This window comes from Haliotis cracherodii, unplaced genomic scaffold (genome assembly GCF_022045235.1).
Source record: "Haliotis cracherodii isolate W230 unplaced genomic scaffold, xgHalCrac1.p SCAF_20, whole genome shotgun sequence".
Classification (NCBI taxonomy): domain Eukaryota; kingdom Metazoa; phylum Mollusca; class Gastropoda; order Lepetellida; family Haliotidae; genus Haliotis; species Haliotis cracherodii.
The window spans coordinates 17,745,307-17,883,210 of NW_027266276.1; the positions used below are offsets into that span (position 1 = coordinate 17,745,307).

At 41.2% G+C, this 137,904-nt stretch overlaps 2 protein-coding genes across 6 annotated transcripts; one reads left to right on the top strand and one right to left on the bottom strand.

Annotated features, from left to right (window-relative positions):
* Positions 1 to 15,893: 15,893 nt before the first annotated feature.
* On the top strand, positions 15,894 to 43,427 carry LOC139470119 (polypeptide N-acetylgalactosaminyltransferase 1-like). Its single transcript, XM_071252414.1, has 11 exons — positions 15,894 to 16,625; positions 17,583 to 17,730; positions 19,423 to 19,589; positions 30,220 to 30,384; positions 30,949 to 31,162; positions 32,130 to 32,247; positions 32,608 to 32,781; positions 37,043 to 37,174; positions 40,847 to 40,930; positions 42,733 to 42,858; positions 43,261 to 43,427. Exons 1-11 carry the CDS (start codon positions 15,902 to 15,904, stop codon positions 43,399 to 43,401), a joined length of 2,193 nt encoding a protein of 730 aa, XP_071108515.1. The 5' UTR covers positions 15,894 to 15,901; the 3' UTR covers positions 43,402 to 43,427.
* Positions 43,428 to 46,209: 2,782 nt separating this feature from the next.
* Positions 46,210 to 106,951, bottom strand: LOC139470375 (probable serine carboxypeptidase CPVL). Of its 5 annotated transcripts, none has more exons than XM_071252784.1 (13): positions 106,732 to 106,951; positions 105,445 to 105,617; positions 95,717 to 95,829; positions 92,360 to 92,474; positions 85,019 to 85,077; positions 79,640 to 79,719; positions 74,541 to 74,607; positions 71,565 to 71,687; positions 68,055 to 68,186; positions 62,581 to 62,679; positions 52,021 to 52,194; positions 51,491 to 51,673; positions 46,210 to 46,555 (listed from the first exon to the last, which is right to left on the bottom strand). In XM_071252784.1, the coding sequence occupies exons 1-13, from the start codon at positions 106,824 to 106,826 to the stop codon at positions 46,466 to 46,468; spliced, it is 1,503 nt and encodes a 500-aa protein (XP_071108885.1). In that variant the 5' UTR covers positions 106,827 to 106,951; the 3' UTR covers positions 46,210 to 46,465. The 5 variants fall into 5 exon arrangements, with proteins under 5 accessions (XP_071108885.1, XP_071108886.1, XP_071108887.1 ...); XM_071252785.1 differs by lacking the exon at positions 62,581 to 62,679 and adding an exon at positions 62,778 to 62,867; XM_071252786.1 differs by lacking the exon at positions 62,581 to 62,679 and adding an exon at positions 66,539 to 66,628.
* Between the last annotated feature and the right edge of the window lie 30,953 nt (positions 106,952 to 137,904).

Consider the following 137,904-nt stretch of genomic DNA (forward strand, 5'->3'; position numbering starts at 1 on the left):
ATTTACTATAGCCCACGAGGATATTGGAAAGGTATAGGAGCAATAAAAAAATTAGCCACCGCGGCTAAGGTATCTAAAGATGTGGCCAAGGATTGGTTAAAGAAACAAGCGATGTGGCAAATATACTTACCGGCACCGCGTTATATACCGAGAAAGAAGTTTGATATTTTTACAACGAATGAAGTTCATCAGGCTGACCTCTTGTTTCTTCCCCACGATAAGGTAAGATGCAAAACGTATAAATACACTTTAACCGTAGTGGATGTGGCTAGTCGATACAAAGAGGCTGAGCCATTAACTTCGAAAGATTCAACAGAAGTAGCTAATGCACTGAGACGCATATATAAACGCGGACCCCTAAAATGACCTAAGCTATTTCAAGTAGATCCCGGTCGCGAGTTTATGGGATCGGTAACTAAACTGTTAACAAAGCATAATGTCGAAATCAGGCGTGGTGAAAAAGAGGCCCACCGTAGTCAAGCTATCTTCGAAAGATTTAACCGGACATTAGCGGAACGTTTGTTTGGCTATCAGTATGGGATTGAAATAAAATTGGAACGATTGAGATCAACCTAATGGGTGACACGATTATCAGCTGTTGTATCAGCGCTGAATAATGAAGTAACGAGATTAATCGGGAAGAAACCATCCGATGCGATTAAAATGAAATCTGTGACTTCCGAATCTTCAGCACCGAGGAGAGGCAAAGAACAAAAACTTCCTGATGGAGTAAGCGTAAGATATTTATACCACCCCGTTGAACTCGAAGGAGGCCTACGTCACGCAACCGATCCAATTTGGTCCCTTAAGACATACATGTATAACATTAGTCGATTGGTTACGAAAGAAGGAGAGCCTATCCTTTATTATCTTAAAGATGGACCGGGCAGTGCATTTGTACGTGAAGAGTTGCTCATAGTTCTCAAAGATACAGTATTACCGCCCTAAATAACCATAAGCATAGGTAGTTACACCATCATTATCAATCCATCTCTTTGTATCTAAGGGGGATAATGATGTCTTGTTCATTCTTAATCTATATATCCTATGATTGTAACTTCTTAAAGAGTTCATCTCGTGTTTGAACGTTCTACCATTGAATAATGATTCTTTATAATGTTCGTGTTTGATATGCTTTTTTACTACATACTTCTAAACACCCTTAGCTTTTCTTATCTCTCCATTATCGGACTTCCTTATAGAATACATCTTAGGTCTTAATCCGACATACTCCGCTATAGGGGTCCCAGCACATTCATCCTTCATCTTACCTAATACCTTTTTATTTACTACGCTGTGCAGTGGATTATCTTTAGGGTAATCGCTCGTGTCGTACATATCTATTTTTTCTGCCATATCTTTATACACATCCTCAGTTGGTATTTCCATCAACAAAGAATCTGTGTCGGTATATAACACCTCGCATCTATGGCCGTATTGCTTCTTAAGTTCGTTGTAATAAAAGTCATACATTAAGTGTTTTGACAAGTCGAGAATTCTCATACCGACGTACACAGGTCTGTTGAATTGTATATATTACTCTTCTGCATATGCAACGCGGCTAAGTCGTTATCGAATATGTTGCTTCTGTTAAAAGCTGGACTGGCTATAAGTTTCCTGAGTCTTTCTTCCTCATTAGACCTGACTAATTTAACATCAACACGCTTCCTCAGATTTTCCATAGTTTTACCAAAGACTGAGTTATTCATGAGCTTATATAGGTTCTTTTCAAAATTGCTGGTGGCTATCTTTCTTAAATCTGTGTTCAGCCTTATATAGGGCTCCATCCAAGGGCTTTGATCAAACTTTAGAACTCTGTGTATTTTCTACCTAACAATACCTAACAATAGATATAACTGGAGATTTCTGAAGTGAACTATATACTTTGTCTTATCCATCAAGTTTGGTATGAGTTTTTCTACGTTAGCTAACCTTGTATAACCCATCAAGGAGTGTTGATATTCCGTCATCCAATCTTTATTAACCATTAATCTTTCGGGAGCTAGCGGATAACTGTTATCTTCTTTATGTAACAAATTTGGATATTCCAAGTAAACTTGTAGTATGTACCCTTTATTCGCATCAATATTATGGATATCATTCACATCGATATCATCGACCCCCTCAAAACCAACCGTGGGTAAATGTTGACTCATAGCCCATGCATACAAATTGTTGGCGTCGAGATATAATATATGCGTGTGGGGTTTACTCGGATCATCCCACGATAGTCCAGGACTGGAATAGTACCATGCCGAGTCCAAGCCATATTGTTTTAAACATGTCTTTCTAAATATCATGAATATATTGGCGAGTAACAGTACATTGGTTTTTAAGTACAGATCATGATAATCGCCTTAATTCTTACAACCTAATTTATCCCACACTGTCAGAGCGTGTTCATAATCGGCATCGGTTATTTAAGATTCTGTTAAGTTACTATAGAATGATTCAAGAGGTGGTAATTTAGTTTCGTCGAATCTAGACCAATCATCCATATATTCGTAAGCATATACACCTTTTCTCAGCAACAAATGACGAGTTATCTGATCGGTATATTGATTTGTTATCGCAAAGTCATCGGGATTGTTCGCATTAGCTAAATTGTCCAGGGAAGATAACAGAAACTGTACGGAGTCTATGAATCTAAGTCCATTACTTTGCTTTATTCTGACTTTCCCATCCTTGTCCGTATAATGTATAGTTTTAGTCAACGAGAATGATATGTATTTTTCCATATTATTAAGCCACCGTCGGTCTTTGAGATAGCTTGCATAATGAGATGTGAATCGTATCCTCTAAGGTTATGAAACACAACGGGGATGGGTATTGTTTGAGAATTCATTTTTAGTTTCAAGTTACACTCATTATGCGCGGCTCCCCGATTATTACCCATGACGTGGCAATGATCTCTTACGGAATCCCCATTCAGGGGTTTATTACAAACATGACAACTAGTTGACCTCTTATAGGCCCTCCAATTATCCCTGGTCATACACATGAGTTTCTTACGCGATAAATTTTCGCTGATTATTCTCTCTTCATTTTGTAAATATTCTAGGAACTTTCCTGCTGCATCGGGACCTCTATAAATCCCATCATACCTTACAACTATATATCCAAACCTACAAGGAATATGTTCTTGAGTTTTGTATGTAAAACTACTATCTTGATTATTTTCTATATTACCTACGGTACTGGCATTTGATTACAATAATGTTCAAATTTTAATATATTTTCCCCCTCTTTAGGCATATCAATCCTGATAGCATTCTGTCCAACACCTCTGCAGTCTTCTTTATGCGCTTCTAATAGATCGTGTCTGCTGTACCCATGTAGGCATCTTTCACAGAAATATTTCTTTTCCTTATGGGTTGTTTGATCGTATAATAGTCTGCTTAAACGCTTTATCCACGTATAATGATATTTACCATCTTTTTCGATTAGAAATGAATTGATTCTGGGAATATGTTCTGGAGCGGAGCTTATCCTATGTACAACAATTCCTTCAGAAGAATGTCCGATAACATTTATAGCTAAATTATTTTGCTTTTCCACCTTATCAATTTGTGATATTGGTGTAGGTTCGTCTATACCATCGAAGTTGAGCCCATCGTTTTGGGGATAGCTAGAAGGTCTATCCGGATGATTGTCTACGGGGAACAATGCAGATCTTATCATCATTCCTAAACAGTCATCAGATTTATTTTTTAAATTAATTATGGCTTTTTTCTTTTAATACTACGGGGGTAAATCTATATAAGATCCACCTTTGAAGGGCATATAATTTGCTATATCTAAATATAAACTATCAATTTTATCCACACGCCAACCCGAACCTCTATTAGTCCAGCGTTCTAAAGTTTCCAGTATCCTCTGAATTGATGTATCTAATGATGCGTTTATAGTATCAGATTCGGTTATAACTTCTTGATTGCTTCGGAAATATGGTTCGGTATATTCAGTGCTATTGTCTGCGCTACTTTTACTCAATGACATTTTAATCGTCAGCTGTTATTTTATACTATGTAAATCATCTAATTCCTCGTTAATTTTACTAGATATGATGGGCTTAACATCATTAACATCCATGTTTGAATTAATATCCATCTTCCAACCTCTTAGATATTTACCGATGCCGGCGGATGTGGGTACAAATTTTAATTCTTTTTGTTTATCAACATCATCTTGTTGTTTTTTATCAACATCATCGTGTTGTTTGTTATCAACATCATCATTATCTAGTAAAGCGATCAATTCAGCTTTTCTCATTCGAGAATAACCTCTGAGCCCACTGTTTTTTTCTTGAGCAATGAGTCCTCTAACAGTCTGGGGTTTGTTGTATTCCAAACCGAGTAAATTGATCAATTCAGCTTTTCTCATTCGAGAATATCCATGTAGACCACGTTGTTTTGCTAAAGCCTTCAACTCTCTCACAAAAACCTTTGTGGTTTAATGGTATATGCAAAATAAGACATTTGTCTAATTGGTTGTTTTTCATATATCTAAATACGTATTCCTCCCCAACCTATTCCTCTCATTGATGTAATCTCTCTTCCTAGCGTAAATAATCTGGTTCCTGACCCTATCAGCACCGTGTTTCTTACATAAACAATAACGACCTTTGACCCCTATCCCACATACAGAACATGTATAATTTACATTTCCCCGCCTGATGTAATTACAGTGGATACCACAGTAAATACCCACAGAACGTCAGTTGCATTGATTCGGCTTCCCCATGAGTGTAAATCTGCACAGATTCATGGTTATACATCTATCATATCATTTGTCTAAATGCAAATCACATCTCCACTGCTGAGACATGGCTATTTATAGATTAGCAGTCAGAGTGACTCGTCCGCCCGCCCTAACTAGATCATGGTTTATGCGTAGTTATTGTGTAACCTAAAAATAGACACACCAGTCAACCCCAACATGATAAATATGATCTCTTGGTTTTTCTGAGCCTCTGACGGTGTATAAAACTGACTCATTGTTGGTCTCGGCATTGGGTCAAGTTTTTCCCATAAACGAGGAAGTATTCGTGCATGGCAGATTCAACATCCTTAAACGTTGGAATTGAATGTCCTTGCTTACGCAGTTGTTCATGAATAAAATCTAATCTCTCTATTCTGCATCTGGTCCATTGTGACTGTGCTGCTTAGAGTTGTTCTAATGCTTTATTATGTCGTTTACACTCCTCTTCAACTTCTTTAGCGTTTGATTTCCTCAAAGTAGAAAATAAATAATTACTCCCCGAAAAAGCTAGAGCATTAACAATAGCTCCACCGACCATCATCGCAATTGTTGCCATAGTTATATGAATATAATATATTCAAATGTTTAATTACTTCATTATATCTTCCAGGATAAGCCCTTGTTTGATGAGCATATCTTTTGTTGCTATAGCCAATCCAATATCGTGAATCGTCATACCGATATCATAACCATTAAAATCTAGCTTGGGTGGTGTGGCTTTAGTAATCATTTTAGCTATACGGGCATAGCCAATGGCCAAGCCGGTGACCACCGCTGAATGATACGTTGCGTTTCCCAACATTTTATCGTCTGTAACTGAAATAGTCAGGCTTCTTATAGCATTATATGAGGGCTAATCTCTAATTGAACTTCTTGTTGTGACATCGGGGGTGACGTTTTCTCTTCTCCGATCTTAGAAAACATCCATACAGCCGCTATAGCAACAACTCCTACTAGTGCCCAAGTTTTAATCGGACGACTATTTGAATTATGCATTAGTTTCGCTTTCCGCGCCAGCCTGCCCTTTCTACTAGCTGGGGTTCTTCCTTGTCACTGTGGCTTCCTCATTCACTCGTTGTGCAATCGGGGATATTTCCTTGTTCACAATCTGTTGTGATTATGTTTCCACAATCTGTTGTGGTGTCACTTGAGTCTCCATTATTATTAAGTGGGCACTTATGTTTAAATTGACAATACCTAGCCTTTATTAAAGCTGTGGTGAGTGGAGCTAAGAACATCCCGTATCTATAATAAAACACACAGCTCACTGCGCTTATAGCATGTTCGATGAATGGGTCTTTCTTGAGAGTTACATGCGATGTTCTGCTGGGATAGGAAGAAACGTACTAGCTACGACTGTGTATAGCTGTAATATAGCCGACCCTATCGTTTTAGTCATGGTAGCTCCCAGTCTAAACTCATAACGCGCATACAGTGTTTTAATTTCTTCGTCGGTCATGTTATCAATTTTTTCGATAGTATAACTTTCCCTCAAATATTGGGAACATTTTCCACCGGCTACCAAAGCCGCGAGTCTTTCTCTATGTTTATCTAAAGATTTATCTGTCATAGGTTCTGGCTCATCTTTGAGCATTTATTCGATGAGTTCGTCCATTATGTAATACCTAAGGAGATATTTAAGACTAACATAATATAATATGGCATATCCAATACAGCCCGTAATAATAAACTGTTGCGAAAGAATGATGATTTCAAGCCACATTATGTCATAATAACCGCTAATGTTCAATTTATCGTATTTTTACTATATTTGCTATCTTTTTGCTATATTTGCTATAATTTTGCCATCTTTTTGCTACATTTTGCTATAATTTTGCCATATTTTGCTATAATTTTGCCACATTTTGCTATAATTTTTCCATATTTTTGCTATAATTTTGCTACATTTTGCTAAGCAATTGCATAAACAGCTGGTTGATCGGTTTTTAATACGAATTTACAGTGCTTCGTTGCTGCTAACAGTTTTCTGACTTTATCTTGTTCGAGCTTGGTATAAATAACATCATTTTTCGCGTAAAACATTCCTCGAATGAATCTCAGTCTTTGCAATGAAACAGGGCTACCCATTTGGTCTGCTCTCTGAGATCTTTCAGGACAGAGTTGTATTTTTGAGTAAGTACCCAAACGCTATGCTGAGTCTACCGTCCGGAGAATGCTAAATATGAAAGCATATCATTCTTTTTGGTGAGTTCTTTACTCGCACTGCAATCGTCTATTATGAAAAGGGTTTATTCTCCTTTGTATTTTCGTGACATACTCGTAAACAGTCTTGTAAACGATCGCCCGGATCAACTCTGTTTACCTCATCATCATTCATTACCTAATCTCTCGATAGGTATGTTTTATTAACGCTTATAGTCGGGCACAGATTAATAATATGATCGAAAACATCCCGATAATGACTTTCTAAAATATCTAGAATAAAAGCTGTTTTTCCACAACCCGTTTGGCCGCAGATGATAGCGCAGTGCAGTTCTTTAGGTAAAAGATTATTAATAGATTGCCTGCACGAATCTTCCATTCTGAATATTAAGTTGTGCATCCATAATCACATACAAATACATGTTTATTTTACCATTGGATTCCTGGAGCTTCGTTTTCTGTATAGTGACACCCTAGCTGGCATTTTCTCTTTTCCTCCCCCAGCCGTGTAGTTGGTCATCGTCCGTCTTTCACATGTCGAGCCATAGCGCGTACTTCGTGGTGAGGTATTCACCCATCGATACACCCCCGAGAGACAGATCTTTCACGACCGCGTTAACTTCTGGGCTTCGTTTTATAGAAGGGAGTTTTTTAATCTCATCCCACTGTTCATACGCTATCATTCCTTGACTTTATAGTTGATTAGGAATGCCCTCGATAGTCAATTCTACTTTTGTAATCTGGGGATTGTAGAACTTCTCGGTATTTCTTTTAAATGCATCGGGGTGGCCCAGTCATCTAAGGCGCCGCGATTCGCTGTGCAGAGTTGCGTCCCTTGGGCACGCCAGAAACCTATGATTGTGGGTTCGAATCCCGGTTCGCCCCATTTATGTTTCTAGGTTTGTCAGCACCATACCCGTGCTTGTGGGTTTCACCGAAGTGGTAAACGTCTGAGACCTTCATCACTTCAGGCTTTCCTCCCACAGTAAGCGGACACGCCGTGATATAACTGGAATATTGTTAAAAGCGGCGTGAAACCCAACTCACTCACTCACTTTTAAATGCATCGCAGGGGTCCTCATACAACATTAAAATACCTTTCAACGATCTCATCTCGTGGGGACGTTTAGATTGATATTCCACGTCGTATCTTTTTTGTTCCTCGTGATCTTTCGGTGTCGAAGCACACGATCGTACAAAATGGCTAAGCTTCCTGTATACTGGTTACGAATTTGTCTATCATACTCCAGTGAGATATTGTCAATGGAATTGATAGCCAAAGTGACTTTGATTACTCCACCGTAGTCATTAAAAGTGAGTTCGTATTCTAACCTATCGCCTAGGGATTCTTGATAAAAGGGCATGTGGGAATCTAGTAATTCAAAGTCTAGCGGAATATAGAATTGGTTACCTAATGCGCCGGCAACAGCGAGATCTTTTATGACGGTATTATCACCATTTTCAGCACCCACACGCAGTCTCAATGTGTTCCGATTACAAATACCTTGGTACTGTAAGTTTTCGCGCTCTTTATCCGTTCTCCAGAGATCCATGTAACAATAGTATACATCGCTATCGTCGATACTCAAAACCTCATTACCGCTAATTTTAATCGTGATTTTCTCAACGATAGCATGACCTATGTTCTGAAGAGGCTCCCTGTTTACGTTGGTAGATGTCAAACTAATCGTAAATGCTAGTCGGACAGTTCCCGGAACTAACACATGGTGTGCGCTGAGATTAGGAAAGCGAACCAGAAGCGTTTGATTCTGATCGATGGTACTCGGGTTATTAGTTATAGTTACAGCCCCTCGAATTCCTTTGACCCCTAATGGATCTCGAAGTCTACGTTGTGGGTTTAACTTGCGTCTGTATTGCGAAGACATTGTTATATTGAAATTATGTAACCTTATGTTTAATATAAAAAATGGATGATTTTCATCTAGATGATTTTGATAACCGTAGTACAATCGAAGAGGGTCCTGATGAAATCAGCTTTGGTGGCATGAATCTTAACGATGAACTTTGCAATCAACCGTTAATGATTATTACAATACCTTTAAAGATACCCCAATTGGTCGTGACTATTCAAAGTTTGAATTAGATGGTAAAGGAATATTGCGACTGAGTGGCTCCCCGGATATTGATCTTATGAATTCTCGTAAACGTAAGCCCCTAGCTTTGTCTACGATAGCCGCTAAACACGGCATCAGCACTGTTCGTGATGAATTAGGTTTTGTAGACTACTCATGACAAGAAAAACTTTCCGAGAAGACTACTAAGGTTCTTCAGACTGTGCGTGATGAACTCGGTACCATAGATAATTTGGAAGAAAGCTCGAAGCTAGCCTCGGACGGACTCGGAGAAATCTTGGATACCTACTACGATAATTCCACGATCACAGAGTTCAGTATTAGGGAATTACGAGGTCTTGACAAGGCAATGCAAACAATGCCGGGAGAACTCATCAATAATATAGCCAAGCTATCCAAACTCGACAAGCATATAGCTTATGAGAAAACAAAACTTGAACAGGCAGGTGATGAGTTCAGTAGACGTCGCGTTTCAGAAAGATTAGGTAACTTAGAAGAAGAAAGATCGGCCCGCCTTGAAGCTGCTTCCAGTAATAGAAGGGCACTTCGGTCACAAATCAGTCAAATTCGAGAAACTATCAATCAAGTCCACAACGATGATACCACACTGGCCGATAAAATGAAAACATTGTTCAGAGAAGAGGGGATAACCATTACCAGTATTTTAACCGCATTGGGATTTATTATATCGACTTTGACTCTCGCGTTAACCGGTGGTACAGGTGGTGGTACACCGCCTAGTGATAGGGGTGGTATAAAAGAGTGGATAAAAAAGCACTTAAAAGCATTAGGTTCAGCACTGGGAAAGCTCGCTGGGAAAGCCGCGTCTGCACTTCCTGGTATAATAGGGAGTATAGTTTCCTGGCTCTTGAATTTGTTATCAAAGACCACCACTTGGCTTAGTCAAAACTTGTGGGCACTGATCGTAGCAATTGCAGGGCTGTTGTACGTATCGGCTAAGAACTATTTATCCAAATCATGAGTAAACCAGCCGCGACTCCACCTACTATAAGCGCTGTTTTTTCATCGATATGTTGTGATTTTTAGCCGCAGTATGTGGTGGCACTTGTGATTGTGCGTTAGTAGATGGTTGAGCGTTAGTTGATAACTGTGGCTTGACTATTCCCGTTTCACCTGTGTTTGTTTGCGTTATTAATTCGGTATTAATATCTGAATTTATACCTGTTTTTTGTTGATTGGTAGCAATAACACTTTTATTATTGTAGCCTATCACTTGACCGATCTTAAGTTCCATATTACTCGGAGACATGTATAGTCCCGGCGCATAAATGTAGTCTACCTTGAATGGAGCGTACTGTAATACATCTTGGTAATGCTTTATAGAAGATGGTATGTCAACTGGTGAATTAATAGCATCCTCAACATTTGCGACAAACTGTTTTGGTGCTTCGAGTGCCGTCCCAGAATCAATAATGGACATTCGTGTTTGTGATTGTGCACCAAGAATTGCCCATACATAAGTTCTTATTGATTCATTAACTCTTTCAAATCCTGGGATAGTAAAATTATTTTCTGTTTTATCATTAAGAAATTCATTCCAAGCGTTTGCGGTATCGTTCATTCGTACAACCTTTTGGACGGTGAAAGCAACACCACCCTTAAAGTTCATACGATCATCTCTCCACTCGTTACTCGAGAGAGCAAAGCTCGGAAGGAGCCGACCCCTTTTCAGTAAATCATCGCTGCCTTCTTTAACAGAGTGTGTACAAGCGTCGGAATACCTAGACCATGGTTAACTCCTTTAATGCGCCAATCTTTACTCATAGAAACATTAACAAATACGTTCGAATGCCCGCCTATTGTACGGATTATTTGATGTATTCCATGCTCGATCCTGCGGTAATGGGGCACTAATTTCTTTAAGTATACTCTAATCTGATAGTACACGTGAAATGATAAAACAGACTTATTTAGTTCAAATCCTGGGGCATAAAGAGATACACCACATCCCGTTGTTGCACACCATATGGCAAAGTTTAACTGATTCTGCCAAAATTGCATCGGATTGTGAAACCAATCGTGCACCATTTCATCACTAGTTGCTGTGACCCTGTATTTTTCAAAGATATCAGGGAATTCAGCGAAAAACTGAGCACCAGAGGCAATTACTAAAATCGACTGATTAGTAATGTAAGTTGATTTCATATTTAAGTTATGATATAGTATCATTGTATATTTAATATGTATGTCACACTCCCGGGAATAACAAATTGTCAGTCTATTGAACTGCTTCATACAATCGATAACTCGGATGGACAACTTGAAGTTGCCCTATGCGATGTAACGTATTACCCTCGGCGGACCAATATAAATGCTGCAAGAAGTAATAATGAGATATTTATAATTGAAAACAGTATTATACCTGATGGGTATTACAGCGTTTGCTCACTCAATGATGGAATTTTTAAGCCTTTGGGAGCTAGTCTCACACAAAATGAGTCGAATGGGATACTGATTATAAGCGCTGGAGAAAAGGAAATACTTTTTGGATTGGGCTTAGCAGTTACACTTGGATTTGTAATAGGAGACGCAATAATAGCAATAGAACCCAACCAAACAGTGCATGGAGTTACATTACCCGATTTAGTTCCCTATAATGAGTTGTGTATCCATCTTGATCAGATAAGCACAACGGATAATGTTCAACTAGAAAGTCCTTCAACTCTACTCAGAGCTGTTTCAGTCAAAGATTAAAGCGTGGTATTATTTCAGACCTCAAAATTTCTGTATTAGATGTAAAACACCAAACTTAACATATAGGATACTTAAGTGTAACACTCCATATTATAAATAATGGTTGATTCATCAGGCCCTGGAACGCTCAGACAATGTAATACAATTGCCCTTTCCGATCTCGGAGACACAGAAGGATTCAGTAAACCCGGTACTGATGGTAAGTTATACACTTTACACTTACAAGATAATGTATACAACCGGAAAGAAGATACATTCACAGGTAATCAAGGAGATTTAAGCGATGTCGACGTTAGTAGACTCAATAAAAACACTTCGTACAATCTTACTCTCAACTGTGATATTAAATGGACTAGGGTTGAAGCAAACATCGAGTGGCTACTGAATATCGTCATTACCCCACCGTATGTGATGACGGGTAAGGCACATAATTTAACTAAGATAATAAATAGTGGGATCGTACTCGCGGCTTATATTCCATCAAAACAAAAAAGAGTGTTAGTCACCCCCTGCCAGAAAACCCAGGTCATATGTTTTATAGTCGTCCGGCAGTAAAAAATGTTAGTTAAAATTTGGTTACTGAATTCAATGATATTAAACAGAACTTGAGTGCAATTCCTAATATTTCTACGCTTATTATTTAAGGCTTGTTCGGAGATGCACCGGAAAATGCCTTCGAAATATTACCAGGTCTATCGATTAAATGGCTCAAGAAACACGAGCATCGACGTTGCAGTATTATTCATATTGGAGCATCACCCGTTGCAACCCTTGAGGGGGTCCAAATTATTAAAAGTGACAGAATTTCTCTTACTAAGATATTCATGCTGTATAATATACATTTGATAAGGTTGATGTATACTCTCAAAAAATTTAAGCAAGACCAATTAAAGACTATTATATGACCGTAATATACACTATAAGTTTATATCCGGCGCTCAATGAGGCATCTGAAAAGATGGATACTGTTGATGGATTTCGATTACATCAAATAAGCCACATAAAACATCGAATAGAGAAGGAGAGGGAGTTGAGACTTGGATTGTATAAAAAGTATCGCAGAGCCGTGAATGCTCTCGACGGAGTTGACAGCTAGCATGGGACTCGGTGTAGCCAGTGTTGGTTTATTATCAACTATAATCGCGGTGCCTATCGTACTTGGCATGGAAATAGCGGCCGGAGTCTCAGGACTGGCAGGAATAAGGATAAAATTCATTTCTTGTAGGTTGCAAAAGAAAGCATTAAAACGCGATAATATTCGGATTCTCGCGGAAGCAAAGTTGAACAGCATTGAGGATCATATTTCAACAGCAATGGCTGATTGTAAGATATCCGAGGAGGAGTTTCGTTTAGTTTTGTCAGAACTCACCAAATACAACGCAATGAAGCAGGAGATTCGATCCAATTCTCGTTAGACCAGTGGTATTAGCGAAGACGAGAATATTTTTTTCATAGCACAGGGGAGACAAGCGCGTCAATTATTCCATGCCAAAACCAAAGAACTTGTTGAGATTAAAAATAGATTGCTTACTATCATTAGATCACATTTAGAAGAATGCTTACATAAGTATATTAAAATGGAGAATTATAAACCAACAAAGGAAGCACTCAAAAAAGCTATCGAAACATTTATGTTCAGGGACAAAATTATCAAATGGAGAGAATTACCACAAGGTTTTATATTATATTTGCGATGTCAAACCAACCAAATACGGTCATCAATTGTTTCTTTCCAATTACCAAGAAGAGTATATAGTCTGGTCTCCTTGTAAAATGAACGAAGAACTTAGTAAAAATGTTGAATATCACTTCATTAAAAATAATGGTATACGTATTAATAAAAATAATAGAGAATATTTTCATTACAATTTAGTTTAATCTTATGACTATCGTTGAATCACATCATCGTTTATGCATAAAAAATTCCCTCTGTAGTGGTGGTATAGGTATGTAAATCTGTCTCCAGTGGAAGTGTTCCAGAACCCCCATTACCTATACTACTAGTTGGGTTTATCACTGCTTTGAATAGTATTCCAGTTATATCACAGTGTGTCTGCTTCGTGTGGGAGAACAGCCCAAAGTGATGATGGGACAAAGTAGAAGCAAAATGAAACCCACAATCATAGGTTTCTGGCTGCCCAAGGCATGCACAGGAAATTGCGGCGCCTTCGATGCTGGGGCCACACAGAACTCTGAGAACTGTTGATGCATGAGTGCGAGAGCAGTGTTGCTTAATACCCACTGTCTGCAATTATCTAGTTATTTCAGGGCAGCCTGTAAATAATCTTATCTGGACCAACCAGACAAGCCAGTGACAATGCATGAGCAATGATCCATGGGATGGATGACATAATGTAAGACAGTGAGCCTGACCACCAAGTAATCCTCGTTAAGGTCTCACCAGAAGCATGGGATACCAGGGACCCACTGGGACCTAACTCTGCTAAGGGACTTATATACTGAACAACAAAAGTTCCTGTGACATTGAATTAGATTGAATGCAAAGGTATGTTTTATACCAAATCTGAAACAATTTCGGTTTGCAACAGATTAAAGACTCATGTAAGTGTTCAAATGGTTTAATGTGCCACACTGACTTCAGAAAATGCGTGATTTAATAAAAAACATGAACATGCCAATTTGTCAATTTACAAATCAATAGCGCGTGTGTTCACCTCTGGTTGCAGAGGATGACAATCACGTTGTTTTGTTGAAGAGACCTGAACAAGTCGAGCAATATGAGGCCGGGCGTTGTCATGTTGAAAGGCAATGCCTGGGCCATGACGCCAAAACGGTAGAACAACAGGGTTGATGATCTCGGTAGCGGTAGCGCTGTCCATTGAGATTTCCCTCTACCGCTATCAAACGTGTCCTCTGTCTTGCTGTAATCCCACCCCATACCATAACACTGCCGCCCCCGAAGCGATATTCTTCCATGACACAATGATTAACGTAACGTTCACCTCGACGTCGGTACACTTCAGCTGCGGCTGAGGTGAAAACAAGACTCGTCAGTGAATAGAACTTGTCCCCACTGCATGGCCGTCCTGCGTAGAAGCTGCCTGCACCACTGTAGACATGCTTGACGCAGGTTTCCTGTCAAAATGGGACGTCTGGCGGGTCTTCTGGTGACAATCCCTGCACATCTGAGGCGGTTTGTGAAGATATTCGTCGAAGGCCAGGGATGCTTCTTGCAGTCAGTGTTGTTGGCTGGAGTCGATTTCGTAGGTGTGTTGTTCGTCTGTTTCCAACGTTGCCATAAACACCAAATGGTGTTTCTGTGGACGTTAAATTGTCATGCAACATCACATTGACTCGATCCTGCTTCAAGCATACAACGCTCCTTTTTGGACAGGCGTGGCATTTCGTAATGTTGAATAATTGCGCAATTTTGTTGTTTTTCTGAGTGGTTGTTGTCAGCATGATGCTAAACAATGCACATGGAATCGCGTTAACGCACATGTTTTTATACCCATTTTGGGTAGTGAAATGCATGGGGTTTGCATAAAAGTCAACTTTTGCATAGGATGTATGCTTTTATGTAGCAGTTGCGTTTTTGTGACTTGATTCCATACATGTACTACAAAATACTTGTTTAAAAAATACACTAAAATACTGGTGTCACAGGAACTTTTGTTGTTGAGTATATATAGCTGATGATAGTCTATAACCAAGAGATAGATAAGATGTTTAGCTCCACCGTAGTCAACTTGTGTGGTCTTCAGTGTGACCAGCAAATGCTTTAACCACGAGTCTACCCCACTGCCCCAACATCAGGCGTAACTTAGGTACTGATGAAAGCAGTATTAAACTCAACTCTCTCCGGCTTAATGAGACATGTGTCTTTCAAATGTATCGTTTCTAAAAATGTCATTACGCCTTAGGTCAAGTTTAAACGAACCTGTATTTCAGAATTGTTTGAATACAAGTTGACCTGATTTGAAGTAATTTTGTTTCCATCAAACCTACAGTGCATGCCTGCAGTCTACACTTGTACAAAGCAGATGTGACGTTCAACGACATCCATATCGCTACTGAAGTGTGGTGTGACTCCATGTAGTCAATAGTTCCATTGTACAGTTTGCACTTAAGATAGGCAGCTGGTGAAGAAAGGTTTATAGTTTTTCAATAGAATTCATTTTGACGAGGCGCTCAGTTTGAGAGAGGCCATGAAGTTTCTACGGATATTTCTTGTTATATTATTGTTTCTCACAGCCGGACTGCTGTCTATTTACTATCTTGGTGTTGGCAATGTTCCCTTGATGAAAACAGTTGTGACGGGAAACTGGATATCTAACATTCTGTATGGTAATGATAGTGCCTTTGTTACGAATGCCGAGGAACGCGGTAACGGTGAACTTATTGGCAGGGAGGGCGGTGACAGAAGTGTCGATGACAAAAACGGTACTGACAGTTCCATTAAAGATGTAGCCGGAGCTTACAGTCCCACTAGAGAGGTCACTGGTGATGACAGTCCCACTAGAGAGGTCACTGGTGATGACAGTCCCACTAGAGAGGTCACTGGTGATGACGGTCCCACTAGAGAGGTCACTGGTGATGACAGTCCCACTAGAGAGGTCACTGGTGATGACAGTCCCACTAGAGAGGTCACTGGTGATGACAGTCCCACTAGAGAGGTCACTGGTGATGACGGTCCCACTAGAGAGGTCACTGGTGATGACAGTCCCACTAGAGAGGTCACTGGTGATGACAGTTCCATTAGAGAGGTCACTGCAGATGACAGTCCCGCTGGTGATGAAAGGCTGAAACAGGTCCCGAGGACAGCCAACTCTGCCACGGGAACTGTGACAAATGCTAGGGATGACCCTATTCCCCACCCGGAGGATGTCAATGTGGTTCTCCGACACGTGTTTCATGGAAATGAAGGCCAAGGTTGGTGGTAGACATTCGTTTGATTTATGTTACCAGAACATGAAGTTACACAAAAGTCATAATAATTACTCAAATGTCACAGCGACACCAACTAACATTTCAATCACACGATAATTATTCCTTGATAACATAAAGTGAAGAGCTAAAGAAAGTATACCTCTTAGTTGGTTTTATCATGTTTGAGTTTCAATAGAAAATATCTTAAGTTAGCGATATTATATCCAAAGAATGACCTGTTCTGGCGCTTAGTCAGCACTCAAAGAATACTTCTACATGGTTTTATTTTATAAAATATAGTTTGATTTTAAAGAATTTAAAAAATCATTTGCATGATACACAACTGCTCATGCATCTGATGTTATCTTTCAAAATCAATAACTTCGCTTTTTTTACAAATTTACATTTGAAACATGGTGGGGGGCATGATTTTGCAAATACATGTCTTACACCGGTCGTTATTGAATCAAAATTTAGTTTTGCACACAATTACCCGGCCTCAACAATATAGCTTTAACAATTAGTAGATATGCTTGATTTAAAATAACTTGCAAACCACGGCCAGACTGTCACGTGCCGCATGTGCACACATGTATGGTCAGCCTACAGTATCCCGCACCTCATCCACCATGTCACATATAGGTGCCCAACCGCTCTTTGTCTGACTTTGATTAATAGGCAGCTGACCAATACAGGACTAGGATGTTGACCATGGTAATAATAGCCGAGCTGGAGATATCTGATTTTTTATTGACTTCACTGTGAATATATATATATATATATATATATATATATATACACACACACACACACACACACACACACACACACACACATATATACATATCTATATATAAAATTTACTTAGCTCAGGTAATATATGAAACATGTATAAACTCCCTGTTAAAACCTATATCCTGACCAACGTGCCTCATGAGCTGATGTCGTCCCATTTCACAGGTCAAGGGGGAGTCGCAGTTAGTCAAGGGAGGCTGTCTAAGGCTCAACTCGAGCGCTCACGCCATGGCCAGCATACTCACAGATTTAACGAATATGTCAGCGACCTGATCTCGGTAGACAGGGAACTCCCTGATTACAGACAAACAGAGTAGGTAACACGCAAATAATACATCACCTAATCCTGTTATTGTGTGACTGCCTGAACTCCGGTCATAGAACAAACATGGAGTTTGGTAAGAACAGCTCCGATAATGAACTGTGGTCTGTCAGCACTACACCTATGCTCGTTGGTTTCACCTAAGTGGTACACGCCTCCGCCCCGCATCACGTTGAGCACATGTATCTGACACGCCGTGATATTACTGGAGTTGCCTGTCTGCTCCCACTTATAACAGAACCTGCATAATGGCACGAAGCTTAAACTAATATTTTATTCATTTGGAAAAAAGGACGAGGTTTCCTAAGGGTCCTTTGGGGCCTACTATATCTGCATCATGAGGAAGTCCGCTAGTAATTGAAGGGACAATTATCAGAAATTTTCCTATCCTAAGAATGAGATTCTTGCCAACAGTACTCAACTTAAAGTATCATGCACCAAATGCAGAAATTAATACGACTCAAGTGTGATAAGATCTTCAGACTTTTAGGAAGCACTGTTTTATGTTTGAACACGAAGTACAGCTAGTACAGATATGTGTGGCAATTAGAACTCGTTATTATCCGAGGCAGGACACGCACATATTCATCACACTACCCCTTTTCTTATGGTCGTCATACGTGGTGAACTGTCAGGTCACTACTGGTTTACCAGTAGTTAACACTCATACAAACATGTCCGATAACATCCATAACACTACGATACTCATTGCAGTCCTTGTAGAATTCTACAGTGGTTATAATACTGACATTTTGTCAATACAACTTTAAATATTAACTCACACACCTATTAATTAAAAGATTTTCCAAGAAACTTTGCGATCAGCCATGTTGTTCTCTACCCCAGCCAGGATTCAATGCAAGTCGTCCCAACATTTGTTGAATGATACCTATGCTGTTTATGATAGTTGACTGTCAACTGGTCCTGCATGGTAGCTCATAGGTTTTGAAGGAAACAATGAATCAGTCTGGTAAAGTGTCAGTCGAGCCGTATGATGATGAAGCCAGACTCGGGACAAGAGGCAGTACCAGTACATTTCATTCAAGTCATTGAAAGCGCATTTTGTTTGACTACCAATTCAAATCTTATGTAAGAAACGTTAATGATTACTTATAGCTAAAAGGGATAGAATTATCATAAAAAACGCCCGCATGTTATCAGAAATGAGCGGGCCACTGTAACTTGATAATGCCCTCATATTACTTGACGACGGGCCATTATCACGCCCGTTGTTAGGTGACGTCATAGGATAGGGATAGGTGACGTAACGTTCAATAGTGACGTCATCTGGTATATTTTATGACGTTTCCATATTTGTAAAAGTGGGTCAGTGACATTCGTGTTGATTGCAGTAAATGTTTCCAAATCGACATTGTTGTTTCTTTTTATTCGATAACAAATTCCACCCATTTCAGCTATAATAACGGTAACGCTATTTTTCAGGGCATTATCATTTGCAGAAGCCCTCGGTCTTTTCAACTGCCCTCCTTCGTCGGGCTTCTGCAAATGATAATGCCCTGAAAAATAGCGTTACCCTTATATTAGTCTAGAATAAAACAGAGAAAATGTCTCAATTTCACATGTAGTACAAATGAAAATGGCAAATTAAAATTAGCATGTCCCTCAATAATCATTGGTTGTATGCTAAATGTGCACTATTGTTGTACCTTGGACCACTGTCAGGTGCCAGGACAAGGACTATGGGGACAAGCTACCAGATACTAGTGTCATCATTTGCTTCTACAACGAGGCGTGGTCAACCCTTCTGCGCAGTGTACACTCGGTCAATAATACGTCCCCACCCGGACTTCTGAGGGAAATAATTCTAGTCGACGATTATTCTAATTTGGGTACGTTTTTGGTTTATGTTTCTTATTTATTTTGAGATCAACTTGAGAGCAAATACTTGATCACGGCGTGTTTCATTTGTAGTTCTTTTGATTATCCTATTAATAAAGTTTTCGTAATAGTTTGGCGTTGTTGCCTGGTGACGATGGAAACCCAAACAAACACCAGCTAACAGCCACTGCCTGGTGATGAGGCAAACCCCAAGAAACACCGGCTAACAGCCCCCCGATGGTGTTCGTTGGGGTTGACCTCATCACCAGGCCGTGGCTGTTAGTTGGGGTTTGCCTCGTCACCAGGCAATGGCCGTTAGTTGGGGTTTGCCTCGTCACCAGGCAGTGGCTGTTACTTGGTGTTCGTTGGGGTTTACTTCATCACCAGGCAGTGGCCGTTAGTTGGTGTTTGTTGGGGTTTACCTCATCACCAGGCAGTGGCCGTTAGTTAGTGTTTGTTTGGGTTTGCCTCGTCACCAGGCTGTGGCTGTTAGTTGGTGTTCGTTGGGGATTGCCTCGTCACCAGGCTGTGGCTGTTAGTTGGGGTTTACCTCGTCACCAGACAGTGGCTGTTAGTTGGTGTTCGTTGGGGATTGCCTCGTCACCAGGCTGTGGCTGTTAGTTGGGGTTTACCTCGTCACCAGACAGTGGCTGTTAGTTGGTGTTTCTTGGGGATTGCCTCGTCACCAGGCAGTGGCTGTTAGTTGGGGTTTACCTCGTCACCAGGCTGTGGCTATTAGTTGGTGTTTACCTCGCCACCAGGCAGTGGCTGTTAGTTCCAAGCTAACAATTTCACGTTGTGACAACGTAGTGTTTACGTTGTGATAACGTTGGGAATGTTACGTCCATATAACGTTATTCTGTGGACTCCCATTTATGTTGTCACAACGTCATGGCCTAACGTTGTGTTACGTCATATTCACGTCGTCACAACGTTGTGATAGCGTTGTATTTTACGTTTTTGGAACGTTGTATTTTTACGTTGAGGGAACGTTGTATTTGACGTTGTGGTAATGTTGTATTTTACTTTGTGGCAATGTTATAATAATGCGTCCCCCTACAATATTATTCTGTGTACTACCATGGACGTTGTCACAACGACGTGAAATAACTTTGTGTTACAAGGATGAAATACGTTGTGACCATTCCCCACTGAAATGTTGTAAAATCAGCCCCAAAACATGTTCCGGAAATGTTTTAGAATATGCTTTAGTCACGCGAAGGTGTATGATTCGAGATACCCTTTACCAATGTTTTAAAACCAGGGCGTCGAATAGCCCAGTTTACAGTTTGATCGTGTTTTGCTGACAATGTTCAAAATGTAAAAACACCACTGAACTGTTAACTAGATACATATGACTAAGTCAGACACCATTACCCGTTAGGCTTGTTCTGCAGGAAACAAAATAAGAATGGCAAACATGGTAAGGGGTTGACCATTTGATATTCTGGGGAGGGTCAGGGCCTGAAATTTTATCGAAAACATATATTGTCACCGAAAATTCTTGACAAAAATAATTATGGTTCAGACTGGTGAAAACAAATGCCTGCCACAAATATGACATAGATCTAGTTGCAAGGCGCTTATCTTCAGGCAGATAGAGTTAAATAAAAACAGATATCTGCCTTTGTAGCTGTGACCGAAAACATATGTAATCTCCATAGAAAAGTTCCAGGTCCTCCCCCCTCCCCCCAATTATTAAATGGTCGGTCTCTAAACAAATCTCTATAGTAAACTTCAACTTTCAGTCATGCGACGTCACCATTCAACAAATAACTCCAAGACACATTTGTGTTGACATTTTAATATTTTTAGATAATTGAAAATTTATACACTTTTCGAAATTATTGAATGCCAGAATCTTCTTTCTTTGGTGTTCACTTCCACTTCCCTGAAATACAAACAGCTTAATAAATCTCGAGCAGGTATTTGAAAGATATGACGAGAAACATTCATTTGGAAATAAGGCTTTATCAATATTCAAACAATAACGTATAATGCAAGTGTCTGATGGAAACAAATTTTAACATTCATTCGGAGACATCGATAATCAGGTTGAATACAAAACGTGGTACGAGCATAGATTTGAATAAATAGATCTACATCCTTAGCATTCATTTAAAGCAAAAAAAACACCAATGAACATGGATATAGACAATGGAATGCAACTATAAACAAGTGTACTTACGTTATCATAATTCACAGCCCAGGGTTTATTTGGTGTATTCCTCAATGATTCAACATTCTTCATGATATCTTATGGAATGGTCGTGTAACATTTTCCCCCTTGCTGCAACGAAAACATATAAAAAAGTCAAAACTAGAACTATATTCAATAAGCATACATTTAGATTTATAGTCTATTCAAAAAGATAACATATATTGTATAGATTCTAATTGTCTAAAATTTAGGAAAAACTGTAAATCTAAAGTCCCCATGTATAACGTCCGATCGGAAATATCTCAGGCAACAGATATAAGAAACAAAATAATGAGTATCATCTTAAAAAAACACCTAATGTAATTTGGTTTCCATATACACCGGTCTGACAAACCGGTCAGGCAAACTAATGATTGTTATAGTGAGCTCACAACCTCTGTCAGAGTACAATGACACACATGTGAGTGTTAGTACAAACATGGTTTATTGAGGACCTTTCCTAAATCGGAATCCAAACGGGAACAGATATATTAAACAGGCATTGTAGCAAATTACGACTCACATCTTTATCGCAGCGCTGTTTATATAGATCATATGAAATTTATTTGTTACTAGATCTAAGTTTATTGAACATAATACAGTTCAATATCGTTAATATAATTCTGTAGTATGGTAGCCTATATGGCAACATATGGAGATCTAAAACGGAACGAGTATGGTTGCTATCAATTTCATTGTATTTTGCATTGGTGCATATTGGCTACACCTATCTCACCTTAATAATCAACAAACGATGACCAACTCACTGACAATATATGGTGATATTAAACTTTAGACTATCGACTAGCTTATCATCACCAGCGAGGACAATACCGCAAACACCCCGTTATAGTGCGAGACGAGAGACTCGTTTCACCTTTGCTCGTTTTCATTAGAAGGGAGTCGGACATAGATCTAGTTATAGGAAAATGATGAATTGATTCTTTTTTGGAAATATTAAAAATACACATGCTAAGCGCCTTATTACAATAAAACTTTATAGACAACACCAACAAGCAGATGATCCCCATGTAGGTTACTTCAGTCAGTGCTAACGAGGCCTATTCGAAAACAACAACCACAAGTATGTTTCTGTCTCTTCCCGAAAATACAATTTTTCATAACATCATTGAGCGCTTTAGACTAGGGCTATATATAACTAGCAGCCTACAGTTAGTCGATTGTTTTGATACCCTCTCTTTGCTCTGTAAATGAAATCTACTCAACCTTTCCCATTGCCTAAATGAGCCACATTGTTTCACAAAAATCAAAGTCAGTAGATTAGTACATGTACAGAAAACTTTAAATAGTAATGATTTCAGAAATAACACGGAAGAAATGGCGATAGGCCTAACTGTCAGTGGTCAGTTGGCGATGCATACGTTAGGCCTATGTACAGATCTATACGCTTATGATCGAAACCCGAACATGATATAACGGCCACAAAGCGCCGCCAGACTGAATTCTAGTCAAACATATACTGCTTGCCCTTGGTAATTACCCTTGGTATCCATAAAATAATAATATGGAAAAAAGTCTTGGGCCTCCTTCACCTCTATATACATCATGTTCTGTGTATCAAATATTAATATCAACACTGACGCTCAGTGAAAGTGACCGGAAAACTGCATTCTAAACCCAGCCACTGCTGAATAATACGATACATTTAAATCATTTGACTATCTGCATGTACCGAAACAGTTGAAAAATTAACTTACCTCATCCGAATTCACAGATCATCTCTCAAGTTCCAGTTGCTGCACAATCACTTGGTTGTAATATATGTCCAGAGTATAGTGAGCTTGAACTAGTATGGCTGGTGACAACAAATCTTCCTCGATAATGTGACGTCATTCTGACAGGCATAACTTTTCAGCAGTCGCTCTCACGCCGCAAAAAATGCGCGCCAATGGTTTTTAACTGTAATATTCCTTGTGACAACATTTAGTAGACAGATTACTTCGTGAATAGATATATATGTTTAAAAAACAACAACTAAGAGATGGTAGATCTACAAGTGGTTTCCTAAACATCATTTGTAGCACGGGTTGCGAGCGGTACCTTTCTTACCCGTGCTGGATCATGGTAGTAAGAGCACGGTTTGTAAAGATTATTGATGCCAAGATCAGCAAGCCCCGCCTACTAGCTTGAGAAATTTCAAACTTACAATGTTTCTTTAGTGTTGTACACAGTGTTCAAGAGTAATAACGTAAATAAACAACAACAAACAATAGAAATGTTTATAACTTAAATAAAAGATTTCAATGTAACTGTCAAAACATAAAAACAACTGGACACAGAACGCATTTTGCTAAATTCGGAAAATTAATAGTTGAAATTTCTAATATAATGTACCTTTGAAAATTCCAAAGTTTACACTTCATTTAACAATTAGATTAAAAGTTAAACGTTAACGTTAAAACTTAACGTCATATTAAACGTCACTAAATTTTACACAAACTCGCGCAATTTTGGAATGACCGTCGCAACCCGTGCTACAAGTCACTTACAACACACCCACATGTTTGGGCAGTAAGAGCACGGTTTGGCTTGGCATTTGATTGACAGACAAAAGGATCACAAAAGGTCCTTTTGTCTGTCAATCAAATGCCAAGCCAAACCGTGCTCTTACTGCCCAGGGGCGGTCGGGTAGCCTAGTGGTTAAAGCGTTTGCTCGTCACGCCGAAGACCCGGGTTCGATTCCCGACATGGGTACAATGTGTGAAGCCCATTTCTGGTGTCCCCCGCCGTGATATTGCTGGAATATTGCTAAAAGCGGCGTAAAACCAAACTCACTCACTCACTCTTACTGCCCAAACAACTCGTCTTGGTGTGTTGTAACTATCACTTACAAAACGTGTTGTAATGTTCAAAGCACAAAGTTATCACAACGTTAATTTGCAACGTTGTTGTTACGTTGTGGAAAGATGCTACAATGTAATGCTATACTGACGTTGCCATAGAGATACGCAATTATATTCTGGAACTTTAAGTATTAGGAGATGAAAATTCAAATGCCGAATATATAGAAGGTAATGCATTACTGCCTTGGTATTCTGACAAATTCATGTTGATTTTGATAAAGCAGTTCTATTCCTTTATGACTATCAAGAAGCAAACTCTATGACGTTTCATCGATGTTTCAGAAACGTAGTTACACAACGTTGTGTGATGTCCGCTGGACAACGTTTTCACAACGTGAATGTGCAACGTTGTTATAACGTTGTGAAATAACGTTGCACGTTGACGTTATAATAACGGTACGTTGTGACAACGTTCTATCACGACGTTACCAATCCACAACCTTTCCACAACGTTGTGACAACGTCGAGTGTTAGCTGGGTTGGCGTTTGTAGGGGTTTGCCTCGTCACCAGGCTGTGGCTCTTAGTTGGTGTTCGTTGGGGTTTGCCTCGTCACCAGACAGTGTCTATTAGTTGGTATTCGTTGGGGTTTGCCTCGTCACCAGGCAGTGGCCGTTAGTTGGGGTTTGTAGGGGTTAGCCTCGTCACCAGGCTGTGGCTGTTAGTTGGTGTTCGTTGGGGTTTACCTCTTCACCAGACAGTGGGTGTTAGTTGGTGTTCGTTGGGGTTTACCTCATCACCAGGCAGTGGCTGTTAGTTGGTGTTCGTTGGGGTTTACCTCTTCACCAGACAGTGGGTGTTAGTTGGTGTTCGTTGGGGTTTACCTCATCACCAGGCTGTGGCTATTACTTGGTGTTGCTTGGGGTTGACCTCGTCACCAGGCAGCGGCTGTTAGTTGATGTTGCTAGGGATTTACCTGATCACCAGGCTCTGGCTGTTAGTTGGTGTTTGTTGGGGTTTGCATCATCACCAGGCAGTGGCTGTTAGTTGGGGTTTACCTCGTCACCAGGCAGCGGCTGTTAGTTGATGTTGCTAGGGATTTACCTGATCACCAGGCTCTGGCTGTTAGTTGGTGTTTGTTGGGGTTTACATCATCACCAGACAGTGGCTGTTAGTTGGGGTTTACCTCGTCACCAGACAGTGGCTGTTAGTTGGTGTTTGTAGGGGTTTACCTCAACACCAGGCTGTGGCTGTTAGTTGGTGTTCGTTGGGATTTACCTTGTCACCAGGCTGTGGCTGTTAGTTGGTGTTCGTTGGGGTTTACCTTGTCACCAGGCAGTGGCTGTTAGTTGGTGTTTCATGGGGTTTACCTCGTCACCAGACAGTGGCTGTAAGTTGGTGTTCGTTGGGGTTTGCCTCGTCTCCAGGGTGTGGCTGTTAGTTGGTGTTCGTTGGGGTTTACCTCATCACCAGGCGGTGGTTGTTAGTGTGTGTTCGTTGGGGTTTACCTCATCACCCGGCTGTTGCTGTTAGTTGGTGTTCGTTGGGGTTTACCTCATCACCAGGCAGTGGCCGTTAGTTGGGGTTTACCTCGCCACCAGACAGTGGGTGTTAGTTGGTGTTCGATGGGGTTTACCTCGTCACCAGGCAGTGGCCGTTAGTTGGTGTTCGTTGGGGTTTACCTCATCACCAGACGGTGGTTGTTAGTGTGTGTTCGTTGGGGTTTACCTCATCAACACGCTGTGGCTGTTAGTTGGTGTTCGTTGGGGTTTACCTCATCACCAGGCAGTGGCCGTTAGTTTGGGTTTACCTCGCCACCAGACAGTGAGTGTTAGTTGGTGTTCGTTGGGGTTTACCTAGTCACCAGGCAGTGGCCGTTAGTTGGTGTTTCTTGGGGTTTACCTTGTCACCAGACAGTGGCTGTAAGTTGGTCTACGTTGGGATTTGCCTCGTCACCAGGCTGTGGCTGTTAGTTGGTGTTCGTTGGTGTTTACCTCATCACCAGACGGTGGTTGTTAGTGTGTGTTCGTTGGGGTTTACCTCATCAACAGGCTGTGGCTGTTAATTGGTGTTCGTTGGGGTTTACCTCATCACCAGACAGTGGCAGTTAGTTGGGGTTTGCCTCGTCACCAGACGGTGGTTGTTAGTGTGTGTTCGTTGGGGTTTACCTCATCAACAGGCTGTGGCTGTTAGTTGGTGTTCGTTGGGGTTTACCTCATCACCAGGCAGTGGCCGTTAGTTGGTGTTCGTTGGGGCTTACCTTGTCACCAGGCTGTGGCTGTTAGTTGGTGTTCGTTGGGGTTTACCTCGTCACCAGGCAGTGGCCGTTTGTTGGTGTTTCTTGGGGTTTACCTTGTCACCAGACAGTGGCTGTAAGTTGGTATTCGTTGATATTTGCCTCGTCACCAGGCTGTGGCTGTTAGTTGGTGTTCGTTGGGGTTTACCTCTTCACCAGACAGTGGGTGTTAGTTGGTGTTCGTTGGGGTTTACCTCATCACCAGGCAGTGGCTGTTAGTTGGTGTTCGTTGGGGTTTACCTCTTCACCAGACAGTGGGTGTTAGTTGGTGTTCGTTGGGGTTTACCTCATCACCAGGCTGTGGCTATTACTTGGTGTTGCTTGGGGTTGACCTCGTCACCAGGCAGCGGCTGTTAGTTGATGTTGCTAGGGATTTACCTGATCACCAGGCTCTGGCTGTTAGTTGGTGTTTGTTGGGGTTTGCATCGTCACCAGGCAGTGGCTGTTAGTTGGGGTTTACCTCGTCACCAGGCAGCGGCTGTTAGTTGATGTTGCTAGGGATTTACCTGATCACCAGGCTCTGGCTGTTAGTTGGTGTTTGTTGGGGTTTACATCATCACCAGACAGTGGCTGTTAGTTGGGGTTTACCTCGTCACCAGACAGTGGCTGTTAGTTGGTGTTTGTAGGGGTTTACCTCAACACCAGGCTGTGGCTGTTAGTTGGTGTTCGTTGGGATTTACCTTGTCACCAGGCTGTGGCTGTTAGTTGGTGTTCGTTGGGGTTTACCTTGTCACCAGGCAGTGGCTGTTAGTTGGTGTTTCATGGGGTTTACCTCGTCACCAGACAGTGGCTGTAAGTTGGTGTTCGTTGGGGTTTGCCTCGTCTCCAGGGTGTGGCTGTTAGTTGGTGTTCGTTGGGGTTTACCTCATCACCAGGCGGTGGTTGTTAGTGTGTGTTCGTTGGGGTTTACCTCATCACCCGGCTGTTGCTGTTAGTTGGTGTTCGTTGGGGTTTACCTCATCACCAGGCAGTGGCCGTTAGTTGGGGTTTACCTCGCCACCAGACAGTGGGTGTTAGTTGGTGTTCGATGGGGTTTACCTCGTCACCAGGCAGTGGCCGTTAGTTGGTGTTTCTTGGGGTTTACCTCGTCACCAGACAGTGGCTGTAAGTTGGTGTTCGTTGGGGTTTGCCTCGTCACCAGGCTGTGGCTGTTAGTTGGTGTTCGTTGGGGTTTACCTCATCACCAGACGGTGGTTGTTAGTGTGTGTTCGTTGGGGTTTACCTCATCAACACGCTGTGGCTGTTAGTTGGTGTTCGTTGGGGTTTACCTCATCACCAGGCAGTGGCCGTTAGTTTGGGTTTACCTCGCCACCAGACAGTGAGTGTTAGTTGGTGTTCGTTGGGGTTTACCTAGTCACCAGGCAGTGGCCGTTAGTTGGTGTTTCTTGGGGTTTACCTTGTCACCAGACAGTGGCTGTAAGTTGGTCTACGTTGGGATTTGCCTCGTCACCAGGCTGTGGCTGTTAGTTGGTGTTCGTTGGTGTTTACCTCATCACCAGACGGTGGTTGTTAGTGTGTGTTCGTTGGGGTTTACCTCATCAACAGGCTGTGGCTGTTAATTGGTGTTCGTTGGGGTTTACCTCATCACCAGACAGTGGCAGTTAGTTGGGGTTTGCCTCGTCACCAGACGGTGGTTGTTAGTGTGTGTTCGTTGGGGTTTACCTCATCAACAGGCTGTGGCTGTTAGTTGGTGTTCGTTGGGGTTTACCTCATCACCAGGCAGTGGCCGTTAGTTGGTGTTCGTTGGGGCTTACCTTGTCACCAGGCTGTGGCTGTTAGTTGGTGTTCGTTGGGGTTTACCTCGTCACCAGGCAGTGGCCGTTTGTTGGTGTTTCTTGGGGTTTACCTTGTCACCAGACAGTGGCTGTAAGTTGGTATTCGTTGATATTTGCCTCGTCATCAGGCTGTGGCTGTTAGTTGGTGTTCGTTGGGGTTTACCTCATCACCAGACGGTGGTTGTTAGTGTGTGTTCGTTGGGGTTTACCTCATCAACAGGCTGTGGCTGTTAATTGGTGTTCGTTGGGGTTTACCTCATCACCAGACAGTGGCTGTTAGTTGGGGTTTACCTCATCACCAGGCGGTGGTTGTTAGTGTGTGTTCGTTGGGGTTTACCTCATCACCCGGCTGTTGCTGTTAGTTGGTGTTCGTTGGGGTTTACCTCATCACCAGGCAGTGGCCGTTAGTTGGGGTTTACCTCGCCACCAGACAGTGAATGTTAGTTGGTGTTCGTTGGGGTTTACCTAGTCACCAGGCAGTGGCCGTTAGTTGGTGTTTCTTGGGGTTTACCTTGTCACCAGACAGTGGCTGTAAGTTGGTATTCGTTGGGATTTGCCTCGTCACCAGGCTGTGGCTGTTAGTTGGTGTTCGTTGGGGTTTACCTCATCACCAGACGGTGGTTGTTAGTGTGTGTTCGTTGGGGTTTACCTCATCAACAGGCTGTGGCTGTTAATTGGTGTTCGTTGGGGTTTACCTCATCACCAGACAGTGGCAGTTAGTTGGGGTTTGCCTCGTCACCAGACGGTGGTTGTTAGTGTGTGTTCGTTGGGGTTTACCTCATCAACAGGCTGTGGCTGTTAGTTGGTGTTCGTTGGGGTTTACCTCATCAACAGGCAGTGGCCGTTAGTTGGTGTTCGTTGGGGCTTACCTTGTCACCAGGCAGTGGCTGTTAATTGGTGTTCGTTGGGGTTTACCTCATCACCAGACAGTGGCAGTTAGTTGGGGTTTGCCTCGTCACCAGACGGTGGTTGTTAGTGTGTGTTCGTTGGGGTTTACCTCATCAACAGGCTGTGGCTGTTAGTTGGTGTTCGTTGGGGTTTACCTCATCAACAGGCAGTGGCCGTTAGTTGGTGTTCGTTGGGGCTTACCTTGTCACCAGGCTGTGGCTGTTAGTTGGTGTTTGTTGGGGTTTACCTCGTCACAAGACAGTGGCTGTTAGTTGGTGTTCGTTGGGGTTTGCCTCGTCACCAGGCTGTGGCTGTTAGTTGGTGTTCGTTGGGGTTTACCTCGTCACCAGACAGTGGCTGTTTGTTGGGGTTTACCTCGTCACCCGACAGTGGCTGTTAGTTGGTGTTTGTAGGGGTTAGCCTCGTCACCAGGCTGTGGCTGTTAGTTGGTGTTCGTTGGGGTTTGCCTCGTCACCAGACAGTGGCCGTTAGTTGGGGTTTACCTCGTCACCAGGTGTTGTCTGTTGAAGAGAAATACTGTTCAGGAGAGTGAATTAGAATTTAACATCGCATCAGCATTATTTCAGCAATATAGCGCTGTTCAAGGGAAATACTGTTCAAGAGAAATACTGTCTAAAGCGGTGTTACGCTTCATTTTATCCTTTTGCCTTATTTTGCAGATGACTTGAAGAAACCTCTCGATGTGTATATGAGACGCTTTCCTAAAGTGAAAATCATTAGAAACATAAAGCGAGAGGGTTTGATCAGGTCTCGTCTCGCCGGAGTGGCCATTGCTAAAGGAAAAACGCTCACCTTCTTAGATTCTCATATAGAATGTACAAAAGGTAACGTGATCAAGTATATAGTTTGTTGCTGTAATAGAATGAGTTCGTTAGTACCACACTTACTAATTTAAGCTACCTTCAAGGACAATGCAAAACCATTTTCTTTCTGTTATTAAAATATGTTGATCATTGACACAAAGCTAAAAGTTTTAAACAATATCTGTTTCTCCCTCAATACTTTAAGAATATTGTGAGAGTAAGTGCCCATACCTTTGTACAACCGCCTTTTCTCCACACCACCAAGTCCTCACACCTCCTCCAGCTAATAGCTATCATCCTATACATCACCCCTCTTCTCTCGATCCTTCTCTCGGCATCAATTAAACAGCAGTGCATATTCCCGCCACGTACCACCCCTCCGTTCAATATCCTAACATGTATAACCCTTGCCACCACATCCCCGCCTTCCTTCCTGTGACCATCAATTCTCCCTCCAACTTCCGCTCTCTTCCCTCTGTCCATTCTACGGCCATCCCCACCCTTCATCCCTCATCATCTGTCAATACATTACCCTTCCTTCTATTTGTATATTGCCATCTAACCCCGTCAACATGACTTATACAGGATGGTTACCCCCCTTGATGGCTAGAATCAAAGATTCCAACCACAACGTTGTCGTTCCGACGATTGACACAATCCACTGGGCGAGTTTTCTCGTTATTCACCAAAATCTTAGCAACATTCGAGTAGGTGGCTTTAACTGGGACCTGACCTTCACGTGGGACATTCCGCCCAAAGATGCCCTGAACAGCAGAAAGTCTCTCATCGATCCTATACCGTAAGAATGTACTTTTACGTTGCATATTTCATAAAGCATTTCCTGTAAACGGAGACCCGTAAAATGCATTAAACTTGGTCGCACAATCGATCAACTAAATTCATCATGCTAATGAAACACTTAAATGATATCTTCAGAACGACACATATTGTTTACTGAATCACTCTGTGGTATAATAGGAATGCTGTTCAACGCAGAATTAAACCCAAGTCACTCACTATAACTTACATCACCCTGTAAATACATGGGCAACGTATTACTTGTAACGAATCAAATAAATTGTCAATGCACAATATCATCATTATTTAATGAAGTGAGTTGAGTGTAATCTCTCTTTGTGAACCGTATTTCATATGAGGGTATCTAGTTCTTTATCAAAGGGTCTATCACATTGAACCTCAGTTCCAGATATTGCTTTATCCATAGTAAAGTAATGTGATCGTGTCGATGCAAGAAACATCTGAAACCAAAGTGTTTTTATTTCGAACAAAACTCATTGAAATCAGATCTTTTACTCTTATACAAAACCTCTCTGGGTTAAAATCTGAAGACACCCCCATAGGAAGTCGCGAAGGGGGGAATTTAAGATGCGTAGGTTCCATTTATCAGCTTTCAAAAACACTTCGGCTTCACTTTGATTCGGAAAATTCGAAGAAAACAGAGCACAGATATATCCTCGACAGTACAACCTTTGAGGTGTAGATGTCGTTGCGACCAGAAACAGCAGGATGTATAAACATATCACCAACAATATAATACCGCCGCTTTTTTTTGCATTCGGAACTCCCCGATGACATTCGATATTCTTTCCTGAATGCTTTGCTCACTCGTGCCAAGAATTTAGACATCTAGACGCTAATTGGCTAATTAGACAATATCGGAGGAAAAGATCTGAATTTGATGAGATTGTTTATTTATCAGTTTCATATAATGTTTGTCAATAACGAAACTATTGATTTGTCTACAGTTCCCCGACAATGATCGGGGGACTATTTTCTATAGACCGGAGCTACTTTTATGACATTGGCTCCTATGACAAGGGAATGGACTTGTGGGGCGGAGAAAACCTAGATCTTTCATTTCGGGTAAGTTTGAGGCAGCGGAGCGACAGAGTTAGATGGGTTTCAAGACACATTCAACGGTATTTCAGTTCTGTCAAGGCGTGCATCTGGTGTGAAGTCCATGAGCACCTGTATGGTGCTGACAGACCAAGGATCTGGGATTCGTACCGCCAACAAATGGCTCCTTGGTAGGTGAACTGTTGTGCCTTTAACCACAGGCCCGACAGGCCCCCTACTTAATTGCCCCCGGGAGAGTTCCCATGTTATGGAACACGCGTGATGTGTTATTCATGCAACCTCATCAACTCCTGGGTGTTGTCGAGGCAGTTCGTAATAATATGACGAATGAAACAAGTAATACCTTGCTTCTTTATTCCCATTCAGATCTGGCGGTGTGGGGGGCGTCTGGAACAGGTGCCATGCTCTGCTGTAGCCCATTTGTTTAGGCTGAGCATGCCCTACAAAGACACCAGTAAGAGTCGTGTTAGAAACAGGATCAGATTGGCCAAAGTGTGGCTTGATGACTATGCTCAGTATTATCTGGAGAGACTGAAAACGGTAAGATTTTGTTTTTGGACCGATTCATTTTTGTTATATTACAATGTTTTTCAAAATGTAACGAGGTTACGCAGTGCCGTAGCCAGCAGCCGGGGGAGAGTTGTTTTTTTTGTTTGTTTTTTTTTTTGGGGGGGGGGGGGGGGGGGGGGGTGGGTGGGTTAATAGAAAACCGTGATACGAGCATAAGTGATACGAGTACAAATATTTGTCCCCCTGTCCAAAAAAGTTAACTACGGCCTTGTTACGGAAAACCAGCAAATTACATTTCTGCTCTGAAGCCATGTCCAACAGTCAAGTACGTAGATCACAATAATTTTAACAAAGGGCCACAAGTATTTGTTATCTAATGATATGAATATCTTGAGCCATTATATTCATTTGGCGCCTACAGAACTCAGTCAGAATTCGCCCAATTCATGTGGTGTATTGTGATCAGGCAAGTCTCGTGCATGTGGTGTATTGTGGTCACGCATGTCTCGTGCATGTGGTGTATTGTGGTCAGGCAAATCTCGTGCATGTGGTGTATTGTGATCAGGCAAGGCTCGTGCATGTGGTGTATTGTGATCAGGCAAGTCTCGTGCATGTGGTGTATTGTGATCCGGGAATGCATGTACACTGATATGTGACGTTCTTGTGAAGAATCTTATTGTAAATGTCGTTTCTATCAGTTAGTCGTTTGTCAGTAGTTTGCTGTTTAACGAAAAAAGACACTTCACAACAGACAAGTTTACTAGAGCGGTGGGTGCAAGTTAGGAACCCTGGAACTCCCATTGTTATTGAATGACTGTGGGACAGACCGGCATGGCATGTAGGACAGAGGCAGCTCCGAGCGTGATAGACTGTGAGATAGACCGGCATGGCATGTAGGACAGAGGCAGTTCCGAGCGTGATAGACTGTGAGATAGACCGGCATGGCATGTAGGACCGAGGCAGTTCCGAGCGTGATAGACTGTGAGATAGACCGGCATGGCATGTAGGACAGAGACAGTTCCCAGCGTGATAGACTGTGAGATAGACCGGCATGGCATGTAGGACAGAGGCAGTTCCGAGCGTGATAGACTGTGAGATAGACCGGAATGGCATGTAGGACAGAGGCAGTTCCCAGCATGATAGACTGTGAGATAGACCGGCATGGCATGTAGGACCGAGGCAGTTCCCAGCGTGATGGACTGTGAGATAGACCGGCATGGCATGTAGGACAGAGGCAGTTCCCAGCGTGATGGACTGTGAGATAGACCGGCATGGCATGTAGGACAGAAGCAGTTCCCAGCGTGATAGACTGTGAGATAGACCGGCATATAGGACTGAGGCAGTTCCCAGCATGATAGACTGTGAGATAGACCGGCATGGCATGTAGGACGGAGGCAGTTCCCAGCGTGATAGACTGTGGGACAGACCGGCATGTAGGACCGAGGCAGTTCCCAGCGTGATAGACTGTGAGATAGACCGGCATGGCATGTAGGACCGAGGCAGTTCCAAGCGCGATAGACTGTGAGATAGACCGGCATGTTGGACCGAGGCAGTTCCCAGCCTGATAGACTGTGAGATAGACCGGCATGTAGGAACGAGACAGTTCCCAGCGTGATAGACTGTGAGATAGACCGGCATGGCATGTAGGACCGAGGCAGTTCCCAGCGTGATAGACTGTGAGATAGACCGGCATAGCATGTAGGACCGAGGCAGTTCCCAGCGTGATAGACTGTGAGATAGACCGGCATGGCATGTAGGACCGAGGCAGTTCCCAGCATTATAGACTGAGATAGACCGGCATGTAGGACCGAGGCAGTTCAAACGACTGTTCATCAAGACCATGTAGCCCCAGTTTCAACAGTGAATGGAAATTCGACAATGTTACATAGGTAGCAAGTTTGACACAAATATTATGAAGCAGACTATGGGCAGCCATTCGGTCAAAAAGTCGAAGAAGAAATAAAGGGCAAGCTTACGCAATAATGGTCAAATGTTACGAATAAAGAAGGAATGTTACAAATAAAGGTCATTGTTTACGTACAAATAATGAATTCAAAATACCAAACGAGACCAATGAACAAACCGCTAACAAAAGACGTCATTTGTAAAGAAAGAACACTGTGTACTGTACAGCGTCAGTGCACAAAACAAACACTACAAAACAAGGACAGCGTTGACAATAAAGAACGCCAGATGGCGCTGCAATTTGTTAAACATTCCGATTTTAATCGGCTTGTTTCGCCGTGTACATGATAAATGCATGATGAAGTGCTCAATGTAGGACTGCGTTATTTTTTCCTCAGAGGCGTAAAATGTGAAATTTCATGTCTGATAATGTGAATGTAATTGCAAATATTAAAACGAATTGGAAAAGAGACAGCGAAGAAGTATTGACCGAAATTTTGTCAATGTTTTTAAATATCTCAACGACATTAATATATATATGAAATGTATTTGTATGCATATGTATAAAATGGCACATTCGATAGGAAAAAGAGCCATAACAGAAGAAAATCAATTTTCCTCTTTAAGACATCTAAAGACCAGCACAGCGTTCGGTTTCACACCTGATCGATTTATTTAGCTTTATTTCATTCAGACCATTTGCATTTGTCACAAAGACAAGTTCTTATATTAATGCTAACATGTAAGCGTAATCCAGTGATGTAGCGCAGCTCCGTGGGCATTACAGTTTTCACATACGCGATATTATCTGACAGAGCGACTTCACGCATTTTAGCCATGTATTGAATCGAACCAGATTCTTCAGCGTGGCGTACAAACGCTTTAACCACTACAACGCCTCCATGAGAAATACATTTGTATCCGAATGAGATACGTGAAACAACACTCCGATAATAATCGGATTATTCTGTGATATCAGTGTACTAGTATCCCTCGTGCACCGGGCCCAAGATATGACGTCATATACGTCTTGTTGTTGTAGATTATTCCTTGTAAGCGTTAAATGAGTCTTTATAGAAGGTTGTGTACCAAATACACGTACTAATTGAATAAATGTCGGATAAAACAGAGTATACACTATATGTATTCAAACGTGCCGCTTTCCAGTGACGACCTAACGCTTGTTACATAAACGCAACATGTGTAGATACAACATATATTTATCATATACTTCAGTGTGAAAGACTGAGATTTCTGAATATGAGAAAAGAGATATTTTCATTGCAGTGAAAATAACACTTGATATTTCACTGCAGTGAACTTGACACTTGACGCAACTTTTGTCATACCAAATTATCTCCCTTTATCGTATAAAGTGTCTTGCCCATACAGAAACGGTCGACGTTGTTTAGCGTTAGTTTCAGACTGAAAAGGCAAAACAATGACAGATGGTCATTTAGGGAGTTGTAACATCGCTTCTTGCCGTTTGTTATTCTCTCGAAAATGTTTCGTTATAAACTGTAATGTTCTCATTTAACTGGTCAATCGATACTCTTTGTTTCGCAAAGCACCATTTTGTTACTTCACCAGCGTGTATTCCTTCGCTTCCAAAAGCGGCCTCGAACCTTTAAGAATATTTTTTTTAAGTTGATATCCAAATGTATGATAAAGAATTTTCGTGACCCTAAATATTTTGTGGGACTTGTGTTTATATTTTTTAAGATAATGCAAACTTGGAACTACTTTTTAAGTTGCAATTACAAGGAATGGTGAAACGTCACTGCCTGTTAGGTTGGGAGAATTTACGTTTCAAGGTTTTACATTTGTACAGAAAAGAATCCGGTAGAAATTGCACGTGTTTATATCTATTCCGATGGCCTAAAGATCATTTCTAGGTAATCTATTGTAACCTTTCCAACCTTAATAAGACAGTCTTTGGCCTTTGAGATATTGACTATGATTCTTTTAATGGAGTGAAAAATACGAGTGGCCCTTAAGGTATGTTCAAATCAGTGATAATATTACATGAATGGTCTCAGAATGAAATATAAATTCTTGCCTTCACTTGTTTAGTTCAAACACAATTATTCGGCACGGGTGGCCCGGTGGACAAGTGGCCAAGTGGTCTTCTCCGTCACAATTCCCTGAGCAGGGTTGAGTCCCTTAGCCGTACAAGGATCTACTGGTTGTGGGGACTAATCCGTGGAATACGGATTTCTCTTACGACCCCTGATGTGAGCATCATATATATACCCGTGCTCATGATTTCACAGTAAACACCTCCTGCCTGCGTCAGCGGTACTCCTCTTACCCCAAGCTGTATCTGAAACACCGGTGGCCATACCAGTGTTAAACTCATCCTACTCTCTCACTCTTTTTATTGCAGCAAATGGATGTAGGAGACTTAGGGGAGAGGCTGCAACTTCGCAAGAGACTTCATTGTAAGAGTTTTGACTGGTATATGAAGAACATCTACGCACGTGGTTTGAATCCAAAATATGCCATTAAAAGAGGAATGGTAAGAGATATTCTGTAACGGAGAGTGTAACCTGTAAATACTGAGGTTATTAATATATCCTCATAGACTGGGTTCGAATCCTCATCTCATGTGATACATGCGAGACCAAAATGATGCTCTTTAGTTCATTGTTGTCCAATCAAAAACTCGAAGTGGCCGTCATGGCAAATTTCTCTGAGAACTTACTTGATATCATTTGGGGTCGTTTTGCATTAAGCTAATAAGTGAGGTTTAATGATAGTTTCCGGTTTGTTGTAGTTCTTTTAACTTGTAACTGTAACTTAATTGAGCGGGATTTAGGATCAGGAATTCAATGGGCCAAAAATAATACAAAAATACTGTAATTTTTACTTATCCTGCATTACTCCATACATATGCATCTACTGCTTACCTTGTGACAGAAACATAGCCTTGCGATTGTCCTTAACAGAAGAAAAAGTTGTTTCCAATCAAGCCTTGTCACGCCGAAGACCCGGGCTCGATTCCCGACATGGGTACAATGTGTGAAGCCCATTTCTTGTGTCCCCGCCGTGATATTGCTCGAATATTGGTAAAAGCGGCGTAAAACCATACTCACTCTGAGGAGTGAGTGAGTGAGTTGGGTTTAACGCCGCTTTTAACAGTATTCCAGTTATATCGCGGCGTGTCAGCTTAATGTGGGAGGAAAGCCCGAAGTGATGCAGGTCTCAGACGTTTACCACTTCGGTGAAACCCACCACTCTGAGGACCAACTCGCACAGCTGTCACGTGATCGATGGAAGTGACGTCACATCTCATCCCGTCTTGTCATCGTACAGACATGTTGTGTCGTGCCTTGATCCCTAATATTTGGCTTTAATTTTGTGGTTTGCACTTTGCTTCCACGTTAATTTTTTTCTGCGACGGGTGGAGTATATCTTTATCTTAGTATTATGCTTGTATTTGTGTAACTACGGCCTTGTAATATGTATTTGTTCCACACGGGAAGACCGTTGTCTTCATTCACGTGGCTAGTTGTTTTCCCGCTGTTTTGAATTTGCTGTACGTGTCTCATCGAGGCAGACGTTACAATTTTTAATTGTTTGTAAGGTATGATATTGTAAATTTTATAAATACCTCTAGCCACTAGTGGCATAACTAGAGATTCCTCACGATTGATATTTAACACTTTTTTCCGATTTAAACTTTTATCGGTGTTTGCACTGTCACTGTCACACTTCAACGTCAATTTTTATGCATAATCTATGCTTGCGCGTTGCAAAGAATCGGCTTAAGACCACACCCGAGTTGTTGGGATTGAACTCAAATTTGCACTCCAAAATATAAAATGTAACTTTTGTTCACCTCTGTCCGCTTCAAGTTTTTCAACTTATAGACTTTGCTTTTACATAAACGTATAATACAGCAGTCCTGTCGGCACGCTAGAAGGATGTCGGACTCATTGCCTCTTATCGTTCCAAGGTGGTACACAAGAGGTTCAGACATCGCCATGGACGCCATGGTCGCCGTGAAGTTTTGAACATGTTCAAAACAGTCGCACAAAGGTCGCGGAGGAGGTTGGTTGCTCAAAGGTGGCTCAAAGGAGGCACAACCTTTGCCGTTGTTGCAGAATGAAGGCGCAGTGGTCGCCCAATGGTCGCCAGGTAATAGATGCGTTCTGCTGAAATATTTTCCCGTCAATCTGGGCTATATCGATGCTTCCGCCTCCCTTGTGCATCCTTTGGGCAACCGACAGCGTGCATTGAACGATGACTGTGGCGACCGCCGTGCCTCCATTCGGCGACCACGGCAACCCTTGAGACACCATGGCAATGCTTCTGCCTCTTTTCTGCCTTCTTTGAGCTACCTGTAGTGCCTCAGCCTGCCTATAAATAGAAGGATTGTACCTGCAGTGTTTCATTGTGGTTGCAGACGCCGAGCAACTCGAGCAGTTACTGCTGTACAACTGCTGGAGCAGTTACATAGAAACATGATTTTCTGGGGTTAGGCGACCATTGAGCGTCCTGGCCAGTTTTTGATCTCTCAAAGGTGTCTCAAAGGTCGCAGCCCTATTTAAAGGGGCCTTTATCAGTCTTTACTTTTCAGGCGTCACTGGCCTTTACTGGCCTCCACTGACGGTTCCAGTTGCGCCATCGCACGCGTATTACGGCGCTACTACCAGGCAGGCGCTGGCGTACGCTTCAACGATGCCTACGCCTTCGGCCGCCTCGACCAGATGGTCTACTGTGGCGACGAGGAACGACTAAGCGTGAGTATCCATGATGTCTACATTTTCAGGGTTGCCTTCCACACGCTGTCGTCTGTGCAAGGCCTCCGGTTTTCCCGGCAGCGCCTCCCATGTACGTGCAACCCACGGCGCCTTACATAGATACTGCATGGATGCAGAACTTCATGTCTATGACACAGATGTCTGCGCCTGTGTACCAGCCACCACCGCCACCAGCTACCCCTGCGCCGGAGACAATCCAAGCGCTTACGCTTACGATTACGTCAGCGCCGTACACCTGACGCCTGTGATACCATCTACGCCGTGGACTGGTACCCCGTCAGCAAGCATAAATGCTACTTCCACAGCGTGGATATCATTTCATTGTTTAGTTTCACCCTGCGTTTCGTCCATGCACTGATCAACAGTGATGTCTACGCACCGCACCTGAAGCCGCTCATCGGTACGCCGACTCTTGAAGGTCCTTTAGACAAGGATTTGGATTCCTCTGCGGAATGGAATACCCACCTGAGTTTGGCCCAGATGCCGGAGTGAATGGCAGACCAACTCACGGCGGTAGCTCCATACCCCGGGCCCAGAGTCGACAAGGAGGACACCATTAGGTCCTACTCTAGTTGTTTCCACCGGAACCCATGCTCAGGAATTAGGCAAGGCGTTAGATTAAGAATTCACTAAGCTAAATTGAATTATTACGGGTGACGAGCCGAAATGTGACGTGACGTCACTTCCGCCGATCACGTGGCAGCTGTGCGAGACAAAACGGCTTGATTGGAAACAGCTTTTTCTAAAGTTTAGGACCATCGCAAGGCTATGTTTCTGTCATTAGGTAAGCAGTAGATGCATTAAGGAGTAATGCAGAATAAATATACAAATGTAAAAAATATTTAAAAATTTGTTTAGGTATTTATGGGAATTTGTCACTACTGGGACTTTTAAACTTTGACCATGCCCCATCATTGGTGTCTGGAATCTGAGTTTGAATTTATGACAGTTATTTTCTAAATGATCCACAGCTCAGGTATTTGTTTATGTCATCATATTTATCCCCTATACATATCTTCATGCTAGCCCGTGAAGCTAGTGTCTACCGTGAAGGTACATTACAACCACAGCGTTGATGAAGACAATTTTGTATGCATATGTTGTCCCAGCCATGAAGGTAACTATACTGAACACACAATTCGGAACAAATAACATGGCTACTGTGGCAATTATGTTGAAAATGTATATTTGACCATCTATTCAGACCGCTGTTGGCGTGTTGATTGATATTTAGTATATCTATTGACATAATTTTGATTTCATGAGCATTATTGTGAATAAGAATTTTCAAGAACATTCAGGTGAGTAGCTATTTCTTTAGTTTCCAGCAGTTATAGCCGTTTTTTAATTAAATCAGCATAGCTTATTGATTACGTTATAACATTCTAGGTAAATATGTCTCATCCAGGAAATTATTGTTTCAGTTAAAAATAGACCTTTTCCTAAAGAAAGGTTGTGTAGAAGGCCGTGTGCTGACCCTGTCGAAATGCCAGTTTAGAGCAAATCGGGTAAGCTCTTCAAGGAATGTTTAGATACTTGTAATTACGATGGTATCTTGACGCAGTTACATGGCAGGGGAAGTAAAGAATGGACTGCGCACATTGTATCCGTGTTGCAAATGGAACCCGTGTCTTGGTGTGACGATCGAATATGTTACTCCTCCTCCTAACGAAATCGGTTATGTTTTACCAAACTCGATTGGATATGACAGTGGCAGACACCAAAGACGACTGTATGCACACCTGGCAAACACTACAGATAATTGTTCGCATGCATGGTATACACTACAGATAATTGTATGCACGCATGACATACACTTCAGATAATTGTATGCACACCTGGCAAACACTACAGATATTTGTACGCATGCATGGTATACACTACAGATGATTGTATGCACGCATGGCATATACTACAGATGATTGTACGCATGCATGACATACGCTACATATAATTGTATGCACACATGGCATACACTACAGATAATTGTATGCACGCATGGCACACACTACAGATAATTGTATGCACGCATGGCAAACACTACAGATAATTGTATGCACACATGGTATACACTACATATAATTGTATGCACACCTTGCAAACACTACAGATAATTGTATGCACGCATGGCATACACTACATATAATTGTATGCACACCTGGCAAACACTACAGATAATTGTATGCACGCATGGCATACACTACAGATAATTGTATGCACGCATGGCATACGCTACAGATAATTGTATGCACACCTGGCAAACACTACAGATAATTGTATGCACGCATGGCATACACTACAGATAATTGTATGCACACCTTGCAAACACTACAGATAATTGTATGCACGCATGGTATACACTACAGATAATTGTATGCACACCTGGCAAACACTACAGATAATTGTATGCACGCATGGCATACACTACAGATAATTGTATGCACGCATGGCATACGCTACAGATAATTGTATGCACGCATGGCATACGCTACAGATAATTGTATGCACACCTGGCAAACACTACAGATAATTGTATGCACGCATGGCATACACTACAGATAATTGTATGCACGCATGGTATACACTACAGATAATTGTATGCACACCTGGCAAACACTACATATAATTGTATGCACACCTGGCAAACACTACAGATAATTGTATGCACGCATGGCATACACTACAGATAATTGTATGCACACCTTGCAAACACTACAGATAATTGTATGCACGCATGGTATACACTACAGATAATTGTATGCACACCTGGCAAACACTACAGATAATTGTATGCACGCATGGCATACACTACAGATAATTGTATGCACGCATGGCATACGCTACAGATAATTGTATGCACGCATGGTATACACTACATATAATTGTATGCACGCATGGCATACACTACATATAATTGTATGCATGCATGGCATACACTACAGATAATTATATGCACGCATGGCATACACAAAAGACAAATGTTTACACACCTGGCAGACACTGCAGACACCAAAGACTTGACTGTATGCACACCTGGTGGACACTCAAAACGATTGTAAGCACACCTGACAGAAACTGAACATGACTGCACGCACACGTGGCACACAAAACGCGATTGTGTTAACAAGTGGCAGACACTACAGACACGACTGTATGCACACTTGACACAGTGCAGACGACTGTATGCACACCCGGCAGAAACTAAAGACACGACCTTATGCGGCCGTGGCAGACACTAATGACGAGTGTATGCACACCTGACAAACACTACTTGAAGAGATGGTATGGTGATAGTTACTTCTATTTCCAGATTTGGTACCACATGAAGTCAGGCCAGATCAGGCAGGGGCTAATATGTATTGATGTTTCAAAGGGCAAGAAGCCCCGTCTAGCTCCCTGCAACAACAACACAACCCAGATATTTCAATACAGAGAGGTAAAATATGAAGTTTCTTCATGTACAACATCTGCATTTCTATTCTGGAAATTGGGATAGTTTGGAATCCTTTTTGCTATTTTTGAATTAATTTATAATTTCAACAATTAAGTTACGATAAAAATATATAGATATAATTATTGTTGGGTGTCTTCCCAAATATTTGGAATGTTACCACGGAATCGCCGACTTGTGCCGTAGGTGATTCAAGATTCCATACACCTGTTGTAAAAGCCGACTGAAAATGAGGTTTGGGCTGTCTCGAAGGCTGACACATGCTTACAGTCACTAGGTTTCCCCTGCACTCGATTGTATGCAGGCATCTGTGATACTGCTGGCATATTGCTTACTAAGGTGTTAAACATAATTCACTCACTCACTCCCGCCTCCTTCCTTTTCTAGGACCGGTCATTGCAACACGTGGCGACCAATACCTGCCTTTCTTTCATAATGAAACATGGAATTCAGTTATCCAACTGCACCGGACTAGCAAATCAAAAGTGGACATGGAAAATGGATAAAGGAGGCGAAAATAATAGGTGATGCCAAAGAATGAAAGAAAAGTTTGAAGGGAGAAAGTTTCAAATACATTATTGTTTCATTTTCGTTGTGTTACTCTCACTTTGTACTTATTTTTTTTCAAGCGTTTTTGATGAATTCGAAAAATGTTTTGAACACACACACATATATTTTGAACACACACACACACGTACATATATATAAAATGAATAACAAAACAACGCTGAATAAATTCTCCAGTGTTTCGTGCTTTTCAGAAAGAGTGAAGTTACTTCATATTTATAATTACCTCATCATCCAATCTAATCACAATGAAATTTCACATCAGACATGAACTTTACGTGATGGAGGTACATACAGAAGCAGAAATGTGCGCGCCTATAGGGGAAATGGAAATCAATCGTGCACTTGTGCTGAACACACTCTTATAGATGACTCAGAGACAATATCTCGGTGAGTGAGTGAGTGAGTATGGTTTTACGCCGTTTTTAGCACTATTCCAGCAATATCACGGCGGGAGACACCAGAAATGGGCTTCACACATTGTACCCATATCGGGAATCGAACCCGGGTCTTCAGCGTGACGAGCGAATGCTTTAACCACTAGGCTACCCGACCGCCCCGATACAATAAGTGACTCAGCTAGATTTAAAACAGTGTTTTCGAGAAATTACATTACAGAGGAGTACATTGTAGAGGCATGTAATTTCGTGACCTTGAATTTCCCATAAATGAGCACCACCGCAACGAAATGGTGCAGACAGCACAAATCGCCCACCTCCTTACTGACGTCTGCAGTGTTCCCAGTAATCGCCCGACCTCCTTACTGACGTCTGCAGTGTTCCCACCAATCGCCCGACCTCATTACTGACGTCTGCAGTGTTCCCACCAACCGCCCGACCTCCTTACTGACGTCTGCAGTGTTCCCACAAATCGCCCGACCGCATTACTGACGTCTGCAGTGTTTCCACAAATCGCCCGACCTCATTACCGACGTCTGCAGTGTTTCCACCAATCGCCCGTATCTCGGTGAACAGACATTAAGTTAAATTGTGGGTTTGTTTGGTTTGTTGTTTAACGCCGTACTCAACAATACTCCAGCTATATGACGGCGGTCTGTAAATAATCCAGTTTGGACCAGAGAATCCAGTGATTGACATCATGAGCATCGATCCACGCAATTGAGATACGATGACATGTATCAACCAAGTCAGCAAGCCTGACCGCCCGAGCAGGTTCGTCGCCTCTTACAAGCACAGTCGCTTTTTACGGCAAGCATGGGTTGCTGAAGATCTATTCTACTCCGGATCTGGTCCAAAATGTGGGTATGATACACGGGGGCACATCAATATCCCATGTTGCCAAAATGGTTGGCAAATCAAAAAGTGTAATTTCTCGACTGCAGGACATGTAACATCAAACGCGTGAGGTTGCAAACGAGACCTGGTAGTGGCAGGACTAAAATAAAGACACTTGTACCAAATCGTTTCATTACATTAATTGCACAACACAATAGATTCAAATCTGCTCTCGTTGTCAATAGAGAATTCCGTACAAAAACAGGAAGGCGAATTTCAACATCTACCATTAGAAACAGGTTCGAGGCAGCCCACCATAAAGCCAGTGAAAGTCTCCCGTGTGGAGCGTGACCCTTAAAACTTACCATAGGCGGCAAAGATTGGGGACGGGCTTTGTGCCAATGTCGTAACACCATGCTTAGAGACGATTCACTGATGGCAGAAAAAAACATTGTTGATGGCGAGCTGTAGGGCAGGGCTACATTTTTGGGGTTAATGGGTATGGGTTGGTATTACAGATGACTGGCGAACTTATTTGGTTATTGTGAATTGACATTTGACTGGCCAGCCATAGGTTGAACCTTTGTGTCTTGTCGTTCCATACGCTGGAATTAACTGCAGACATTTTGAAATGCAAGATGACAATGTCAACGGTGCAGTCAACAGTATTCAAGACATAGCATGGAGGCTTGCAGAAACTGTCTCCTAAGGTTTGTTGGAATCTTTGTCTAAGAAAGCACAGAACATCCAGACATATCCATATGTGTAGCAACACCACAGGATACATTTATGGCAGTTGTCAATTTCTACTTTTTCTTTGATATTGGTATATCTTTAAAGGGGCAAGTAGTTAGATTTGGGATTTTGTGGATTAAACTAGAATTCAATAGGAATGTGAAAATGCCTAAACGACTATTTATTTCTTGGTTTACATTTATTTCTGAAAAAATATTGGTCAGCAGATGGAAAAAGACCAGCCAAAGTTTAGTGAATATTTGTCCTTGAGGGCTCACTGGTCTTGCATTTTCCAGATGAAAGGAGATACTATTTTCCTTCATTCTTCAGTATGGCCGGCCCAATTGTTGAAAATGTGTAGAAAATCAACTCTATTGTGTGGAAAGTGTAATGTCTCATAGATCTCCCTTCAACTGAAGCAGGCTTCTTTACTGTTATACCATTCTCCTCAAACCTTTACTTGTGCAATATTAATCACACAACAAAGGTAGTCAAAAGTTGTGTACACTATAAGCTCTTCGTTCAGATACCACCCCGTACCAAGCATTACTGTATGTAATGGAGGTGCACATCAGTGAACAGGTATCATACCCACTTTCTGCAAGTGCTGCGAAAGATTGTGAAATACTTGCCACAAATAAACATGAACATAAAGCATAGGATTGTGGAAGTTGTCTGGTGGATTGTTTCATAGACTTTAGAGAGGCCCATCAACAGATCTGAAACTACTTATAGTCATTGTCATTTTAACTTTCATCTGGCTGTGTGCTCGCTGTGAAATAAATGCTAACAATTAAAAAACTGAGCATTAAACTTTATTTCCAAAACTACTCATGTCATCAAAATATGAAATCAATAATATCACATGTACATATATTTATCAAAATATATACATTCTGAAAGTATGGACCCAAGTTATGATTTAAAAGTAACAAAAAACATCAAGATATTTTGCCATCAGCACTGATAATATGCATAATAAATCCATACAAAAGACGTGATGTGGAGTTTCAGGAGCAGCGAGAAATGCAAGTATTCTTGCTGTGTTAATCTGCCTAGCGCCCTTCAATGAACCTCTGGATCATGTCAAATCCACGGACAGGCTGGTCATACGGCAGTATATGCCCAGCTCCCCTCACGATCACCTGCAACAGCAAAGAATCAAAATGTATGAGTCACCATCACCAGCAACACATCAATATCTGACTCACCATCACCCGCAACACATCAATGTCTGACTCACATCACCATCACCATCAATACATCAATATCTGACTCACTATCACCAGCAGCACATCAATGTCTGACTCACATCACCATCACCATCAATACATCAATTTCTGACTCACTATCACCAGCAACACATCAATGTCTGACTCAAATCACCAGCAATACAGCAATGTCTGGCTCACTATCACCAGCAGCACATCAATGTCTGACTCACATCACCATCACCAGCAATACATCAATGTCTGACTCACCATCACCAGCAGCACATCAATGTCTGACTCACTATCACCAGCAACACATCAATGTCTGACTTACCATCACCACATCAATGTCTGACTCACCATCAACAGCAACACATCAATGTCTGACTCACTATCACCAGCAACACATCAATGTCTGACTCACCATCACCAGCAATACATCAATGTCTGACTCACCATCACCAGCAATACATCAATGTCTGACTCACCATCACCAGCAATACATCAATGTCTGGCTCACTATCACCAGCAACACATCAATGTCTGACTCACCATCACCCGCAGCACATAAATGCCTTGGCTCACCATCACCAGCAGCACATCAATGCCTTGGCTCACCATCACCAGCAGCACATCAATGTCTGACTCAAATCACCAGCAACATATCAATGTCTGACTCACCATCACCAGCAACACATCAATGTCTGACTCACTATCATCAGCAACACATCAATGTCTGACTCACCATCACCAGCAACACATCAATGTCTGACTCCCCGTCACCAGCAGCACATTAATGTCTGACTCACTATCACCAGCAACAATAGCTCATCAATATCTGACTCACCATCACCAGCAACACATCAATGTCGGACTCACTATCACCACCAAAGTGAGTCAGACTGTATTGGAGGATGAACCACAGACAGACTGGATTGGAGGATGAACCACAGACAGACTGGATGGGAGGATGAACCACAGATAGACTGGATTGGAGGATGAACCACAGACAGACTGGATGGGAGGATGAACCACAGACAGACTGGATTGGAGGTTGAACCACAGACAGACTGGATTGGAGGATGAACCACAGACAGACTGGATGGGAGGATGAACCACAGACAGACTGGATGGGAGGATGAACCACAGACAGACTGTATTGGAGGTTGAACCACAGACAGACTGGATTGGAGGATGAACCACAGACAGACTGGATGGGAGGATGAAACACAGATAGACTGGATTGGAGGATGAACCACAGACAGACTGGATTGGAGGATGAACCACAGACAGACTGGATGGGAGGATGAACCACAGACAGACTGTATTGGAGGTTGAACCACAGACAGACTGGATGGGAGGATGAACCACAGACAGACTGGATGGGAGGATGAAGCACAGATAGACTGGATTGGAGGATGAACCACAGACAGACTGGATGGGAGGATGAACAACAGACAGACTGGATGGGAGGATGAACCACAGACAGACTGGATGGGAGGATGAACCACAGACAGACTGTATTGAAAGGATGAACCACAGACAGACTGGATGGGAGGATGAACCACAGACAGACTGTATTGAAAGGATGAACCACAGACAGACTGGATTGGAGGATGAAGCACAGACTGACTGTATTGAAAGGATGAACCACAGACAGACTGTATTGGAAGGATGAACCACAGACTGACTGGATGGGAGGATGAACCACAGACAGACTGTATTGGAAGGATGAACCACAGACAGACTGTATTGGAGGATGAACCACAGAAAGACTGTATTGGAGGATGAACCACAGACTGACTGGATGGAGGGATGAACCACGGACATACTGTATTGGCAGATGAACCACAGAAAGACTGTATTGGAGGATGAAGCACAGACTGACTGGATGGGAGGATGAACCACAGACAGACTGGATGGGAGGATGAACCACAGACAGACTGTATTGAAAGGATGAACCACAGACAGACTGGATGGGAGGATGAACCACAGACAGACTGGATGGGAGGATGAACCACAGACAGACTGGATGGGAGGATGAACCACAGACAGACTGTATTGGAGGATGAACCACAGACAGACTGGATGGGAAGATGAACCACAGACAGACTGGATGGGAGGATGAACCACAGACAGACTGGATGGGAGGATGAACCACAGACAGACTGTATTGAAAGGATGAACCACAGACAGACTGGATGGGAGGATGAACCACAGACAGACTGGATTGGAGGATGAAGCACAGACAGACTGGATGGGAGGATGAACCACAGACAGACTGGATGGGAGGATGAACCACAGACTGGATGGGAAGATGAACCACAGACAGACTGTATTGGAGGATGAACCACAGACAGACTGGATGGGAGGATGAACCACAGACAGACTGGATGGGAGGATGAACCACAGACAGACTGGATGGGAGGATGAACCACAGACAGACTGGATGGGAGGATGAAGCACAGACAGACTGTATTGGAGGATGAACCACAGACAGACTGGATGGGTGGATGAACCACAGAGAGACTGGATGGGAGGATGAACCACAGACAGACTGTATTGGAGGATGAACCACAGACAGACTGTATTGGAGGATGTACCACAGACAGACTGGATGGGAGGATGAACCACAGACAGACTGTATTGGAAGATGAACCACAGACAGACTGTATTGGAGGATGAACCACAGAAAGACTGTATTGGAGGATGAACCACAGACTGACTGGATGGAGGGATGAACCACGGACATACTGTATTGGCAGATGAACCACAGAAAGACTGTATTGGAGGATGAAGCACAGACTGACTGGATGGGAGGATGAACCACAGACAGACTGGATGGGAGGATGAACCACAGACAGACTGTATTGAAAGGATGAACCACAGACAGACTGGATGGGAGGATGAACCACAGACAGACTGGATGGGAGGATGAACCACAGACAGACTGGATGGGAGGATGAACCACAGACAGACTGTATTGGAGGATGAACCACAGACAGACTGGATGGGAAGATGAACCACAGACAGACTGGATGGGAGGATGAACCACAGACAGACTGGATGGGAGGATGAACCACAGACAGACTGTATTGAAAGGATGAACCACAGACAGACTGGATGGGAGGATGAACCACAGACAGACTGGATGGGAGGATGAAGCACAGACAGACTGGATGGGAGGATGAACCACAGACAGACTGGATGGGAGGATGAACCACAGACTGGATGGGAAGATGAACCACAGACAGACTGTATTGGAGGATGAACCACAGACAGACTGGATGGGAGGATGAACCACAGACAGACTGGATGGGAGGATGAACCACAGACAGACTGGATGGGAGGATGAAGCACAGACAGACTGTATTGGAGGATGAACCACAGACAGACTGGATGGGTGGATGAACCACAGAGAGACTGGATGGGAGGATGAACCACAGACAGACTGTATTGGAGGATGAACCACAGACAGACTGTATTGGAGGATGTACCACAGACAGACTGGATGGGAGGATGAACCACAGACAGACTGTATTGGAAGATGAACCACAGACAGACTGGATGGGAGGATGAACCACAGACAGACTGGATGGGAGGATGAACCACAGACAGACCGGATGGGAGGATGAACCACAGACAGACTGCATGGGAAGATGAAGCACAGACAGACTGGATGGGAGGATGAACCACAGACAGACTGGATGGGAGGATGAACCACAGACAGACTGTATTGGAGGATGAAGCACAGACAGACTGGATGGGAGGATGAACCACAGACAGACTGGATGGGAGGATGAACCACAGACAGACTGTATTGGAGGATGAACCACAGACAGACTGGATGGGAGGATGAACCACAGACAGACTGGATGGGAGGATGAACCACAGACAGACTGGATGGGAGGATGAACCACAGACAGACTGTATCGGAGGATGAAGCACAGACAGACTGTATTGGAGGATGAACCACAGACAGACTGGATGGGAGGATGAACCACAGACAGACTGGATGGGAGGATGAACCACAGACAGACTGGATGGGAAGATGAACCACAGACAGACTGGATGGGAGGATGAACCACAGACAGACTGTATTGGAGGATGAACCACAGAGAGACTGGATGGGAGGATGAACCACAGAGAGACTGGATGGGAGGATGAACCACAGACAGACTGTATTGGAATATGAACCACAGACAGACTGGATGGGAGGATGAACCACAGACAGACTGGATGGGAGGATGAACCACAGACAGACTGGATGGGAAGATGAACCACAGACAGACTGTATTGGAGGATGAACCACAGACAGACTGTATTGGAATATGAACCACAGACAGACTGGATGGGAGGATGAACCACAGACAGACTGCATGGGAAGATGAAGCACAGACAGACTGGATGGGAGGATGAACCACAGACAGACTGGATGGGAGGATGAACCACAGACAGACTGGATGGGAGGATGAACCACAGACAGACTGGATGGGAGGATGAACCACAGACAGACTGGATGGGAGGATGAACCACAGACAGACTGGATGGGAAGATGAAGCACAGACAGACTGGATGGGAGGATGAAGCACAGACAGACTGGATGGGAGGATGAAGCACAGACAGACTGTATTGGAGGATGAAGCACAGACAGACTGGATGGGAGGATGAACCACAGACAGATTGCATGGGAAGATGAAGCACAGACAGACTGGATGGGAGGATGAACCACAGACAGGCTGCACACTGTAGGATGAATCAGATATCAATCCTACTCACAGACTGAGTGCATGTGGCCCAGATAGTTTGTCTCTTGAATGCACCCGTTTAGAAAACCATTGACCATAGTGAACATGTGAACTGCTGTACCTGGTAAAAGTTGCCGACTTGTCGCACATAGCCTGCCACATCTGTATCATTCGGGTTAACCTTCCAGATGAGTTTTGGTGCCTTCTTGTATTTTTCAAGACCCTTCCATTGGACTGTCTGGAGCCACGCCTCGGTCAGCGGAACAGCAATGATGATGTCCAGTTGTCCATTGTAGATCAGCACCTGGACACAGATCATCATATCACCGACTACTACATGGACAAGTTTCAGCACATATTTTGTTTAACCCAACCACTCAATCATGACTTTTGAAGAATTCAGGGCATGTTCTGAAAACTAAAATGTCCAATAAAGATCAATTGAGCACAAAGTTGTCTTAACCTATTGCAACAAACTACAATTTAGAATGTCATAATTCAACAATTCACAACTTCTTAATTTTACAGCAACAAAACTGTTACAAAAGAATGCAAAAGTGATTGTGTGAAAATTCGTGCCAGAACCCAATAATATATATATTCAGCCTAATCCATAGCAGATCCTTGACTGCAAAAGAACAAAGCACCAACCCTATAGTTATCCATTAGTGTTGCTATCCATGGCTTGACGGACTGCATGACATCATTCATGAGATGCTTCTCCACAGCGCTGCCATCATTGTAAGTGAGATTGCCTACGTGTATCGCTCTTCGAACTTCTGGTCGTGCGAGAAACGGGCCATAGTAGTTGAAGGAGGCTGGCTCCTGGAGAAAGTTTTAATGATGGGTTTGCGTTTTACAGGAAAAAAGGATTGATACGCTTTCATAGGAAGAAATGATTGATGCAGTTTTATTGGAGAACATGAGTGATAAAGTTTTACATAAAGATATTCATACCGAGTATTTATTTCATACACAAACACAATTTATTGATATTACATCAGGCTGTATTATTTTCCCATTTGATAAAAGCTTTCACAACAGATTGTGTCATTTACATAATGATAAGCACTGTGAACCCATTTTTGATTGTAAAAAACAATCGTGAGCAAGGGAAAGTGTGTACTATGTTAGAGATAGAGAAACTGAGAGGGTGATGACACTTGAGAAAATAGCTATGGTGACGAATGATTCCAGGGAATTAATCCTAACAGAATGGAGATATAATACACTGCATGATGGAAGACGTGTTTGACCGGAGGAAGGAGGAAGAATCTGGCATGACTTGGTGAAAGTGCATAGCTACTGGGGCTACCATGTCTATTCATAGTGTTACCAGTGCAATACAGTGTGCAGTACATGGGTTAAGTAAAGCAATGCAAGGTCACTGTCAGAGATGCTGACCCACATGCAATCAATATGTGGAACATGAGACAGTGTGAACAAGGCAACATAGTCAGATACCCTTAGAAGAAACTAACCTGAACTTGTAAAATCTGACAAATGTTATATTTGGGAAAACACTTTCTTTGTAAAGTACAGACTGCTGTGCTTTTTTTGTGTTGAGTCCGGGACAGAGTGAGGCACCTAATCACCAGCACACAAAGTCAGCGATCTAACGCACTCAGCCACTGAGGCTTCCACAAAATGAAAGTCTGACAACTGGTAGTCTAGATCACATACTTTGTGTACCCCTCTGACAGGTGTCAGACTTTGTGTGCTGGTGATTAGGTGCCTCACAGTTGTTACATATAAACACTTTGTAAATGACATTGTGTGTTCAGAGTAAAATCTATTTTTTATATCTGTATACTTATCCTGCATTACTTTTTAATGCACTTACTGCTTGTTTTGACTGAAAGAAAAGTTGAGGTCCAGCTGATGAAGTGGTTGTTCCAACTAGTTGTGTCGCCATCACAGAGCGCCCATGTTACTACCGAGGTGATGACCATCACATTACCGCTAGATCGTAACATTTAAAGACATCGTGGGGAGGCAAGTTCAGCCGGGTGGGCCACTTTAGATGTAGTAATGCAGGATAAGTATACAAATAAATAAAAATATCTAGATTTTACTTGATTTTATAGCTTACCCTGCATTACTCCTTCATGCATGGTTATCGGATGGTATGTAAGAAGGGCACACCGTCAGATGTGGTCCTCGGTGACACACTCTGCAGTAGTTCACGGCAGTCATTGAGTGCATCACTTGCGCAGATCTGTAATTACTTTGACCAATCCTGTCTGCGGACGGTACGAGAGTATGAGGACGTCCTAGTGAAAAGCAGCAAGAGAAATAAGCATGGGCCATAAGTCTAGAAACAGATTTACCAAGCCAAACAGCTGGTTAGCAGAAGAACACCCCTGTCAGGCGTGTGGACACTGCGCAAGTCAGGAAAGGCTGGCCCAAGACAGGAGGAGTATTTTAATGGTGGCAAGGATTGGTGACCTGCCGGGTTCCAACCTGAGGTTCAAACACCTTTGACATCTTCCAAGGTCACATTCGTCAGGTCGTGGCTTGCGAAGATAGTGTCTGACCCCAAAAAACATCTTTCCATGTTGACTCTAATAGAGCAATTACTGTGTAGAGCCATCGTAGAGGCAACCGCTCGAATCTCACGAGGGTTATTAGCTCTTGGTGGATCAAGATTGGCGAACTCAGAAGCTGGAAGGATGATAGCTTGTAACCATAATGATATAGTGGAGGCCAAGGATGCGGGAATAAAAAGGCATTTCCTAGCACCATGCAACGTATAGAAGCGACATATATGACTCATAATGTGCACAGGGCATAAAAAGAGTTCTCAGAGCTCGTTGATCGATAATAAAGGTGGGATGGAGAAAGACCGGTTGGGCTGTCCTGTAACTGATTCTTGGCAATGAAATTCCAGCACAGTCTAAGGTGATCGACTCAGTGTGTACCTACTCAAAGCATAAACAGGTAATGTTAAGAGAGTGAAGCTCACTAACCCTTGCCGCTGTTGCCAGTCCCAAAAAGAATATTGTTTTCTTGGTTAGGTTATAAAATGATTTAGCCTGAAGAGGCTCTAACATGCAAACACCAAAGTATGACATTCAAAATCCCATGGGGGAGGCTAAAACTTGGCCTTCTTATCTTCAAGGTGCAATGAGCATAATAGTGCCTTTAGTTCTGGGAGCTTGGTCATTTTCTTATCTTCCGGAACTGCCAACATCGAATTGTGAGACACCCAATAGGTAGTAATGGTGCTGTCTTTCAGGTGTTGCTTGGTACGCAGATAGGGAGGAATTCAGCTGGGAATTGAGGGGATGCAGTAGTAAGATCCTAATCCTTCCCCTTACAAAAGGTTTCGTGAACGCAACCTATCATCATAAAGGTCTCAGATTGAAAGCCAAAGCCATAGCAATGGCCTTAAATGCCTGTGCCGAATGGCCTTTTCCACCTAGAGCTCTCTTAAGAAGAACCAAGCATACACATACTTGTTTGGCGTTAACCTGCAGTGGTTGGACCACCCAGCTAGAGGTAGTGGATCATTTCCTGCAAGACTTCTGAGGTCTACGAACCACCGACTTGCCAGTCATCAAGGTGCAATCACAATGAGAGCGAGGCTCTTGGTTGCCCTGATCTTCTGCATCACCCTGGGAAGAAGTACTGGTGGTGGAAAAGCGTATGCCCTCGGCCCTTCCCACATGATGCTGAATGTGTCCACCGCCCAAGCCTGTGGGTCTGGGATCGGTGAGACAGAAGGTGCGAACTGGTAGTTCTGGCAAGTGGTGACGAGGTCAATATTGGGATGACCTTGGCACTAACACACGAGATGAAAACCCCGGGAGGAAGCTTCCATTCCATGGGAGCTACCCTGTCTGTCCTGGATAAATTGTCATCAAGGAATGTGCTGGACCTGAACACGTATGCCCAGCCGATTGACCAAATAAAAAAAGAACAGGAAGGTCTCTTGAAGAAGGGAGTAAGAGTGTCTCGTCCCATGATTGCACAGGCACCAGATTGCCGTGAGGTTGTTGTTCTACCAGTTGAAATGACACCTGAGGTTAGGGGGAAGAGCAACAGATAGGTCAAGGGAACTGTTGGATCCGACATAAGTGCAGTTGACTTTAGCTCCTCACAGCGTGGGCTGGAGTGAGCAATCCTAGGAGCACTTGCCACTGAAAAAGTGTAAGCGGCTGTTGAAGAGCGGGTAGCAAATATTTTAGATTCCGCTGTCTACAAGACGGTAAAGTTGAAAAGTAAACTTCAGGAGGGTGTCTGATTGTGTCTTGCCTCAGCGAAAATTGTGTTTGTCAGAGAACCAATGCCAAATCCCATGTAGACGAAACAAATGCGCTCCCCACCTGATTGCTGAGGCATCGACATATATGGAGAGGAAAGTCGAACCTTATCAAGAAGATAAGGCTGAATATATATAAAACTTTGGTCTAAAAGATTGCACTGTTTAAAGTAAGGTGATCATTTCCATCCCCTGGGCATTATATAAGCTCTCTTGTTCTTATATCGAGGTATGCGTGATAGCATTGGAGGTCTACTGAAGTGAGTGACTTGGTCAAATTGATGTATAGCAACATTTTCTTGAGTATATAACTGGCCAAAGCAATAGGTTGCACTGAAGAGCTAGGGTTATTATTATTTTAAATATATTTAGTAAAAGCTGTAACTAAAATGACATGATATTGAAATATATAATTCCTGATAAAAAAAAATAGTTTCAGATATGATTTTTCCAAATCCTTGCATCAAAATCCTATATTTTATGTTATATATTATATCATTGGTTAAGTTTTAACTAAATCACCAGTAGATTCCAAGAGAACGTGTGTACAATTGATTGCTGTTTCCACCTTAGTTTATGAGAGTGAGTAAGTTAGTGAGTAGGGTTTAACGCCAATTTTAACAGTATTCCAGTTATATCACGGCATGTAAGCTTAATGTGGAAGGAAAGCCAAAAGCCCATGTCTGTTGATTTTTATCTCAAATTTCAAAATTGTACTGACCAAGTTTCTTGTCACCTGTTTGTTTACCGGAATTCCCTGAAGGGGTGCGGTGTGATTTTTTTCTGTGCACAATATTCAAAATATATTTTTAAACTCAAGAAAATATGGTACAGTGACAGGCGTCATCGAATAGTTGCAGCATTGCGTACAAGTAAGCATGAAAATCAATCTGTACAAATACACTTCATGGCTAACATTAGGTCAGTTGACCTAATTCACGTCGGAGATGTTTACAGCCAGAGAGTTCTTGACATGTGACATTTAAATCACCCTGCGCAGTTACCGAGAATCCCACAGTTTGCCACAGACGGGGTTGAAGCTCAACACGGATAATCCCCGGTGAACTGTGTGGTAGACAGACAAGTGGTGTTTCCAAGTTCTGTGTAGAATGTGTCAAGTGGCTGGTGTAGAAGCAAGTTGATCTCCATGATATCTTGTCCTGTCCAGTGAACGATGATCCCAAGATCATGAAATGATCATGAATTTGTGATGATCTTTAAGTTTTGGTACAGATCATGTGACATGAAAGAAAATGTACTATTGTCCTTTCTGTGGAATCATTCAGCCAACGTTCAACGGACGCTGATTAGACAGGGAGAATTTGGGGGAACTTCCATAGAACCCTCACCATGAATGAGGCCAGGTGCTGCCAAGTGCTTGAGGAAAAGGTCGGACCTCCGTTGTATGAAAGCCAATCACATGTCCATCAACCACTCTGATCTCGTGAGGGTTGTTGACCCTGGGGGATCCAAAGGAGAGCATGTAACAATAAGGAGATTGTGTTACGGCTAACTTCTGTCTGAGAGGTCATTCCGAGTGTGTGCCAAGTCTGCCATCTCCAACGCATGGGTGGGATAATTGTCTTCCCTCAACCGAGGAATCTTGAACGCAGACTATAAAGATAATATAGTAAAATCATTGTCCAACCATCCAGTCCGGCAGAATGGATTTAGGCTTGGACCAAATAGTGTCTCATTTATCCACGCCTGGGCCGTTTTCTGCTGGAACATGGACTGCATCATCTGCAACCAGGTGGGATCCATATTGGGCGCCTGGAGGAGCTGGAAGGGTGGGCTCCGCATCCTAGAGGCACTGAGAGTGCTGGTGCCAGCTGATGACAGGTGGTACGCTTGCGAGAAGCCGGTCTGTGGGTCGTTGGTGCCAGGGGTGGTGTAGTCACACTGTGCACGTGGTCATCAGCGTCTGAAGTACTTTGTTTGCCCGTCAACGTAGGTAGAGGAGACGCAGGGGAGCATGAAGAAGATGGAGTAGCACTCTCTGAGAGCCCCTCTGGTACTCGGATTAGGCTGAGGGATATAAATCACAAAAAGCAAATAGTGTTGAATAACACACAGAGGGTGTCAGTGGGTTGTAGCTTGAGAACTGAAACAGGACTGTACAGTATGAGTGACAGCAGTAATGTGATGGAGCGTGAAGTCATCACTTCCAGTAAGTGCATTAAAGAGTAATGCAGGATAAGTTAAAAAATATGTCTTTTTTCATAACTTTGCTCTAGGATCTAAAAATCTGAAACACAAATTAATCACACACTGGCTTAATCAGTGAATCATTTATACCTCTGTTAGAATATAGGTGTTACAGTTGATGGGGTAATTACTCAATGTGGGGAACAATGGTCATGCACTTCCAATATGTGTTTGTTGCAGATCAATGTGGGGAACAATGGTCATGCACTTCCACTATATGTTTGTTGCAGATCAATGTTGGGAACAATGGTCATGCACTTCCACTATGTGTATGTGCTGTTCAATGTGGGGAACAATGGTCATGCACTTCCACTATGTGTATGTTGCAGATCAATGTGGGGAACAATGGTCATGCACTTCCACTATATGTATGTTGCAGATCAATGTAGGGAACAATGGTCATGCACTTCCACTATGTGTATGTTGCAGATCAATGTGGGGAACAATAGTCATGCACTTCCACTATGTGTATGTTGCAGATCAATGTGGGGAACAATGGTCATGCACTTCCACTATGTGTATGTTGCAGATCAATGTAGGGAACAATGGTCATGCACTTCCACTATGTGTATGTTGCAGATCAATGTGGGGAACAATGGTCATGCACTTCCACTATGTGTATGTTGCAGATCAATGTGGGGAACAATGGTCATGCACTTCCACTATGTGTATGTTGCAGATCAATGTGGGGAACAATGGTCATGCACTTCCACTATGTGTATGTTGCAGATCAATGTGGGGAACAATGGTCATGCACTTCCACTATGTGTATGTGCTGTTCAATGTGGGGAACAATAGTCATGCACTTCCACTATGTGTATGTGCTGTTCAATGTGGGGAACAATAGTCATGCACTTCCACTATGTGTATGTTGCAGATCAATGTGGGGAACAATAGTCATGCACTTCCACTATGTGTATGTGCTGTTCAATGTGGGGAACAATAGTCATGCACTTCCACTATGTGTATGTTGCAGATCAATGTGGGGAACAATGGTCATGCACTTCCACTATGTGTATGTGCTGTTCAATGTGGGGAACAATGGTCATGCACTTCCACTATGTGTATGTTGCAGATCAATGTGGGGAACAATGGTCATGCACTTCCACTATGTGTATGTTGCAGATCAATGTGGGGAACAATGGTCATGCACTTCCACTATGTGTATGTTGCAGATCAATGTGGGGAACAATGGTCATGCACTTCCACTATGTGTATGTTGCAGATCAATGTAGGGAACAATGGTCATGCACTTCCACTATGTGTATGTGCTGTTCAATGTGGGGAACAATGGTCATGCACTTCCACTATGTGTATGTGCTGTTCAATGTGGGGAACAATAGTCATGCACTTCCACTATGTGTATGTGCTGTTCAATGTGGGGAACAATGGTCATGCACTTCCACTATGTGTATGTTGCAGATCAATGTGGGGAACAATGGTCATGCACTTCCACTATGTGTATGTTGCAGATCAATGTGGGGAACAATGGTCATGCACTTCCACTATGTGTATGTGCTGTTCAATGTGGGGAACAATAGTCATGCACTTCCACTATGTGTATGTGCTGTTCAATGTGGGGAACAATGGTCATGCACTTCCACTATGTGTATGTGCTGTTAAATGTGGGGAACAATAGTCATGCACTTCCACTATGTGTATGTTGCAGATCAATGTGGGGAACAATGGTCATGCACTTCCACTATGTGTATGTGCTGTTCAATGTGGGGAACAATAGTCATGCACTTCCACTATGTGTATGTGCTGTTCAATGTGGGGAACAATAGTCATGCACTTCCACTATGTGTATGTGCTGTTCAATGTGGGGAACAATAGTCATGCACTTCCACTATGTGTATGTGCTGTTCAATGTGGGGAACAATGGTCATGCACTTCCACTATGTGTATGTTGCAGATCAATGTGGGGAACAATGGTCATGCACTTCCACTATGTGTATGTTGCAGATCAATGTGGGGAACAATGGTCATGCACTTCCACTATGTGTATGTTGCAGATCAATGTGGGGAACAATGGTCATGCACTTCCACTATGTGTATGTGCTGTTCAATGTGGGGAACAATGGTCATGCACTTCCACTATGTGTATGTGCTGTTCAATGTGGGGAACAATAGTCATGCACTTCCACTATGTGTATGTGCTGTTCAATGTGGGGAACAATAGTCATGCACTTCCACTATGTGTATGTGCTGTTCAATGTGGGGAACAATGGTCATGCACTTCCACTATGTGTATGTTGCAGATCAATGTGGGGAACAATGGTCATGCACTTCCACTATGTGTATGTTGCAGATCAATGTGGGGAACAATAGTCATGCACTTCCACTATGTGTATGTGCTGTTCAATGTGGGGAACAATAGTCATGCACTTCCACTATGTGTATGTGCTGTTCAATGTGGGGAACAATGGTCATGCACTTCCACTATGTGTATGTTGCAGATCAATGTGGGGAACAATGGTCATGCACTTCCACTATGTGTATGTTGCAGATCAATGTGGGGAACAATGGTCATGCACTTCCACTATGTGTATGTTGCAGATCAATGTGGGGAACAATGGTCATGCACTTCCACTATGTGTATGTGCTGTTCAATGTGGGGAACAATGGTCATGCACTTCCACTATGTGTATGTGCTGTTCAATGTGGGGAACAATGGTCATGCACTTCCACTATGTGTATGTGCTGTTCAATGTGGGGAACAATGGTCATGCACTTCCACTATGTGTATGTGCTGTTCAATGTGGGGAACAATGGTCATGCACTTCCACTATGTGTATGTGCTGTTCAATGTGGGGAACAATGGTCATGCACTTCCACTATGTGTATGTGCTGTTCAATGTGGGGAACAATGGTCATGCACTTCCACTATGTGTATGTGCTGTTCAATGTGGGGAACAATGGTCATGCACTTCCACTATGTGTATGTGCTGTTCAATGTGGGGAACAATAGTCATGCACTTCCACTATGTGTATGTGCTGTTCAATGTGGGGAACAATAGTCATGCACTTCCACTATGTGTATGTGCTGTTCAATGTGGGGAACAATGGTCATGCACTTCCACTATGTGTATGTTGCAGATCAATGTGGGGAACAATGGTCATGCACTTCCACTATGTGTATGTTGCAGATCAATGTGGGGAACAATAGTCATGCACTTCCACTATGTGTATGTTGCAGATCAATGTGGGGAACAATAGTCATGCACTTCCACTATGTGTATGTTGCAGATCAATGTGGGGAACAATGGTCATGCACTTCCACTATGTGTATGTTGCAGATCAATGTGGGGAACAATGGTCATGCACTTCCACTATGTGTATGTTGCAGATCAATGTGGGGAACAATGGTCATGCACTTCCACTATGTGTATGTTGCAGATCAATGTGGGGAACAATAGTCATGCACTTCCACTATGTGTATGTTGCAGATCAATGTGGGGAACAATGGTCATGCACTTCCACTATATGTATGTTGCAGATCAATGTGGGGAACAATGGTCATGCACTTCCACTATGTGTATGTTGCAGATCAATGTGGGGAACAATGGTCATGCACTTCCACTATGTGTATGTTGCAGATCAATGTGGGGAACAATGGTCATGCACTTCCACTATGTGTATGTTGCAGATCAATGTAGGGAACAATGGTCATGCACTTCCACTATGTGTATGTTGCAGATCAATGTGGGGAACAATGGTCATGCACTTCCACTATGTGTATGTTGCAGATCAATGTAGGGAACAATGGTCATGCACTTCCACTATGTGTATGTTGCAGATCAATGTGGGGAACAATGGTCATACACTTCCACTATGTGTATGTTGCAGATCAATGTAGGGAACAATGGTCATGCACTTCCACTATGTGTATGTTGCAGATCAATGTGGGGAACAATGGTCATGCACTTCCACTATGTGTATGTTGCAGATCAATGTGGGGAACAATGAGATCTTCCTGTGAGTAAATGTTATTAAATTATGCTGTCATTAGTGCTCTAGAGTATGGAAATGAGCAGTGTTCTATTTTATTTCATGCAAAATGTAATATTTCAGTGCTGTGCATGCAAAAGCTAGTGTTATTGGTTGCAACCAAGTTGGCAACATGGGAGAGAGCACTAGTAAAGCTGGCTCACTGAAGAAACTGACTACACATAAACAGGAAAAGCTCCTGAATGTAAACTGGTAGACAAACTTCACAAATAATACACATCAGTCAACTTGCGGGAGCATTAGATTCAGAGGCACCCTGGGATTTTGGGTTCAATATTTCATTACCAAACACTACATGAGAGGCTGCGGTGTTACCAAACAATTGTTTCTCATTACATGAATGCCGATAGTGTTACCAAACACTGTCTTCTCATTGCATGAGAGGTTGTGATGTTACCAGTCACTGTTTTCTCATTATATCAGACAGGATGTACATCAGTTCCACAAACGTCCACGATGCTTTATCCCCACAGACACCAACCTATATTTACACAGGCTTACAATGCAAACAAGACTGTTAATGTTTACTTATATTACAAAATATACCCAATATTGGGTGGAAAAGGTTTTGTAAATATGACATATATGAGATACAGGATATGACTCCTTGAAAAGGCCTGTGAATAGATGTCCTCCCTGTGTATGACCTATCTTTACGATGCCCGTTCATCAAGGTCAACTGGTATGTCCCATATTGTAGTGTTTGTTTACCAGTAACACAATTTTACCGTTGTAAGCAGGAAATTGTAGTAATTGGAAGTCCCTGTCACATTTTGGAAGTATGGAGGTCCTTGTGTGAGGTCCCCATTTAACAGCTCATCAAAAACCTGGCAATTAAATAACGGTTAACATGAAACTCAGTTTCTTCCAGTGTCAGAAAGAAGAAGAAAATATGTAGCAGGAAAACACTTTCTCAAAGGTATACCTCTGTGAGAATAAAGTTGTAAAGATCGTCCAGGCCTGTGACTTTATAAAAGTATGCATCATGGCCGTTATTTAAGACTTTACCCATTATCTGTAAGAAACAGAATTCAGAAAAGCCTGTAGTTTAGGCCACACCTTTCTTCTTGTTGGTTCTAAAGATGAGCAGGCTAACATAATTAGGCTTAACAACATATTAAACAACATCCATTTCTACGTTTAAAGTTAGTCAGCAATCTGAGAATTCTGATATGATATACCTAGCCTGCTATGACATTGTGAAATTTGCTTCTTATCGTCAATACCCATAACACAGAGAAAACAACTCTCACTCTGCCAGAGAAACCATGTGATGTCAATGCTTGATATAAAGAGCCACACAGTGGCCTTGTGTATGGCTGCCAGGTCAGCAGGGCCAATAACAGATCCCTATATGTCTTAGTACAGCTTTTCCTGCAACGTTGTTAAGATTAGGTCTGGGAACCACATTCAGCAGGTGCAAATAAACAGTCAAAAGTCTTTCAAGGCCTTGATCTTCAGCAGGACCTGCGGCAACCTAGCTGATGGAAATAGGAAGTGGCAAACAGGTCTACATTTATTTTGCCAAATTTGCTGGTTGAAAAAGTGACAAATCTCTAGATGGAGCATAAATTCCCCCACAAGTGCCCTCCAGAATGAGATGAGATTGTGCTTCCAATGAATAGAAATGGTATCAATCATCATGACAGACTGGAATGTTTACTCCAGGAGAGGTTGGGAATGCATTGACCCATCTTGTTGATGTGGTATGCTACTGTGGAGTTGTGGGTGGCCATCGCTACCCTACTGTGTTGAAGAGAATGTTTGCTACGCCTGAAGGGCATGAATGGCCGCAGGGAATTTCAGACAGCTGAGTGGGTACAAAGTCTGTGAAAGAGACTCCGTAGAAGACATTCGACTCGAGGTCCATCACTGGAGATGGGGGATGCAGACACTGGTCTTACAGCACCAGGAGACTGTGCTAATCTCGTACTTGCCACTTGTGTACTATAATTTCTCTGGAAAGAGCTTGAGACATCAGCGACTGAATCCGTTACCACCTGTCCTGAGGAACTGAGAGGTGATTCAAGGCTGTATGAAACTTATCCCTAAAGAACTGAGAGACTGTGAGGGAGATAGCTCTGACGTCCCCACATTGATTATCCAGCCCAGCTATTCCAAGCGATGACGGGTGTAGTTGACAGGGAGATGCAGGATTGTCACCTTGAGTTGAGACAGAATACTGCCCATGTAAAAATCAAAACTGATATCCACCACGGACATAGGGAGACTGCGATAGACTATCAGGTAAATATCTGGGCCAAAAAAATGCTAAATTGTTCGGTCTGCGATCGAAGATACTGCCCCTGTACATAGAAACCTTGGAAATATATCGTGTTTGGGGATGTGTTGATAAGCATCTTGTAAGTCAGTTGACATCAGTTAATTTCCCAGTTGTGGAGTTGTAGCTGTGCCATTGTAAGCATACAAAATCTGACACTTCTAAGTATTACTCATTAAAAATAGTTATCTTTTCAGCTGGGATTTCCTCAATGATTCATTTCGCCAACAGATCCTCTCTTCTAGATGATCCTGTAGGAATTATTCATGTCAAAACTCCACCATGTTGGAGTCTGCAACCTGCTGGCATGGAAATGACAAGATTGGCTGATGGTGGCAGGTCCCAACCACATGGTAATAAATCTTATTCATTGCTGATGCAGACGGAAGGAAACAGATGAGTGTCAGGAATCACGAACTGAGGAGGAATGGCCTTGTGACTTGCTGCATTGTGTGTGCATGACCACCATAAATTGGCAAAATGGGCGCTTTTAGACGGACTTATATAAGGCTTGGAGAGTCTGTAGGGTAGTCACGGCCTGAGACTCCAATGTTTGAGATTGTTGAAGCCTTACCATGGTCGTTGCAGCAGTTGAATCCAGAAAGACAAATGCCAAGTAGTCTCATCCATGTGTGTTTTCCTCCATAACATTGTGAGCAAACCCATGGCGTGCCCTTCGGGAGCAACAATGTTGACCTTCCATTAATCCTTAGAGGATGAAGATGAAGACACCGCTGTCATTGGAGTAAAAATCGCGCATTTGAAATGAAACACAAGGCCATGAATAAGGGTGTCAAGGATTGTATTTGCAGATATATTGTGGGAAGGTGCCGAAGGTGATGCTTAAAATGGCAGAAAACTCCAAGACGATAGGTGCCAGCAGGTAGTTAGTCTCATAGTGTCCTCAAACGTCTTGACACCGAAAGATGGTTTATTTGATTGACCAGGAAACAGCAATTGTTGAGCCTCCACAACCCAGGGTGAGATGATCTTGTCTTCTGATGTCACCTGAGTTGTCAGATTCTTTGCCCAAATCCTGATTCTGAGCAGGTGCAGTGTTGACAATGCAGGAGTTTGTGATGAACCAGGTACAGGGGCAAATACCACAGAATCAGCAGGCGTAAGTGTGTACATCAACAGACGCAAGTGACACAGAATCAGCAGGCGTAACTGTGTACATCAACAGACACAAGTGACACAGAATCAGCAGGCGTAAGTGTGTACATCAACAGACACAAGTGACACAGAATCAACAGGCGTAAGTGTGTACATCAACAGACACAAGTGACACAGAATCAGCAGGCGTAAGTGTGTACATCAACAGACACAAGTGACACAGAATCAGCAGGCGTAAGTGTGTACATCAACAGACACAAGTGACACAGAATCAGCAGGCGTAAGTGTGTGCATCAACAGACACAAGTGACACAGAATCAGCAGGCGTAAGTGCATCAACAGACACAAGTGACACAGAATCAGCAGGCGTAAGTGTGTGCATCAACAGACACAAGTGACACAGAATCAACAGGCGTAAGTGTGTGCATCAACAGACACAAGTGACACAGAATCAACAGGCGTAAGTGTGTACATCAACAGACACAAGTGACTCAAAATCAGCAGGCGTAAGTGTGTGCATCAACAGACACAAGTGACACAGAATCAGCAGGCGTAAATGTGTGCATCAACAGACACAAGTGACACAGAATCAGCATGTGTGTGTGTGTATGAAGAGACACAAGCAAATGCAACAACAATACAGAAAAAAAATATAACACAAACAAAACATACGAGGTGAACTGTAACGTGCCTTGTGAAGTTAAGTGCATACCAATGAGCTGGTACAAACAAAAACACACCCTATCAACATTCAAAGCAATATCAAGGATTGCTATTATAACTCCAAATGGTTGACCCACTTCTGGGGTGCGTTTGTGCAAGCTGTTTTCACTCTGTTATGACTATGGAAGGTCAGAAACACATTGGGCACTGTTGTAGCAGGATAGTATTAATAAGTAGGTCTATTTCCATCATGTTTGTACATAGTTTTCTCAGAAACCTTTCAAAAGAGTTCTGTCTTTGAAATCAAATCAACACTGCCAACAACAAAATATTTCAATTTTGATCAAATACATCCTCAAAAGAACATGTTGTGGCCATCAGAACACATGGAATGTAAATCTGAAATAGATAAGACGTTGCGAATCAATTAGAAGAACATTGATTGCAGAAGCCTGCATCAAATATGTTTAAAAACTAAACACCCCACACTGGAAGTAGTAATAACTGAAAAAGCAGCCTTGTTTTTGTGTTTTCAACCCTGCTTAAAACATCTTCCACTTTTCATGGTTGCCAATTTGGTTGCCCAAGGGTTGAAGCAGTACGCATGAAGTCAATTTCAGATATACCTTAGTTCTTAGAAAGTTGAAATGATCGAGTAAGCCTGTAACATTTGTTGCAAAGGAAGAATTGCCTCCTAATATCACTGCCCAAAATATCTGTTGGCAAAAAAAGTGATCTCTATTTTAATGAGATGAAAATGAGCGTGGCTTGATCATGGAGTTATATCTCATTTAAAACAGCAGCATCTTGGCATCCTGAAAAGAGTAAGTGTATTGTCAACAGTCTGTGATGAGCATGTGAAAAAACATTCTTGACAACCTGTGGTTAATGGCATGAGTAAAGGGTACAGCTCTGATGAAACCATGACTCGCTTTGTTTGTTTGTTTGTTGTTTAATGCCTCACTCAGTACTCCAGCTGTATGATTGGGCCTGTAAATAATCAAGTCTGGACTAGACAATCCAGTGCTAGACACCATGATCTACACAACTGAGTGAGTGAGTTGGGTTTGACGCCGCTTTTAACAGTATTCCAGTCATATCATGGCGTGTCAGCTTAATGTGGGAGGAAAGCCCAAAGTGATGCAGGTCTCAGACGTTTACCACTTCGGTGAGACTCACAAGCACGGGTATGGTGCTGACAAACCTAGAAACATAATCAGGGCGAACCGAGATTCGAACCCACACTCTGCACAGCAAATCACTGCGCCTTAGACAACTGGGCCACCCATTCCCCCTTCGCAATTGAGATACGAAGACATGCATCAACCTAGTCATGGGTTGCTGAAGACCAATTCTAACCCGGACGACACCTGATCAGCCTGGTCCCACCTACTCTGATACACAACAATATACTCCATGTGGTTTTCAGGGCTTGCTGTATATGACAAAAGTCATTTTGCATATTCCTGTATAGAACAATTCCAACTAAACTCTAAACTCCCATCGTAATTAATTTACTGTACAAGATTGTTTCTATACAAGGTTAAAACAAAGTTGTGTCACAAAGAGCTAAAGGGGTAACAACATTGAAGATGCCTTCAGTTGTCTAGTCAGGGGATTAAACCCTGACTGGCATTTTCTGTGTGGAATGGGGAAAGGGCAGCAGGTGTTTCATTGTATAATAGGATGGTAGTAATAAAATGCCGGTTACTGATTGTTAATTGTTATTTTAATTATTCACAATGTCAAGATCAAAGGTTGTTTCACACATTGAACAATTTATGCAATGTTGTTATTTTTGTAGGATCAACAGAAATAGCAGAAACAATATATGTTTAATGGCTGAGAATCACTAGACAGACAAACGAGGCAAACCTATCAGCCTTTGAAAACACCTGTGCTTTAGGCCATGGCCCCAAATAGGCTTGTCATAAAAAACGATGTTGGAGCATGTGTGATTTCAGCACTTTCACTAGGACATTTACATACTTTCTACAAATATAAAGTTTTTGTCTCTCTAGGAAACAAATATCTAGGAAAAATGATATTCAAAACAAAACCGTAAACACTTTTTTCACTTTACTTGCCCCGTCAAAGAGCTATAAGAAAGTGTGTACATTGTTCCTGCTGTCTAACACCCACCTTGAAAGCATCACCAAACCTCTGTTCCTGCATTGCCTTCACAGCTAGGTCCGACTGGGACTGGAAATAGTCCCGCTCACTCTCATCCAGAACGCCGATGTTAAACATGAAGTCAGCATATTTCGGGAACATCTGTCAATGATATCAAACATCATATGACAGGTAGTCATGCACACTTAAGGAACACAACTAAGTGATCAAATTTCATACAAATAAGTTACATTAAACAACCCCTTTATCTGATTTCACTCCTGAATGTTCTTTACAAAAAACATTATTATCAACAGCTGTTCATACAGTTTTATGTAAGAATAGATTTCAAAGCAAGTACAAATGCATTCTTGTGTGAAACATGAAGTGAAGACAACAGATATAGACAAAACAAGTGACAGACAAATGGCTTTCACCTTTTCCAAATAATTATTTATGTTTAGTACCATACAAAGTGAATATTAGAAAGTAAGCAAATGCTTAGAAGAACATCAAACATGCATTCTCAAATTGCCGAATTTAAGTCTGCAATTTCAGCTTTTACTGATTCATTCGAAAATCCTTTGTTGACACTTTTTATGAGAGACGCATGAGTGATAAGACATAACTATGGACAAAAACACTGGAGTGACTTTCAGGTTTTGAAAGTCTTCATGCACCTAAACATAATTTCCCATTTATAGAGAGGCAAACAAGCAAAGCTTCATCCCATATGTGATGTTTTCTTAACAGTGACATGCAAATTCTTAAACAAGTGCCATTCATTCAGGACATAACATCTGCAAACACAAATCATCAACATATTTCACAAAATGTTGTCACAAACAATGTGTATTTAATCTTTGTTCATTTTCACAAAACAAATCCAAGGAAAGAGTAATGAACTGGGTCTAGATTTTCGAAACGATCTTAGCTAAGGTAAATCTTAACAAATTACGTTCAAAGATAGATATCTTAGGATTAAGATAAGATAGATTTTCAAAACTGTCGTAAACCTGTCGCAGATCATTCACAGCTACGACATCTATCGTAACTCTGACAGAGAACTCATTTGTGTTAAAGATTGAAAAAGAGGGGTGTTTCCCAATGACGTCACGGGGATTTCCCAGCTACTAACAATAACAACAACATAGATAAGTGACATGGAATTCATGATCACATTGTCAGGTCACATTGTTTAACACTATCCTACATACGTTCTACATGTAGACGGTTTGTTTTTATGATAAGAGATGCCTACCCGAACACAAATATCATTTGTGTGTCATGCACAGGCAATAAGTGTTATAATCAATAAGTGTAGTATTACCACACTATAGCTACTAGAATTGAACAAATGTTGAAACAAATACTTCACTATCTTCCCTTCAAATGGTCCCCTCGCGTGTGCGCAGAACTTTATGTTAACACATCGCATACAAAGTAAAGGAGGAAAGTAAGGGACGTTATTCTAAATGACAATGCCGAGGCCTTTGATCGAACAGCAGGCGTTAATCATTTAAGATGCGTGTTCAAGTCTGATGTTACGTGATGTATACTGGGTCAGTTGGACAATACTGCTGTTTTTTGCGTTTATGTCAAGTTTATAGAGAAAACACCAACATTATACCTGGAAACTCTCACAACAAAAATTGTTCATGAAGCAGTGCATCCACGAGCGGGTTATAATGACAATGTATGCTTAAATTAAGTTTGTTTGTTATTTATATATCCAATATATTTCAGGAATAAACCAAGGACTCAAATACAATATCAAGCTATTAGTATTTAGATGATGTTTTTATTTTTTTTTAATCTATCTAGATCCTTTTCAAAATTTGAAAGTGACACTAATTTTCATTCACAAAGGGAGATAATTTAGGAATTGTCACGTTGTGTTGTCTGATGGAACACTCCACAAGTTAACGTGAACATATATATAATGTAGTCCTTTTCTATCCTTTTAAAATAAGTAGAGCTAATAAACAGATTTTTTTTATTTGATTTAAATCTGGCTGATGAGTGAAATATCTTCATTGTGAATGTGTGAAATCTATTTCCAAACATAGCATTGCTAGGGTCATTTAATAGTATTTGTCCAGTGACCCTATCCTTCACAACTATTTTATTGTCTGAATGGTTTCAAGTAATTATATCTTTTTAATATAAAACGGATAAATGTACGCTTATATTTTAAAAAGACCAACATCAATTATTATTATAAAATCGGTCCAGTGAATGCAAAATTCAAAGATTATTGTGATTAAGTCCATCAGTAAATTTCATTCAATAAACATTTGCTCTGAAAATATATTGTAAACTGAATTTTGGGCAGTTTTTCAAAATATATTACTTTTTGACGACATTTTAAACTCAAACGGGCATGGGAACCCATTTTTTACTTGATTTTTCAAATCGCCAATCTCGAAAATACTATACAAAAATATGTGCATAGCTTTTGCGTTAAAATATCAACAAATTGCTATATTTAATGGAATACATCTATGCCGTTAATCACCTAATTTTAAAGAATGCAATTATTGCATTGCAACAGACAATATTTAATCACTTGTTATCAAATATTTGTCTTTCAATAATATAGATAACCTAGGTGTTGTTCTTAAAACGAACAAAAAAATACAATTACTTTTGCTAGATAAAGATTAAATAGACTCTTTATACAAATATACTATACACATATTTGATCACATGAATTTCCTTGTTTAATCAATAAATACTACACCGGTATTGTTACATTCAATTGTTAAAACCGCTTGTCCCACATCAATATTGATGTAAAACTTGATGTGAAACGTTTATGGTTTTGCACTTTGTCACACATGTAGATTGATATAATTTTATAAAATGCGAAATTAAAGACTAAAGCATTCCCAGATAGCAGTCAGATGTTGGGTCCGACGTTGGGCCAACGTTATCACTTACAATTGTCACAAATGCGATCCTGAAAACATTACAACGGAACTCTGCGCTTTATGCACACTCTAACATTGAGTAAGTCCTCCACGGGCGAATACAAAGGGAAACCACTCTCAGTTAGAGTATGAACCAAGTTTAACTGCCCCTGAACTATCAATAAGGTCACGGTCATTACTATAGACTGCCGACACCTTCCGTTTTTATCCTTCCCAAATTATCGAAAAGGTATTTTGTTTCACACTTCTTCAGCATGGACTCGGATAGAAATATATTGTAAGCTATCGACTCCACAGTTATGTGGATCGCTGTCACGATGAAGAACACTTCTGACGTAGAATCTTTGATGCAGTCTTCGTGTTTTCGAAGTGTCAATTTGAATCACACATTTTAACAAAATGAAATGTCAACGTTTGAATGTAAAGCAGACTGTTTGGCAAAATATCTATGGAAAAGTATGCTGCCATCTTAGATGAAGATGAAATAAACTTACGATAGGTATGGATCTATCTTGGATTTACCACAAACATTAGCCTACAATGTCCTTACGATAAATTTACGATTATTTTAGGGCTAAGCTCGTTTCGAAAATCTATATATTTGTACCGTTATTGGATCACAGAGGCCATCTCCAATAGCCATCCCCTTGAAGTTGATCTTCACTTTAGCTGTTGGGTTCTCCACGTGGATCTTGTAGGAGATGGCGGGGACGTACTTCCCTGCATACGACTGGCGAACAGAGGACACAGATACAGTGATGTAGGAGAAGGCGGGAACAGAGGACAGAGATACAGTGATGTAGGAGATGGCGGGGACAGAGATACAGTGATGTAGGAGATGGCGGGAACAGAGGACAGAGATACAGTGATGTAGGAGATGGCGGGAACAGAGGACAGAGATACAGTGATGTAGGAGATGGCGGGAACAGAGGACAGAGATACAGTGGTGTAGGAGATGGCGGGAACAGAGGACAGAGATACAGTGATGTAGGAGATGGCGGGAACAGAGGACAGAGATACAGTGGTGTAGGAGATGGCGGGAAAAGAGGACAGAGATACAGTGATGTAGGAGATGGCGGGGACAGAGATACAGTGATGTCGGAAATGGCGGGGACAGAGATACAGTGATGTAGGAGATGGCGGGGGACAGAGATACAGTGATGTCGGAAATGGCGGGGACAGAGATACAGTGATGTAGGAGATGGCAGGGACAGAGATACAGTGATGTCGGAAATGGCGGGGACAGAGATACAGTGATGTCGGAAATGGCGGGGACAGAGATACAGTGATGTAGGAGATGGCGGGGACAGAGAAACAGTGATGTCGGAAATGGCGGGGACAGAGATACAGTGATGTAGGAGATGGCGGGGACAGAGGACAGAGATACAGTGATGTAGGAGATGGCGGGGACAGAGGACAGAGATACAGTGATGTAGGAGATGGCGGGGACAGAGGACAGAGATACAGTGATGTAGGGGATGGCGGGAACAGAGGACAGAGATACAGTGATACGATACAAGACCACTCTTTTCATCACCACATTTGATAATTGTTACTTACATCATGCAGTGATGTACCGATAATACCCCGCAGGTGCACTTGACATATTATCTTAGCAGTGTTTGAAAACCCATCAGTTTGTTACGCTGTGGCCTGTAATATATTTGTAATTCCACACTATATATGACCATTTTCAAAAACTTCTGCTTTCCAAATTAATTTTCACACAAGAGGGGACAGACCTGATCAGGGATCCGTAAATATTTTTTGCCAATCAGACATTTGCATTTTGGTCTCGCCCACCTAATATGTGAGGTGCTGGATGTATAAACAAAAAGAAAAGTCAAGGGTCACTTTCATGATATACATAGTGTTCCCTCACTATTGCGCCCTTCAATACCTCGGTTATAGCACGCAGCAACAATTGGCTCCCAAGATTTACTTACTTTTAATGAACTCAAGATTTACACCAACACAATAAACATTATCAACTGATCACTATGAGCACGTTACACCGGAAATACCAGTCAACAAATCCAATCTGAAATACGCAATCCCATTATTATACTATCTGGTAATAAAATCGTGTTCATTGTATTTCTGGAGTTATGTTTGTAAGATATTTTATCAGTTTTATTCAAAATTTCATTCAGTATTGTTTACAATAATTTTGGCAAAATTGTGTGTGAAGTGATCGGTAGATCACACAACTCACCGTTATTTACAGCAACCACGGTCAGATTACTGCTATTGACGCCTTGAAACAAACTTTAGTTGCCAGAGAATGGATACATATTTCATAAATGCCATACTTTAACTCGTTAAAAGTCATATTTGTGGCAATGTGACTATTGTATGTCAACATTATGTTTTGGCAATCAAAATAAATGTCACGCGGGAAGTCCCTACGGTGGTGACGGGTCCATACATAGAACTATCCTGCAATAGTGATCAGCTATACCAAAGTGTTACGCTGAAGGTTCTTATAATTATAAAGGCCACAACTAAAATAACACGATTTTGGAATATATTATTCCTGATAAAATAATAATTTCAGATTCAGTTTGTTCAGACCATTGCATCAAAATCTTTGATGTTGTATCATTGGGTACTTTTTGACTTAATCACCGGTAGATTGTTGCGAGAACGTGTGCACATCTTCATCTCTGCATATAAAACAATGCTTTGGAGAACAGGAAATACAATTTAAACATGTCAAATTTATATCCAATTTCATATTTTCCGACAAAGTTTGTTATATTTGTTCGTTCACCTGAATTCGCTGAAGGGATAGGGCTAAGATGTGTTTTATAGCCTACAACACTTGATAAGGATACATAGATGTAGGTCAGTGTGCCTGTGGTGATAGATGTTGGTCGAATTATAAAATGTCCGGTTTGCACTATTTAAAACTGGACATTTTGCAGTCACAATCGGACAAGTCTGGTGCAGACAGATTTCCAGATTCCTGCATGGACATATCTGTGCAAAGTGTGATCTACCACTACTGAGCAGCCTTCAAGTTATACAAACTTGCACTGGAACCTGGTGGGAAAAGTCAAATGTTTAGAATTTGTCTGATAAGCATGCTCAGTTTTGTTATAAAATATTAAATGGTTCCTGAGTAATGTACTGGCAACAAAACGTTATGGACGGAAGGTTTGACAGCTCCCATTCCTGTACCCCCCTCCCACTTCCTGGCATTGGATAACAATGCCTAAAGTTTAGTGCCGATGACAGGTCCGAAAACAAACTAAAAGTGAAATAATGTTTCGGGTTTTCTTTTTAATGTTTCGATTAAAAATTGTTTATTTCTTAATCTAAATGGCACGAGTAAATGTGAAGTCTATGGCAGTGTTGCACTTTGAAATATCACCTGGAGAAAGTTGGTATCCTGAAATGAAGATGCTCTGTCACATTCCACTATTAGAAATATGTTAGTCAATTTAAAAAAAATAACTACCCTTTTCAATCCCATGGCATGATCAAATACAATAACATTAAGCTCCTACACATGTTTTGAAAGTTTCAGCTCTCTGGTTCATGAGGTTTCAGGGAAGAATATTCTTAGAAAATGTCTTACCTCTCCCGTGATGTAAAAGTCATTCTTCTGGTATTCATTGAAGATCTGGAAGAACTGTGTTAAACAGCTGTAATAACACAAAATGGACATAGATGTACACATGACATGAGAAGACTGGTGAACACTCTAGCAACGTTCATATGTGTGTGTGTGTGCGTGCATGCGTGTGCATGCGAGTGAGCGTGTATGTGTGTGTGTGTGTGTGTGTGTGTGTGTGTTTTATACGGCAGTAAATTATTGCAAGTGGCAGTAAATGAGGCACTTGCAACCACAGTATTTTAGAGTTATATGCCCTTGTTTGTCAATAAACTCTGGAACAGTCTGCATCGTTAGAGGAGTTTCATGAGGTGACAGCTTCTAGAAGGATGGCTAAAAGAGTGAGACACAGGCAATTTGAGGCCTTCTACGACCTGACTTGCACCTGTCTCTTGACCCGTGAGGACAGGATGATTATCTGAAAACACAGACTTCCTCACAACTTCCAAGAACGATTCAAGATTGGAGCATGTGCCTTTTTCAAGACACTTATTACATTTGTGAGACCCGCTACTTGTTGCTGCTGCCCCTTATTTGAAAAATAACAATATGGATTCTCAGTCTTGGTTCTCAGGCACGGCCCGCATGATTTATTTTTATTTCCATTTTCAAAAAGTAAAATTCCTTTAAAATTCCTTGTCTTCAACACATGAACCTTGCAGTGAAATGCTACAATACTTAAAAATAAAATTAATATTATGGATTACAAATGCAAGTCCAGATACACAATGAACACTTTAATAGCCAGATAGTGGAATGACAGAACGCCCCTGCATACTTCAGTACGGATTTGTTGACATGTTTCTTCTGGTGTTATGTGGTCGTGATAACATCTTTGCATTGTAAAATAAAGCTCATTCTATGCATGAATTACGCACACACTGGTAGCCCAACGGTACTCAAATACTGAGTACAATTAAGTAGGGGGACCCTTTCCCAGGTTTATCGTAAACAACTGTATATTTTGTGACATAATAGCTTTAACAAAAAAAAGAAAAAAAAAGAAATCATCGCCCGCCCATAACCCTCCCGCCCAGACTATATTTTTAAAAGCCATAGCCTGAAAACGAATTCTATTTTTTGAAGCCTAATATAAAACTGTGTGTTTTAATAATAGTCCAACCTTGAATTTAGAAACATGGATGCTGTTAAACCTTTTCTATTCCACTTTTTGAAACAAGGTGGGAAGTGGGCAGTGTGTGTGCGTGTGTGTGTGCATGTGTGCGTGCATGCGTGCATGTTTTTATATGGCTGTAGATTATTGTAAGTGGCAATAAATGAGGCACTCGCAACCACAGTACTTTAGAGTTATCTGTCTTTGTTTGTAAGGTATCACAGGGATCTTCGAGGCCTCTAGAGGCACAAACACTGTAGATGTGCCCGAAGGCACCGGCAATGTAGAGATGCCCGTAGGCGCAGGTCTAGTAGAGGCGCCTTTCGGCATGTAGATAGTTGCTGCAGAAGACATTATCAACGTCATTTGCTGCAATCTGTAAAAATTCCAATTTTACCTGGCTTGTTCCGCCTCGTATATGATGTATGCATGTTGAAGTGCTCAATGTATTACATCATTCTTCATGCACACAGTGTTATCATGATAAAATGAAGGGACAGATTTTCAGTCAATTTGCAAAATAACTGAATACTGAGGCATTGAATATATTACCTTTGTGAAAATTTTATTCATTTTTCAGTGAAACTGCCTGTCCTGGTGGACTGCCACCTCTAATAATTACCAGTCCCCCCTAATGTTTGTCAACAAATAAAAATATGTATGTAAATTACCTGTTTTTAATTCTTTCAACTTCATGTTCAGTGCAATGACGTCATCTCTGAAGTAACTTAGTGAGATCTACACATCAAAGTTCAGTCAAAATTTTCTCTCTTTTTTTTAATATTTCGCGACTAAGATGTTACAAATATAAATTTATTTTATAGCAAAGTAAAATGTTATTTCCTTGCACTAAAAATAGACAAGGAGAAACCCAAATGGCAACGGAGAAGTTGATTTAGTTCGAAAACTATACTTATATAAATATAGCCAATGTTTTGATCAACAATAAGATTTATAAGGTACTTTATTTGCCGGTCCACAGGGACAGGCAGTCACATGAATTCTTGCTCCAAGCCTAACATTTAGACACGATTAAATAATGAATGCTTAAGTGAAATATTTAGTATGAGCTACAAGTCAAAATAGTGCAAACGAAATTCGAACAATACCAAGCAAGTGACTTATCCAAACTTCGTCACCATTACCGATGCTACCCCAAAAGATACCTACATATCCTTATTATTTTCAAGACAAAACTGTATTTCATTTTGCTGATTAATGAGACGATACGCCCTTAAAATGTCAATAAAAGCAGCAAATGCACTTACCGTTGGCGTAGCACAGGGAGCGAACTGGTGGAGATTTCTGGGATATCATTTGGGTATCAACAAGAAAAAACAATAACAGAGGCAACAACCAGTTCCGGTGAACTCTCAGAGATCAGTGCCCCCATAAAACAGCAACATTTACAAGTAGTCGAAAAATATCTCTTCCAGACCTTGACTGTATTCAAGGCTAAGTCTAACATCCAAAATTTGTCTCAGTAGAAGTGCAACAGTACCTGACAATGAATGATACAACCATGTTTACAATTACCACACAGACCTTGACCTTTGATAGACATGGCACACCATTTCATGTGGTAGTATTTGTAAGGACACATGCAACCATGACGTTCCATCCTGTAGCGGTAACCTTGCCTCAGAAACTGACATGGTCATAACCATGTTCTACAATCTGAATGCTGACCGTGACTTATGGTGACCAAAATGTTTTCAAAGCAGGGCCAGTCAAGAGACGATACATACCCAGTTCAGTGATAAATGCATTAGAACTTTTTGTGAAAGTGTAACAACAAACAGTTTAGTTATTTTTTAACCCTTTACCTTGATCTCTGACTGAAGTCAATAAACTTCGGGACATTAGAGAAATCAGTAGCAGTGGTGGTCAAATTCCAACCAAACCATCAAGTAGTCCTGTCCCATGGGGCAGCTTCTTAAAAAAATCCTGATTTACAAAAGGTCTAGTTCAGCACTTGCCTGAAGTTTCATGAAAAAAAATTGAGCAGTTTTTGCTTTGGAAATGAACCCTACACTCATTTGAACGCAAGTCAAACATGCTGCTCGTTAAGCTGGTATCTATAGGAAAATGTTTCGGAAACCAAAATAGCAAAAGGCACAACTACAGTTAATGAATGTGTGCACTATGTTTTGTGAACGTAGCCTGTATAGTTGTTTAATTCTGTCCTGGCAGTGTTGTGAGACATATGGAAACTGCGAGGGGCACAACCAACAATTCTACCATGAATTTGGAATTTACTCGATTCTGAGGCTACTAAATCACAATAAACCCCCTCTGATTGAAACTTTTGGTTTGACGGCTGCATCACCGCAGAAGCTAATATTCATAGAATAATACTATTTTCAGTCATTGTCGGTAGGCATATTTAAATAATTATATCTACAATTACAGGTTACAAATTACACAGATGCGGTTACTACAATATTCAAAGGATGTGTGGCAATACATTTCATGCAGAAAACACGATAGAAATCTACACAGGGAATGTATTTATGTTTTGGAGACAACAGAGAGCTTGGAATTTTGGTACTTTTCTGTATACAACTGTGACGTCATATCTTTTGCGTCACAATGAGCGATATGACGTCATAATGGTGACGTGCAATGTAGAGCGAAAGCCTTGCAAAGCTTTCTTCGTTTTCTTTAGGGATGCTCGACCCATGTAAGCTTACCAAGTTGCCATGCTTATATGCTTTCAATGCCTGTCATATGTTCGAGTGAAGTATTACGGTGTAAACAAACTGCTTGAGTATACACAGCACCATATTTTGTTCGGTGATTCCGTAATTCAGATCGTTAACCCACTCAAAACACTGGTCTCATCCCATGCCGCTTCACTCAGTATATTTGCTAACACCAAAGAGTTTGCGTTTTATTTAGTCTTGGTAGAATGGAGATAAACATATTGTGTGTTCATTGTAGGGCTAGGCTACCTGTAGATTTAACCACGCTAAATTTAAATTTTGAAACCTCATTCTGCGCGTTAAGTTCCAAATTCAATTTAGCGCCGTTAAATCTACAGGCAACCTAGCTCTACATTGAAAACACAGTATGTTTAACTCCTAATTAACAACTCAGTATTGACCCAATCCCAGTCATCCGCTTTCTCCAGTAAAGCTGAGTCTACTTGACAAGACACAAGTGAGCACCCTGAATACTACACAAAAAATACCCTTGACAAGACACAAGTGAGCACCCTGAATACTACACAAAAAATACCCTTGACTAGACACAAGTGAGCACCCTGAATACTACACAAAAAATACCCTTGACAAGACACAAGTGAGCACCCTGAATACTACACAAAAAATACCCTTGACAAGACACAAGTGAGCACCCTGAATACTACACAAAAAATACCCTTGACAAGACACAAGTGAGCACCCTGAATACTACACAAAAAATACCCTTGACAAGACACAAGTGAGCACCCTGAATACTACACAAAAAATACCCTTGACAAGACACAAGTGAACACCCTGAATACTACACAAAAAATACCCTTGACAAGGTCAATATGCAAAAACAAGGACCCAAGGACTCAAGGACCAAACCCCTGAGGTGGTCTGACCACAGGCCGAATGGGTTGGGTCCGAGGGTCCTTGTTTTCACATATTAACCTCGTCAAGGGTAATCATTTGTTTTACGATAAAATTCACTTTAAAATTTATACAGTCTTCAAACCATCTTCTGTTTCATCATAATAACTTAGCTGTGAACCGTGAAATGTTCGTACCAGATGCCATCTTGTTTTCTAGCAGACGAGTCAATATTCATCACCTGACAGGTCAATATATTCGAGATCAGCGTCAGTCACATGATTTGGGGGTCTACATTACAATGTATTGTTCTGTCAAGTGATATGGATTAGCCAATGGTATTGCAAGATTGTTGATAGAGGTATAACAATGCTATGTAAGTGTCTCACCTGTATAAATCTCTTCCCACATCTTCCTCATTAGTAGCATAGCCAGAATCTTCTCCTGTGAAGCTGAAACCAGTTCCTACCTGAAAACAAATTACAAATAATCCAATATTCTAGCAGGATGTTCTTTCTTCTGTTGACCAATACACCTCTCCCTTTCAATGTACGATTCACACTAAGACAACGACTCAAGTCTGTTGAAATTATTTACTAAACCTTTTCTTATACAGTAGAACACAGTTTATAATGAACATGAACTGTTAAAAATTCCCCAATTTATCTCCTATATATTATCATATAAAATTTATGTACTTAACAAACTCTGTTACTTACTTAAATTAGGAATTTAACGTGCGCTTTCCAACATATTCGTATTTCGCACACAGGCCCGCCAGGCCATTTGGTGTTTGGTCCAAAAGGGTATGTCCGAAAAGGTGATGCGACCTAGGTGGAGCTTTTTAGGGTTGTTTACTTAATTTGGAAAACAAATTTGGAATTTTGAAATATGCCATGCAAAAGGTGGAGGGGGGAGACTAAAAGGAGTTTGTGTGTTTTTATAGGTTTAGAAATTTAGGGTTATTGGCAGCTTGTTTGTTGTACTTATATTTTTAAATGCGCCCAAGTAGGCCTGTTTTCATTCGATATAAGCCTAGTGCTTTAAAGGTTTGTAAGTCTTTTAGGGGGTTTAGTACCGTTGCTAGTGTCATTTGATTGTTGCAAGTTAGTGTGGATCGGAGTGTTGTTCTGTGTTGTTGGTAATGTGCTCAATATAGTATTACGTGTTCAGGCGTTTCTTTTAAGTTGCAGTGGGGGCATTTACCAGTTTGGTGTTTTTTAATTTGGTGTAGGTGGGAGTTTAACTTAGTGTGGCCTGTTTAGTTATTACTCTGTTGATTTTTTTGGTTTTATGATGGATTTTTGTTTTTTTGAGTGGCTTTTGTAGCAGGTGTTTTAGTTTGCAATCAGATTTCTGATAGTTCTTTTGCCAATTTTCTCCTTTGTGATACTTTTGGTTGATGCTTACTTCTTCTAATTTTAGTGCTGATTTGGCTGCTTTGTCTGTGTGTACGTTGCCAAACACTCCAACGTGGGCAGGGATCCAAACTATTTCTATGTCTTTACCTAGTTTACGTAGCTTATTGGCGCTTTTAATTATCTGTTTTATCTGTTTGGAATTATCGCTTTTTTGTGCATCCCTGAATACAATACAATAGTTTATGATTTTAAGAGCGCTTCAGCCTCTGGCTATTTTGCACTCGGGGCAGACGGGTCGTATAAAACAATAGTGGTAATAATAATAAACATCTAGCCCAAAAAACTGTAAATGAAGGGGGTTAAAATAAGAGAGAAGAGGGGTTTGGGTTGAAGAGGCAAAGGGATGCCAAATGAGATTGTAAAGTCCTACATTAACCAGTGTAAATAGGGATAAAAGGTGAAATAAAAATAAAAATAGAGATCAGTTAAGCTGATATTTTAATATATAATAAGAAAAATAGGTAAGAGTAGAAGATAAATTAATAATGGATAAGGGTGGGTTACCTAAGCTAATAAACTGGGGCCTAGCGCGGGGGTGGTGGATGCGTGTGCGTGTGGCAGTGTCAGTGGTGTCCCTGACCTTGGGCGAGTGGCTGGATAAACGGCTATTCTTTTAATGTGTCTGGTTATGGCGGAATTTGAAGCGCGGACGTCATAGAAGACAATCCCCATTGAGAATTTGGATTCCGATCCGAATATGAAAAGTTGCTAATATAGTGGAAATTTAGACAGTGAATTTGTTTGGGATGGTCTAAAGTTTTGCTATTAAGTTTGTGTTTTAAGGAAAGTGGCTATTTGTAGGTAGGTGGCTGGGGGGTTGTTTGGTTTAAATAGTATGGTGATACTGTTTTTGTAGTTGGGTGGGAGGGAGTTGTATAGTGTTTGTTGTTGTTTATACTTGGTACAGATGTTGAATATGTGATTATGTCTTCTGTGGTGTTACAGTGAGTGCAGTTTGGATTTGGATGTCTGTTTTGTTTATGAAGTGTTTCCTGTAAGTTGGTTTGGTTGCTATGTATTTTGCATTATGTAATTGGGGTGGTGAAGTGTTTTTATCCATTGTGATTTGCATTTTTGTATATTATTTTGGAAGCTTTTTTGTTTTATAGTGTGTTTAATTAATGTTTTTGTTTCGGCTTTGCTTGTATGGAATTGTATTGTGGGTGACTGTTCATTTGTTGCTGCTTTTGCTGTTTGAGCTGTGATTTCATTTCCTGGTATGCCTGTGTGGCTGGATACCCACACTAGTGTTATTGTTTTATTTGCTGTATTTAGTTTTGAGTGAGTGCTTATTCTCTTGTTAATTAGGTCGGGTCTAGTGTTTGAGTGTTTGTCTACGATTTGTTGTATTGAATTTAGTGAGTCAGAGATAATGATGCTTTTGTTTTGGTTTGTTGTTTCAGCTTGGTGGTATGCTTGTAGTATGGCTAGTAATTCTGCTGTATTTGTGTGAGTATAGTTTGTGTAGTGGTATTTTTTGGTGATTGATGAAGGCTGTGTTATGTGGATACCCAGCCCTGTTTTTTTTTATGTGATGCATCTGTGTAGATGTGTGTGTGTTCCAGCCAGTTGTCTTGAATGTAGTTGAGTGATATTGTGCCTTTTTCTGTGTTTGTGAGTTTGTTGTGTTTTTTTAATGTTATGGTTAGGGCTGTGTCTGTTTGGGGGGGCGGGGGGGGGGGGAGGTCATGGATGTATGTATTGTTTGGTGTGTGGATGATATGTTCTAGTTTGTAAGTTTTTATGAGGTTGTATAGGTGGGTAATAAAAGGGGCTATGTGTTTATTGTTCTTGAATTTGTTTATAGTGGCGGGTCTAGCATTTTGGTATTTCAGTGTTATTTGTTTAAGAATGGGGTTATGTTGTGCCCCAGTAGTTGAGTATTGATTGGTGTCCTTTAAGTTGTATTGATGTAGTGCCTGTGAGGATTTGTTATGTGTTTAGGGAGGCGGCAGCTCTAGTCCCCAGGGCTATCTTAAGTGCTTTGTACTGAATAGAATTGAGCCTTTTTTTTGAGTGAATGACCGGAGCAGCATAATCTATTTTTGCTTGTATAAGAGTTTTGTATATGTTAATAAGTGTTTGTTTGTCAGCTCCCCAGTGAGGTTGATGTCTTTTTGACAAGAATTGACCACATTATGAATGTGGGGAGCCCATGTGAGATGTTGGTCAAATGTGACTCCTAAGAATTTTGCTTCTTTTTGGAATTTAATAATTTCTTCATTAAGCGTGAGTTTGGGTGTTAAATTTGGCATGTGGGATTTTTTTAATAGTAAGCCGATGTTTTTTTTTGTATAAATTTTGAACCCCCATTGGAAAGCCCAGTGTTCTAGGTCCAAAAGGATGGGTTTGATTCTTTTTTCAATTTGTTTTATTGAAGTTGATGACGTCCAGAATGAGATGTCGTCAGCGAATTTTGCTGTAGTTATATTGTTGGGGAGTTTTGGAAAGATGTCATCAATCATGAGATTAAATAATGTGGGGGACAGGATACTTCCCTGGGAGGTGCCATTTTCAAGTGGGTGGAGGTCAGATAGTGTGTTGTTTGATTTGCTGTTATGTTTCTGTTGCTTAGGAATGAGTGAATGAAATTTAGAATTCTTCCATCTATGGCTTTGTCTAGTAATTTTTGAATAAGGCCTTTGTGCCAAACCATGTCAAATGCTTTAGAAAAGTCAATAAATATGGCCACAGTGTATTGTTTTTGTGCTTGAGCTGTCTTAACGTCATGCTCCAAATTTAAAATGTGGTCTAAAGTCTGTCTATTGGCTGTAAAGCCGCTCTGGTCCTCCTTAAGAAGGCTATTGTTTTTAATTTTGAACTTTAGTCTGTTATTAATTATTGATTCCATGATTTTACATATATGTGATGAGAGAGATGGGGTGGTAGGAATCAAGGTCATTTGGGGGTTTCCCTGGTTTCAGGACTGGCACCACCAGTGCATTGTTCCATGTTTTGGGGAGATAGCCAGAGGTCCAAATTTGTTTGTATAGTTGTAAGAGTAGTTTTTGAATTTTGATAGGGATGTGATTAAGGATTTTGTAGCTAATGTTTTCTAGTCCAGGGGCTGGGGATGTGTTTTTGTTTTTTATTGCTGTTTGGAGTTCATGTATGTTAATGAGTTTGTTGATGGGTAAGTGTGTGTGTGGGGTTCTATTTTGGTATGTGGGTTGTGTTTTTATGGTGTCTTGTATGTGTTTTGAGTGGTTGGAGGAGCTACTGGAGCTACCTGAACACAAGCATCAGTGGATTTATACCTGAAGAAAATGTCCTCTGTCAAGTTTACAGGAGAATACTCACCTTAATCCTACCTTACATTAATCCAATTAATCCAATCACTAACCAAATAGCACCGCACAAAGACACCATGTTGCGTGGGTGGCATCTGTCTGGACTTGCAGGTGTGATCAGTGATGACATGAGTGAGTAGAACTATTGTCTTGACCCCAGCAGTGATAATTCACAGGATGTAATTAGTGTTTGATTGACCTTGTTTATATACTTGTTACAAGTGCTGCTCAATAAAAAGTGGTGTGGAATACATTGTTGTTTGTTTTCAGCGTATGTCTAAGTTGGTATTTCTGCTAAAATGTTTTATTGTTGATATACCGGTAAATGCAATGTTTAATAATGCGAGCAAAGACCTCTCGCATTTTTCACATTAAATTCACGCTCATGCTAATTTTTCAAGATTTAGAGTATGACATGTCATTGTGTGTTGTATAACATGTGATCAGGCATGACATATGTCATTGTGTGTTGTATAACATGTGTTCAGGGATGACATATGTCATTGTGTGTTGTATAACATGTGTTCAGGGATGGCATATGTCATTGTGTGGTGTATAACATGTGTTCAGTGATGACATATGTCATTGTGTGTTGTATAACATGTGTTCAGGCGTGACATATGTCATTGTTTGGTGTATAACATGTGTTCAGGGATGATATATGTCAATGTGTGTTGTATAACATGTGTTCAGGGATGACATATGTCATTGTGTTGTGTATAACATGTGTTCTACGATGACATATGTCATTGTGTGTTGTATAACATGTGTTCAGGCATGACATATGTCATTGTGTGGTGTATAACATGTGTTCAGGGATGACATATGTCATTGTGTGTTGTATAACATGTGTTCAGGCATGACATATGTCATTGTGTTGTGTATAACATGTGTTCAGGCATGACATGTCATTGTGTTGTGTATAACATGTGTTCTACGATGACATATGTCATTGTGTGTTGCATAACATGTGTTCAGGGATGACAGTGTCATTGTGTGGTGTATAATATGTGTTCAGGCATGACATTTGTTATTTAGTGGTGTATTACATACTCACAGGGTTGTCAATATACAGCATGGAGTACTTGCTGTTCCAGGTGATATTTCGCCTCTGCACTGGAGAGAGAAAGAGGAGGTGGAGAAAAAGTTGACATATACATAAGTAACCAGCCAAAATGTCACAGAAAGTGTGTGAGTGAGTGAGTGAGTGAGTGAGTGAGTGAGTGAGTGAGTGAGTGAGTGAATAAAACTGGACTCCATTGTTTCAGTTGTGTTGTATATTAACTTACCATTGAGCTACCACGTTCACCAAGGAGTTACAGTACCTCACTTGAAAGGTGTCTGCCTTACATGAACAAAATGGAAACATTCCCATATCCGACTTTCCTGAATACCCCAACACTTTTCCAAACATGTACCGGTACTCATATCATAAACATTTAGATTTCACCAAATCAAGTCACAGCACACATCACCACTATCTATCAATATAATTCCTAATGTTGTCTTCTGCAGTACAACTAAAGACAGAAAGTCAAGTGTTTCTAGGAGCTAACAACATTAAAGGAACAGTACATCCATCTGTATGTTTTTAAATCATGCATGAAACAATTTCCGAGCATGAGGTCACATGCCCAATTTAATTCTCAAACCAAAACAACAAAGCTCTGTAATGTGTATCCGAGAGTGCGCAGAGTAAACAGGTGTCAGTCATGCTTTTCATAAGAGGCAAAATGAAGAGAAAGCTTGTGTATTCTTCTTACTGATGAGTAACAAAATACTGATTGCCAGTTTGATTAGATTAGAAGCCAGTATCAAAGCCTAGACTACAATATAAATATGCCTAGGTTTGTATGAAGCCAAACACTCTCCTACCTCTGTCATATCATCACAACTTTCACAATCCATTCACTTTTTTGTGTGTTTTATTTTGGATGAGTCTACACATATAGATAACCAACTTTCATTGAGTAAATATCCTAAAACATGAAAAACTATTTCCATTTGCTTATTTATCTTCCACTTGCTGTAAGCTAAGCCCTACGGAGAGCTAGCAATATGGTCACCTGGATTTGTAAAGCTATATTGCCATACACATTACTGTCGCAGTTGTAACAGCATATCTACATAATAATGTAAAACAAAATATAAAGCACACTGAAAAGCTTGCATTAGGCCTGTCTTTTCTTATTTCAGATTACAAACAAGAGAAAAAGTCCGGTCACATGATATGCAAATTAGCCTGTGGCAGACGTGTAATACTTTGAGTCATCATTGTGTCGGAGTGTGGATAAAGCCAACAGATATCCGTCGGGGGCACTTATGGATAAATAATATGGATAATATTAAAGTCAGGTATGTACTACCCTCTGATGCTGCTGTTGTTGGATCCTCGCCCCCCCACCTCATTTTTTTTTTTTTTTTTAAATAAAAGGAGGAAACTATTGGTGGATGATAGTTTGTGCCATGACAATGGGCCCAAGTGAGATATGCCCTCTAGGACCAGCTGCACGTCACACAAGTAAAAGCTGGTGACAGTGTTTTGTGAGGCCATTTGACAGCTAGACACCACTTGTTCCACCGAAAGCATGTCCATGAAGCGAGACTCGTGGCTAGGGCTCTGATCTCATGAGACGAGCAGGATCCAAGACTGGGAGTGGAATTCTGTGTCTGCGTATAACTCGCTGCAAAGGTAGACTTAAGCCACCCTGTTGCCGTAGCCTTGATGATGTCCTTGTTGGAAAGAGGCTTGCAGGATATGAATAGTCTCCTTGGATTGTGTCTATGTGGGTCTGTAGCTGATCCACGATGTACGTTTCAGAATTTTTATACAATGGTCAGAAGAAATTGAAATTATTGTTTTATCAGAAATAATATATTCTAATGTTGTGTTACTTTAGTTGCAGCCTTTACTATATATATATTTAAAATTACAAGAACCATAGCACTTTGGTACATGTGATCGCTATTGCAGAATATTTCTACGTATGGAACAATTTGACATTAAGGACTTCCCGCATCACATGTATTTCGATTGCAAAAACATTATGTTGACATAATAGTCAAATTGCCACAAATATGACTTTTAACAAGTCGGAGTGGTATTTCAGGCTGGTGGTGATGTTTTATGAAATGGGGAAAACATTGTGTCAGTGTAAAACTTGAGCTTATTAAAACAGTTTGGTGATTATGGCAACGTTGGCAACAGACGAATGCAGTCAGTGACCATCCTCAGAGTTGCAGGCCATGCGTAACCAATAATCGACAATACAACTGGATTCGAACCACACACCTACGAAATCGATTCCAGCCAGCTACAGTGACTGCAAGAAGCATCCCTGGCCTTCGATGAATATCTTCACAAACCGTACGTAGTCGCCTCAGATGTGCAGGGAGATGTCCCATTTTGACATGAAACAACCGTTAAGCATGTCTACAGTGGTGCAGACAGCGTCTACGCTGGACGGCCATGCATTTGGGACAAGTTCTATTCACTGACGAGTCTCGTTTTCACCTCAGCCACAGCGATGGAAGGATTCTAGTGTACTGATGTCAAGGTGGAAGTTACATCAATCATTGTGTCATCAAAGAAGAACGGTTCAGGGGCGGCAGCGTTATGGTATGGGGTTGGATTACAGCAAGACAGAGGACACGTTTGATAGTGGTAGAGGGAAATCTCAATGGACAGCGCTACCGCGCCGAGATCATCGGCCCTGTTGTTCTACCGTTTTCGCGTCGTCATTGCCCAGGCATTACCTTTCAACATGAAAACGCCCGGCCTCATATTGCTCTACTTGTTCAGGGTTCTCTTCAACTAAACAACGTGAATGTCATCCCCTGGACGGCTCGCTCCCCTGATCTCTCACCAATCGAGCACATGTGGGATGAGATGGATCAGCGACTTCGACGTCAACCACGTGTTCCACAGACACTCCAAGAACTTCGAAACATGCTCCAGCAGATATGGACAGATATCCCACAAGACTTTGTGCAACGCCTGGTCCATTTCATGAGACGAAGATGTGTTGCTTGCATCGCAACCAGAGGTGGACACACACGCTATTGATTAGTAAATTGACATTTTGGCATGTTCATGTTTTTTATGAAATCACAAATTTTCTGAAGTCAGTATGGCAAATTAAACCATTTGAACACTTACAAGAGTCTTTTATCTGTTGCAGACAGGAATTGTTTCAGATTTGGTAAAAAACATAACTTTGCATTAAATCTTATTCAATGTCACAGGAACTTTTGTTGTTCAGTATACATCATTCAGAAATTTGTGGAAATTTTAATGACTGCACGTAAGTTTCTATTCTTGCAAGCAATATTTGCATGTGTAAACTTCACATGTATGTCATTTACAATCACTGGAATTTGGACATAATGTCTTGGTGATTTTACGTGAGGGTGATTATGTCCTCAAAAACCCCAAACGTGCCGTAATACAGCTCTCAGTCCAAAAACAAAACTTCAAGGTGTCTAACATCCTGAATGCTGACCTTGACCCCTGACATCATGATATAAATTCTGACAAAAAACCCAAAGCAATCCCATTTCACCCGTCTTCTACATAGAGCCCAACTGGACATGACTGGAGCTTTGAAAGCCTCTAAAAACCCTCAACAGGCATGTTTAACAAACACAGCTCCCTGGTTCTCTCATATTATCACCAGAATTTATGAACAATGTAAAAATATTTTTAAATGATGGGAGTCCTTCTAATTTACATATGTCAGAGGGGTACATAAAGTACGTGATCTAGACTATCAGCTGTCAGACTTTCATTTTTGTAGAAGCCTCCGTGGCTGAGTGGGTCAGATTGCTGACTTTGTTTGCTGGCGATTAGGTGCCTCACTCTGGCACGAGTACAAGAATCTCTACTTTACTAAGAAAGTGTTATCCCAAATAAAACATTTGTTACATTTGGGCTTTGATTTCCATATAAGGTCATACAAGCAGTTAGCTGAAGTATGTGTCAGTAACCGACAGAAGTGGTGTGACAAATGAACTGAGGTTTTAATGGCTTTACATTTATTTATATTTTTGTTCATTTTGTAGACACATATAATTCTAGTAAAGCCTAGATATTTTTTATATTTGTATACTTATCCTGCATTACTCCTTAATGCATCTTTATCTGATGGAATCGGTGGAGGGCATTCCTTCAGATGTGGACTTTCGTCTTTTTTTCCAGATTCTGTTCCCTAGCCAATCCTTGGCTGTGTGGTCAGCTTCAGGTGACCACTCCATGTATGGGAAACTCCAATTCCCTCAGCCCGTCTTCGGCTGTATGGTCCACATCAATGACCATTACATGAAGGGAAGAGTCAGGTGTGCTTTGTGTCCTGGTACTATGCAGCCATCGACGATAACCCTCTCAAGTGACTGGAGTACCGAGCTGTATGCAAGTGGGGCATGAACCTTCTAGTCCAGGGCATTATGCAAGGGGATGTCAAAAGGCCAGCTCTGGACTGGAGGGAGGTCAATGACATATAGTAGTGGTGACTTGTTGGGCCACAACTAACGGACCAAAACTGTGCGTGCCTTGCACATCCTCCAATGCAACATCTCGCAGGTAGTGACTGATGAAGACTGTGTTAGATCGCCAGAAACAACCCTCCATGATGGCGCGTAGTCTACAACGTTCCTTGGATCAGCGGATGTAGCAGAGGAGCGCTCTAACCGGACATAGACGGAGCTCTTGTTCATCTTCCACGCCCACAATCAATTATAGGGGAGGGATGAGGAATGATCTCGCCTTTTGGTCTTCCAGCCTGTAATTCCGCGATTTTCATCATGCGCCGATATTCCGGAACTATCAGGACGAAGTTGGGCACCACAAGGTAGGTCGTGATGGTACTACCCTTGAGCTTACACTTGTGACAAAGATAGAGCATGAACTCGGCCAGGAATTGTGGCGCGTCATATAGGCCACTGGAGGTCAGGCGATACGCAATCGTGATGGCTCTAGCCGCTCTGGCCGAGTAAACTTTGGCGTTCAGTGCTCTCTGTAAATGGACCAGACGTGAAGACATAACTTGTTTGGTCCTGGGTGTGGCTGTCTGCTGTGAGGGTGGATCAGCAGGTAGGTCGGGATCTGGCAGTTCTGGCTGGTGGCAAATAGGTCTATGTTTGGGAGACCGTGGTCTCGACAAACAAGAGCAAAGGCGTCTAGGTGAGGTTTCGACTCTGTCGGAGCAACCTTGCCTGGCCGAGATATTGCAGGGAAGAGTCACGAATAGGCTCAGAGAGATAATAAGCCCTGTCAAGGAGACATTCGATTCCACAGTTCCACACTGGAGATGCTGCTTGAGGTGATCCGGGAGGACGATGGATACCAAGGCACCTGATGTAGGGAGCCAGAAACATCTGAACTGGGCACAGTTGGAGCCTTCCTCTGTAGGTCGTCCTGCGCTGAGGTTAGGAGGCCCAGGAGGACTTGCCATTGGCGCAGAGTGCGTGGTAGGTGGAGGGCTGGAGTCAGTTGCGACTGCATGCGCTCCCACCGGTCTCTTGGTACAGAGAGGAGGTCGAGGTGTGTCTGGAATAGGCCCCCGATGAACTGAGGGCAATTTGAGGGTGTCAACTGGTACAGGAGCCGGAGGGTGAAGTCCCTGTGTGGAAGTAGAGTGACAGTGTCCCAATGATTCAGGAGGCAGGATACAGGGTGACGGCATGAGCAGCGGGCCGTCTATAAGCGCCAGCTTGTACCCATGTTGGATGATGTTGGTGACATATGGGTCCCCCAGCATCTCCCAATTCTGCCAGAATCGACCATGTCTCCCACCTCCTGGAGTGTCGACAACTGGGACGGCTTGGGGTGGAAGTCCCAGTCGTGCCTGTCTGGCGATTCACTTGAAGTCCTGCAGTCGGCGTTACATACCTTGGGGTGGCCGCGGTAGGACTGGTATGAGCCTGAGGACTTGCCTTTTCCTCTGCCTCTGCCCCGAGAGGTTGTGGTGGAGCCCCGCCCCCAGGGGCTGGAGGGTGTTGCGTTGTGGCTGGTGTGTGCCAGATTGGGACGCCTTAGCAACGGCTGACTGTGACACCCTGGCCAGGGCTTTGAGAGCCGTCTCATCTCGGGCAAAGGCTGAGACTCTGGAGTGCGTCTTATATATTTGTCTGTTAAAGAGGTCAGAGGCAGACTAAGGTTGACGCAGGAGGTATCTCTTGAACTCTGGGTCCCAGTCTAACAGGGCAAGGTAGCCCAGGCGTCTTGTGGCTGTGAGCTCAATCAGAGCGACGCACATAGCACATATGCACAGAGCACATATGCTCTATTTGTTGCTGGAGGTAGGATACAACTGTTGTTAGGTTGTCTATTCTAAGGGGGTTATCCTCTAACAAGTCCTGAAGAATGGCTCTGAAGGATGTCGCCAGTGAGAGATGTTTGAGCGTGTGGCGAATCTCAGTCTCTACGTAGGCGAGTTAACTGTCAGAGATTCGTACTGAGGTTGAGCGGTTAGACCCAGTCATGCGGTGCAGATCCTCATCTAAAGTATGAGCGCAGTCCACAACGTGAAGAGATCGGACTGGGTAGTCGTCTTGTCTATAGCGTGGGGCCCTGAAGGACGGAGTCAGTGAAAGCTCACTGAAGTCCTCATCCAGGGCTGAGACCATGTCCCTGATCAGTGGGTCAGGAGGGATCGAGGTAGGGTCCACAGTGATTGCTTGCTATCAACCTCTAGGCCGCAAGATGGAGCGACTATCTCCAGTCTGTCCGCCAATGCAAGCCAGTTCATTAACTCACTGGCCACTTAAAATATTCAAGATGGCTACTTGAAACAACAAGACACCTGGCATTATACATTGTTTTCTTTTGAGAAAACGCCAGTAAGTGTCTAATAATGTTATGCACATGTTTATCAAACACAGAATTACAAAATACAAACCGTAGGCATAACACAAAAACAATAAACGTTAACTGAAAGAGCAAACACGTGAGGGTTTGAATAAGTTTATGGTACAGCAAAAAAACAGGTCTTGACTCAGCAAGTGACAAAAGTAATGTGAGGATCCGTGACGTCACTTCCTTTGGTCACGTGGAAGCTGCGTAATAGGGTTGGCCTCTCAGCTAGTTGGAGCAACTTCTTCAAGCAAAGACCTTCACACAGCTCTTTTCTATGTCAAGAACAAGCAGTAATATGCATTAAGGAGTAATGCAGGATAAGTTAAAAATCTGTTTTATTGTCTGAAATGTGAAAGTAATGTGATCGAGACAGCTGAGGAATGATGATACACATAATGTCAAATCATGGAGCCGGATCATCTGATCCAAGCACTGGTCACTGGACACCTACATCCCTGATATCCCAAATATCCACGGCACAGCTGTCAAAACAAACAAACAAACAAACTTAGAAGTATTTGTCTTATTGACAGACTTTGTACTTACAGTTTCCATCTTTGTCCACCAAGATAGGTCCTTGTTCTACAAACAGACCAAAGAGTGACGAACCCCCAGGACCTCCTTGTAACCACAGCAACACTGGAGCATTAGCTGGGTCAGTCTGTGGACACAAGAATAACAGTTGGTCCTGTTGGCCAGAATTGAGAAACACCTGTAGACCGCATACTTTTGTTTTGAATATTACTCATACCAGTACTTACATTGCTGAAACATTTGGACAGTGCCATAAAAAAAGTAAAAGGTTTGCCTGCAAAAGTAGACCCAATACTCATTTCAACTTTTCACCTTTGAAAAGCAAAAAATTAGTTTTAAACATCTTCAGCAGTTCAGCACTTGCTTTTCATTAAGATGCACAGTATTAGACAGTTTATGACTTATGCTCATGAAAGGAAACCTACCCTTTCAACTTGGCAAAATATTAATTCTCAATGCTAACAGAAATAATAGTCTTGGTTCTCAGGCATCTCCAGCATAATCATAAATTTCACCGCACTTTTCGTATTTATTTCCATTTTACTTCTATTTTAAAAAAGCCTTAAATATTCCAAGTCCAATGGTAGTCAAGTACTGTATTCCAATATTTTACTCATCAAGGAATACATGTATGTAGGGAGGCCCTTGCCCAGGTTGATAGTACACAATTGTTTATCTCTTTACACAACTGCTTAATTGGTTACATACTAGTTTGAACAACCAAAAAAAGGGGAAAAAAAGACACTGCCCGCCTGCACTATATTTTCAAAAACCATTGCCTGAGAACCAATGCTTTTATTTTTTTAAGTCCAATGGTGGTTTTCATACTGGGTAATATATTCATTACATACATAAATGTCATTTAAAGTGGTTTCCAAGAACACTTATTCCCAGTGGTGTAACTGCACGAAAGCCAAAGGATCAAACAAGGGAAAAAATTCAAACATTTACTTTGGATGCCCGTTTACAAACTCCCTCAACATATTTATACTTTAATCATCAAACAAGGGACATCAAAAATACATTTTCAATTCTGGTTTAAATACTTATCCCCAAATGCAAAATTTCATTCAGTGAGCACTGGTGAAAAACTTGTCCCCATTAAAATCTCATATTGAATAATTACACATGACACATGAATAACAGTGAGTGAGTGAGAGAGTGAGTTGGGGTTAATACCGCTTTTAACAGTATTCCAGTCATATCACGGCGTGTGGGAGGAAAGCCCGAAGTGATGCAGGTCTCCGACATTTACCACTTCGGTGAAACCCACGAGCACGGGTATGGTGCTGACAAACCTAGAAACATAATCGGGGCGAACCAGGATTCAAACCCACAATCATAGGTTTCTGGTTAGTGTCATCACATAGTTATTTTTGCAGACCATCAACAAAAAGAACATGTAAGAAGGCATATTTCTTTTAGTAACTTCCACACATTGTCAAACCAGACAGCATATGATTACATACAAAATCTCTCACATCCTGTTTCCTCAATCACACATAATCACTGTGTCCATAGTCTGATCAGGAATGTTCACTAACCTGTCACCTCTTGTCAAGTTGCTCACACAACACTGTGTAGTCCAGACATACGCCAGCCTTGTAAAACTACTGTTACATAAACACGCTTCTCCAACCTTCTTTGCCAACTACAACAGCACGTGTGTCTACAGTTGAAAAAACAGTGACTGGCGCCGAGGTAACTTTTTTTTACTACACTGCTTTCTACTCAAAATCAATGAGGTAGCTTTGCTTTGATCTTTGGTAATCTCAACAGTGTGTCACAAAACTTTCCCCACGCAGTAAAGGCTATTGTCATCCACTTGCAATAACTTCATGGCAGATTTGACAGATTTACCATAAAGCTGACTATATGTAAGTGGTAGATATTTTCATAAGTTACCTTAGAATGTAGAACTAATTGTTTAAATCTTATGACAGCCACACATGCCAAGACAGAACTTATGCCAATCACTGGACGTTCGTCACCTGCGACACTGTTTAACATAAATTTGCCAGCTATGTGAACCACCCCAAAGGACCGTTAGCCTGCTGAATTACTAGCACACTTCCTAACACAGCCTGCTGAATTTATTTCAGCATAAGGTCCTGTTAATAGAGAGTGGGTGATTTCAAACAGTTGATGATATGACGTAACTGAGCTGTGAACATCCTGTGTGGGACATAACACACCTCAGCTGTGAACATCATGTCTCACATGATATACCTGTGCTGTTAACATCATGTCTGACATGGCCTACCTGAGCTGTGAACATCCTGTGTGTGACATACCTGTGCTGTGAACATCATGTGTGTGACATACCTGTGCTGTAAACATCCTGTGTGTGATATACCTGTGCAGTGAACATCATGTGTGGGACATACCTGTGCTGTAAACATCCTGTGGGACATACCTGTGCTGTTAACATCCTGTGTGTGATATACCTGTGCATTGAACATCCTGTGTGGGACATACCTGTGCTGTGAACGTCCTGTGTGGGACATACCTGTGCTGTGAACATCCTGTGTGTGACATACCTTTACTGTGAACATCCTGTGTGTGACATACCTGTGCTCTGAACATCCTGTGTGTGACATACCTGTGCTCTGAACATCCTGTGTGTGACATACCTGTGCTCTGAACATCCTGTGTCACATGCCATGACATGATGTGCCTGTGTGTGACATGACATGCTGTGTCTGTTTGTGACATGACATGACATGCCTGTGTGAGATTGGACATGACATGATGTGCCTTTGTGTGATTGGACAGGACCTGACATGTCTGTGTGTGACATGACATGACATGATGTGCCTGTGTGTGACATGACATGACATGATGTGCCTGTGTGTGATTGGACATGACATGATGTGACAGTGTGTGACAGGACCTGACATGTCTGTGTGTGACATGACATGACATGATGTGCCTGTGTGTGACATGACATGATGTGACTGTGTGTGACAGGACCTGACATGTCTGTGTGTGACATGACATGAAATGATGTGCCTGTGTGTGACATGACATGACATGATGTGCCTGTGTGTGACAAGACATGCCTGTGTGTGGCATGACAGGACATGTCATGTGTGGCATGACATGACATGATGTGCCTGTGTGTGACATGACATGACATGATGTGCCTGTGTGTGACAAGACATGCCTGTGTGTGGCATGACAGGACATGTCATGTGTGGCATGACATGACATGATGTGCCTGTGTGTGACAAGACATGCCTGTGTGTGGCATGACATGACATGATGTGCCTGTGTGTGACAGGACATGTCATGTGTGGCATGACAGGACATGATGTGCCTGTGTGTGGCATGACATGACATGATGTGCCTGTGTGTGGCATGACATACCTGTGCCGGGAAGAACCAGAAGAACATGTTGCTGTTGATTGTCTTGTTGACAGTCAGGAAGCCAGAGTAGCCCTTTGTAATGATTGGAGATGTAGTCAGGCTCATTTCCTTGGCTGGAAAATAAAGAATAATTGAATTAATTACTTTTCAAAGTAAAAACTATTTCACGCAGTATGCATTAAGTTGAAAAGAAGGGGTCAAGGGCCATAACTCTATAAAGAATGAACTTAAGACACCAATTTTTGGACTCATTTAAGATCATGACCATTAAGATCAGTGTGTAAAATTTAACTTAAACAGTTTTTGAGAAAATTTGTTCTCTTCGAGAACTCTGTTCCGATATCCCCCACCTCACGTGGCAGGGGATAATACTACCTTAGTGTCCCTCAGTGATGTGCATTTTGCGCTATATAAATAGCCTTTATTATTATTATTATTATTATCATCATTTTTATTATTATTTTATTAGTATTATTATTATTAGTAGTAGTAGTAGTAGTATTAGTATTATTATGATGATGATGATGATGTGTGAACTGGCACATATTTAGATATAAAAAATGAAAAAAAATGTAATTAAGTATATTTTACTTCAATGAAAAGCAGCGATACCCTTTCTATGACATTTATTTGTTTCCAATACAGGATGGAAAAGGTAAGAATATTGAAATGTTTCTCACCTGGAAATTAGAGACCTCCCTCCATAAGAGTTAAAACAGAATGCATGAGGAGCACCCAGTAAATATGTCAACAAGATTAGTGCCAGTCCAACAGGATTGACAGGATTAAGTATTCCCCTCTGTCCAGCCATTCATTAACCATTGGGCACACCCCATTGTGTATCAACCAATCATATTCCTTTTTATTGTTCTAATTTTTATTAAATAAATACAGAAGGGGTTTGACACTTATACTAAACAAACCTCTCTCCCACAGCCAAGAGGGTTGTACCGACTCTCTGTGGCACCCTCAGCTGTAGTTAAGATATTGTTCATTCTTAATTGTTCTTTGTAAATTTAAATTGTGATTAGTCTCTGTGAATCCGTCTCTTTGTTGACTAATTCCCCCAAGAAAACCAGCACGCCATTTGGAAGGTTTTGTTCATCCGAACAGAACCATAATTCAAGCTTCACAGTGATATGAAGTGGTGGAATACAGAAAAATAGATAAGGGAAGTCCAGGTGTTGCCTGTGGAGAAGGCCATCTTTGACAGTGAGTCCCACTGTTGGAGAATGGATGCAGTGTCCTGGATTTGAGAGCCTCCATGGTTGGGTATGTATCATTAAGGATGAGGTCCAAATGGAACAGACTGAAGAATCAGCCTGCTGATATGTTCTCATCCGTTGGCTAGCGACGTCAGGAGGTTCCATACCATTGTCCGCCACGGAGTTGCCCATTACAGAGAGCAGACACAGTTTGTATGTCCATGGACTCCCGCGGCAACCTGGACAAAGCATCTGCATCAACATTCCTTGCACCTGAAACATACTCAAGGGAGAAGTCATAAGTAGCAAGTTCTGCGAGCCAGCAGTGCCCAGTTGCATCCAACTTAGCAGAAGTTAGGACATAAGTGAGGGGATTATTGTCAGTCTTGACAGTGAATGAGTTGTCACACATGTAGTCATGAACTTCTTGGTGACATCCCATTTTAGAGCCAAAAACTCTAATTTATGAGCAGGGTAATTCAGCTTTGCTTTGCTGAGACTGCGACTTGCATAAGCAATCAGTCCCCTTTGATTGTCTTGGGATTGGTACAGTACTGAACCCAAGCCATCCCCACTTGTATCAATGTGCAATTCAAAGGGCAGAGTGAAATCAGCAAAAGCCAAAACAGAAGCAAAAGAAAGCCTGCTAATGAGCAGACTGTTGAGCATTGACCCATACAAATGATTGTTTGGACCTCCCGTCGTGACCAGCAACCAAAGAAGTTTGTGCCTTAGCAAATTTAGCTTAGTCTGGAACAAACCGTCTAACGTAGCAGGAGATTCCAAGAAAAAGACAAACGTCTTTGACATTACGTGGAATTGGCCCGGTCTTCAATACCTAAATCTTTTCAGGGTCTGTTTTGATACCCTCCTCAGAGATTACATGACCTAGGTACTTAACGGACGTCTGCAAGAATTTGCATTTTGAGGGTTTTAGCTCGAGCCCATTCTTGCACAATCTTTGGAAGAATGCTTGAAATCTCTCAAGATGCTCATCAAAGGGTCTTAGAAAACACAATGATGTCATCGAGATAGATGAGGCATTGGAGAAGATGAATGTCATTCATGCATATCTCCATAAGGTATTGGAAAGTAGCAGGAGCATTTGTCAGTCGAAAACACAAACTCGTAAAACTCAATTGGGCCAACAGTGAAGGCAGTACAGGCCTTCTACTCCTTGTCTACTTTGACTTGCCACTATCCACTTTTTAAGGTCATGACAAGAGAAGTATTTTGCCTCATGAAAAGTATCATGAAGACTTTCCTCTATCCTTGGTAGAGCATAGAAATCTTGAATTGTGCGACTGTTCAATTTTCAATAGTCAATGCAGAATCGCAGACTCGAGTCATGTTTGCAGACCAGGACAGCATGCAAGGCATATGGACAAGTAGATGGATGGATAACTTTAGCATCCACTTTATATGATCCTTGACCTCTTGATACATAGAGGGTGGAATACATCTATAAGTCTTTCCTTAAATGGAGTCTCATCTGTGAGTTCTATTCGATGGGTGACCAGGTCAGTATGTCCCATGTCCATATTAGACTTGCTGAACACATCGTCAATCTCATTCAGTATAGAGTGCAATTAAGTTGTTTCATCCTGGGAATGATTATCATCCAGAGAGTCCAGATCAAATAATTCTTTTGGTAGATTGGTAAGTACAGAGCCAGTAATGCTGATGTTGAGGGGCTGGACTGAAACCCAACAGCACCAGTAACCAGAGTAAGTGAACCAGGAAGTATGGACTGTGTGGCACAAAGATCCATACCAATCTTCGGAGCAAAACCCCTGCAAATACCTGTAATAATCTGGTTGCAAAACAGGGATATGGTGATAGATTTAGTTGTCAGCACATTCTCAGTTCGGTTCAGTCATTCCAACTACTACTGAGCCACTGAATAGCCATGGTACAATGAGAAGAACTCCCATATACCCTGTCACCAGGGTTGCTTTCACAAGCAGCACGCAGGACATTGGTCCCCAGGATGAGAGGTACCTTAGCGGTGAAGTCGGTAGTGGGCACCACAAGAATGAATGCGGGTACATCCACTACTTGACCCATGAAGTCAGGGGGTATAGCAATAGTAACCTCAACATACCCCAAATAGGGTAGCTTGGCTCCCCCAGCTCCATGCACTCTAGCAGATGGTGGTGATCAGTGAACCAGTATCTATCAGAAATTCACAGGTATGCTCCTCAACCTTCACATGTGCAATGTTTGGGTGCCCAACTAAATTGGAGAGCACTTATTGCTGAGAGCCTTGGTTAGAGTCCTCAGTTTGCTTCATAGATGGGACTCTTAGAAGTTGACTTGGTGCATTGAATATTGGCATGTACAAGGTGTGTGATATGGGCATGGTGGAATGTGGAGTTGCCAGGAACTGACTAGCCTGGGCAGTTGGGAGTGTACCCAGGGTATAGAATTGGCATGGGTACATGTCTGTTGGGCCAAGCCTTAAATGGTGCCCCAGTCGGACTTGGAATGACATGCGACTGCTGTGAGTAAGGGGTTGATAAACCCTGGGGTTGGTTATAGCTGAAGAGTGACCCGTAGGGCCTAGGCAAATACTTAAGTAATTCTATCCTAGGACTAGGGTCTTGTGGGGGTATTGTCTGCTAGGAAGGCTCCCTGGGTGACCATACATCAGGCAACAAAGGAGATCCCAGAGGTGAATGTGCTAGCAATGACGATGAGGGCCCAGGTGTGTATGGAGGGGCAACAAGCCTTTGGCCATCCACAGGAGCTGGAGGCACATGCGGCCTAAACAACATATCTCCAGACCCAACATCAGCTACATAAGTGGTCTGAGGAGGATGTGGATTGGCGTCACCTGCTAGACGTGAGAGAATACTACTGCGGCCTGAGGGATCAAGCTGATGGATGAAATCCACAACCTTAACATCAACCTGTGAACTAAAATCACTGTCTGATTGTGCCAAGATGAAGTGTATAATACACAAGTATGACACACATCCTAAGAGGCAACAAGGATCCTATAAGTTGGCACCAAACAACAATACTATGAACTGGGGGCAATATGGAAGGCGATCACAAAGTGCAAAAACACTAAAATATTAGGAAACAAAGTGCAGGGCTCCTACAAAAGCAAGGATACAAGATGGACTATGTAGTGATATGAGTACACTTACAACTGAGGGGAACTAACATCTCCCCCAGTGACAACAAAGTTCAATAGCAATGCAAGTAGCCGGATACAACAGTCAGGATGTGGTCACCTGAAGGACAACTTATGCATGTACTGAGGTCAGGTAAAATGAGACACTAGCCAGATGATGCCAATGGAAATGAAATCATCCAGGAAGCAAAGGTTACGGGGTGAGACTAACCTGGCAACAACTACAGAGTCATCCCAGATACAAGTAGTAACTGCAAGTACTACAGACCAGACAACTATTGGAAATAAGTCAAGATGCAGCAACAACTAAGTTGTACATACAGTAAGTGAATGTCTCTATGTGTTATTCATAATACATATAATAGGCCTATAGTACATTTTATATAGTAATAGGTAACACATTTGCAGATTCTTAGCTTCAGAGCATGCAATATGTACATTGACAGCTTTTTCGTTATTACTACATTCTTACAGAGAGAATAACTTGATAGTTTCTTTGATACTGATAAGGAAAAATGCCAATTTTGAATGTACATATCTTTCAGGGTCTGAGTGCAAGCATCTATGAAATGATCTGGTATATATACATATCCTGTTCTGTCCATATATAACCATAACCACATGAATAAAGTTGATGCTTAACAGAAGAATGTGAAGTATGTGAATGTAACAGTAGATACTGACTGAGCTCCACTGTCACATATGCTACTTACATATGACGGGAAACTATACAAATATCTCACATCACAGCGGCACTGTTACATGAGATAATAGATGTGAGATATGCAATTGAGGGAGATACTGAGGACATAGGAACATCAGCATAAGTCACTGATGGTGTTCATATATTGCACGAAGATAAAGATCTGCTATGACTGATGATAGGGATAAAGCCAATAATGGGATATAGTATACGATGAAATGTGATATGCCTCTTCTCACTGTGCAAGTGATGATGTTGATGAAACCAGCAGGGGGGCCATTTTGTAGCCGATGTGGTGTGATGTGTGCAGCCACTGGGCTGCTTGTTATAACATGAGGCAGTTCTTGGATGATGATGAAGTTTATTCTGTGTTTTGTCAGATGTTGGGAGAGAGGTTGGAAATAAGAGTCCTCCCTCCATAAAGAGTTCATGAAGAATGCATGAGGAGGGCAGGTGAGAAAGGAAGTTTAAGGAAGTGGACCAAAGGGCCATCAGAAGAAAGGTAGCATCTGACAGGTATTAAAGGAAGTCAAGATGCTTCACAGTCACATGAAGTGGTGGACATATAATGCATAGATAGGGGACGTCAAGGTGAAGCTGGAGAAATCACAGAGGTTGTAAAAGGGTATCAAGGATCAAGGTTGATGTTAGTTGGCTGACATTCAACTGCAGGCAAGGACAACATATAATGAACACAACATGAAGTGATGGTGATAATGGATGAAAATGTATATATATAATGAATACAAGGGGGTTATGAGAAGGTGGTACTTATGTGGCTAACTCCTTCAGAGTTAGCCCCACCACCCGGCTACAGTCGCATGAGATTAGTGATGTCATTTGATTGTGACATCATGGTCTGCAAAGCATTGTGAAGTAATTGCTTGATCTTAGTAAAGGATATCTCCTGTGGAAGTCATTTTAGCATAATAAATCTTTTCTCTATACTTACTTATATCACCAATAAAGATCCAAGTTAGAATAGGTTTTCAGCACCTCACTGACTGGTACATGTACCTCACTGACATGCGGCCTGTACAATAACATTCTTGGTGCTGTTTTTTCACTTCATGGATGTGTTTTTATATTAGGAGCAGAGTATGTGAAAAAATAGTATAATATAGTAAAATATAGATAAATGGCAAACTGGATATATAGATAGCACAGTCCCTTGATTTGCAACTTAAGGAGAGTCCACAGTGTTCGTGTATGGGTTTCTAACCATTCAACATGCCTTTAAATCCTAGATAAATCAGATGGTTGTTGTTGAAATATCTTGTGCCTAATTATGAAAGATAAGGCCATGCATGTGACTTGCCATGACTTGCTGTAAGCCAGGAGACTGACCCCTGGCCTGACACTGAATTGTTGCAGCCCAACAATCCTGTTTAAAGGTCATTCTTGTGATACACTAAGATTAACGATCCAAGACAAGGTGTGACGCTATGTCTATATTGTCACATAACAATCCATCAGATGCATTTCAGTTTCATCCAAGATAGCCATATGCCCATCATACGATAGCTCCCTGTAATCTGGGGCAGGTGGTTCACAGCACAAGGTGGGAGGACACAATAGTTACCAGCTGATCCTCATTTTAGTCAGCTCAGCTGTGTAAAAATCAATGTGTGGTTCCTTGTTCAGCCCATCAAAAATCAAAGTTCCCAGGTTTTTATTTTTCCACCATCATTCATTCTTTTAAACATGTCGTTTTGCAGTATGTCAGTAAACAAAATGGTAAAAACCTACACACAAATGAAGATAATGATGTGATATGTGCATACATCATGATGTGTCAGCTTGATGTGCGAGGAACGCCCAAGTGATGCACAGTGGGTTGCAGCACCCTAGGCTACAGCCACATTAAAAAAAATAATCTAAATACTTAAAAACAATGCGATCCAATATATACACAGCTTTACTGTGCCTCTGGTGTTATGATGGCAATAGGAGTTATATGTAGGGAGGCCCTTTCCCAAGTTGATGGCACATAACTGTGTATTTGGTTACATACTAGTTATTCCCTGAGAACCAATTTTTAAAATTTTTTAAGCCTTGTACAGATGTCATCTTACCCTTCTGGATATCACCACTCCTAGGTAGGGAGTCAGGAAAAGGATATGTATTGCCTTCTTACCCCTCTCGATATCACCACTCACAGGTGGGGAGTCAGGAAAAGTTTATGTACTGCCTTCTTATCCTTCTCGATATCACCACTCGTAGGTAGGGAGTCAGGAAAAGGTTAAGTATTGCCTTCTTACCCCCTTGATATCACCACTCCCAGGTAGGGAGTCAAAAATGGGTTATGTATTGCTTTTTCACCCTTCTCGATATCACCACTCCTTGGTGGGGAGTCAGGAAAAGGTTATGTATTGCTTTTTCATCCTTCTCGATATCACCACTCCTTGGTGGGGAGTCAGGAACAGGTTATGTATAGCCTTCTTAACCTTCTCGATATCACCATTCCTAGATGGGGAGTCAGGAAAAGGTTAAGTATTGCCTTCTTAACCTTCTCGATATCACCACTCCCAGGTAGGGAGTCAGGAAAAGCTTATGTATTGCCTTCTTACCCCTCTCAATGCCACCACTCCCAGGTAGGGAGTCAGGAAAAGGTAATGTATTGCCTTCTTAAACTTCTCGATATCACCACTCGTAGGTAGGGAGTCAGGAAAAGGTAATGTATTGCCTTCTTAAACTTCTCGATATCACCACTCGTAGGTAGGGAGTCAGGAAAAGGTAATGTATTGCCTTCTTAAACTTCTCGATATCACCACTCGTAGGTAGGGAGTCTGGAAAAGGTAATGTATTGCCTTCTTAAACTTCTCGATATCACGACTCCCAGGTAGGGAGTCTGGAAAAGGTAATGTATTGCCTTCTTAAACTTCTCGATATCACCACTCGTTGGTGGGGAGTCAGGAAAAGGTTATGTATTGCTTTTTCATCCTTCTCGATATCACCACTCCTTGGTGGGGAGTCAGGAAAAGGTTATGTATTGCCTTCTTAACATTCTCGATATCACCACTCCTTGGTGGGAAGTCAGGAAAAGTTTATGTATTGCCTTTTTACCATTCTGGATATCACCACTCCTTGGTAGGGAGTCAGGAAAAGGTCATGTATTGCCTTCTTTCCCTTCTCGTTATAACCACTCCAAGGTAGGGAGTCAGGAAAAGGTTATGTATTGCCTTCTTACTCTCCTGGATATCACCACTCCTTGGTAGGAAGTCAGGAAACGTTTATGTACTGCCTTCTTATCCTTCTGGATATCACCACTCCTTGGTGGGAAGTCAGGAAAAGGTCATGTATTGCCTTCTTACCCTTCTGGATATCACCACTCCTTGGTAGGGAGTCAGGAAAAGGTCATGTATTGCCTTCTAACCCTTATGGATATCACCACTCCTTGGTGGGAAGTCAGGAAAAGGTCATGTATTGCCTTCTTACCCTTCTGGATATCACCACTCCTTGGTAGGGAGTCAGGAAAAGGTCATGTATTGCCTTCTTACCCTTCTGGATATCACCACTCCTTGGTAGGGAGTCAGGAAACGTTTATGTATTGCCTTCTTATCCTTCTGGATATCACCACTCCTTGGTGGGAAGTCAGGAAAAGGTCATGTATTGCCTTCTTACCCTTCTGGATATCACCACTCCTTGGTAGGGAGTCAGGAAAAGGTCATGTATTGCCTTCTTACCCTTCTGGATATCACCACTCCTTGGTAGGGAGTCAGGAAAAGGTCATGTATTGCCTTCTTACCCTTCTGGATATCACCACTCCTTGGTAGGGAGTCAGGAAAAGGTCATGTATTGCCTTCTTACTCTCCTGGATATCACCACTCCTTGGTAGGAAGTCAGGAAACGTTTATGTACTGCCTTCTTACCCTTCTGGATATCACCACTCCTTGGTAGGGAGTCAGGAAAAGGTCATGTATTGCCTTCTTATCCTTCTGGATATCACCACTCCTTGGTAGGGAGTCAGGAAAAGGTTATGTATTGCCTTCTTACCCTTCTGGATATCACCACTCCTTGGTAGGGAGTCAGGAAAAGGTCATGTATTGCCTTCTTACCCTTCTGGATATTACCACTCCTTGGTAGGGAGTCAGGAAAAGGTTATGTATTGCCTTCTTACGCTCCTGGATATCACCACTCCTTGGTGGGAAGTCAGGAAAAGGTCATGTATTGCCTTCTTACCCTTCTGGATATCACCACTCTTTGGTGGGAAGTAAGGAAAAGATTATGTATTGCCTTCTTACCCTTCTGGATATCACCACTCCTTGGTGGGAAGTAAGGAAAAGGTCATGTATTGCCTTCTTACTCTCCTGGATATCACCACTCCTTGGTGGGAAGTCAGGAAAAGGTCATGTATTGCCTTCTTACCCTTCTGGATATCACCACTCCTTGGTAGGGAGTCAGGAAACGTTTATGTACTGCCTTCTTATCCTTCTGGATATCACCACTCCTTGGTGGGAAGTCAGGACAAGGTCATGTATTGCCTTCTTACTCTCCTGGATATCACCACTCCTTGGTGGGAACTCAGGAAACGTTTATGTACTGCCTTCTTACCCTTCTGGATATCACCACTCCTTGGTGGGGACTCAGGAAACGTTTATGTATTGCCTTCTTACCCTTCTGGATATTACCACTCCTTGGTGGGAAGTCAGGAAAAGTTTATATATTGCCTTCTTACCCTTCTGGATATCACCACTCTCTAAGTAGGGAGTCAGGAAAAGGGGCTGTCCAGGATCAACTCCATTTTGGAGCATTTCTGGATATTTTTCTGGAAACATCTTTCTGAAGGCACCACGTCCATCAGTAGCCTGGATTAAACACACAGCTAGGACAAACAGCCTTGTTAACATCCTGAAAAATAGAAGCAATGCCTGCACTTGGTCATACAAGTACCTCAAGTCCATTCACCCCTACACATACTAAAATGGCTCCACCATCACCCATTCTTTCTTGCAATGTCATCAAGAACATTACATCCTCTATACGACTTGGACAGATAACTCGGGTACTAGGGTTGGGATGCTCCTTAGTAGGACCCAAATACCCACAGGACTACCCAGACCCGTGGTTAGGCATATGATAAACTGTTTAATAGCAAAAAGTATCTAGAACTTCCACGATTACATTACTAGTGACTAATGTTTGCATTTCTTTCTGACTATGCATTTCTTTCTTTTGACTTTAGGTTATATATCTTATAAAGATAAAACTTCAGTCACCTTTAGTGTATGCATGACCAGATTGTTTTATATGAGTATCTAAATACATTTTGCCATGGCTACAGTCAAACTATTCCCAATCAGACATTTGTACATATCTCTTGAGACTAACAGCGGGTACCCGGGTAGGGTCGGGTAATAGGGGGTTGGGTACCTGGGTAGTACATTTTGACTCGTCCCAGCCCAAATTCTGATTTTGCTCTCTTTATTTGGAAAAAACTGAAGCAATCACATACAACCACACAGCAGCCTACACACAGTACAAGAATATAGTGAGTGAGTGAGTGAGTATGGTTTTATGCCGTTTTTAGCAATATTCCAGCAATATCTTTGCGGGGGACACCAGAAATTTGCTTCACACATTGTACCCATGTGGGGAATCGAATCGAATCCAGGTCTTCGGCGTAACGAGCGAACGCTTTAACCACTAGGCTGCCCCCCTCCCCCCGCCCCTACAAGACTATATAAGGACTATTGGTATTTATAACTTCTATAGATCTAGGTAAATTCAATTACGAAATTATCAATAATAAATAATTTTAAGGTAATGTAAGATCGAGCTAGAATTAATTTCCTTTTAGAATCGTAACATCCATCATATGTTCACCATTCGGGCAAGAAATTTTCAGGTCAAGTGGGCTTATCCCAGTACTTCATACTGATTTATAAAAAAGCAAACATAATACCGACTGCGTGTCCCCATGTACCAGGCTAGTTCTATCAACTTTCAGAAAAAAAACACCAACCTGATTTTGTCAAGCTTTTGAACTAGAATTCCCAAGTAATCAGCTTCTGACAGTTGGGTACATACAACTGACTTAGTTTCCCGTTTACTGGTCATGCGATAGTCACATGTTATAATCACGTGCGCTTCTCACAAATTGGGACAGTCAGGATATAACCACGAATATTACGAACAAGTTCGTGGGATGTTCTGAGCTTAGCTTTACTTTTAGCGCCGGTCACAACCTGTAAATGCGAGTTATACGCCCTTGTTTCCTTGTTTGGGGCCCTCTTTGGGTTCTTCGTAAAAATGCTTTGTGTGAGTGAGTCGGACTTAACCCCGCTATCAGTTAATCTCGATGTAGCAGAATGTAAAATAATATGTATTTTAACTTACATATTTTAAACTTAGGTAAATAATTGAGTTAAGTATGGTAATAGGTCCTTAAGCTAACCTGAGCACTCTCTACTAATCCTTAGGTAAAGTACGGGGTATAGTTATGTAAGGTCTTTAGTGATCTGGTCCAGCCACAACTTGGCCAGTGATTGCCTTTTCTATTGTTTCTATAGCATGTGACCAGGTTTTTAGCTTTAAACACTTCAATATTTCTCTTCTCTGGTCACTGCTGCGTTACAACTCTGCATGATTCACTGCACTGCACTGCACTGCACTGACTGGGGTAAGTTAATTTAGGCTTCTTTAGTATTTATATTCATCATAAGGAGGTTAAGATCTGATATTTTAGTCTTGTTGAGTACACTTTTATCATTTTAATTGCATATTTCTTATATAGTATAATTTGCAGTATGATCCACATGATACGCAATGTTGTAAATATATTACCTATTCTTCAAAGACATGATACGTTAGTGAGTAGTGTGATACTAATTACACTAACCATGACTTAATGTTAAGCAACCATATTGTTATAAGGTGCTTTCAGTAATTTATATAGTGCATAGCTTGAAGCTGTACCTATTAGAATAGAATTAGCAATAATTTATAGCTTACAGCTATAAATGTAATAATATATTTTACAGTATTTTAGTACACTAAGTCTTGTATGAGTTAGTTGATGATTATGTACATAGTTCTATGAAAGTATTAGTAAATATGTACTGATGTAGTGCATATAAATATTAGGTTTATATTACTGTGTGTGTGTGAGAACGTGTGAGAGAGAGAAAGCGTCTGTGTGCGTATTATATACATTTTACTTAATTGTGTCATTTCATTATTAGGCATAGAGGCACATATAAAGTCATACTGTTGGCACTGACGTGATGAGCCTGCGTCCCTGAGACGAGGTTGGTATTTATGTGCTAATAGTTGTATGTATATATTGTTATATTTTTAGGTGTATTGTATCATATAAATGGGATTTGTAGCTGTAATATATAGAGAGCTGATGGTTGTTCTGGTAATATATGCTTAAGTTCATGCTCATGGTAACAAGTAAATGTAATATGTTTGTTTAATTATACATGTTATAGATTCTTGTAATTGTATATTACTAATTCAACCTTATCATATTATGTTTTAGGGAATTATCATCCATAGCCATATTGTGGTGGGATCTCCATATCCCTGATATGAACAGACCGAATAAATCCCATGAACCCCCAAACAAGTATTCGTCGTCATTACCTAGACGTTATACCGCTGTAACAGATGTGCCAGCATAATGTGGGAGGGAAACCCGAAATACCAGTACCACGAGCACGGGGTATTGTGTAACAAATCGATCATAATCAGGCTGCATCTGGGATATGAACACCCGAAAGACGTTATATATGTCTGTTGACAACAAACCCGTGCAGGTGGGTTTAGACATTATTCAGTGGGAACAATGAATGATTCCAGCTATAATATCTCTTAACTTGCTCACAGAATTCCTATCCGATTTAAGACATTGCCACTATAGCAGCCACACAAAGAAACTCACTAATGTTTCCATGTCCATATTCCAGATTTGAAGTTAACATTTACCATGCTCATAATATCATAACACATAATTGCAACTAATTTCAGGGAATATGTGATCCGCTGACATTTTGAAGCGACAGTCATCTGCCTTTACACCAGCAATCATTTCGTTTTTAGCTGAAGATGGAACCCACGTGTTCGCGTGTTACATCACTGAAAAGGTTTTGGCATAAATCCTCAGTACGCAAGAAATATAGGAAAATGCTACATTGAAACGATGTTTGCAAACCTAGAGGAAAACTTTCACTTCCTTTGTGGAAAAATCGCCTGCCGTGCATTTGGGCATTGTCCACGACGAGAAGGCTATGGACGTGTGTATATATGAACGAATACTATGTGTACATCTGGATCATATGGATATAAAGGATAACTACGCGATAAATCGCAAAGAACAATGAAGAACGAAGCGTGGGTTATTTCATGAGACATAATTCTGTTCTGACCTCATTTCTGGAGCTTCGAACATACGCTCGCAACTTAATGACGTCGTATATGACGACGTCATAATGAGAGGGGAGTGTCTCTTGAGTTGTGCCACATAGTTGTAACTGGGCAACGCAGATAAACGCGATGGCCGAACGATCGCATCCAAAACTGGCAGAGATATGACAATCTGTATGGGGAGAAAATGTACAGGTAATCGACGTGAGGATTGCGAGAAGATGCGGGAAATGACATATTAAATATTACGTACCTTGTTACTTGAACTTAATTGGGTTTTTTTGTTGGTGTTAACATGGGGTAAGAAACAATGGAGTCCATACAAATGTATGTGGACGAGTGCAAATATTACCTCACTCGCGCCAGTGAATTGTTTACGTCATCCGGACAGCATTGTTGACCTCATTCGAATGTTATTGTGACGTAATCCGATAATTGTGAGTAGTAGAACAACTATGAAACGATCGACATTGAAAGGAACCGCTGCAATTGTACTGCATCAACAAAGGAAATAAAGAATACTAAACGAGCTCTTGTATAATACCTTTCGCTCGTCAGATACCACAACTATTCACGAGTTTCATAAAACTGGTTTTACACGGGAGCGAGTTTAGTATTTTATTTATTACTTGCCATTTATAACGTTTTTAGAATTATACTGTTGTGTATGAATAGGCTGACACCTACACGATCCACGGCATAGTCCAATTGTGTTTAACAGAATAATTCTTCAAACACGTCAAAAAACGTATGAATTTAATAGCATACAACGGCCAACCTTTAGAATTCACAAAATTATCGTAGGGCTAAGACTATCGCAACTCGCATACTTTAACAGACTAGCGACTGTCGTTGCGCTACAATACGATCGCCTTGTGGAACGGGCCTTGCACCTCAAAGTAAGGATAAGAATTTATGGATGAACAACTTCTTTACTACGTTTCGGTGTAGGTTCTAACACCGTTATCAAGCAAGTGATTTACAGAGTGTGGTTGGCAAGTATATATAGTAGTAGGAGGGAATGCTCATTTTCTGGAGGATGGCGCGTGCTGCTGGTGAGTTTACAGGGCTTCTTAGCTGTAGGCCAACTTGCCAACCACACTCTGTAAATCACTTGCTTGATAACGGTGTTAGAACCTACACCGAAACGTCGCTCTTAATTGTAATAAAAAAGTTGTTCATCCATAAATTCTTATCCTTACTTAGTACTACAACTTCTAAATGCCTTTCAACGAAGTTATTCGTCGTCTTCATGGAGACGTGGCAATCTCAACCATCAACCGACTCAACAACCTTGAGAACAAGTACATCCATTCGTCCAACCACCTGACGTTCTTGTTGCAATGCAGAGACAACAAACACGTGCCTAAAGGCCTAAAGCTAAGAAGCCCTGTCAACTCACCTGTTGCTGTTGACGAAGTAGACATGTCATTAAGGAACGTGTGTCTCGAAAACCTCATAATATTTAGTTATGCTTTTCACCTGGCTGAACTCGTGAAACGTCTACTGTCGGAGATGTGTTTGGGTTGTTGGTTTGACTTTGGAGAGCAGACACCACACACCTGTACTGGATTGTCAAATGAGGACATAGTGGATCGCTATATTGACATGGCCTGGAAGGAAACAGATGAAACTCAAGTGATTGATGGAATGCGTGATTTGGCGCTCAGGATTCACAACTGAAACATATGAGTACTCTTGTATGTTGTCAGTTTCAATGTGTTACCTATATGAATACGAACATTAAGACTGAACAATGGGAAGACAATCTAAAGAAGCAGGTCTAAAGGCTACAGCATGTATAACGCTTTTTGAATAATATCACTGTTTGTATATCATGTATACGCATATGTAAATGTGCGTCCAATGTGTTATACGAATAACTAAATTTGTTTTCATTTATCATCATGTTAAAAGAGGTGACAGGCGAACATAGCAATAGTTTAGAAAAGTATTTTGTCCCTGGTAAACCTGGATCGTTTAACGTCAATACATTTCTGAATGCTTGACATATTCGTGGGCAAAAACAATCCCATAAAAAAAGTGAAATACGTTCTGGAAGCTATTCTTCTCATACACCTGTGAGGTACAAGTTCCCTAGGTTACGCGTTCACGTGACTGAGCTAGATGGAATTTGTTGGTATTTGTTGGTAGTTCCACCGAGAAACAAAAAGCCAGACACCGTGACAGTAGGCCTAAAATGTCTTTGTCGTCGGTCGTAGACCTAAGATGATCAGGGTGGACAAAGGCAAGGAATTTACAGCTACTTTCAAAGAGTTTGTGACACACTTAAAATTAATTGTGACTCAAAACGAAGATATCAAGGCTTATGCAGAGAGAGTCATTAGGACACTGAGATCTCTCGTGTCTAGGTATCTGACACACAACAACACAGACAAATACACCGACGCCCTATCCGATTTGGTGTACAACTATAATCACACATTGCATTAAAGGGGAAGTGTACGAGCAAAAATCACTTTCTTTCTTTTTCTAAACAAAACTCAATTTTAGAATTAGTTAGTATCTGTGTTTGAAAATATACACTCATTTTTTTTCACAGTGAAAGTAGGAAGCCCACAACAGTACGAAAGTGATATGCCGTTATGAGGCCTTCGTTTTACGAGCAAAATAGGCCTGAGTTATCCCCCTTAGATTATGACGTAATTGGTGCCAATTCAACTGGGTGCCTGTCTATTCTCAACGCAAAAGATATCAAGGACCAGTTTGCGGTAAAACAACATGCTCTACGACACACTCCGGCGCAGTGGTGACTCAGCATAACACAATTCTGGCTGGCATCTGAGATGCTAGAATCACAAAACTGTACCTACACCACGTGAAGCGGCTCTAACAAAGCATGATGACGTCATAATGTTTATCAAATTGGCACCAATGACGTCATATTGCAAGGGACATAAGCCATGGTGTTTTTGTTATGGAAATAGAACACTTGGTAAATGTGAAAAATATAAATCGTTTTAGTGCAATAAATATGTTAATTAAATATGATGTTTTTATATTTTTGTCTATGACACTTCTATGTTAACACTTTTAATGTGGAAAAAGTACAAGAAAAAATGGTTCATTTCCGTGTGAACTTGCCCTTTAAAAGTCTCTGACAATGGGCTCCTGCTGACGTCATGAAGAAGAACGTGAGTGAGTGAGTTGGGTTTAACGCCGCTTTAAACATTATTCCAGTTATATCACGGCGTGTCAGCTTAATGTGGGAGGGAAGCCCGAAGTGATGCAGGTCTCAGACGTTTACCACTTCGGTGTACGGGTATGGTGCTGACAAACCTAGAAACATAATCGGGGTGAACCGGGATTCGAACCCACAATCATAGGTTATTGGCGTGTCCAGGGGACGCAACTCTGCACAGCGAATCGTTGCACCTTAGACGACTGGGAGATACAGCCTATATCAAAATCAGTATAAGGTGTGCCTCAGGTACTCATCCTTCATTCCTCAAAGAGAACATGAACGTGTCACTTGTCTTGCTCCACTACCCATTCCTAGACTAACAAAAGATGGAAAGGAAATTATACATTGCTGACCCCAAGAAGTTCATTCAGTACTTCGCTAACTACCCAAGAAAACCATTTGATACTAACATTATTCCTAGCAGCAGACCTCCAGAAAACAGAAATCTAATACAGCTAAAATAGAAGTGACGTCACACAATCAAGAGATAGTTGAAGGAGCCAAGGCATCTCAGAACAGATCTAGGGCCATAAAACGCAAAGCTGGTGACACGATTGTCACTACCAAGAAAGTGCATTGTGAGGGTAAGATCAAATCATCGCTTCTACAGTTCAAGGACACAGCTGCAGTTGGAAAAAGGGATATATTCAAATAAGTCACTATGTCCGTCTTGACTGACAAAGACTTTAGCGAGTCCTTACCATCCAGTTTAGACCTGTTCGAAAGGCCACTTTATCAGACAAGTATTTTACTACATTATTTTAAAAATTTCTCATCTCTAATGGAGGGGGATTGCCTGGATTTCAAACGATATCGTCTCCATGTGCATTTGAGAGTCACCCACACTGATGGGTCTGTACTGGAGGACAAAGAGCATGTGGCCCCTGTTAATACCAGTTTCTTCAAGCATTATGGTCGGAGATCGCGGTATACCTTCAAGATCAATTGGTCAATTGGTTCAGGTAATGGAGGTTACCCTTACAAAGCCTTTGTTAGGTTATGGGGAGGAAGGTAATTCGAGTCAACTTCAATCCCAGCTGTTTTACAAAGATCCTGGTGACACAACTGCTGACTTTGATGCTACAGATCCAATTACTGGAGGAAAAATGTTCTCAGTTATCGAGCATCTTTCTTTGCGGGAAGCAAAACCCTAACCATGTCAGATCCACTGTTGGAAGATGTGCTTAATAATCTCAGTCATCACTTAGTCAGTGGAGTCAATGTCAGTAACAAACTGTTCAGATCCAGTCCACAATGTACGCTTATGCCTGGAGTGTGTGAAAAAGAGTACAAAATAGAACAACAAGACGTGTACCTGAAAGTCTGCAAGCTGAGAATGAATAATGCCCTGGTTCTGGCTCATGCTAAACAGTGTAAGAACGCTAATGCGTTGTACCCCTACATCAAAATGTCCCTGAGACAAGCTGGCATAAGTGCTTCACAGATGGCTTTGACCTTATTTCAAGACAACTGTCGAAGTCGAGTCGTTGTTGGGCTTGTCATTGGAGCAGACGATATAAAAGCCTATGTGAACTTGTTTGAAGGAGCCAACATGTGGCGAGAGGACAAAGGCAATGATATAGAAAGAACAGAGTTTGAATTCGAGAGTTTGAGTGCCAGATCAAGGACGGCAAGATGGCGGCGCCCATGCACCAGGTAAACTGAGGAACTATCTTGATTATATGTGGGTGTATGCATTGGACACTCAGAGACAAAGCTTTGAAATCAATGAGGGTGTGGTGATTGACATTGGCAAGAAGAGTAATGACTTGTCAAAGGTGTGTCATGAAATGTGTGTCTACACGAATTTGCGTATGTTGAGAGCAATGATCAAAGCTGGAGAGGTAAACATGTTGGATGACTTCATAAAATATGTTCAGGATATCCGTCGTTTTTCTGCCAAGTATATTAGGTCGTCTGTATTGTTATACGACCAGGAATACAGAACAGTGCAGAAAACTGAAGGCATGAGATGTGGCACACCATCACAAGATATCAAGGATTATCAGCCAAACCAAACACTCAAACGGCACGATGTTGCTTCAGATGGAAGCCGGTGTTGGTGTCAGCTCTAACCCTAATCTTTGCCATACACCATTCAGCGCCTGGAAAAGTGAACCTTTTATTCTGGATGAGATGGAAATTTGTCGTCGCTTCAACCACTGAAACTGCCGGGAGGAGTACTGCAGGATGGCTCATGTTTGCATGCAGTGCTTGAAACGTGGTCAAGGTCAGATGCAACATGTTGATAATCCAGTTGATCCTCCCAATCGCATGATTTCAGAGCAACACAAAGCTGACCTGAGGCAAAAAACTTTACAGCAATTTAAAACCTGATTCCTGGGAGAGACTGCTTGCAGCAGATGATCCTGAAAAAGATAATATTTTGGAAGGGGTAAGGGAAAGTTATGCCATTAACCATATTGCAGTCAGCACATTAAACAGTAAAGACGCCGTGATAATTATATTAGCAGTTACGAGAGAGTGTTACCACTTCGTTCATAAAGTGGTTATTGTTCAAACTGATAACATAACTGCCGGATCAATTATCAATAAGAGGACGTCCAATTCCCCCTTTTGAATGAAGTATTTGAGGTACATGTTCTGGTAACAGGCGTCATATAACTTCTTGTTACGAGCTGGTTATATTCCAGGACATCAAAATGTCATTGCCGATTCTAATTCAAAAATTCATGAGAAAGAAAAGCTGTCAAATGTGTTTTCATTGTTGCCTAGACTCCTGTTGTTACATTTTTCATGTGAAAATCTGTCTATTCACATGAGTTGTGATATTATTAACATTAGATGGGGACGAGCATGGTGAGTTACAGGGGAGACTAAGAAGGTCGGCACAGAGACTCAAGATGCAAGAGTGGGCAGAGTCGACCAGGTCAATGTATCACTGTCAACTCAAGTGTTACACTGACTTTTGTGATCTGATCGCTATTGATACAGTACCATCGACACAACAGGACGTATTGCCCTATATTGCGTACATTCGTGATGTGAAAAAGTTCAAATTTGCCACTATATGTCAGAACTTGAGAATCATTTCAAATGCCCATCAGGAAGGAGGATATCCGGATCCCATCAAAGATAATTTCAACATGTTCTTCGTGGTGTAAAACGGGAAATAGGCGATATTCAGACCGCTGCAAACTCTGTTACGCCAAAATTGCTGTCAGCAATACCGGTACATGACAACATGGCTTTAGGTTGTCTATTTGGTGCCTGTGTATGGGCTGCCTGTGTCTTAGGTTTCTTTGGTATGTTCTGGGCAGGCAATTTCTTTAGCGTTTGTGGCAGAGAAGCATATTCATATACAAGATCTAAGTGCAGTAGAGGGTGGTTATTGTGTCAAGCTGAGGCACACTGAAACGTTACAATTTCGTGAGAAAAGTTTGGATATAGTTCTGCCAAACATTCCTGGCCACCCACTGGAACCAAGTCATGCTATCCAGTGCTAGAGTATCAGGCTGGATGGAGCTCAAACTTTTCTATGTGACAAAAACTACCAAGCCCTTGGTTATGATAGATTTGTGTCCATAGCGCATCTTGCACTCAGGCGTTCTGGAAACCAACAAGTTGTGACTGGCCACTCTTTCTACAGGGGTGGTGCATGCTGGGCCTTTGAGCTTGGATTTCCTGTGGAGATCATTCAAGAAACAGGCTTCTGGAGGGGTGATGCCTGTTTACATTATCTGAACATTTGACATACTACAAAACTGGACGCATTGACAACTTTTGGGAAATTACTCCCAAGAAGTTAGACTTTCATTCACATTCCTTGTCAATGTCATGTTCCTACTTATTCATTGTTTACTCACAGTGGTAAATCAATTATATTATTATTTACTTAGTATTGGGACTAGGAGATTAAACTATTCACTTTGCCACTTGTACGATCATGGCAAGTTGATCAAGGTTTAAATTGATTGTGTGTCTTTGTGCTGAGGGGCAGATTTTACTGCATCTTGTGTGCTTTTTCCATATAGATATGAATTTGCTAGATTAAAACAAAATATTGAAATCAAGATGGCGACATGCAACCACCACGTCTACAGAAACTAAAGGACGCCGCACTGCCAAAACAAAACCCAAACTAAAAAAAAGCATTTTTATACATGTAAAGAGGCGCGAGAAAATGGTCCTCCAGGCTTGAATACACTATCCAGTACACAGTACATACAATAGAACACAGCTTAAGTTTGTCAAATCAAAATGTGACACATGATTTATTGACTGAGTTTGAAAGGATGAAAAATACAAAACCGTTTGTGATTATGTCTTGATACACATAAAATATATAGATCAGTAAATTCTCCGATAAAGTGAAAAGATTAGTGTTGCAGCGAACACACGAATGTACACTGTGACGTAAAGCAATGTCAGAGAAATCCTTGTCTTCCATAATACACCCAATAACTTTACTTGTGGTAAAACTGCGTTCTACAGGCGAATGGGTTACTGGTTACCAATACAAGCATAGACATCAACTGTTGTAAGACTGAAACCCCCATGTCTAACATCTCATACCCTCTAAGTTACTATTCCCAAATAGGACAGACTATATGGAGAAATTGTATATTTTCTTGTTGGTTTTTCATTCAGAAACTGCTCTCGCGTCAAGTACGGTCGGATTTTCGCTATGACAAACGACAACACATGTAGAATAGGATAACTGTGTGTTCGAGCACTGTGAAGAAGGGTTGATTGACTGAGGGCTGCTTCAATGAAGTGGTCGTCAAAAAAATACTTCACTATCTATACTGAACCAAATTAAAAACTACACAATCCTAAAATTGTAACATTTTGACCAGTTATCATTGTTGGCCCTTATTGTGTATTTAAACAGTAATGGTCACGTATTGTCTTCAGATAACACCCGTTGTTGTGCAGGTGAATCTATCAAAATCATGTGCACAGCACTATAGTGGCAAAAGTGATTTTTCACGTGCAACTGGTCACGTGGCCATAATACCGCACGTGTTTTCAGCCAAACGTGTTAGCAGTCATTAACAAAAAAAGAAAAACACAAGAAAACAAAAGTCTTTACGGCCATTTGGCATGCCAAGCCTTTCAAATGTGCAACGTGAACGTGCCATCGGCATGTTGCAGACGGGAACGTCCGTAGCTGAAGTCGCAAGGACGATGGTGTTGTAGTCGACGGACTGTTTATGATTTACAGACGCGTCTACAGCAAACGGGTACCACCGCTGATCGCCCTCGGCCGGGTCGACCACGTGTGACGTCACATGCAGAGGATCGTCAGATTGTCTTAAGTCACCTCCGTAACCGATCTTTGACGGCTACATCAACCAGAAATGAACTGTTTAGGGGTTGACTGAGTGCACAAACTGTTCGAAACCGTCTGAGAACTGCTCACCTTCAAGCACGACGGCCATACTGCGGGCCGATTCTGACTCAATTACACAGACGTCAATATAAATTGTGGGCACAGCGACACTTACCATGGACTCGGAGGATTTGGAATCAAGTCGTCTTCAGTGATGAATCCCGATTTAATCTTCGATTTGCTGATGGTAGGGCGAGGGTGTGGAGGCGCCGTCACGAACGTTACGCCCAGCGTTGCGTACAAGATGTTGACAGATTTCGAGGCGGAAGTGTCATGGTGTGGGGTGCTTTCTGTGGCAATGCACGTTCCAGGCTTCTTTCTATCCGTGGCAACCTCAACACAGCTGCTTACCGCGACCAGGTACTGGAACCAGAACTTCTGCCTTTTATGGCAGCACATGGTCCCGGTTTGATCTTCCAACACGACAATGCCAGACCCCACACAGCAATTTTGACAAGGAATTTCCTTCAGAATGCGGGAGTCAACGTCATGGACTGGCCGTCAAGGTCTGCCGACCTCAATCCCATCGAACACGTCCAGGATGCTCTTGGCAGAAGTCTGTGCACTCTCAAGAACCAACCACAGTATTTGCAAGATCTTGGCACCATTTTGCAGCAACAATGGCGTCGTCTTCCCAATCATGTGTTCACAAGCATCACAAGGTCCATGCGGAGGCGTTGTGTGGCAGTTGTCAACGCACATGGTGGCCATACACGCTACTGAACTTGTGTGCCATCAGATTCTCGTGCTTGGGACTTGTGATTTAAACTCTTGATGTTATTACCGATTGCCGTAGGTGCTTGGAACAAATTATGGTTACCACCGTTAATTAAAATCCTTCTTTGGGCATTAATGATTAAAAATTACCTTCTCTGATACATTTGTCCGTTGTATATCATATATGGGATTACTTTTAAAAATGTGAAGTTTTTAATTTGACTTTTTATTTCTACAACTGGATAGTTACTACATTAACGATAGTCAAAATGGTGACTGAGTTCCGACTATGTACAGCGTCCTCCCTGTGGAAGGGTTTTATACGAATGCCTCTTCTATGTTCATTAGCAACTTGAAGATAAGCCTCAGATCTCACTAATAAGTCGTTGCCGCACATTCCTTCGGGGGATGACGCGTTGTACTATTTTAAAACAGGAAGTAAACGTGAACATCAACAAGAGAAGTGAATATTGCTTTCACATTAACCCGAGAACCAAACGGAGGAATGACCGTTAACTTTTCAACATTGTATATTTTAATGTACGACAGTCACTGTCGTATGTTTACTTCCAAACGAGACGATAATGCCGTTTCTACCTCAGTGACTGAATACTTGACGACCCAGCAGCTATTCCAACGGTTGACGCGCTTCTCTATAATATAATCGTGTAAGGAACACTGTATAAGGAAATAGAAAATATCCATAAGGTGAGACAGAAAATATGTAATAAAATATTGCTTCTACTCTCAGAGTCTCATAAGTGAATAACGAGAGAGGCATCTATACATGGCATAATAGATATAGACGGTGATTCAACAATCGGCGTTTGTACATGGTATATGACGAGAGGTCGTGGAAGCTGCCTGCAATTGTTCACCCTGCGCTAAATTCCTGCTGCCTTTGTTGGGGGTGCCTAACATTCCAATCTACCATTGTTGTCAACACGCTTTTCCTTTGTTGATGAAATACAATTGGGGTGGTTCCTTTCAATGTCATCGTTTCATAGTTTTTCTACTTCTATTGTGGTCTTCTGAGACGTACGGTTGTGGATGTCAGTGCATTTGTCTGTGAAAACAACGAAACACCTGTCAAAGAATCTGATACATGTATGTTTCAAACAGGGCTGTGGGCTGTGGGAGAGAAGTCTGCTTGGCATGAGCGTCAAACCCCTTCTGCTTAACATTTTGCTTCTGTATGGTTTTTAACAAAACTTAGAACAATAAAGGGACTGTGACCGGTTGATACACGATTGGGTGTGCCCTATGGTTAATGAATGGCTGGACAGAGGGGAATACTTAATCCTGTTAATCCTGTTGGACTGGCACTAATCTTGTTGACATATTTACAGGGTGCTTTGAAAGAGATTATGGTGTCACTAGACGAGCTTGTATGGGGGCTAATCCTTAATGAGTCTAAATTGAAGTAATTGCTGAATGTTATTCTAATATAGGTGTTGACAGATTTACTTAAATTAAATAGTTCAAGGCAATCTATAAGACTATTGTAGACACATCTTTTGTCTTATTGGATATTATGTCTGGGAGATGGGATCTTGATACCTTAGGCTAGTATTTATCTAAAAGCCCTCCATAACCAAGAATCCAAAAACCACAAAAAAATCCTAATACTTACCGACTCCCTAAGTGGACTGCAAGCCCTCCAAAACAAAAATACCAAAAACCGACCTAAATTAATAAACCAAATACTTAAAAACTCCAACAACCTAACTAAGGCAGGCAAACAAATAACATTCTTATGGATCCCCGCCAACGTAGGAATATACGGTAATGAAAACGCCGATAAAGCAGTTAAACTATCCCTCAAAATCCAAGAAATAAGCTTAAACTTACCCATCTCAAAATCAGAAATTAAAATTGTAAAGAAGCAAAAAATCACCAACAAATGGCATAACCTATATCTAAACTCAAATAGCCAAATCAAAAAAGTACTCAGCAAACCACTAACCAAACCAAAAATTCTCCATCCATCAAAACAAAATCGACAGAGTAATCACTAAACTCCAAACAGGACACACCAACCTAAATAACCACCTAAATTTAAAAAAAAAACCACACTACAGGTAACTGCCCACACTGCAAACAACTAGAAACCCCAGAACACGCACTCATCCACTGTACACACTACCTAACACATCGAACCGCATTACAAACCACCCTCAATCTAAACAAGGCTCTCACTCGAGAAGCAACACTAAACCCACAAAATAAACTAGAAAACTTCAAGGCCTTAGGCGTATTCTTAATCAAAACGGAACTAATAAAACGCATCTAAAAACAAAATAATCTACCAAATCAAAATCACATCAACAAAGAAACTAATAAAACGCATCTAAAAACAAAATAATCTACCAAATCAAAATCACATCAACAAAGAAACATCCACCATACCCAGCTCCCTTAGTTCTCCACGCCGCCCCCCCTCTTCCCCCCACCAACCCCATCGGCATCTATTCCAAATCTCAAAATTCCCAAATTCTATATAAGATCCCCTAAAGCCCCCTCTTCGGTTGCACACACCACTTTCGCCCCTTTCGGAAACATTAAATGGCCTGGCCGGGCCCGTGTGCGAAATACGCATTAGTCGGAAAGCGCACGTTAAATCTCCAAAGTAAGTAAGTAAGTAATTAAGTCTATTAAACGCTGTAGACATAACTTTTGTCTTATTGAATAGTATGTCTAGGAGATGTGTTCTCGTTACCTTAGGCTAGCATCTATCTAAAACGCTATAACTGAAACTACTGATGTTTTATATTTGCATTTTACCTGATGAAGTATTACTTGCTATACTATAATTATATGAAATGATGTATATATTACACCATGATAACTCATAAAAGCACTTGATGCGGATCTAATTATTATAGGAAAACTTAGTGTAAATGTTATATCATGATAGTTGCAACAATTAGCTGGCATGGTACTGATATGCTGCCGATTAGTTAGAGGGTTGCAATGATAAGTTGGTATGGTACTGATCGGCTGCCAATCGGTGAGAGGGTTCGCAATGATATGTGTACTGAAGTGACAATTGGAGTATTACCGCTTTACTATACTATATATGTTGACCGACACTGATTGAGTTTGACTTGTTTGTTTAATCCATGTAAAAATATATATAGGTCTCTTTAGATAGAGAATTCCGTTTGCTATACCGTTTGTTCGTTTTTCAGTATTCATTGCGCCCATGATGTGTACAGGATAATGTGTAGTTAAGCAGTCAGGACTTGAATGATGGTTATGACCATTAGTACATTATATCTGTAACGTAATTAGGAGATAGACATACTGTGTTTTCAATGCAGAGCTAGGTTGCACGTAGATTTGACGACGCTAAATCGAATTAGGAACCAAATGTGCAACTCAAATATATTGAGTGAAGCAGCATGGGTTGAGTCCAATGTATTGAGTGGTTTGTTGATCTGAATTGCAGAATCACCAACAACAGCATTTACAAAAGATTTCCACATGCACCTGGTGCATGTTAAATCAAGTTCCTTAAATGAAGCCCTGAAATAATTAGGAGATGCAGATGTTGTGTTGTTTTTCATTTTACATGTATGCTATTGGCTGTTCATTTGAGAAACTGTTTGACACATCCAGTTAATCCCATGTCAAAACAATATATATTTTCATGGTTTTATTGGTAGAAAACATGTCACCACATCATGGTAGAAGTGGGATTAATGGGTTAGTTGTTGCAAAATGTTTGTGCTCATACAGTTTACATCTCTGGGAATGAATTATTATCTATTCTCCCAAAACAGGGCTTGATCTTCAATCGCCAGCAGTGGTGTATTCGCAGTGGTTTATTTTTATTCACCCAATCTGATTGGCTACCTGGGAGTGGAGAGCTGTGTCATCGCATTTTGATTGGCTGGCTAAAAATAATTGACGGCACTATTTTCGGATCGGGGATACCCGAGGTCGTCTGGTACAGGAAATCCCCAGCTGGCAAGATACCGCATCGATATTACGGGACCAGGTGAGCCACTCCGGTACATTCTTTACTGTGCGTTTTCAATGCTAATAACAAAGCTAATGAAACAGTTAATTAATTCATGTAAAAATCCTGATGAAATAGTGAAACAAACCATATTGTTTTTGGTATTTAAAAAAGAAATAACAACTAGCAACCACATGATAAATGTCACGTTAAAACGAAGTGTTGATCTCGAGCCGATCGGTCAAAAACATATTTCATAGTTATATTAAAATAATCGAGACTTAAATTTCATATTTTTAGAAAATAAAGACTCAAAAAATTTGGATCTAAAGCAATACTCAATGTTAATGCAGGAAACGATCAATCTTTGCCGGACGGACTGTACATATCTCACGACCAAGATGTTTTGCAACCACAGCAGTTGTTTCCCCTTTCATGAAGACTTCAATTATTTAACATACTATCTCAGTACAATTAATTAATTAACTCATTATAAAAACAACAACATTACCACGTTTAAACTTGAATGTATTAAGTCATACCTAAATCTATGTAAACTCAAAAAAGTAATATATGTATTTATATTTTTTCTTTACTATTTTGATTTCTTATAGGGAGCAGACAAAATGATGAAGATAAACATGGTGGGCACCAATCAACCTTATTAGGTATTTTTTTCAAATACAATATTCTTTTTTTTCAACAATGATTTACGTTTATGCATCTTAAAATATATTTTGTATTTTAGATAGGATGAAATAATCTTAAACATTAATTTCATATAATTAGTTTTAGGTAGAAACTCTATGTTTACTGAAAAACAACAACACTTCTTCAATAGTGCAATTGTTATATTATCATAGCTGTTAAAGAGCCCCAATTAGCATAGCTTGCTTAATTTTAATGATAATTATTTAGCATTTCTTGGGATGATAAACTGGACATATGACAAAACAAGAAATGTATTCTTATATAGAGAATTAACAACTGTGTTCGGTTGTTACCGAAAAATCTACACAGGAGTGATTAATCTGGCAGATTAATCATCAGTCTGTCGATTTTTCGGTAACAACCGAACACAGTGGTTAATCTTTTTTCTACCATAACAATACGCCATAAAAAGTCGAGCTCGTAGTTGAAGATTTCCTGTGTTTTGTAACCACTCGGGATTCCCTCCAGTATGGGCGGCCATTCGGTTAAAAAATACAAAGTTAAAAAAAAGGACAAAATTACACAATAAAGGTCAAATATTACGAATAAAGAACAAATTGCAGCGCCATCTGGCGTTCTTTATTGTCAACGTCATTTCGTGCTCACTGACGTTCTTTAGTGTCAACGTCCTTTCGTGCTCACTGACGTTATTTAGTGTCAACGTCCTTTCGTGCTCACGACGTTATTTATTGTCAACGTCCTTTCGTGCTCACTGACGTTCTTTCGAACACATTGTTCTTAATTTTCTTATGACGTCTTTTCGTCACATTTGACAATTAATATTAATACTTTCGACCTTTGTTTCAACTTTGTATTTGTTAAATCGGCGTCTGTTTTGTATTTTGACCTTTATTAGTAACATTTAGATCTTTATTCGTAATATTTGACCTTTATTGTGTACTTTTGTCCTTTTGTTCAACTTTGTATTTTTTGACCGAATGGCCCCCCATACTCCAGCCTCTTTTTCGAATATGCTCAGTAAGACAACTGCACCATAAAAAGGTAAAAAGGATCTAGCGAAGACAACCCACACGAGTTTTCCCGCGACAGGCGAGCCACTTGTTAGCATTCATGTTACGTTTTTTGTTAACTGTCAAAAGCTGATGGGAGTAACGTTTTGAGAACTAGTAATGTGAATTGATATTTGTTATTTGCCTTTACACATGTGAATAATGTACATGTTTAGTCCTGCTTGATATCATTGTACTAATAATAAATAAATTATTCAAAACATTTGCTTTTTTGTTGTTCCTGTGCTGCATAGGAGAACTGAAGAATCAGTTGCTATTTTTTACATGGCATCCCAAATTTTGTACATGGATTGTGGAAATGTAGGACAGATGTACCGGTACAAGTAAATGTTTGCATTTTATCTGTCGGCAGACACAAATTCTCTAGAAAAAACTACAAACATTCACTCATTCATCTCATTCTCATTTTCGCCTGGATTTGGATCATATTGCTGATCTTTTAATTAGTGGTGTTTTATTATATGATTATCATTGATAATCAATTTGTGCAATTTGCTGACAAAAATACTGATTTGTGTAAAGTATATGTTAACTCCAGGCCAGGCGTGATGCAGCTGCCAGTAGCAACATAGGCAATATACATCCTGAAATATGCTGTGCCTATGAAATTCTGGACAAGTAGAATTTGAGAGAATACTTTCCTGTAAACGAGCGAATATTTTTCAATTTCCACACCCCCGTTCTATCCACAAGATGACTGGAGGATGCCACAAGATATGTTTCACTTGTTAAATTTTTCTGACATGAAGCCTTTATTTTATTTAAGAAGTGTATACATCTTATAAGCATGTCTTGTATACACTCCCTGATTGAATGAACATACTTCTGCTGTGTTTACCAGAAGTACTACATCCCTATCAGTGTGACTGCCTCTGTGGTGTAGTGGATAGAATGTCAGCTGGGAGAAAGGAAGGTAATTACCGTTACAATCGCACTATCAATTTATTTAAATTTTCGACAGACGCCCTCTTCACTGCCAATCTATCTATGTACTGTAAATCTTGAAATTAACGAGAGCGTGAATTAAATGCGAAAAATGCGAGTGGTCTTTTTTCGCATTAATGAAACTTCGCCTTTTCCAAAATGTTGTTTGTTTGTTTGTTGTTTAATGCCGCACTCAGCAATATTCCAGCTTTATCACGACGGTCTGTAAATAATCGAGTCTGGATCAAACAGTCTAGTGATTGACATCATAAGCATCGATCCACGCAATTCGGATTGATGGCATGCATCAACTAAGTCAGCGAGTCTGACACCCTATCCCGTTAGTCGCCTCTTATGAGAAGCATAGTCGCCTTTCATGGCAAGCATGGGTTGCTGAAGACCTCAGGATCTTCACGGGTCCACTACAATGTATTTTCCAAAATGACTATCAACAATCTGCACAGTTTGGATAGCGGAAATACCAACTTGAATATATACACAAACACAGTTTATTGAGCAGCAGTTGTAACAAGTACATAACAATGTCATTTAAAGAATATAAATTACACAACAGGCATCGGGTGAGTTATCACTGCTGGCGTCAAAAGTTCTTCCCACGGGTGTCAAACTAGGCATCATTGACCACTCCAATCAGTGAACTGTTCTTTGTTAAATTATGTTATTGCCTTTAAACTTTCTTAATGCCAGTCAACAGATTTAATAAATACTCACAAGCAAAAGAAACGCAAGTGGTTTAAAGCAAATAGGTAACAAACACGGAACCATAAATTGATACGAGTTTTAGCATGTAGTGAAGCCTGATTGTGTTATCAATATTATTGGTTGCATTTTGCACGTCGTCCTGTTCTCCAACCACGGCATCGACAAGCACGACTTCAGTGGGTACAGGTTCATCGCAATTGGCGTCATCGTGAGTGGAGGCGTGTCATCTTCTCTGATGAAAGTCGCTTTTGTGTCTCCCAAGCAGACGGAAGAGTCAGAATTTGGCGGCGTCGAGGTGATGTTTCGCTGACAGAAACGTTGCGGAAAGGGATCATTGGGGTGGACCTAGCGTCATGATATGGGCAGGGATTGGACTTAATGCGAGACTTGGACCCATGTGCTTTCAGAATGTTGGTCAAGGTCGGGGACACGGCGACACTGCTCAGCGTTATATCGACCAAGTGATCAGATCCCACGTTGTTCCATTTTTTGCACAACATCAACAACACATTTTCCAACAGGACAACGCTCGTCCCCATGTTGCCAGAGCTACCATGGCCTTTCTGCAACAAGACAACATCCTAGTTCTACCGTGGGTAGCCCTCAGCCCTGATCTGAACCCCATCGAACACTTTTGGGATGAGGTTCAATGTGCGCCCAGTCCCTACAACTGCCGATGAACTACGCACAACTGCTCTGGATGTGTGCAGGAGGGCCCCTAGGGCCTTCACAAATCGTCTGATCCACTCAATGTACAGGAGATGTGTGGCAGTGATCAATGCTAATGGTGGTCATACAAGGTATTGACTGACATTTTGTGTATTGACCCGAAACTGTGTAAGCCCTTAACATTTGAGAAAAACAATTATGTCATCTGCCTTTTAATCCATGTAACTGTCTTCAGTCAATTTTTTGTCAAAATCTTGACCTATTAGTATTTCTTGTCTTAAATAAATAACATGTCAACTGCATACTCGACTTGCGTTTCTTTTGCGTTTGAGTATATATACTGTAATGTTATTAGGAAAACATTGTTTTTTATTAGTACGGAAGTGCTTTACTCGGCGCTATCAAGCGTAGATATTTGCTGTTTGATTGGATTAAGGTAAGGATATGTATCATTTCACTGGGGATGGAGTTTGGGGAGTCGCATTGATATCATCATCATCATTTATTGTATTCAGGCCATAGGCCCATATACATGCAAAAATATTATATATATACAATTTTGTACATGTACAAGTATAAACATGCAGACTTATATGCACAGAGATGGGCACGGGTACAATTTTGTGACAAATAAATCGCATCACAACACAACAAGAAGAGATTAAAGCATTTGATTAATAAAGGCAAATAACCTCAAGAATAATTAAACATCATTTGTACAAAGACGGTTGCGAAGTCGTAAGCCATAACTAATGTATAGGATAGTATTCTTTTGTTGCTCATTAGATATTTCATCAAAACAGAGGAGCTTGATTTGTGTATTGATGTTTTGGGGTAAACCTTGGAAATATTTTGTTCTGAGCTATTTATAACATGGATAGATAAGCATAAAATGGTATTCGTTTTCAATAAATGTGGGGCAAAAAGGACAAAAACGCATATTTTTTAAACTGAGGAAAAACGACCCGTTTTACATACTAAAAATCCTAATCTAAAACGTGTAAAACACACTCTAAGTTTTCTGTCTGTTTTTTCTGTTCAGTACTGTTATAGAGATATGCTATTCGAGATGAACTATTTTCCAATGTAGCTCTCCATTCTTGGATAAACATATCAGATGCAACCTTTTTAAATACACTAAGAAATGCTGTCTTATCTGCAACACCTTGGTAAATCCAAACATATCCAAATCTATGAAGAAATACAAGTTGTCTGATTTTAGTGACCCATGTTATATAACCAACATTGTCGAGGTATTTCAGCATTTCATAGAATTTATGTGGAATACGATCAGGTGACATTTCTGTAATCTTTAACCAATATTTTAGACCGCGTACATAAGAACAGTTATATAAGGGATGTCTTTCACATTCACCATACACCATGCAATTTGGGGTAAATTTGCCAACATTTAAGAATCGTTTACATGCAGTTACGTGAATTTTTTCCAAGATGTGATATTTTTCGAGACCCCAAATCTCTGAACCATATAACTGAATTGGTTTAACTTGAGAATCAAAAAGTTTGAAGAAAACAGACGGGGAAGACACACCGAGTTGATCAAAAACATCAAATGAATTAATGAGGGCTCTCTCAGCTCGTAGCCCAAGATCGTTGACGGGTGATTTAGTTTCAGATTAAAAGGAAAAATGACACCAAGGTATTTATGTTTTTTCAACATAAATTTGTTGCCCATTTATATACCATTTTCCCTGGATGCAAGAGGACCCCCCTTTCTAAAAGCATCAAGTTTCGTTTAATCTGTATTAACAGTCAGTTTCCAGGAGATGGTATACTGAAACAATATGTCTATTTGTGTTTGAAGCCCATTAACAGTATCAGAAATAAGTATAACATCGTCTGCGAAATGTAATATTAGCAATTCATACATATCTGGATAAAGTTGGACACTGTGTTTTCCGTTTTGTTGGATTTCAAGGGACAATTCGTTGATAAAGAAAGAGAAAAGGAGAGGGCTTAAAATGCAGCCTTGTTTCACACTGATAGGGCAATCAAAGTAATCAGTGACACCATTTTTTTTACAAACACATGATTTGACATTTGCAGATATAGATTTTAACATTTTATACATTTTACCCCCAACGCCCGTTTTTTCTCAAACAATCTCAAAGTTTACAACGATTAACATTATCAAAAGCTTTTTGAAGTCCACAAATGCAACATACAGTTTTCGTTTCCGGCATCCAACATATTTTTGTAGAAACAGAATAAAGTGTAAAAATATGGTCGATAGGTAAATATGATCGTCTGAAGCCTGCATGATTTTCTGGAATTTTATCATAAACATTAGACCAGAACGTTAAACGCTTGTTTAAAACTATCTCCAAAACTTTACCTAAAATACTTGTCGATGAAATTGCTCTATAATTATCAGAATCGCTTGTATCACCCTTCTTAAATAGAGGAACAATGATAGATTTTGACCAAATTGACGGAAATATACCTTTGTTGAATATGTCGTTAAAGAGAGAATGCAAAAATGGAACAGTTATGTGTTTGGAACTCTTCAGCATATCCGCTAAGATATTGTCAGGGCCTGGAGATTTTCCAGGTTTAAGTGAGTCAATAGCATCGAGAATTTCCTTTCTTGTTTTTTTGGACTCAAGAATGTCAAACTCAACATCTGATGGGTTATAAACAGCAATATCGTCATGCTCATTTTCAATAACATCATGAAATATAAGATCATTGCCCAACACATACTTAAAAATATAAATGTGTTGATGATTCCCCAGTCTTTATGATCCATAATAACCCTTTTAGACTTATAGATTGGTAGTTGAGACGGACTAGATGGATGATAATCTTCAGGCTCATAGAACCACTGGTAGAGATCCTTCCAGCTGTCATCAAGGTATTGGTATATGAGGTGGGGAGGACCACTTTCAAAATAGTGTGTATGGTAATCATGGTTATTTTTGTTGTGGGTATGTGATACCTTGACATAGCAGTTTCCTTGAATAATTTCAATGCCCACAACTATCTTTATGGAATGATCTACTTCTACTTCTTGTAGGTGTTTTGGAATAAATGCATATGGTTTGACATCTAATTCTATGCATGGTTTGGTGTTGTCTTGCTCGACATTCCCTGACATTGTATTCCCTGACAGAACATTCACTGATGTATTGTCTTGTGCTGGTTCCTTTTGGTCGAAAAACTTATTATTCTTCAGTGGACGTTTTCGTGATTTTCCTGACATACTTCTTTTGAGGTGAAATGGAGTCTGGAATGCTGCTGCCATACTCCCATGTGTTTCCTCTTTCTGGATCCTTCCATTTCACTCTGTAGCAGATTTTTTTCCATTTGCTCTCTTGGAACTTACAATTGAGTGTATGTCCTCTGGATTGAAAACCTGAGGGATATCCTTGGTTTGATTACCTGATGTTGGACTGTACCTGTCTGTTGTCAAGTTGTTGTCTGGATTTTGGCTGTTGATGCTTACTATTTACTCCTCTTTTCCCCTTGTTTACTTTTTCATTCGTCTTGTTTGGAGGACTAGGACCTGGTGTCGCATGATTTTCCTTGGTAATTGTCGTACTGGAACCTGAAGGTTTTTCTGTTGTATTTGGAGCAGGGTTTTTCTCCTTTATTGGGGTCTTTTGTTTCGAATTCTTGTTGCTGGATGTGCCTGCCATAGTTTTTGAATTGTCGTTGTTACCTTTCTGTTGTTGAGGTGATTATCAGTTGCTTGGTACGTTGAGCTTGTTGACTGGGAATTGTTGCTGTGAAGCTGTGAATCCCTGAGTGGTCCCTCATTGTCATACATGACTCCTGAATCAATGTTACTGGTGTCATTGATGCATGGTTCTGGAGGATACTGTGGACGATCAGCAGGATCAAAATATGGCTTCAGGTGGGCATGGACCAGTGGTTTGTGTAATTTGTCGTCAGAACTTTGGCGTAGTTTGTAGGTATAATTTGGACCTGTATGGATGATATAATAGCTACCATACCACTTTTTGGTTAATTTGTTGGAAAGACATTTTTCAACTTTTTGACAATAAAGCCAAACTCTTTGACCTTGGGGCGAATTCTGGTTCTTTTTACTCTTTTGATAATATTGTTCAGAATTCATCTCCTTAGCCCGCACAGTGTTTTCAGCTGCTATTGTTCTAGTGATTCCAAGCTCCTCAAGCAAATTTGAAAGATAATTTTTGTTATTGTGGCCTAAATTTTTTTTTGGAATTAATGCTACATCTTGTGGAGCTCTTATTTCTCGACCAAAAAGCATAACGTCTGGGGATTTTTGTGTTGATGGATTTGGGGCCATCCGATAGGCCATCATGATGCCAGGAATAAAACGGGACCAATCATTTTGAGACATGTTACAATAGCCTCTTAGTGATTGACTGATATAAGAATTGAGCCTTTCTACACATCTGCTACTTCTTGGGTCCGAAGTGGAAAGGCTTCACACCATCTGGATGATGCTTTGGTGATGACCAAAATGTACTTGTACTTGTCTGGTGTTGTTGGCAGGGGACCAAGAATGTCAACGTGCAATCGGGTGAAGACCTTTTCTACAGGTAGTGGACGAAGTGTAGCCTTGTTGCCATGGTAGTGCCTCTTGGTCTGTTGACATACCTCACATGTCTGGACATAAGTAGCAATATCGCTGTACATATTGGGCCAGTAGTACTTGGGTCTCATGGTGTTGTGCATCCTTACTTTCCCATGACTCTGAGTCATGGTAGGATTGCAAGACTTGATTTCTGAGGGTTCTTGGGACTGCCAGCTGTGTAATGAACTTGTCTGCATGGCCTTTCTGTCTTTGTGGAACAAATCGGAAAAGGATACCTTCATCAATTTTAAAAGTATTGGCTTCGATAAGAATCTTTTGACGATCCTTTTCATCTTGTGAAATGACATCCTCCTCTTTGTAGTCAAAGATTTGGATGAAATCTGGACACATCATTTGTAGATGACGTAAATTTGGATGTTTTTTATACTTACTTCAACCAATGTCTCTTGAGTAACATCAGCATTTGTAGTATGTAATGCTGCAACAGCATTAACTGGTACTAACTGATAATCCTCTTCATATTCAAAGTTGACTGACCAATGTGTTGTCTGTGTGTCTGATGCTAAGTGATTAACAATAGGTGTGCTAATATCCTAAGTCTGAGTTGTCTGTGTGACCTGTGTGGATGAATGTGTGTTTGGCAAGATTGTGGTACTGCTAGTTGATTTGCTTTGCTGAGTTGAAGTTACTGAGAAGGCTTTTTTCTCAGCATCATCTTCTGTGTGATCATTACAGTTAATATACTGAACAGCATTGAAAACGAACCACAATTTTTATCCGGGCTTAAGTCATATGAAAATATATAAATGAATGAGTAATATACGACGTTCTGGACGAAGCATGAAGATGAACAGCTTGTCAATACACATTCCTAAATTTTTTGTGAGCGACATCGCGAAAAAGGGACCAAACTGCGTGCATGGAAAATGTGTTTTGTTTCACGGGAAGCATGCACAATAGGGCTATAAAAGACAGACTTTTAAAAGCCACATCACTTGTTGCTACAAAGGGTACTTACACAAGAAATGCCAAGATTAACAGCAGAGGAACGTGAACGTGCCTTGGGCATGCTTCAAGTTGGTACGTCAAGTAGAGTCGTTGCACAACGGTTTCAATGCCATCATTCAACAGTCCTCAGGCTACTGAGCAGATACCAGCAGACAAGAACCACAAGAGATCGACCATGTCTGGGTCAACGTTGTTCGTCGGCATCTTCGTGATCGTATACTTCTGGCTACCAGGACTCCAGCAACCGTACAAGGCCTACGGGGTATGATCAGCTCTGACACCGTACGTTTATGTCTCCGCTCAGCAGGGCTATGAGCTCGACGTCTATACGTCGGACCCATACTCACTGATCGACATCGAAATGAACGTCTTCGTTGCGCCAAAAGGCATCGTCATTGGAGATTGCGGCAGTGATATGGTGTGCTGTTCTCTGATGAGTCCCATTTTCATTTACGGAATGCTGCCAGTCGACTGCGAGTTTGGCGTCGACGTGGATAACGTTACCACAATGACTGCGCTGTAAAGACAGATCGATGGGGGGAGGGAGTGTCATGGTGTGGGTCGGCATCAGTCATAACCATTGAACAGAGCTCCATGTTTGTCGTGGAATAGTTAATGCCCTTTACTACAGGAATAACATATCTGCAAATCACGTCATCCCATTCTTTCATCAGCAACAGGATATGCACACCTTCCAGCAAGATAATGCAAGAGCGCACACAGCACGTGTTTCAACACATATGGACGAAATGATATAATTGCTTCAACTAGAGCTAAGCCTTCCTTTTCTGTAATGCTTCAGTTCTTTTCGCTGCCATGAAGAGCTCTACCACCAAAAGCTATTTGATGATCATTATTTTATTTGTTTGGCTTCTTTAGCAAAGCATTCAGTGGAAGCGCTATGTGAGCGTAATTTTTCACATACCCTTTGTAGAAGTTTGTGAGGCCTAAGAAGGAGCGAATCTGCTTTTGTGATTTGGGCACTGGAAAGGTTCTAATTACTTCAATCTTTTTGTCATCAACTTGAACACCTCCAAATGATAAAACATGACCACGATAAGAAACTTAGTCTGTTGCAAAGTTGTATTTGGATGGCTTTAGTGTTAATTTTGCCTGTTTGAGATAGTAAAATACTTGCTACAAATGCTGGAGATGCTCTTCAAAGTTTTAGCTGTAAATTATCAAATCATCAATGTAAATCAGTGCAACCTTAAAAAGCCATTTTCTTAGCACTTAGCTCATGAGCTGTTGAAAACAAAGTGGAGAATTTGCCAAACCTTGGGATAAACATTTGAATTGATAAAGGCCTTGATGGGTGACGAAAGCAGTTTTATGCTTTGAATCTTCATGTAATGGCACTTGGATGAAGCCATTAGCAAGGTCTAAAGTTGAGAAGATCTTAGCTTGTGCATTGGCGATGTTATCAACAACATCATCAAAAACTGGGAGAGGCCATGACATTGGTAAAGTGACAGAATTCAACTTTCTGTAGTAAAAAAAACCCCTAAATGAGCCATCACGTTTCATGACTAGGATAAATACATAGAAGTAGACGCCTCGATCAAATCATACTTCAGAAAATCATTGATAAGTTCTTCAGGGACTGTTTGGAGATGAGGAGATTGGCGATATGGTCTACACTTAACGGGTGGGTGGTTGCCAGTGTCAATGATATGTTGGTTCATGTCAGTCTTTCCTTAATTTGCAAGACTCGTTGAAACATGTCTCCATGTCTCCATTTTGTCCCAAAAATCTAAGTAGTCTGTGTCGTTGGTCTGGGGTCAGTTGTGTATTGGTCAAATCAAATCCTTATTCTTGTGCAATTTTAACATAGTCCCTGGTGTCATTATCTCTCTTCTCATTGTCAGTGTTAACGGTACTTATGAAAGGTTGGTCAGAGTCTATTTCAAAAACAGAGTCTTTGTCAATGTAAGTAAATTTTCCTACAACTGTACCCTTGTCTAGAACCTTTTCTTCTTGGGAAGGATTCATAAGCCTGAATGTAGCAATTTTGCTTTTCGCTTTGGAAAGAGTTCTACCACCTGCTACTTCAGAATGAGCAGTGAGGGAAGCAATGGGTTCAATGAGGATGAGGGAATCCTCTTTGGCGTCTGATAGTCTAACCTTGAAATAAATTTCACTCTGAGGGAAGATGTAAATGTGATTTATTGTTTTTGCTAATCCACAAATCTCTTGCACTGAATTGGCTATGAAATTGATATGTTGCCTATCTGAGGTGCTGTTGTTAAGTATGAAGGAATGACAGCTATAATCGAAGACTGCATCATTGTCATCAAGGAAGTTCTCACCTAGTATCACTGCCTTTGGTAGTGTAGGCAGAACATAGAATCTTTGAGAAAATTCCTGATCCTCAATGACAAAATCTAACACAACTGAACCTAACACTTTATGCAATTTGCCGCCAACACCTTTAACCTGTGGAAAGGGTGAGTTTCCAAGAGTAAGGTTTTCAAAAGCTGTGCTCAGAAAAGCAGACGAAATGCAACAAATGGATGCCCCTGTATCTACTAATGTGAGTGAGCGAGTGAGTTTGGCTTAACAGCACTTTTAACAGTATTCCAGTTATATCACGGTGTGTCAGCTTAATATGGGAGGAAAGCCCGAAGTGATGCAGGTCTCATACGTTTACCACTTGGGTGAAACCCACAAGCACAGGTATGGTGCTGACAAATGTATCTACTAAACAATATGTTGTTTTTGTACCAAATTTTGCCTGAATTACACTTTTGGCAAGGGGTGTAACTAAAGACACTGTTGGAATTTCACTTTCAAAGTTACTTTCCATACCTGACTACATATTTGCCATGACACTTATTAGTATGTACCATACTAGATTAAAGAAAGACAAGTAATGAACAATATAATGAATGTATTTGGAGACTATTTCTCCCTTTGTTGGTGTCTTTGGAGTAGTTGGTTCTTATAATCCAGTGTTGAGGTCAGAGGTGGATGCAGCTTGCTTGTTATTTGTCTTTTGTCTTATTAGATATTATGTCTGCGAGATGGGATCTGGATACCTCAGGCTAGTATTTATCTAAAAGCTTTAAATCTATTAAACTGTGTAGACATAACTTTTGTCTTATTGAATAGAATGTCTAGGAGATGTGTTCTCGTTACCTTAGGCTAGCATCTATATAAAAAGCTATAACTGAAACTACTGATTTTTTATATATGTGTTATTAATAGGCACCCTCTAAAGCCTGTAAAAGGCGCCCAGTGAGGTGAGGTGAAATGGGGTTTAACGTCGCATCCAAGATTATTGCACTTTTATAGTGACGTGCATGTACGTATGTGTTTGTGTGGCTGCTTGTACTAGTCCGGACTGATGCCGATTTATAGTGCTAGCACACTGGGACACCATGCCACAGTTTAACATGAATTCCCAACTCAGACACAGTATAATGACTCCAAGCTGACCAGTCAATGTTTTAGCCCCTTAATGCGAGCACCAGACAGGGTAACAACAAGTACCATCTTTTAATGTCTTTTGGTATGACGCGTTCGGGGTTCAAACCCCGGACCTTCCTCTCTCCTGGCGGACACTCTACCACTAGACCACGGAGGCAGTCTGCGCCCAGTGACTGTGAACTATAAAGATAGTTGACAAAAGGTCAGATGTTATACTGTGGTGTTTTGCGTTGTGTTCTCTTCTCCCTGTACAGTATTCTTTTGTCTCTATGTCCTAGAAGGCTCCTGACGGGTTACCAATTCTAATTCTAAACAAAACACAAAGAATGAAGTTGGATTTAAAGTTTATTTAACAGAAAAAACAAACAACAGGGACAAAATCCTTCTCTTATCTATAACCTATGTAATTTTCCCCCTTCCCTACCTACGTAAATATTTTCAACCTTATTACTTAAACTTGTACTTGTACTCTTAACCATCCCTCTAACTTAACTCCCAAAAGTAAAACATCTATAAAACAAACCTATTCAATACCTACTCTACTTTTCCCACACCCATACCTCTTAATCTAATATCTCAACAAAAGCCCTATAATAAATAATACATGATCCTGATTCAGCGACGACTAACGATACCCTACCCAGGGTAGGCTTATGAAGCCAACACGCGGACCATGTGACCAGGAAAACGGACACAGCCAATGAACATGCTCCTTACATCTCGGCTCTCCCAATCATGGCTTCCGCCTGGCCGAGCAAGCAAGAAGTGTCATCCGCATGTCTTCCCAGCCACAACACTCGCGTGGGCATAAGCTTCAACACAAGGACTACAAAGATAGGTACTACGTCAGCCGTCCAACTCCCCCTTAAACTAACCCACTCACTACGTTCTTAAATATATATATTTACCCATAATAACCCCCAGTCGACCACATCCCCCCCACCCCACAACACCTTAAGTTAAAAAGTTACCCTTTTTGCCCCCTTCAAAATACAAAAACAAAACAAATCTAAGTAAATTAACAAGTGTAAATATATAGAAAAATCTGCTGAGTATATAAAAAATGAATAACAAACAATAAATAAATAAAGGCTTTAGGCCCAAACAAAATGCGACAATGTGAACTTCTCAATCACTTGAGAAGTTTGCCAAGGTTTCTTGGTCTGTGTAGATCTAGCTTGGGCAGCCTGCTCCCGGTCTGCTCTTCTAGACCCTGAAACAGGGTCTCTCCGGGGAAGAAGGTATGGTTTCTCCTGGCATGGTTTACAGCGTGCACACAAGTCACAAGATTTTAACCATCCTTTAATGTCCTTAGACATTCCTGGCCAATAAAATCTGGTTTTGATAGATGTCATAGTTTTATCTCGACTGAAGTGCCCAGCTGTACGTGAAGTATGCAAATATTCAAAAATTGATGTAAATACAGCTGTTGGTGGTACCAACTGTAAACGAGAGCCAAAAATATCAGATTCTACCTTGCAGTTCAACTATCTATTCTCCAACCTAAGATCTTGCCATTGTCTCCATAGCATCTTTGCATCTGAACTCCAATCTATGATTTCTGATTTCTCAGGTTGCCCACTACCAACTGACAACAACTTCAATACCGGACCAATGTCAGCTAACTGCCAATCGAGCAACTCATCCCGAGTCCACACTGGTAACCAGTTAGCCACACCACCACAAGCTGCAGAGTCACTGAATAGTGTACAGCCTACTCCAGAACTATCAGAGCCTACATCCGTAGAATTCCCATCTTCCTCCGAATCAGTAGGAATAACATTCCTCTCCTCTACTTCTACTGGACTGACAGGTTCAGGTGACTGAACACGGCTTTCTCCAACTTGCAGATCATCAATAGGCTCTATTGATGCGACCAACTGACTATCATGCTGGCTACAAGCCAAATCTGAAGAATGACAATCAAGATACTTCTCAAAAGTACACTTTCGCTGTGACCTACGTGACATTGCATCCGCATTCTGATGCTTTCTACCAGGCCTATACTGGATCTCAAAATAATAGTTTTTCTACAACTATAAGCCACCTTGCTAATATTTCTTCTGGATCCTTGAAGTTTTGCAGCCAAATCAAAGGAGCATGATCAGTGCACAAAACAAACTTTCTGCCATATAGAAAGTGTCTAAAGTGCTTAAGGAATGTTACCACTGCCAGAAGCTCACGTTTGGTGGTGCAATAGCTGCGTTGTGACTGTCCCAGAGTATGACTTGCATACGAAACAACTTTTTCATATTCTTCCTGCACCTGAGACAATACTGCATCTATACCGAACCCGCTAGCATCCGTATCAAGCACATATAATCCTTCATCTTGAGGAAAAGCAAGTACTGCAGCAGTTATGAGACACTGCTTTAACTGATCAAACACCTTCTCACAATCCTTAGTCCATTGAAATGGTATACCCTTTTGAGTGAGCTGCACCATAGGAGAAGCGATATCCCAGAAGTTTGGTACAAACTGCCTA

What these genes read in the sequence shown, in the direction of transcription:
- LOC139470119 (XM_071252414.1), top strand. Translation starts at nt 15,902, where the DNA reads ATGAAGTTTCTACGGATATTTCTTGTTATATTATTGTTTCTCACAGCC. An exon ending in TCATGGAAATGAAGGCCAAG is followed by an intron (nt 16,626 to 17,582) that starts GTTGGTGGTAGA and finishes CCCATTTCACAG; the next exon opens with GTCAAGGGGGAGTCGCAGTT. An exon ending in CGACGATTATTCTAATTTGG is followed by an intron (nt 19,590 to 30,219) that starts GTACGTTTTTGG and finishes CTTATTTTGCAG; the next exon opens with ATGACTTGAAGAAACCTCTC.
- LOC139470375 (XM_071252784.1), bottom strand. Translation starts at nt 106,826, where the DNA reads ATGACCAGTAAACGGGAAACTAAGTCAGTTGTATGTACCCAACTGTCA. An exon ending in CACTAATGGATAACTATAGG is followed by an intron (nt 51,674 to 52,020) that starts GTTGGTGCTTTG and finishes ATCTGTGTCCAG; the next exon opens with GTGCTGATCTACAATGGACA. An exon ending in AAGTCGGCAACTTTTACCAG is followed by an intron (nt 46,556 to 51,490) that starts GTACAGCAGTTC and finishes TTGCTGTTGCAG; the next exon opens with GTGATCGTGAGGGGAGCTGG.